A 143,565-nucleotide genomic window follows, 5' to 3' on the forward strand; every position below is an offset into this window, starting at 1 on the left:
GGGTATTGTAGTAGGTGCCAGTCACCGGTTTGAGTTTGTCAAGAACTGCAACGCTGCTGGGTTTTTCATGCTCAACAGTTTCCGGTATGTATCAAGAATGGTCACCACCGAAAGGACATCTAGCTAACTTGACACAACTGTGGGAAGGATTGGAGTCAAAATGGGCCAGCATCCCTATGGAATGCTTTCAACACCTTGTAGAGTCCATTCCCTGACGAATTGAGGCTATTCTGAGGGCAAAAGGGGTGCAACTTAATATCCTAATGTTTTGTACACTCTGTGAATACAGTATGATACAATAAAATTATAATGAATTTGTAATATGTCAATAAATTATGTAAATATTGATCCAACAACACAGCATCTCTTTTCTCTCTAGGCTAGGGTATATTTATATGAAACAAACATAAGGCCAAAAATAAAGAAATGTGCACACTCTATAAAGCCTAGTTTTTATTTGATTGTATGACTGAACATTTATGACACTGCCGAAGGCACTCTGTGCCAAAACATTGGTTCAGTCATATAATAAACAGAACATCTAGGAATATTATAGATTGTGTGACTTTCTTAACATTTTTCTAAGTTGATGATCTCTTAATATGTACCTCATTAACATTTGTTGAGTGTTCGTCTTCAGCTTCTACTCTACATAATAAATAGAGTGCTAACATCACTTTGAATTGACACTGCTTTACTGCTCATTATTGACATGCCATTTTTCTGCTAATCCTCTTTGCCTTCTTTTGCCGAAGGTGGTTTAGTGTGGTTAACATGGGGGGTTTCAAGGGGCATTCTGTGACAAATATACTGGGAGTTTATAAGTAAATAGAAAACTACGTCAATCCAAAGTAATGTGTAGGTAACGTGTACAGTACACTAAGTTCCAGTAGGTGCTTGAAATGAAAACAATGTGATTGTGGATGACAATTATAGGTATTAACTTGAACAAACTCGATCAAGAAACACAATCAAACAATGCATTATCCTTGGTGAGAGAAAACAATGCATTATCCTTGGTGAGAGAAAACAATGCATTGCAAGACCCTATTTGTATGAGGGTTGTTAAGTATGTGATTACAGGTTACCAAGTTCTTGTACTTTATAAAACTATGAACAACACCATGCAGGTTGTGAACGTCACACAAGAATGTGACATTGAAACTCAAGTTACAGTACCAGAGAACATGATTTAGGACCCATGGAGCATGAATAGAACATACGCACTAAGACCCTCATTGGGATGAAATATTACACTATTTCACAGTAATATGTTTATCGCAAAACGATTTAGGCTAGATAGTCATTAATGTCACCACTTTGGTTACACAATATCGTGCCTCAAACATCTTCCAATCTTCTAACTGTTGGAATTTCAAGTTATGCGCAACACATCATTCTAGGGACCTAGACATTAGTAAAAGTGTATTCTGTCAAGGTGGCAGTTCCAAAAGCTACAAGAATATTCATTAAAAAGGTTGACATAGATTTAAAGGGTTGACAACATTGACAAAATACAATAGGCTACTGCTGTATGTTCGTGGGTTCAGAAGGATTACGTCCTTAGACAAAAGTGGGTTAGGTTAGGTAAGGTGTCTCTGATGAAGCTATCAGAAAATGTGCATCTAGGAGGAGAGGTCATGCCACTTGGTCTAGGTCTAGGACATTGTGATAATCTCATAACAATATTCATGAGAAATGCAAGACTGTCTAGCTGATAGTTAAGGTTATGCGAAAAAAAAATGTTGTTATGCGTTACTGTCTCCTTAGAATCTATTATTAAACACAAAAAAAATAATTACTAATTGTAATGAGACTGGTGAACGTTATGATTAAGTACAAATCTGAATTAACCACAACCATGCAAGTATGTTTAAAAAAACAACAAATTTTCAATAATTTCTAGGTTGAGTAGTTCAGTGTGAAATGTATATAATTCAAATGCATTGAAAGCCCTGGCTGTAAGCCACCGAACATGTGACAACTGTGTAAGAAGGGTGGATACTTTCTATGACACTGTAACTATCTGTTACGTTCCCCAGTTTCTGTGTTGTTGTGGGTTTGTATGTATGTGTATGTATTTCAGGAAATGGCTTCCTGAATTCCCCCAAGCAGCTGAATGGTCGGCCCCATTGCTAATTGGAGCGGACCCCGCCCTGTCGTCAGGGGATACAGCTGTCTACAATTAGACTCCTTCTCCAGCTGTATAAAAGCCAGTGTTCCTTTCCTCAGCAAAATAAGTTCTGGGTATGGCCCAGTGTTGGGTGTTGCTCAGAGAGCGCTTCTTTGATGTCCTGTGTTGGGTGTTGCTCAGAGAGAGCTTCTTTGATGTCCTGTGTTGGTTGTTGCTCAGACAGTTTTTGTGAAGTATTTTTGTAGCCGGTCCTGCTGAGGTATGTTTTTGTCTCAAGGACTGTGTTTTGATTATATAAATTGTTCAAGTTACATTAGTATTATTCTGTTTTTGTTCCCAAGGGGAAAGGGGAAGGCACCTTGAGTGCTTAGGCAAGAGGCCTGTGGGCATACATATACCCGTAGTATGTACTCTATGCACACTAGGTAAGACCTAGGCAGACCATCCCCTGTATTTTGGTTAGCGCGCCAGGTGGTGCTAAGATAGGTAGGAGAGGGGGCTCTTTAACTTTTGCTTTGGTTCCGTCCAGCCCCTTTTTCCCAAAATTCCCGTGTGAAGGAATATATTCCCTGTTAATGGTGAAACTTCTCTGCCTCTCATTCTTACCCGCACCTGCAATCCCATACCTCTTTCACTCCACGGCGAATTGAGTGTAGCAGGGTGTCGCGTTCCCTCCAAGAGGCGTGTGTAACACTCATTGAGCTTGTGCAGTCCCCATAACTAAATGTGCAATGGTAAAACACCTCATGCTGAAACAGTCACATACAAATCAGACATTGGGCTGTCGTGTTTCCATTTATCATGTGAAAAGTATGTGGTCTGATGAGTGTTGTAAAATAAACACTTGAGCATTCCATTTGGTAGACAATTGTGCCTTTCAAACTATTCAAGCCAGATGTAGCTACTGTAGACTTTCATGCCATCAAATCTGAATCTGCAACTTAACATTATTTTTGGTTAAGAAAATTAAACAAGGGTGTGTCCTGTCAGGTGACGAGATGGAAAGGTTTCATGAGGTCACTTCCCGACCGCGCCCTAAACATTTTTATGGTGGAAACCAGTGACAAACACCTGTTATAAAACATGTTGCATCTAATGTTAAACTTTTTACTATTTTATGTCTGGATGTTACCCATTAGAACTTCACTGCTCTACTGTCTCATATTAACCTGCATATCTTTATGGTGAAAGTCTTACAAACTTTTTGAAATACTGATTAGATCACCTTTCAGTGTGCATGATCTCTACAGGACAAGGCATAAGAAATGTCCCTAGCCTACGGCATCCCACTGAGACCATTTCTATTCTAAGAATTACAAAACATCATACATGTAAACAATTATCGTTTTTATTCCTTTACATTTCAAGCAGTGAAGCTCAATCAACATACTTTAAGTATTAACCCATAAATTAATAACATGAACAGAAGTACATTTCCTTTGTAACTGACAATCAGTTAATGTATTTTTTTCTTGGTTTACCTGAGGAAAATCAACATGCTCAAAATTGTTGTAGCTTTTTCCTCATAACACATTAACAAAAACCTGGTACAGAGTCTCTCACTTAGGCAACATATGAGGTTTGTACGTGGCATATTGGATGGTACTCTTTGGCCTGTAAAAAGAAAGATGTCCAACACTCATATCTACCTTTTGTTTGAGCTCTGGAACTTTATATAGATCAGGGAGACTGTTGATAATGGATTATGGTACACACTAGTTAGGCAAACATTGGTTGTTGAATAAGTGCTGCTAACACTGCTGCCTGTAGTGGTTTGGGGACATTTTTTAACTACACAGAACAAAAATATAAGCGCAACATGTAAAGTGTTGGTCCCATGTTTCATGGGTTGAAATAAAAGATCTCCGAAATTTTCCATACACACAAAAAACATATTTCTCTCAAATTTTGTGCACATATTTCTTTACATCCCTGTAAGTAAGCATTTCTCTGGTGACAAGATAATCAATCCACCTGACAGGTGTGGCATATCAAGAAGCTGTTACACAAGTGCACCTTGTGCTTATGACATTAAAAACCCACTTTAAAATGTGCAGTTTTGTCACACAACACAATGCCACAAGTCTCAAGTTTTGAGGGAGGGTGCAATTGGCATGCTGACTGCAGAAATGTCCACCAGAGCTGTTGCCAGATAATCGCTTATTAATTTCTCTACCATAAAATGCCTCCAACATTGTTTTAGAGAATTTTGCAGTACATCCAACCGGCCTCACAACCGCAGACGACGTGTATGGTGTCGTGTTGGCGAGCGGTTTGCGGATGTCAACGTTGTGAACAGAGTGCCACATGGTGGCGGTGGGGTTATGGTATTGGCAGGCATAAGCTACAGACAGCAAACAAAATTGATTCTATCGATGGCAATTTGAATGCACAGAGATAGTGACGAGATCCCGAGGCTCATAGTCATGCCTTTAAGATATCGAACAGATGCATATCTGTATTACCCAGTCATGTGAAATCTATGAATTTATTTCAATATATGCCCTGTAACTCAGTAAAATATTTGAAATTGTTGCATGTTGCGTTTATATATTTCTTCTGTATAATTGATTCACTAGTGTATAGCTAATATAACACAAAATCATTGACCATGTTTCAGAGATTCTACATGACAACGTTTGGTATTTTGAAAGAGCCATTAAACCAGCCTGTACGATGTCACAAATATACTGACAAGAGAGGGCTGTTTGCGCAATCAGATTTAACCATTATTATGAAAATGTGTAAGACTACTGGACTGCATTTGTTGACCAGTTAGGTGAATTTTTTTATATTAATAAGGTCTGAGGAGATACAACCAAGTATGAATAATAACCCAATGAGAGGCCAGCAAAATGTCACTAAAATTACTAGAGTATTCCAAATGGTGATGATCTTTACTGGAAACTTGGAGCCACCTGGGTTAAAGGTCTTTCTCTAGCCATGTCGATGTCAATAAAAAGTACTTATTATTCATAGACTGGAAACGGAAGTATTATTATAACAACTGTAACCAATGTAATATTATCATTATAACATTCATAATTGTAAGTATGTCAAGTACAATGTTTAAATTGACGGTTCTCTGACAACTCCAAGAGATAGTTGCAATATATGTTTTTTAATGCCAGACAACACTGATATGCTCTTATAAGCTGGTTGCTTAATTGACATTTAGTTCAGTATCTGCTCAGTTGATGACCTTATTACTAGCAAAGGTATAACCAGTTAATATCACTACAACGTCAGTCCAAAACAACTTATTTCAGTTATTTGCTTTTAAAGTGTCTGTATATTTTTTGCAGATTTGAAAATATATATTTTTAGGCTTTGGAAATTTGAATGGACATTGGCAAATGCAAAGCAAACTTGGACTTCATATGCTTTTTAGTATTTGTATATTTATTAAATACTTTAAATTAAATAAAGTATTTGAATGTTGCAGTTACTGGTTCTTATCTGTATATAAATACATTAAGGCCTTTGCATTTCTGAAAAATTATACCCACGGCAGTTGATATTGCTATCAACAAGAAATGTAAAAGTGTGACATTGTGGCCCTCTCCTGTAGGAACAGCATAGTGCATCTAAACCAGGGATGAGCCCTCGGATCAAATGTATTTTTTATTTTTAACTCAGTGGGTGTCTCAAGTTGCTGTTGCAAGCTAGAATAGTAGAATACACAAGGTGCAATTTCAACATTTGGTTGAGCATTAGTTTTTCTCTTGCTATGTCAGTCACTGATAGTCACTCACATAGCCCATTTCAGCTAAAAAAATTTAGATTGGTAAATTAGTCTAGCGGCCAGCTACATTATCTAAACTTAGTAATCATGTTCGATTTACCGTCCGGGAGGCCCCCATTGATTTTGTTAGTCAGTCTTACTCAGATATAATTTAAAAAACATTTATCTCTGTCCAACCTATGGCAAAATGTGTAGAATTACAGGAAATTAGCTGTAAAACAGCAAGTTTTCCTCTTTGCCCCATTGCAATTTTTTTTAGAATTATATTAAAATGTGTTATATAATTGCAAGATCTTGTCTCTGAAACATGACAAACTGTGTAGAATTGCAGCAAACTTGCTTTAAAACAGCAACATTTTCTCTATACCCCATGGCAAAATGTGTAGAACCGTACTAAATAAACTAAAGCAAAATGACATAATATCCGCTGTCAAGAGGGAGGCTGCTAATGTGGTGATGGGGGAGGGGAATCACGAGCAACTGCAGCCCCTCATGATTGAGTTCAGATTTTTTGTGGCCCCCATCAGTTGCCCATCCCTGATCTAAACCATGTGATTATACTAATTCCCTTTGCATGTGACAGAGATCTCATGATAGCATGACACTGGATTGCAGTAATGCTCAATGTCTGGCCTGATGCTTAACAGAAACATATTCTGAATCATCTGTGAGACTATTCCACACCATACCACAGCACCCACTCTTCTTTTTAAATAATCAACAGAAATCCCCCCTCAACTATAAATGATGATTGTAAATAGCAAAACGTACATGAGTAAGTTTCTTACTACTTTAAGTTATATAGTGATCTATTTCTGCTGAGGGAATCTTCTTCAATTCCATTAGATGTTTCAATAATTTCTGTTAACATGAACATTTATCATGACTACAAGTAAACCAATATCTTGAGACCATTAGAAACTGTATTCAACTTTGGCAAGTTTGCTTGTGTTGATCCATAGAATAAATAAACATAGGCTACCACATACTAGTCCAGATTTTTTCTTTTTTCCCCTTAAATACATTCTATTACTTTAAGAATAACTGAGAAATGCATCAGCAATCTCTGTACATTTAGTTTTATTGTTTTCCCTTGGGTTTGCTCAAAAAAATGGATGATGAACTGGGCTGAGGAATATGATGATGCCTCATAGTGCACTTGAAACCCCAAATAATATGAATTGTCCATTGGCATCCTTCAGTTTGCTTCTCTAATATGCTTCAATGTTAAGTTCCTTAGGATTCCTTGTTGTCTCCAGATCCCCATTTTCATATGTTCCTGTTCTAGATCACAGTTTTTCACTGTCAATAATAGAGGCACATTAGAAATACTGCCACTTTCCAAGGACTGTGTCTTTGATTGCATCAACAAACTGAATTGGCACCCAGTAGACCCAATACTGAGAGGCTTCTGTTGGACCCAACTGAAATGCCTAGGAAAGTGAATGAGAGAATATTAATTGCACCATAAATAAGATAGCTACTTTTGACAAAATACAAAGTAATGTATGTGTTTATGGAAAAAAACATACATTACATCAACTGTCAATCTGGCTTGTGCAGTTTGTAGTAAGGAAACGTGTTACCATCATGTGATAATCCTCATGGCCTTCAATGGGTTCAGTCACCACATGTTTGATGGAGCCCATTGGGATTTTCTCTGTCCTCTCTGTAGGAGAATATACACAGATAATTGGTGAGTGCCATAACACTTTTTCAACTTTTTAACACAAAATCCAACTAAACCAGGGGGTCATCTCACCCTTAGTTCCAATCCACAGTTGATCTTGTTCCAGTTTGAAGGTGAGACGAACTTTTCCACCAGATTTGTTGTACATTCCAGCTAAAGGCACTGTTGGTAAGCGTTCCTGTGTAACAAATGAGAGATCACTTGCTGGTCATTAGTGGAAGAACAAGGAAGTAATTCACAACGACCCATCTCCAAGCTCCTGACTGTGATACAGTGTTCCAGTGGAAATTTCTAAGAAAAATACATAAACAGGGCAATATACACTGAGTATACAAAACATTAGGAATACCTGCTTTTTCCATGACATAGACTGACCAGGTGAATCCATGTGAAAGCTATGATCCCTTAATGATGTAATTTGTTAAATCCACTTCATTCAGTGTAGATAAAAGGGAGGAGACAGATTAAAGAAGGATTCTTATGCCTTGAGACAATTGAGAAATGGATTGTGTATGTGTGCCATTCAGAGGGTGAATAGGCAAGACAAAAGATTTAAGTGCCTTTGAGGGGGTATGGTAGTAGGTGCCAGGCGCACCGGTTTGTGTAAAGTACTGCAACGCTGCTGGGTTTTTCACTCAGTTTCCCAGGTGTATCAAGAATATTCCACTACCCAAAGGACATCTAGCCAACTTGACACAACTGTGGGAATCATTGGAGTCAACATGGGCCAGAATCCCTGTGCACACCTTGTAGAGTCCATTCCCCAAAGAATTGAGGCTGTTCTGGGGACAAGGGACAGGGGGCTGCAACAATATTAAGAAGGTGTTCCTAATGCTTGGTATACTCAGTGTAAAACAACCATTACAAGCATACTTTCCCAACCATCATTAGTTTTTTTTTGAAAATACTCACCTTTGTTCCTTTAACAGATGGCATTATGTCCTCTGGTTTGCCTTTGTCCAACACCTTTCTGTGTTGCTGAAATTCAATACATTATTATTTTAAGTTCACAGTTGAATAAAAAATATCATAACCTGTGACCATACCTTGGGCAAAGAAGTTGTTTATTTACAAATATGGAAATCAAAAGACGTTGAAAAGTCCTACTTTTTGCCGACACAAAGGTTCCTTTTTGTTTTCTTCAGCTTTAACTTCCTGCTGAATAACCTCTTTTGGAGTATTTACAGCTAGTACATCATTTATTGTAGATCCAACCACCATTATTTTTGCACCATTTGTAACTTTAATTTCACGTAGCGTCTTATCTTCTGGTAGCAGTCCCTTGTACATCACTTTCTGCATAGCAGGTGGAAGACCTATTAACATAGAGAGAGAGAAAAAGAGAGAGTGGTTGAGAGACATTAATCAACACTGACTGTTATACATATCCAAGTAGTTAGTACGCAAGCCTAAACAACTACTTACCAGTGAGTGAATGGATTCGCTCTTTCAGTTTGGCTCCAGTGCCATCTAAAGGAATTTTGAGATCATACTTATTCTTGTTCCAAATAATCTTTAGCTCCACCATCTCCTTTCCTTCATCACTGTCATCTCCATTGCTGACAGTAGGGTCCTGAGTTGAAGAGCTTTCCCCGGCATTATCTGTCCGAGACACAGTTTCCGATACTTCAGCATTCCCTTCGCCAACATTTTCACACAGTGGTTGTGGCTCTTTCAAAGTGGCTTCAGTTTCCATTACGACTTCTTCATTTCCTATGAAAGGATTATGAAAGGCATAGTTTAGCTGAGAATTCTCAACTCCACAAGAATTATCAGCCAGGCACAGTTATGTCAACGCCATAGAGTTGGTCAAAACTCAATGTTTGGGAATAGTTTGTCACATTAGGTCTTCTCAGCCAAGTAATAACTAGCAAGTATGACTTCATGCAGCTCGTTTGTTATGACAAAGCAGCAGCAAGCAACTGGCTGGTTGACCTATTTGGTATTCTGTGGGTCGTTTAGCTACGTTAGCTAAATCTGACATCTCACGTGGCTCTTAGCGAGCTACTGTAGCTTATTTGCAAATAGCGCTAACTTGCTAGCTACCTAGTCATGCTAGCTAAGTTAGCTGACACATCCAAGCTACATTTGCAGTCAGATAGAGTTGGCTAGCTAGTTAACATAACTTGTTAGCTTATAAATGCCTAATATAGCTAAGGTTGATAGCTACAAAATAACATGGCGATAGCTACAACTATTACACTTGTCCTAGGTTTCTAGAATCAAATTACAACTTATGTAACAGTAGCTCTAGTTATTTTGGCTATGTAACAAAATCGAAAGAGCTAACGTTATCTAGCTAAATATGGTTGGCTAGCAGCTAGCCAGTGACCAGGATAACCGGGCGAACCTTGGATTATGAAGAAAATATGATTTCAAATCCAATTGACATGTTCAATTTGCACCAACACCAGAAATACGATTAAATTCCAAAATTAATGAATTGAAAATTGATAAATTGCACCGCATAGATATGTGGCAAGCATAGCATTATATTTCTTTCAATACCTACCATCCTGGGTCGCCATGATGATTGTGTACAATATGAAGTGAGACTGCTGGGAAACGAACGCGCTGACGTGTATTGGTCCTACGGGGCTTCCATTGCCTGTAAAGCGTTTGATAAATCTCAACTGTTTGCTTGGTTTCTAATGAAAGGCATTTGTCCCCCCCACAACAACGATATAAAGCCTGGTCGTATTATATGCGATCACGAGGAACTTCGCTTGCTAGCTATTAGATACATAGCCTACTAACTACAACAATCTACCAAATGTGCTAATGGTAGGGTTATGCTGAATTGGCTCGTGCTGATAACTTATTGACAGAGAGAGCGTGCGGAAGAAAAGTTACCATATGGACTTTTGAAGAAGAGTAGCCGAAAAGTGCTTGTCCAACAAAGGCGTGGGTGTCTCTAGCTAGATTCTATGTTTTTTTGTATTTGCTTAGCCATCTCAGAAATGTCTGGTCGACGCAAGAAGTGTAACTGTTGGAATAATCTTATCTCATTGCATTGAGTGCTGTGTAGCGACCTGGGACATCTACCAAGAGGTGGTACAAGAATAATATAATCATGGCAGACCTCAGGATTTACAACGTTATCATTCTGGGACTAGGATTTCTGTTCATTTTCACTGCTTTCACCACCTGTGGAAACATTGAAGTAAGTCAAAGAACACACTTTCACTTGTGTGACCTAAGCTGAAGTCGTTGCCTATTCCAACTATATTGACTGGTAATTTGTTTTGTTTGCTAGAGTCAATATCACTGGAGAAAATTCACACCTACCCAATGATATTTCAGATACCAGCAACTTCCTAACTAGCTAATTTATCTGAAATTGACAGCTGTTTGACCTCTCCCCTTCAAATTACATGTCATGTAGGCTACATACTCGAATTAATCAGAAATATAATATCTGTTGTCATTTGACATGTTTGTAATATATTGACTGATCAGTTGTTTTGTTTGCTAAATAGTCAATTTCACTTGAGACAATGGACCGTTACCCATTGATAACTGCTATCTACATTTGGTAGCTGTTTGATATCTTAAAAGTGGTTACATTAGACATGTTATAATTGTTTATCATTCATGGTACATCAATATTTATATATTTCTTAATTCCATTCTGTTACTTTTAGATCTGTGTGAAATGTTAGGTATTACTGCACTGCTGGAGTTAGCAACGCAAGCATTTTGCAAAACCCGCAATAACATCTGCTAAATATGTGAATGCGACCAATAAAATTTGAATTGTTGTCATTTTGCAGTCATGCTTCGCTTTTTTCAAGTCCATTGCCTTTGACTCTCAAGTTTAAGAACTTTTACCCCATGATAAATTGCATCAGTTTATTTTCCTGTGCATCTTCCAGCTCACATGATGTCCTCAGCAGCCTTGTCAGTGGTGCATTGTTGGAGTCCTGGGTCAGGCGCATCTTGTGTTTCCAATTTCTTCATCAGTCAATAAATTGTCATGCCAAAGGAATTCCTGAAATTAATACATGTAAAGGTCAATCTCCACAGGGCACATTGGTAGTGGTGGCAGCAATATTTGAGAACATATTTTCTATGTTCATATGATTCACATTAATATCCCATTTCTCCTCTATTTTAAAGCAAACCATAGTTAAAAGCCTGGACAATGATACCTTCACTGGAAGTGGTTATCACAGGTGAGTTGGATGGTGTTACCATAGGCTAAATATTGGAAAACCCCATTATCCCAGCGAAATGAGTGGGGGAGATAATGTGCATCTTTCAGAGTCATTGACCCTTATACCAGACACTAAACTTTTTCCTCTGTACTGTTTTCTTTCTGTCCTTGTACAACAGCCTTGGAATCATCTATGGAATTTTTTCGTTTTCAAATTTGTTAGCTCCAACTGTTGTTGCAATAATTGGACCACAGTTTACAATGTTTTTCAGTGGAATTCTTTACAGGTGAGTATCAAAGTATTCTAAAGGAATTACCCCCCCCCCATTCATTTTCTATTTGCAGGTCAGTAGTTGATTGATATTTCTGTCTGAAGTAGTTGTCTAGTTATAACAAGGTCACGTGCTGTTGTTTGTTATGGTTCCATTCTTTTCCATAGTGGTTACGTAGCTGTATTCATCACCCCATCAACATGGTCCTTTTACTTCACCTCAGTACTAATCGGCATAGGAGCAGCCAGTAAGTCCGGTTTCATGGGATCTCTCCTTTGTTCCCTCTGCTATCTGGTTAACATTACTACAGAATATACAGAATCCTTCACATCATTACATATTGGCACAAATTACATTGAACTGTCATGATTTACATGACAGTTTGGTATAAAGTCATATACACTATATTACAAAGGACTGTATGTGGACACCCCTTCAAATTAGTAGATCTGTCTATTTCAGCCACACCCGTTGCTGACAGGTGTATAAAGTTGAGCACACAGCCATGCAATCTCCATAGCGAAACATTGGCAATAGAATCATCTTACTGAGAGCTCAGTGACTTTCAACGTGGCACCGTCATAGGATTAAACTTTTCCAACAAGTTAGTTTGTCAAATTTCTGCACTGCTAGAGCTGCCCCGGTCAACTGTAAGTGCTGTTATTGTGAAGTGGAAACATCTAGGAGAAACAACTGCTAAGCCGTGAAGTGGTAGGACACACAAGCTCACAGAACGTGACCGCCGAGTGCTGAAGCACGTAGTGCATAAAAATCATCTGTCCTTGCTTGCAACACTCACTACCGAGTTCCAAACTCTGGTTGCAACATCAGCACAATAACTGTTCGTCGGGAGCTTCATGAAATGGGTTTCCATGGCCGAGCAGCTGCACACAAGCCTAAGATCACCATGTGCAATGCCAAGTGTAGGCTGGAGTGGAGTAAAGCTCGCTGCCATTGGACTCTAGAGCAGTGGAAACGAGTTCTCTGGAGTGATTAATCACGCGTCACCATATGACAGTCTGACGGACTCCATATTAATGCCCATGATTTTGGAATGAAATGTTCGACGAGTAGGTGTCCACATACTTTTGGTCACGTAGTGTATATTTCACCTCTTTGTGCATATGCCTAATCCAATCCAAAATTCTCTACATGCCTCTGGAGTCTGCTATTCTCTTATGCGTGCCATTCATTCCTAACACATTTGTAAACTGAGTTGTACCTATTTTTTTGCTGTCGGAAAATAATGATTTGTAAATTGTAAGTAGATCAAATGCCATAGTAATTACACAGTATTATAAACTGTTATCAATATGGGTACGGCAGATCAAATCAAGAAGGAGCACATGACCTGGATGCATGTTAAAGAGTATTGAGTCTGTCTTGTCAGTTGCTGAGCTTTGGACAAAGGTTACCATGGTTATGATGTCTGAAATGGAGCTTGTTAATGATTTACATAAAAGGCAAATGCCGGGGTTATGTTCATTATCTCTGATCGCAAGCAAAGCAAACATTTTACAAATGGGAGAGCTAAATGAGAATTCTTAGGGCAGATGAACCGAATTGTTTGATAATGTTAGTTTGTGCCAAATAAAATAGACACATTTTCCCTGAATAGTTCCCCGATAATGCATTTTGATCAATTCAAATGTCATCAAATAGCAACCATCTCTATTCATTACATCTGCACTTCCTAATCAGCCTCTCTCACTTACTCTTTGTATCCCTTTCATCAGTGCTTTGGACAGCTCAAGGACACTTCCTTGTGGAGAACTCCGATGCTTCCACCATCAATAGGAACACAGGGATGTTTTGGGCCCTTTTACAGTGCAGGTATATTAATAGTATATTTTAATGGTAGGGTACATAATAATGGCAGTCATTTCCATTATTTGGTGACCTAGAGCAGAAGGTGTAATTGTAACACATTGTTTTCTTTTTCAGCATGTTATTTGGCAATCTTTACATTTATTTTGATTGGAATGGAAGGATAGAAATATCAGGTATGTGCATGAGAAGATCATCCAATGGGAAAATATGGAGAAAATAGAGCTAACATTAATGAAAACTTGCAATTGCATCTTTGTTTTCATTAAGGTTATGACTCATACCCTTCCAATATTGTTGCCCTACTTAGTAATGGTGTGTGTTCTCCGTTGGACACTGTTTCCTTTGTTCTTGATGTCCCTCTCAGATAGGAGCAGAAATACTATCTTTATAGGTCTCCTGGTTACCTCAGTGCTGGGAACACTCAGCTTCCTGGCTCTGAGAAAGACTCCTCCAACAGAAGAGGAGATGCTCAATGAGGAGGAAGGCCAGCCTTTGCTCTCGTCTCGCATGATGTTAGTTTCCTAATGAATTGACAGTACTTTCTCACTGTACCCTTATTCCAATGGGAATCTATGGAACTGTGTTGGTGTCTCTGTTTTAAATGGTGGTTATTCATTCTGCTATGAATTTGAATATCACAGTATTGAAAATAAATATTGTTTGTCTTGCTAATTTGATCATTTTCCATCTTAATATTTGGCAGGTATAAGCAAAGAGCCAACTCTGCAGTACAAGATGCAAAGTCAGAATTCAGTAAGTTAATGTAGCTTCACAGGCACATTTGTTATTATACAATCAATCATTGATCTATTCCTTTGGGTTAAAGGACACCTCCGTTACCTTGTTTATGTTGTTACACTGTTTTACTATCCTGTTAGTCATCCAAAGCAATTCCTTGTGTGTTTCCTTCTCTTCAGAGACAATCCTGCAACTGCTCAAAACCAAAACCATATTGCTCCTGAGCTGTTGCATGGCATACAGTGGTAAGTAGATTGTACTGCACAACCAAAAGTCCAGACATTTCCCTCAGAGGAATAGTGTTTTTAGCAGTGTGTTGTCATCGTAGGTCTGGAGCTATCTTTCTACAGTGGTGTGTATGGGACATGTATCGGGGCAACAACAGAGTTTGGAGCGGCAGCTAAAGGCTTGATTGGGATCTCTGGAATCGTGGTGGGGATTGGAGAGATAGTTGGTAGGTTTGTGTTGCCCAGTGTAACTTTTACCCATCACTCTTATGTTGGTGTTACAATCTAACAAGGAACTAGTTTGACAGTAATCTGATGTGATTTGTCAGGTGGAGGCGTCTTTGGACTAGTATGTAAGAACAACCGCTTCAGACGGACATCTGTGGTCTTCCTGGGGATGGTCGTCCATTTTGTTGCCTTTTACTTGATCTACCTCAACATCCCAGATGATGCCCCTGTGGTTTTAAAAACTAGCACACTGAACAAGCCATATCTGACACCAAGGTATTGTTTTAATATAAAACAAAACAATTAAAGCAGGGCTGTATATTGTTTTTATATTAATCAGAAATCATGTCAGTTGAAAACGACCTGTTGTAACCCCCTCACAGTTGAGCGTCTCCTATCTGTTTCCTAGTATCTCCATCGCATTGCTGTGTAGTTTCCTGCTTGGACTCGGTGACAGCTGTTTCAACACTCAACTGTACAGCATCTTGGGGCGTGTTTATGCTGAGCAAAGCGCGCCTGCTTTTGCCATCTTCAAATTCATCCAGGTAACCCCTGAGAGAGCTTGATACAGCTGATTGTTTACTCAACCATATGTACCAGCAATTGATACTGTGGTGCGCTGGGTGTAGTTCATTGCAGTATAGTTGATTAATAACTTATGGCTGTTTAGGTATGCGTAGGCCGATGTACACTACCGGTCAAAAGTTTTAGAACACCTACTCATTCAAGGATTTTAAAATCTTTTTAAAACTATTTTCTACATTGTAGAATAATAGAGAAGGCATCTCAACTATGAAATAATACATATGGAATCATGTAAACTCCGCAAAAAAAGAAACGTCCCTATCTTTCAAAGATAATTTGTAAAAACGCAAATAACTTCACAGATCTTCATTGTAAAGGGTTTAAAAACTGTTTCCCATGCTTGTTCAATGAACCATAAACAATTAATGAACATGCACCTGTGGAGCGGTTGTTAAGACACTAACAGCTTGCAGACGGTAGGCAATTAAGGTCACAGTTATGAAAACTTAGGACACTAAAGAGGCCTTTCTACTGACTGAAAAACACCAAAAGAAAGATGCCCATGGTCCCTGCTCATCTGCGTGAACGTGCTTTAGGCATGCTGCAAGGAGGCATGAGGACTGCAGATGTGGCCAGGGAAATAAATTGCAATGTCCGTACTGTGAGATGTCTAAGACAGTGCTACAGGGAGACAGGACGGACAGCTGATCATCCTCGCAGTGGCAGACCACGTGTAACAACACCTGCACAGGATCGGTACATCCGAACATCACACCTGCGGGACAGGCACAGGATGACAACAACAACTGCCCGAGTTACACCAGGAACGCATAATCCCTCCATCAGTGCTCAGACTGTCCGCAATAGGCTGAGAGAGGCCGGACTGAGGGCTTGTAGGCCTGTTGTAAGGCAGGTCCTCACCAGACATCACCGGCAACAACGTCGCCTATGGGCACAAACCCACCATCGCTGGACCAGACAAGACTGGCAAAAAGTGCTCTTCACTGACGAGTCGCGGTTTTGTCTCACCAGGGGTGATGGTTGGATTCACGTTTATCGTCGAAGGAATGAGCGTTACACCGAGGCCTGTACTCTGGAGCGAGTTCGAATTGGAGATTCATCGGACTGAGCTTGTTGTCATTGCAGGCAATCTCAACGCTGTGCGTTACAGGGAAGACATCCTCCTCCTTCATGTGGTACCCTTCCTGGAGGCTCACCCTGACATGACCCACCAGCATGACAATACCACCAGCCATACTGAGTTTAGTAACCAAAAAAGTGTTAAACAAATCAACATATATATTTTATATTTGAGATTCTTCAAATAGCCACCCTTTGCATTGATGACAGCTTTGCACACACTTGGCATTCTCTCAACTAGTTTTATGAGGTAGTCACCTGGAATGCATTTCAATGCCTTCTTAAAAGTTAATTTGTGGAATTTCTTTCCTTCTTAATGTGTTTGAGCCAATCAGTTGTGTTGTGATAAGGTAGGGGGTTATACATAAGATAGCCCTATTTGGTAAAAGACCAAGTCCATATTATGGCAAGAACAGCACAAAAGAGAAACGACTGTCCATCATTACTTTAAGACATGAAGGTCAGTCAATACGGAACATTTCAAGAACTTTGAAAGTTGCCTCAACTGCAGTCGCAAAAACCATCAAGCGCTATGATGAAACTGGCTCTCATGAGGACCGCCACAGGAACTTAAGAACCAGAGTTACCTCTGCTGCAGAGGATAAGTTCATTAGAGTTACCAGCCTCAGAAATTGCAGCCCAAATAAATGCTTCAGAGTTCAAGTAACAGACACCTCAACATCAACAGTTCGGAGGAGACTGTGAATCAGGTCTTCATGGTCGAATTGCTGCGAGGAAAGGACACTAAAGGACACCAATAATAAGAAGAGACTTGCTTGGGCCAAGAAACATGAGCAATGGACCAGTGAGAATTTGTCCTTTGGTCTGGTCCAAATTGGAGATTTTTGGTTCCAACAGCCGTGTCTTTGTGAGACGCGGTGTGGGTGAACGGATGATCGCCGCATGTGTATTTCCCATCGTAAAGCATGGAGGTGGAGGTGTTATGGTGTGGGGGTGCTTTGCTGGTTACACTGTCTGTGATTTATTTAGAATTCAAGGCTCACTTAACCATCATGGCTACCACAGCATTCTGCAGCGGTACACCATCCCATCTGGTTTGCGCTTAGTCCAACTATCATTGGTTTTTCAACAGGACAATGACCCAACACACCTCCAGGCTGTGTAAGTGCTATTCTACCAAGAAGGAGAGTGATAAAGTGCTACATCAGATGACCTGGCCTGCACAATCCCCCGACCTCAACCCAATTGAGATGGTTTGGGATGAGTCAACCCGCAGAGTGAAGGAAAAGCAGCCAACAAGTGCTCAGAATATGTGAGAACTCCTTCAAGACTGTTGGAAAAGCATTCTAGGTGAGCTGGTTGAGAGAATGCCAAGAGTGTGCCAAGCTGTCACCAGGGAAAAGGGTGGCTATTTGAAGAATCTCAAATATAAAATATATTTTGATTTGTTTAACACTTTTTTGGTTACTACAAGATTCCATATGTGTTATTTCATAGTTTTGATGTCTTCACTATTATTCTACAATGTAGAAAATAGTAAAAATGAAGAAAAACCCTTGAATGAGTAGGTGTTCTAAAACTTTTGACTGGTAGTATATCCCTTGTGTGGTTATACTGTAAGAATAACTAGAGTGAAGGACGATTGAAGGGCTTCTTGTGGCGGTCTATTTAGCCACACAAACATGCATTATTGTTATTTTATAGCTGTATGTACCAATTCTTTTATTACATTAGTATTCTGTAAGAACTCACAATCTAAGACACAATTCATACATTACTGTGACAGAGTAGTAACACAAAGTCAACTCTTTGTATTACTTTCAACAAGTTTTTGTTTTCTTCTTTCCTTTGCCAGTCCATTTTTGCAGCAGTTGCCTTCTTCTACAGTGGCTACTTGCTGTTGACATGGCAACTGCTCATTATGGTCATCCTGGGTTTCACTGGAACACTCTGCTTCTTCATGGTGGAAAGAATACAGAACTTCTCTGTAGACCTACAACAAGAGTATTAGGACCTGTCATTTCAACACTGGCACAGTCATGTATGTCAGACTTACATTTCTAGGTTTTTTAACAGGAAAGATACTTTGCACCTTCAATGTCTTAGCTTTAACTTATCTTGCACAACACACTAATTATAACATGAGTAAATGTAATTTTTTTAAAACTTTTCCAATAGGATTGTGTATGTGTAATATAAGTCGTAACCACTCACCTGATGTATTAGCTGTCTTTATGCATTGCTCTCAGGGTTGTTATTTAAGAGTCTCATTGTTGCAAATTCTGTGGTAGTGTTATAATACATCATACATTTCATAACGTGATGGAATTGTTTTTAGATGTTTGTTAGAATTTAAGATGCATACTAAACAGAAGAAATGTTAATATTGAGGCTTATATAATGATCTTACAGTTTCAGAAAATATGTTATTAGTGACAAAAACACGCTAGCTACAGTATGTACGGGAAACGATATTGATGTATACCATCAAATTTAATGCTGTGTTGAAATGTGTATAGATAGACAAAATTGTTCAAATGTAGTCTATAACAATTCTCAACATCCACCATGCCAAAGCTTACAAGAGCTATCCAGTGATTTAAAAAAAACAATATTGCCTTGTAATAATACAATTACTGTACAACTTATTTTGTAGTAGTAGAGTAGTTAAAAAATACATCTATATGCATTAACATTTATGGTATCCTTTTACTTCCATTTTTTTTATTTTACATTTTACACTTCAAAATGTTGTCAGTCATGCATACTAAGTGCCTGTTAATGTTTTGGTTGCTTGTATCTGTTTATAAATAAAGCAAATGTCTATTGTAAACTTTTTTTAAAAAAATTGGTTAAAGTAACCTACTTTATGAGTCCTCTGTGGCAACGAGAAGGAACAAACACAATCTGATTTTTAAAAATTGAAACCAACAGGTGCGCTTGCTTGTGCTTCTTCGGTTTGTGTCTCCCAAAGTGTTGGTAAACGTCACTGGGCAAGTGCAACACTTTCATTTTTACTGGGAATTGAAGTTCTAGATTGCACATTCAATAAATATCAGAGGTTATTGTGTGGGACAACAACGTGCAATACACATTATGCTCAGGAGATGGTGCTAAATTACAACTGTAGGCATCAATTTAGATCAGAATGAAGGTAACAGTAACGTTGATCATACAATATAAAGCACTCTAATTAAACTCCTATTACTACTATTCATTTCTAAAGACTGTCAGGTAGCACCTATACTGTTGCGGTTCTCCTTTTCTAATATGCAGGAAACGGATATGTTAACTCAGTCCAAGCAGAGACGTTTGCATCCTCATGATAATGCACTTCTCTTTTTTTCCCACCATGGCAATAGATTGCGTGTGCTGTTTTCTATTGCAAGTTCTTTCTGGTACTGTACGTCATATAAAATGTGTGATACATACATTGGTGGAAAAAGTACCGAATTGTCATACTTGAGTAAGAGTAAAGATTCCTTAATATAAAATGACTCAAGTGAAAGTCACCCAGTAAAATCCTACTTGAGTAAAAGTAGAAAAGTATTTTGGTTTTAAATATACTTCAAAAGTAAATGTAATTTCTATAATATATTTAGCTATCAAAATAAAAGTATAACCATTTCAAATTCCTTGTATTAAGAAAACCAGACGGAACGACTTTCTTGCTTTTTAAATGTATGGTTAGCCAGGGGCACACTCCAACACTCAGACATAATTTACAAACAAAGCATTTGTGTTTAGTGAGTCCGCCAGATCAGATGCAGTAGGGATGACCAGGGATTTTCTTTTTAAGCGTGTGAATTAGACAATTTTCCTGTCCTGCTAAGCATTCAAAATGTAATGAATATGGAGTAGAAAATACATTATTTTCTTTAGGAATGTAGTGGAGTAAAAGTTGACAAAAAATATAAATAGTAAACTACAGATACCTCAAAAAACTACTTAAGTAGTGCTTTAAAGTATTTTTACTTAAGTACTTTACACCACTGGGTACATATTAAAGGTGATGCAGACTTTCAGCCTAAAATATTTTCCATTACAATTGCTCCCCTTAAAATGCATCTATGTCCAACATTACACTTGCAACAATTTAGATAGAAAGCTAAAAAGAACCGGATAAAAGTGATTTCATTGTTAGTACTCCATAAAAGTGATGTATATTTTCTCCCTCTAAAAAGGACATTAATGTTGATCACTGGCAGGAAGATGTGACATCACTGCAGTTCATTTGTTCTCCAAGCAAGGTTCAAGAGCAGGGCCCATAAATCATACAGGTGGACGACGACCTTAGAGAAGCACTGGACCAGTGAGGGCACCAGAGGTCCCACAGTACTTAACAGGTAATTGAGTATTGATTGCATTATAATCAGAATCCTAATGTGTTCTTCATTTGTGCTATTTTTTAGTCAATTGTGCAACTTGATCCTTTGCATACAAACATAAAGAAGAATGTGTGGTATAAGTCCTGAAATGTGCATTACTTATTGGAATCTACAAGCGCTCACCTGGTATTTCTAACACTAACTGGACCGAAGCTTAACATGCCTGCAACACAGAGAAGTACATAGGTATTTGAGCTATTAAATGGCAATAACAGAAAGTGGTGCCCATGACAGAATATTTCAATAAATTCACATTTTCAAGACAACCTTTGAGCTGCCTTTTAATCCTCAACAAAATTCAATTTTTGCATTCGAAGTATGACATAGCTGTGAATGCCACCATGCATTCCTGCGTGCTTGCTCAATATAAGCATGACAAGTTGGCATAGCAGACCTGTGGCTCTGTGAAAATGGCCTTTCACCATCCCCTCCGGTGTCTCCACACTTCTATCTTGGCCTTTGTTCAAAAACAGCCTGTCACAAAATCGCCACAATACCATGAAAGAAATTATGCTGAATGCCTCAGTCATTCCAACCGTATACTATTATCGATGGTTAAACTGTGGAAAACGCCTCACAATTTTCTGCATGATAAACCATAGCTATGTGTGTCACTAGTCAGGTAATCTTTATTCAAGCTTCACCAGTGCCCACAGAGATGGCCGCCTCGCTTCGTGTTCTTAGAAAACTATGCAGTATTTTGTTTTTTTATGTATTATTTCTTACACTGTTACCCCAGGAAATCTTAAGTCTTTTACATACAGCTGGGAGGAACTATTGGATATAAGAGCAACGTCAACAACCAACATTATGACCAGGAATACGACTTTCCCGAAGTGTATCCTCTGTTTGGTCCACCACCCAGGACAATGGATTGGATCCCAGCCGGCGACTCAAAACAAAGGCGCCACAGAAGGGGCAGACGGAGCGGTCTTCTGGCCAGGCTCCGTAGACGGGCACATCGCCCACCGCTCCCGAGTATACTACTTGCCAATGTCCAGTCTCTTGACAACAAGGTAGACGAAATTCGAGCAAGGGTTGGCTACCAGAGCGACATCAGAGAATGTAACATTCTCTGTTTCACGAAACATGGCTCACTCGGGATACGTTATCAGAGTCGGTACAGCCACCTGGTTTCTTCACGCATCTCGCCGACAGAAACAAACATCTCTCTGGTCAGAAGAAGGGCGGGGGTGTACGCGTTATGATTAACGAGTCGTGGTGTGATCATAACAGCATACAGGAACTCAAGTCCTTTTGTTCACCTGACCTAGAATTCCTTACAATCAAATGCCGACCGCATTATCTACCAAGAGAATTCTCTTCGACTATAATCACAGTCGTGTATATCCCCCCTTAGCAGACACCTCAATGGCCCTGAAATAACTTCATTGGACTCTATGTAAACTGGAAACCACATATCCTGAGGCTGCATTTATTGTAGCTTGGGGTTTTAACAAGGCTAATCTGAAAACAAGGCTCCCTAAATTTTATCAGCATATCGAATGCGCGACCCGGGCCGGAAAATACTGGATCATTGTTACTCTAATTTGCGCGACGCATACAAAGCCCTCCCTCGCCCTCCTTTCGGCCAATCTGACCACGACTCCATTTTGTTGCTCCCAGCCTATAGACAGAAACTAAAACAGGAAACGCCCGTGCTCAGGTCTGTTCAATGCTGGTCCAACCAATCTGATTCCACGCTTCAAGATTGCTTCGATCACGTGGACTGGGATATGTTCCGGATAGCGTCGAACAACAACATTGATGTATACGCTGATTCGGTGAGCGAGTTTATTAGCAAGTGCATGGGGGATGTTGTACCCACAGCAAATATTAAATCCTTCCCCAACCAGAAACCGTGGATTGATGGCGGCATTCGCGTAAAACTGAAAGCGCGAACCACTGCTTTTAATCAGGGCAAGGCGACTGGAAACATGACCGAATACAAACAGTGTAGCTATTCCCTCCGCAAGGCAATCAAACAAGCTAAGCATCAATATATAGAAAAAGTAGAGTCACAATTCAACGGCTCAGACACGAGATGTATGTGGCAGGGTCTACAGTCAATCACGGATTACAAAAAGAAAATGCTGGTGTGTTTAGGACATATTCAATCAATCCCTATCCCAGTCTGCTGTTCCCACATGCTTCAAGAGGGCCACCATTGTTCCTGTTCCCAAGAAAGCTAAGATAACTGAGCTAAATGACTATGGCCCTGTAGCACTCACTTCCGTCATCATGAAGTGCTTTGAGAGACTAGTCAAGGATCATATCACCTCCACCCTACCTGGCACCCTAGACGCACTCCAATTTGCTTACCGCCCCAATAGGTCCACAGACGACGCAATTGCAATCACACTGCGTGGCAATGCACGCCTCCAACTCAATCATCAAGTTTGCGGACGACACTACAGTGGTAGGCTTGATTACCAACAATGACGAGACGGCCTACAGGGAGGAGGTGAGGGCCCTCGGAGTATGGTGTCAGGAAAATAACCTCACACTCAACGTCAACAAAACAAAGGAGATGATCGTGGACTTCAGGAAACAGCAGAGGGAGCACCCTCCTATCCACATCGACGGGACAGTAGTGAAGGTGAAAGGTTTGAAGTTCCTCGGCGTACACATCACGGACAAACTGAAATGGTTCACCCACACTGACAGCGTGGTCAAGAAGGCGCAACATCAGACTGTTAAACAGCCATCACTAACATTGAGTGGCTGCTGCCAACATACTGACTCAAATCTCTAGCCACTTTAATAATTAAAAATTGGATGTAATAAATGTATCACTAGTCACTTTAAACAATGCCACTTTATATAATGTTTACATACCCTACATTACTCATCTCAAATGTATATACTGTACTCCATACCATCTACTGCATCTTGCCTATGCCGTTCGGCCATCGCTTTTCCATATATTTATATGTACATGTTGTGAAATTGTTAGATTACTTTTTAGATATTACTGCATGGTCGGAAGTAGAAGCACAAGCATTTCGCTCCACTCACATTAACATCTGCTAACCATGTGTATGTGACAAATAAAATTTGATTTGAAAGCGCTTTGAAGAGAAAAAAGTCTTTGTTTTCTACAAGAAACACTAAAAAACATGAACTTCATCCTCAGAAAATAACCCTAAACAAAGATTTTTTTGTTTAACCTGATTCGCAACACATCTATGACATCAGAGGCTGGCTCTACTTTGTGGGCGTGTATTTCCATGGAAGCTGCAATGTACTTGTTTCAAGGAACAGCGCAGAATAAGAAAGTAGGACAACCACTTTTTTCATCAGAAATTCAACCTCAATGTTTGCATGAGGCTTGCACTGTTAACACTATTTAGCCTATCAAACATCAGATGCAATGAAACTGTCTGACTATTTTACTATTTTGGGAAGCCATTAGAAGAGAAGTCACTTTTAGAGGCTGGAGACTAGTTTGACGACCTTGATATGTAATCTAGATGTTATTGCTCAGTATTTCAACTGAAGTACATCCCAGATGATGAACAACATGTTTCAGACAGATGAGGCAAAGGCAAAGACATGTTATATCTCTTCAACAATTAACTGTTGCAGTTTCCCACACACAAATGTTTATTTACAGGAGCTGTACATCCAAAATTTCTGGACATGAGGCCACAGCATTTTCATGGCAGAATGGTATTCAAACTGTTTGTATAATATAGAAAAAAACATATATATGAGCTCAAGTCCCCAAAATAAAAGAAATTGTAAAGTGAAGTGCAAAAGTGTCTACCGTATAATCACACACAATGATAAGAGCTGTCATTGTCTATTTGCATGGCTTGGTCTGAACAGAAAGCAGTAAGAAAGGGACATCCAGGTTTCGGACATTGTCCTCCCTGTGAGTTGGGTATGACATTTAGAGGCATGTTCCCCATGGAGCTTTGAGGGATCTCAGTCTCCAAACACTTGTTCAGCAGTTTGTCTGAAACCCACTGATGTGGGCTATTTTGTCCCAGGCTCTGTAAAGTCTGATAATCGACATCACTCGGGGGGAGGCAGCATCCAGGGTCAGGCAGGCTGTGGTAACATGGATTCACACCGTAAATCAGTGGCTCGCTACTGTCCACATCCTGGAAACCCTTAAGTGGCAGTGGCACATCCATGAAGGCATCAGTTCCTCTCTCATTGTCCTTACCGACCGCCTCACTGAAGCTCTGATATCCAGGAACGACACTGATAACATTGTGAGGTTTGGACACATTGCTGTCATTAGAGCCGTAGATCAGACTGGTGTCCTCTGCTGATGTGGTAGTCTCTGAATCATGACTGGCGCCATCACACGGGTGATATGAAAAGTCAGTTTGCAAGAGGGGTGCACAGTTAGTGGACAAGTTAAGATCTTGTTGACCAGTACCAAGAAACAGCTGTGGATGGGCATTTTTCAACACTTCAGCCTCACCAGAATGGTAGGAGGAGTTACAAAAGAGCAGAGGCTGCGTAGGAAATGAGGATGTCTTGCTTGTTGTTAACTCTTGAATGGAGTTGAGGGGCACTGAGGGGGAGTAGGTAATATTGTTGTAACAAGATGACCCACAAGAGCCTCCAGACTCACTCATGAAATGAAGAGGATTGTAGTCAGATGAACACACACCAATGTCTCTATTTGACTCAGGGCAGTTCATTTGTGTACCATCATCTGTCATAGGAGGGGCTAAAAGCAATGACTGAGGATTCCCGTCCAAAGGAACAAGGCTGGGAAAGACTTTGCTCAGGGCCTCTTGAAGATGGCTAATGATCTGCACATTACTAGGCTCCGGGCTCATGGAACATGTGTGGGCATAACCCAGGGAAGATGATGAGTCAAGCTCTGAGCCACTACCTCTTCCACTGCTCCCATCTACTATCGAGGGGTTTGGCCTGTAGAGAAAAGACAAGCGGGCAACTTACAGTGAATTAAAGCTTATTTTCATTGCAAGGACTTGACTGCCCATGCGAATAGGACTGAACCCGAAGACACCTTTTCATTATAGTGCATCTATACGCTCACCATGTTTTTCCTTCAGTGTCCATTTTTGAAGAATCAACATAGATGGAGGATAAAGGTATTTTGGGAGGAGACAATACCTGTGGTGGAGAACAAACATCACTAAATGCAAATACACAAATGGAAGGAATTACAGTATGAATGTAATGAAGGTCTACAGTTTATTTAAACATAGAATATTTAAGCAATAAGGCCTAAGGAGGTGTGGTAAATGGCCAATATACCACGGCTAAGGGCTGTTCTTCTGCACAACGCAACGCAGAGTGCCTGGACAAAACCCTTAGCTGTGGTATATTGGCCATATAGCACAAACCACTGAGGTGCCTTATTGCTATTCTAAACTAGTTACAAATGTAACTATTCTAAAATTGTTATTATTATTTTTTTTAAATTGTCATACCCATGGTATACGGTCTGATATACCACGGCTTTCAGACAATCAGCGTTCAGGGCTCAAACCACCCAGTTTATAATTGAAGATAGAGCCTCACCTTAGGTACTCCTGGAACCATATACAAAAGGTCTGGGTTTGAACATTTAGGAATATTATCCCACAACTTGGTTTTGAGTCTGCAGAGGGGGGAAATAGGAGGATTTGAAAGCCTATAGGGCCAATATGAAGCTGTATGATAACAAATGTTTGTGGAAACAGACATAATGTCACCTACAGACATGTCAGGACAACTTACCTAACACAGCACCAAAACAAAGCACTTGTAATGATGATAACAGCAATGGAACTGAAAACAATGACAATCTGGAGTACTTTCCGAGATGATGCAGCTGTGGAGCAGAGAAGAATATACAATGAGCTACAAGGTGAAAGTGAAATTAAGGTTTGAAAACCCATGGATGATAAATCTCATTTAATCACTTACGGTTGGTGAAGTCCAACTCTTCACTCCAGTCACTGAAACGGCCGCTCATGTCAGTATAGGTTCTGACCTTCAGAGCATAAATGGTGTTTGGCTCCAAGTCTCTGACAAGTAATTCATGGGAAGTTGTTGAGTCATTTTTGGACACCTGTAAGAAGAAAGGAAAGAGCTAGAAGAAATGTTGTCTTTGTGATGTGACAGCAAACGGGGGAATGCTGTATATCACCCTCCTTTACCTCATCTTTTTCTCCTTTCTTTCTGTAGCTCAATTCGGCAATCAAGGCCTTAGAAAACGGTGCATCATCAGGGTAGTTTGTCTTCCATTTGACCAGGAAATTCCCATTTTCTGTTGGTTTCACCATTTGGACGGTGGGGGTTTTGGGTTTTACTGTATAGGGCAATGATAGGGATGGTTTGACATATCAATCAATTAAAGAATGGTTTAATTTCATGCAATATTCTTTATAACAGTAATTCATTTCCAAATAGCAATCTGCATATGTAGATGCAACTCACTGCTGCATTTGATACAGAGGACTTTGGAATTTAGGCGCTTCCCAGAATTCCAAAGTGTTGCATTAAACTCCTCCCCAATAATAAGGACCATTGGATCAATAGAGCATCCACATTTGGAAACATCATTGGACCTCTGCTTTTCCTTGAAAGTACAATCATTCTGGCCTCTGGGAAACAAGTTGAATAATAATGCAGTTTTGAAATGAAATATGACTTCTTGGTGAGATTAATATCGACAATAGAAAAACTTAAACAATCATATACTTACATATTTTGTGAGCCCAATAATTTCAATGTCATGTTGTATTCAGCACACTTAGACTTGTCAGTTGTAAAATGACAAACCATACTTTTGTCATAATCGTTGAAGCATTGAAGATTTCCATCACTCATTGCTACAAGTAATTAACAAACAAAAAGCTTGTCAAATGTTAATCATGATCAGGCAAAAATACTGTGGTTAAATCTACTTACATGTTTATAGGCTATGTAAAAAAGACTGCTTACCATCATCAGCTATCAAAGTCCCAAAGTTTGTGACTATAATAATCAATAGAAACATTGTTGCTGAATACTTTAGAGTATACCACACAGTATAATTCAATCTGAAATCAGAAAGAGAAAATGTTTCATGTTAGTGTTTAAATTCCTGCACATTAAAATAGGCTACATGTAGGCTAAATGTGAAGAAGTGACTATTAATACAGTAATACGGTTTTTGTGGGTCTGCAGTTGTTGCTTTTGTTAATAGACCTAACTTTCCCACTACATTCCCTTGATTACATAGAGATATAGGAAATCGAAAGTCACTCACCCACACAATGATAAATTATAATTTTGAGGAAGTACTCATTCCTTTAAAAGAACAAACAAAAAACAATGAATCTATAATACAGTATATAGTCTTCATACGATCTACAGTGGTAACAATCATTTGTCACTTTACACAAATAGAAAGAGCTGCTGTTTTGACAACTACGAATTGCTTACTGGAAATTACAGATCCAATAGGACACACCTTTCATGGGAAGTTCACCCCTTCCTTGTATGACCATATCGCACGCACGTACGCTTTGTTTTTGTTTTATGGTTGATTACCAACTTCGAATTCCATCAATGACAACTTAATAATATTGCAATCTTTTTGCAACTTCATCTATTGCCGGGAAGTCCGTTTTCAGATAAAGACATGGAACACCGAGCCACATAGTTTCCAATCTTAAATCATAGCTACTGTACTATGTTTGCCTTTTTGCTTGAGACGCTTTTGGTCTACCAGTCCGCCTGGGGGCGGTAGCACCTTGGCTTCAAGATGGTTTTCCAGAAACACCGTAAACGTAACTACAGAGGAAGTGGTAGGCTCGTGCAAGCAGTGATGCCAATTTAGCAATTTTGTTGCCAGATTTAGCAAGTTTTTAGAGTTTTTTCAAACAGCACCTAGCAACAATTTTAGCTACTTAAAAAAATGTATTTGGAACTTTTAGCAACTTTTGAATCGTGACTCAAACGCTAAAATGCATTTTTCCTCTAAATGACACAAAAACGATTTTTCTCTGTCACACACTCAGTCACAACACACGTGCCTGGCTGCAAAAGTGCTTTGTGAGTGACGTCAGCAGCATGCGCTCAGCTCGTGCACAAGCAGCAGCAGGCCAGCAGCAATTTCAGCAAATTGCAAATCATTGTTGGCTGACTGCAGCAGCAGTAGTATGTGTTCGACGAGACAAACCCAATGAATATAGTTGGTCACAAATGTTTGATCTTGAACAGAACTTACAATATCAATCAACATGTCTCAATCAAAATTGTACAGCCAGAAGTACAGAAAAGAGTGGGAGTCTACCTGAATTTAAAGGGTGGCTGAAGCCAGTAATTGGGGATGATTGTTAGGCATACTGTGCGTACTGCAAATCAGATATGCTTGTAAAAATGTATGACATCAAAAAACATTGTTTTTACAGCAAAGCATATAAATAAATCAAAACTGTACAACCCCACAACGCAGTCTACACTACCACAGTTGGTTAAGAAAGTGGATAACTGCAAAAGAGCAGAAGCTACTATGGTAATGGCCATTGTTCGCTGCTAGCATGCGACCATTTAGGTATGGCTTGCAAAGCTGCCTTTTCAGATTCTGTGGCAGCAACAAACTTCCAAATGCACCAAGTGCACAGAAATGATTATGGGAGTACTGGCTCCTTATTTTCTCAAAAGAGTAACATCAGATGTGGGGGATGAGAAGTTCAGTCTCCTTTTGGATGAGTCCACTGATGTCAGTGTCTCGAAATACCTGGGTGTGGTGATTCGGTATTTCAATGCTAAAAAAAGAACCGTTGTGTCCACATTTCTTGGTCTGGATGAATTGGGGGGGGGGGGGGGGGGTGATGCCGATGCCAGATCAATAGCAAAGGCGGTAGTTGAGTTTCTTGAGAAGTGTAACCTTAAAAAAGAGAATCTTCAGGGTATTGGCACTGATAATGCGTCTGTGATGACTGAGGTGCACAACAGGGTGCACAAGATTTCAAAGGAAGAATGTGCATTGCCCAATTTGGTATTCATCCTCTGTGTGTGCCATTCTTTACAATTGGCTGTCAGTGCAGCATCCAAAGAAACCATCCCTAGGAGTGTTGAGTACTTAATCAGGGAAACCTACAACTGGTTTTCGATTTCCCCAAAACGGCGCGAGGCGTACAAAGCAGTGTATGCCACCATTAATTGTGTCCAGAAACCCCTGCAGATCACCAAAGTGTGTGCCACACATTGGCTATCGATTGAGCCTGCGGTAACTCGTATATTGAGCCAGTGGGAAGAACTGAAACTCCACTTTGAGTTGACCAAGGCCAGTGAGCGTTGCTAAATGTACATGTACAAGACCAACTATGTTTAACTGACATTCTTGAAATCAATCCTGTCCGATGTACAAGTTGCAGTGAAGTCATTTGAGGTAAAGAGCAAACAGATCCTGTCAAGCTTTTGGACAATCTGGTACACCTCTTAACATCAATTTGCAGCAGAGTAGTCAACCATATGGCAAAAATTGATGTCCTGAAGGATGCCATTGATGGACATCTCAGTCCATCACCATACCTTGGGTACCTTTTCGAGAGCACGGTGTACCAACTCAGTCTTGCACCAGAGGACAAAAAGGGCATTCGGAGACAGTGCATCAACTACATTGTTGCTTTAAGCAAGGAGCTGCAAGCAAAGCTCCCAGACAACCTTAAAGCCTTGCGAAACATGGCCTTGTTCAGTGTTAAGGAAACGCACAATAAATGCACCATTGAAATTATTAAAGTAGCTGAGCTACTGGGATACCATGTAACGATTGTTCTCCTCCTCGTCTGAGGAGGAGCAGGGATCGGACCAAAACGCAGCTGGTGATGAATACATGTTGAATTTATTTAAACAAGACGAACACGAAACACACTTGATAAATTACAAAATAACAAACAACGTAGACCGACCTGAACATGAGAACTTACATATAACGAAGAACGCACGAACAGGAACAGACTAGACAAACGAAACAGTCCCGTGTGGTACAAACACTGACACAGAAGACAATCACCCACAAACAAACGTTGTCCCCACCCCACCATAGTCAATCCCCGCTTCCGTAGCCTCCTCCCAATGGCCACCCTCCAAATTAACCCACCTGGATAAAGGGGCAGTACCGGACTAAGGGGCAACACCGGAATGAGGGGCAGCTCCGGACTGAGGGGCAGCTCCGGACTGTCTAACGGCTCTGGCTGGTCATGGCTTGCTGACGGCTTCTGGCTGCTCAAGGCTGGCGGAAGGCTCTAGCGGCTCCTGTCTGGCGGACGGCTCTAGCGGCTCCTGTCTGGCGGACGGCTCTGAAGGCTCAGGACAGACGGGCGGCTTTAAAGGCTCAGGACAGACGGGCGGCTTTAAAGGCTCAGTACAGACGGGCAGCGCAGGCGGCGCTTGGCAGACGGACAGCTCAGACGGCGTTGGGCAGACGGGCAGTTCAGGCGCCGCTGGGCAGACGGCAGACTCTGGCCGGCTGAGGCGCACTGTAGGCCTGGTGCATGGTGCCGGAACTAGAGGTACCGGGCTAAGGACACGCACCTTAAGGCTAGTGCGGGGAGCAGCAACAGGGCGCACAGGACTCTGGAGACGCACAGGAGGCTTGGTGCGTGGTGCCGGAACTGGTGGTACCGGGCTGGAGACACGCACCATAGGGCTAGTGCGTGGAGGAGGAACAGGGCTCTGGAGACGCACAGGAGGCTTGGTGCGTGATGCCGGAACTGGTGGTACCGGGCTGGAGACACGCACCATAGGGCTAGTGCGTGGATGAGGAACAGGGCTCTGGAGACGCACAGGAAGCCTGGTGCTTGGTGTAGGCACTGGTGGTAGTGGGCTGGGGCGGGGAGGTGGCGCCGGATATACCGGACCGTGCAGGCGTACTGGCTCCCTTGAGCACCGAGCCTGCCCAACCTTACCTGGTTGTATGCTCCCCGTAGCCCGACCAGTGCGGGGAGGTGGAATAACTCGCACTGGGCTGTGTTGGCGAACCGGGGACACCATGCGTAAGGCTGGTGCCATGTATGCCGGCCCGAGGAGACGCACTGGTGACCAGACGCGTTGAGCCGGCTTCATGGCACCTGGCTCAATGCTCAATCTAGCCCTGCCAGTGCGGGGAGGTGGAATAACCCGCACCGGGCTATGCACACGTACAAGAGACACCATCCGCTCTACCGCATAACACGGTGTCTGCCCGTACTCACGCTCTCCACGGTAAGCACGGGGAGTTGGCGCAGGTCTCCTACCTGACTTCGCCACACTACCCTTTAGCCCCCCCCCCCCAAGAAATTTTTGGGCTTGACTTACAGGCTTCCTACCGCGTCGTCGTGCTGCCTCCATTCGCCGGTATCCCTCCTCACACTGCGCCAGAGAATCCCAGGCGGGCTCCGGCCTTCTCCCTGGGTCGATCGCCCACCTGTCGATCTCCTCCCACGTAGTGTAGTCCAGTTTTGCTCCTGCTTCCGTGCTGCCTCCTCATACCGCCGCCTCTCGGCTTTAGCTGCCTCCAGCTCTTCACGAGGGCGGCGATATTCTCCAGGTTGTGCCCATGGTCCTTTACCGTCCAGTATTTCCTCCCATGTCCAGAAATCCTGCGATCGCTGCTGCTGCTTTTTCCCACGCTGCTTGATCCTTGGTTGGTGGGTGATTCTGTAACGAATGTTCTCCTCCTCGTCTGAGGAGGAGCAGGGATCGGACCAAAACGCAGCTGGTGATGAATACATGTTGAATTTATTTAAACAAGACGAACACGAAACACACTTGATAAATTACAAAATAACAAACGACGTAGACCGACCTGAACATGAGAACTTACATATAACGTAGAACGCACGAACAGGAACAGACTAGACAAACGAAACAGTCCCGTGTGGTACAAACACTGACACGGAAGACAATCACCCACAAACAAACGGTGTGAACAGCCTACCTTAATATGGTTCTCAATCAGAGGAAACGAAAAACACCTGCCCCTGATTGAGAACCATATCAGGCTAATTAACAATGAACCTAAACATAGAAACACATAACATAGAATGCCCACCCAGCTCACGTCCTGACCATACTAAACAAAGACAAAATAAAGGAAATAAGGTCAGGAACGTGACATACCAGCCCCAAACAATTGATAAAATTGTTTCCCAATGGAGAAACATCCATCTGTTTAGGTGGGACTCAACTGAAAATACAGTCGAGTTTTGGAGTGAAGTCAATAACTACACGGACTCTTCCGGGTCAAATCCATTTGAAGAACTGTGCAAAGCTACACTCGCTGCCCTCTCCTTGCCACACTCAAATGCGGAGGTTGAACGGCTGTTCAGCCAAATGAGTGTGGTCAAGTCAAAGTTAAGAAATAGAATGTCACTGCACACTCTCAACTCCATACTCCTGGTGCGGTATGGACTGAAGCTGGCTGGTGATACCTGTTACCAGCATAAACTACCAAGTGAAGATCTGCAGCAGTTTGGTACCACAGCAGCATACAGCTTTAAGGCCACTCCGTCCTCTACTGCTGGTTTCGGCTCCGTGACAATGCAGTTGGACAGTGAAGATGAAGAGGATTTGCGTGCCAATCTATGATTCATCATATTTACAGTACGTATGCAAGGAGTGGACTTTCTGGAACTGGTGGAGACACACAGCTGATGGTGGCAGTGTGTACTGCAGTGTGTGCGAGAACAGTGGCAATATCTGGAGGAAACCATTGAGCAGCTAGCCAGCCAAGCAGCACAGCAACCTGGAGAGAGCTGGAGGGAGATGCCTAGCGCACACATCATTATTTGAGTTAAGTTCCTTGTTCAATAAGATAGCATATATACCCTGTTATTAGCTTGTACCTATAATTGTTGATCAGTTAGGTAGCATGTTAACTAACTACCAATACACTGCTTTAAACTATATTTGTTCAGAATATGTAGGTTTACTAGTTAAAAAGAAAATAAATAAAATGTAATTGTTCAATAATTCAATGTGTTGTGTTTAAAAATACAAATATGTGATCATATAAAATATGTTGTGTTTATATTACTTTTAGAAATAAAAATATATGATAATAAACAAACAAATCTAAACTAACAAATGTCAAATCATATTTTTCGCCGAGATGGCCAGTCAATTTGAGTAACGTTATTGTGTATTCTACATAATGACACAGCTTTACGTTATTACGTAATAACGTCATTTAGCAACTTTTAGCAACAAATCGACCTGCCTCTAGCAACTTCCCCTGAAAATTTGTTGGCAACACTGCGTGCAAGTCTCACGTACAACCCGCTTAAACAAAGCTAGCTAGCTAACTTTTGACAAGTAGAAGCAGTGATGCTAACTTAGCAATTTTGTTGCTAGATTTAGCAACTTTTCAGACTACCCTGGCAACTTTTTTTTCAATCAGCACCTAGCAACAAATTTTATTTAGAACTTTTAGCAACTTTTGAAACTTCTAAAATGCACGCATTTTCCCTCTAAATGACACAAAAAGATTTTCTCTGTCACACACTCAGTCACAGCACACGTGCCTGGCAGCAAAAGTGCGTTGTGAGTGACGTCAACAGCAGGCGCTCAGCACGTGCACAGGCAACAGCAGGCCAGCAAGAGCTGATGCAATTAAAGATCCTTAGAGAAAAAGAGATGATGAGCAAGCTTGACAGTTTTCTAAAGAAAGATAATCTATCTGAAGAAGAGGAGTCTGTATTCATGTCTTTACAACTAGAATTAGAACAGCTTTACACGGATCTGGCAAAGGGTGCCTTTGTAAGGTCAAGAGCAAAATGGATTGAAGAGGGGGAAAGAAACACTAGTTACTTTTTTGCACTTGAAAAGAGAAACTACAAAAGAAAATCTATAACTGCACTCAAAATTAACGATGTTTTATGCAAAGATCCCATTACAATATCATAATTTGTCAATTCCTTTTATGAAAACCTTTACAGCTCTCAATTTCAGGAAGATGGTTGTGAAAGCTACATTTGCCACATTCAGAATTATGTCCCTGTAATTGAGGATGATTTCCACTCAGTTTGCTATTCACCTGTGTCAATTGAAGAAATTAGAGAGGCTCTGAATTCAATGAAAAAAGGGAAATCACCTGGCCCTGACGGCCTGTCAGTTGAATTCTATAGACAGTTTTGGGAGTTACTAGAAGACCCAATTTTTTTTATATGTTTCAAGATTGTATTAAAAGTGGGGAAATGGTCTCCATTATGAAACGGGGCCTTATTTCATTGATTCCGAAGCCCGATAAAGACCCTTCTCTCATTGACAATTGGAGACCAATTACTTTATTAAATATTTTGGTTTATGCCAAAAGATTAAAGAAAGGAATAGATACCATTATAAATGAGACTCAAACAGGATTTATGAAGGGCCGTCACATAAGCTCTAACATTCGTTTAGTCTCGGACCTTATAGATTATTCAGATGCAATTGACTCAGATGTGGTTGTCTTATTTTTTGACTTCTGTAAAGCCTTTGACACAATTGAACATTAATTTCTCTTTAGGTCTCTTAAACTTTTTGGATTTGGTGAACATTTTATCAAAGTAATTCGCATGTTTTACAAAAGATATAAATAGTTCTGTGTTACTAAACCTTAATACTTCAAAAAAGATTCAGTATCAACAGAAGTGTACGACAGGGATGCCCAATTTCGCCATTTTTATTAATTTTGGTGGTGGAACTTCTATCTCTAGATATTCTGAATAATGTAAAGTTGTATGGCTTAACCATTTTTAACAAAGAAATCAAAATTTCCCAACTGGCTAATGATACTACTCTTTTCTTAAGAGACAAAGACCAGGTCGCCCATGCCCTTAATGCTATAACTGCATTTTCTATTGCATCAGGATTAAAACTGAATGTTTCTAAATGTGAAATCTGATGTTTATTTGACTCTGATGATAAAGAAATAGAAAATATTCCTGTAAAGGACTGTGTTAAATATTTAGGAATACATCTGTCAAAAAAACACTTAGTCAGACAACATTGGAATTTCTCTCCTAAAATTTTGAGAACCAAAAATATATTTAATAATTGGCAACAAAGAGATCTTTCTATACTTGTGAGAGTACTTCTGTCCAAGGCAGAGGGACTGTCTCATTTTGTGTACCCCTCATTATCATTATGTGTAAATCCTGCTACTTGTAAAGAGATCAATAAGACCTTTCTTGACTTCATCTGGAAAATAAGTTTCACAAACAAAAAAAGTCAGTCCTTTCTAACAAAAGAGCTGAACGCGATCTAGAAGTGTTGGATTTTGTTGACATAAATAACACTTTCAAGATAAACTGGTTTAAAAGATGTTTGATCAATACTGATTCAATATGGTATTTCATTCCAATTAATAAGTTGGGAGGTCTTCAATTTTTACTGAAATGTAATTATATTCCTGAAAGATTACCTGCTAAATTGGCTAGGTTTCACCAACAAGCTTTAATGGCCTGGAAAATATGTTTCCTGCACAATTTTTCCCCACATAAAGCTCTTTTGTGGAATAATTCAGACATAACTGTAAGGAATAAGTCATTGTTCTACCCCAGCTAGCATGAGAGGAATATTGACTTTGTTCTTGATGTTTTCAACAACAAGGGTAATATTCTCACATATGAACAATGTATAACATTGAAAGAGTTTCCAATACCTTTCAGAGAGTTTATTTCTGTGATCAAAGCCGTTCTCAGTGGTCTAACTACACTAATGAAAACTCATCTTAGCTTTGGTAATGATCACAAAGTTTATCCAGAACTCAGATTGGAAGGCATGGGCTTACTTGAGAGATCTTGTTGTAATCAATATATAAGACAAATTCTTCATTCACAAAACCAACTTACACCGAGAGGAAAGTTTTTCTGGAACATGCTTATTCCTGACATTGTCTGGAAAAATGCATGGTTAAGGCCTTACAAATATTGTATACCAAACAAAGTTAAGGAAGTACACTTCAACATTTTACATAAGATATATCCATGTAATTCTATGATATCCAAATTTGTGGCTATTGATGATAGCTGCTTTTTCCGTGAAAAAATTAACTTTTATTTTGATGGCAAACTTTAAATTCCACTATTGTGCCTAATCCTTATTGTGGGTAGCTTCACAACACATAACCCGGTCCGGTCGAGGCTCACTAGCCAGAATTGAAGCTAGCTGGCTGCTTATAATGTTAGCTTTGGGCAACAGGGTTAATTAAGTAGCTGGCTAGCTATTTATTTTCATGAACTGAAGTTCAATTTCAATAGGCGAACAACAAGTGGTAACCTAGCTATTACTTACAAGGATTCCCAAATCATTGCTAAGAATAATGAAAATGACTGCAGTTTCTACTGGTCATTGTTTTCAGGCTGGTTGTATTGGTGCTAGCTAGGTACCAAGCTAAAGCTAGCTTCCCCAGAAGTTTCGGTCGAACAAATGATGCTTTATTACCAACGCGGTATTGTAAACACATCGTTCGTGGCCAGTGTTTGCATGTTTGCAGACTTTTTTGTACAGCTTTGACAGTGCTACTGTGTCTTTTTTGACACGCAAAGACCCAAACGGCATTCCATAGTCTGTATGTTGTGAAGCTAATAGCAGTGATGCTATTATTGTGTAACTCCGAGAGGGCAACATCTGAAAAATAGCGCACTTGGTAGTGTGGTACCGGTGCTCGACCAGTCGGCAAAAGCCAACATCACCCACGATAGAGAACGGTTGATTGTCAAGAGCAATGAATTCCATTATCTTGAATTGAATGGATTTCGCCTTTGAGTTGTCTCGCTGAAATGTTTTTACTCTTTCAAATGACTGCTTGATCCACACAGCAGACATTGTGGGCTAGGTTAGGAATGCTGTGTTGCACGTGTAGCGCAAAATTTTAGGTGGCATCATTACGTCATGTACCTACGTTATATAGGTATGCACGTTATATAGGTATGACATCGTTTTTTTAACATCGGCGTTGAACTAGAAACCAGGCCGATACCTATGTTGGCATTTTTAGCTAATATCGTCCGATTCCGATATGTTCACTGATATATCGCGCATGCCTACTAACAACCCCAATATAACCACGTTTATATGTGCACAGTATTATGGATAGTAGCTCATATCCCAGTATTATTCTGGATAAGCTCTTTACATGCACCTTTGATATCCCGATCAAAAGTATCCCTGTAACCATGAATATTACTCCTTTAAATTCATAAGGATTAAATGGAATAGTAACTGATATGGACACTGACTGTATGCCTACAACCTCTCACATGTACTATAGCTTAATATAATATAACTCAGGCAGAATTATGAATTTCTTAAAATGGTAAAACAAATTTTTATTTTGTCTCGGGAACAGGAGTGGAGAAATTATTTATTTCTAGATGCATCTCTTGAGAAAATAGCAATGCATGTGTAATGTGATATCTTTGACATTGTTATGCAAGCAGACAGTATTTCAATGTGTCAGCTAAATGAATTATTATGGTGGATGGAACTGCGCAGGTAGGGTGCTTTTTGAAGTGATTTGTTTGACAATCAGATGAAAACATCACAAAACTATGGGGTCAATTTCACGCCATATGTATTGAATTCAAAATGAAATAAATCATGAACATGAAAAATAAAGTAGAGAATGTAAACATTATATTTTCAAGGATGGGTTAAATAATGGATGTTGAAATCAAAAACCAAACAATTGAAAGCAAAATCTATAGAATTGTAAACAAAAATAAGACGTCAAAAGCAATACTTGTAAGCAAATAATTTTAAAGCGAGAGCAAAACTCTATGACAAATTATATATTTTTAATTTGAAAACAAATGCAAAAATCTTTTTCGGTTAAACTTCCCAGCAACCAATCCTATTGAATACATTTTGCCTACACTCTTGCCTGCATGTACTACCTTTTTGTTACCCTACTCGTATCTTTCGTTTCTTTGCTTTCACTGCCAGTCTTTTCAATTGCGAGTTTTGGCATTATTTTTCCGTGAAGGGCGGGGTTTAGAGGGAGGCGTAGACAATGAGTCTCCATTGGTCCGCTAGTTTTGGAGTGACGGTTCGTCTTAACCCAATCAATGATTTGATGTGTCACTGGCTCTTCAATTCTATACATTTTGCTTTCAGTTGTTTGGTTTTTGATTTCAACATCCATTATTTCACCCGTCCTCAAAAATATAGTGTTTACATTCTGAATTTTATTTTTCATGTTCATGATTTATTTTTTTGAATTTTGAATTCAATACATATGGCGTGAAATTGAACCCCTACCAAACCCCCATGATATGCAAAACTGAGCCTGCGACGACTGCAAAAAACAACAGTAAACGGGATAAGATGTTTACATGCCACAGAATCCCATCTAAGATAAGTTTATCCTAGGCATCTTATCCAGGGTTTGTCATAACTGCAATAGAAGCTTTTTCAGGTTATTGAAAACAGGATATGATGTTAATATGCGTCAACTCAAAAACAGAATACTTGAGGATCCTGTATTTAACGGGATATAGGTGCGCATGTAAACGTGGTCATCGTAATCAATATGCAATCTATGCATTCAGTGCCTTCGGAAAGTATTCAGACCCCTTGACTTTTTCCACATTTTGTTACGTTACAGCCTTATTCTAAAATTGATTAAATAAATACAAATCCTCAGCAATCTACACACAATACTTTATAATGATAAAGCAAAAACAGGTTTTTAGAAATTTGAGCAAATCTATTAAAAATTAAAAACAGATATTCAGACCCTTTGCTATGAGAGAAATTGAGCTTAGGTGCATCCTGTTTCCTTTGATCATCCATGAGATGTTTCTAAGCAATGGGGGAGAAGGGCATTGGTCAGCTAGGTGACCAAGAACCCAATGGGCACTCTGACAGAGCTCTAGAGTTCCTCTGTGGAGATGGGAGAACCTTCCAGAAGGACAACCATCTCTGCAGCATTCCACCAATCAGGCCTTATGGTACAGTGGCCAGATGGAAGCCTCTCCTCAGTAAAAGGCACATGACAGCCCGCTTGGAGTTTGCTAAAAGGCACCTAAAGACACTCAGACCATGAGAAACAAGATTACCTGGGCTGATGAAACCAAGATTGAACTCTTTGGCCTGAATGCCAAGCGTCACACATGTTGTATTCGGTGCATGTGACAAATACAATTTGATTTGATGCTGTAACCACTGCCAAAGGTGCTTCAACAAAGTACTGAGTAAAGGGTCTGAATACTTATGTAAATGTGATATTTCAGTTTTATTTTTAAAAATAAATCAGCAAAAATTTCTAAACCGGTTTTTGCTTTGTCATTATGGGGTATTGTGTGTAGATTGAGGGGGAAAAAACGATTGAATCTATTTTGGAATAAGGCTGTAACCTAACGAAGTGGAAAAAGTCAAGGGGTCTGAATACTTTCTGAAGGCACTGTATATAAACCAAAAATAAATTTCTAAATAATGATATGTAACATACAGCATTAGATATATTACAGTGAGCTATGTCGAGAATCCAGTGTCGCTAACAAAATGCAATGTACAGTAGTAGATACAGTATATTATGGGGCTCCCGAGTGGCGCAGCAGTCTAAGGCACTGCTCAGTGCTAGATGCGTCACTACAGACAGTCACTATAGGTTCGATTCCAGGCTGTATCACAACCGGCCGTGATTGGGAGTCCCATAGGGCAGCGCACAATTGGCCCAGCATCGTCCGGGTTAGTGTTTGGCCAGGTTAGGCCGTCATTGTAAATAGGAATTTGTTCTTAAATGACTTGCCTAGTTAAATAAAAACTATTAGAATGAGCAATGTGAAGAATACAGTATATGAATACGCAGTGTGAAAAACGGTAAAGAAACGGCCCAGCGTTTAATGTCTTTATAAACAGTTGAAGTCAGAAGTTTACATACACCTTAGCCAAATACATTTAAACTCAGTGTTTCACAATTCCTGACATTTAATCCTAGTAAAAATTCCCTGTCTTAGGTCAGTTAGGATCACCACTTTATTGTTTAAGAATGTGAAATGTCAGAGTAATAGTAGAGAATGATTTATTACAGCTTTTATTTCTTTCATCACATTCCCAGTGGGTCATAAGTTTACATACACTCAATTAGTATTCGGTAGCATTGCCTTTAAGTTGTTTAACTTGGGTCAAATGTTTCGGGTAGCCTTCCACAAGCTTCCCACAATAAGTTGGGTGAATTTTGGCCCATTCCTCCTGACAGAGCTGGTGCAACTGAGTCAGGTTTGTAGGCCTCCTTGCACGCACACGCTTTTTCAGTTCTGCCTACATATTTTCTATAGGGTTGAGGTCAGGGCTTTGTGATGGCCACTCCAATACCTTGACTTTGTTGTCCTTAAGCCATTTTGCCACAACTTTGGAAGTAAGCTTGGGGTCATTGTCCATTTGGAAGACCCATTTGCGACCAAGCTTTAACTTCCTGACTGATGTCTTGAGATGTTGCTTCAATATATCCACATATTTTTCCTGCCACATGATGCCATCTATTTTGTGAAGTGCACCAGTCCCTCCTGCAGCAAAGCACTCCCACAAAATGATGCTGCCACCCCCATGCTTCACGGTTGGAATGGTGTTCTTCGGCTTGCAAGCCTCCCCCTTTTTTACCCAAACATAACGATGGTCATTATTGCCAAACAGTTCTATTTTTGTTTTATCAGACCAGAGGACATTTCTCCAAAAAGTACAATCTTTGTCCCCATGTGCAGTTGCAAAATGTAGTCTGGCTTTTTTATGGCGGTTTTGGAGCAGTGGCTTCTTCCTTGCTGAGCGGCCTTTCAGGTCATGTCGATATAGTACTTGTTTTACTGTGGATATAGATACTTTCGTACCTGTTTCCTCCATCATCTTCACAAGGTCCTTTGCTGCTGTTCTGATATTGATTTGTACTTTTCGCACCAAAGTACGTTCACCTTTAGGAGACAGACCGCATCTCCTTCCTGAGCGGTATGACGGCTGCGTGGTCCCATGGTGTTTATACTTGCGTACTATTGTTTGTACAGATGAACGTGGTACCTTCAGGCGTTTGGAAATTGCTCCCAAGGATGAACCAGACTTGTGGAGGTCTACAATTGTTTTCCTGAGGTCTTGGCTGATTTCTTTTGATTTTCCCATGATGTTAAGCAAAGAGGCACTGAGTTTGTAGGTAGGCCTTGAAATACATCCACAGATACACCTCCAATTGACTCAAATTATGTCAATCAGAAGCTTTTAAATCCATGACATAATTTTCTGACATTTTCCAAGCTTTTTAAAGGCACAGTCAACTTAGTGTATGTAAACTTCTGACCCACTGGAATTTTGATACAGTGAATTTTAAGTGAAATAATCTGTCTGTAAACAATTGTTGGAAAAATGACTTGTGTCAAGCACAAAGTAGATGTCCTAACCGACTTGCCAAAACTATAGTTTGTTAACATGAAATTTGTGGAGTGGTTGAAAAACGAGTTTTAATGACTCCAACCTAAGTGTATGTAAACTTCCGACTTCAACTGTACATGGGACAACAGCGTTCAAGTGTGGGGCACAATCTTTTCAGCCCACTTTGATACAAAGCAGATTAGGAGAGCATTTTCCCAAACTCTTTTCCTAACCTTAACCTCAGTCTCCTAATCTGCTACGAAAAAGTCACATCGGTATTGAAGTGGCATGAAAAGTGTGTTTCTCGCTCAAGTATGGGTAGCTGCAGCCCAATATGACAACCGGGGTATGTGCGAGTGGGTGTGTCAAAAGGAGTGGGTTTATGGAAAGTGAATCAGCTAAGTGGGCAGATTTGTTGCCACTCAAGACCGTTTTGGTTGACGTTGTATCGGCGTGCCTGCTTCCTACTGGGTATCACGGTCTTGTCGCCGGCGGTAGGTAACGTGGCCATTTTTTATTTAATGTAAGATAGCAGCACAGCCAGAATGGGTAACCCAGACACGTCACAGCGGCTATAAAGCTGAAGCATCCATTTAGAATGTTTTCTCACCACCACATGTGGTGTTGAGGAAGTCCAAACGCAGGTAGTGGGAGAGGATGGAACAAGGTGAAACTGGGCCGACATTCTGCAAATGTTGTCATCGATGAAACATCTGATCTCAATACATGTTTCTGTTACCAAAACAAACACAGTGCATTAAGTTTTATAGACTTGGCACTTTGCCAAAGTAAAAGATAAATGTGTTGTTTAGGAGTGCAAGGTAGAATTGAGTTTGTGCACATAGGGAATGCCTCCTTTGTGAAGTGCCTGACGGAAATATGCAAATACATGCTACAACGCACCAATAGGATCTCACTAGCTTGTACTTGGCTTTGCCCACCTCCTTACTTGTTCTGCCCACTCTTCTTAATTTCCTCCCACTGTAAACGACACAGATGAAGTATCTTGTGTTAGTTATACATATCTTTGATAGCAGCCTACACAAGAAATAACTAATATTAATAATGTTAGGATTTATGTTTATGCATTATGGCCCGCTACCATATTGTTTGAAGATGAATATTGCTTTGTTACACACACACACACAAACAATGCAGATGTGTGTGTGTGTATGTGTGTAAAGACTGAGCAACATAGAGTGACTTGCTACAAAAGCTGTGGTCAATCTGGAGAGGGGAGGGGTGCATATCTCCAGGCCAACCAGGGAGGGTAGGACACTGGACAATACCATATTAGGAACTGTTTGAGTGTAGCATCTGGGGAGCGGAACAAGACAGATCTAATCTACCCAAAGACCAGATGCGGACACCGGAGAGCACCAAGAGACTGGGACAAGTCTGAGTGCCAGCGATAGGCTGAGCAAAGTTTAAACCACGCTCAGCCTCTACTGAGATAGGCCAACGGACGGCTGTCATAGTATAATAACTGTTGTTTGCGCACATTCCAGAGTTCCCTGTTCAACCCTGCGCGGTGATACAGTGAACCCGTATATACGAAAATTGCATTTGCCATTTATTGCTTGCGTTAATTAAACATAATTAAAGAAAGTTAGCAGACCTTGCTTTTTATTTATCCTGATACCGGATTCAATTAACGCAGCGCTTACAATAACCATCTAGATGTCACCTTGATACATACATAGTCTACTACTCAATAGGAAGGGCATGAACGGCAACGACACCGGGACACAGTGCCCTTCGCTCCTGCTTGACAAGCACTACTGTCCGGCAACGGCGTGGGAAGTAGCTACCTAGTAGCCAATATCAGGGTGATAGTCACAGTAAGCACACGCATACAACCCATAAAGCAACAGTACACCCATCATCAATCATTTTTATAAAAAATAAACTGAATGTAAAAGTATTTGTTTATAACAGTGAAATCCGACTCAAGACTCATCCTCTGGCTTCAAAACAAAAGTCCAAACTCTCACGGTACTGTAGCTCAAATGTACGGTAGCGGCGTGGTAAGAGACGAAAAATAAATAAACAACACTGCTCAATGAAAACCGTCTGACAACACAGTTTCTAAACCATACTCTTCTGTCTTTGGTGTAACCTATAGCAGAGTGCTTTCCACACACCCACTCCTTTCCTTTCGACACACCCACACTTCGGTCGCCAATATTGGGTTGCAGCTAACTCCTTCTCGCAACGTTGGATGTGTTTGTGAGTATGTGTGTCAGAGAGAGAGATATCTATATACACACAAACTGAGTGCACAAAACATTAGGAACACCTGCGCTTTCCATGACATAGACTGACCAAGTGAATCCAGTTCAAAGCTATGATCCCTTGTTAAATCCATTTCAATCAGTGAGACATGGATTGTGTATATGTGCCATTCAGAGGGTGAATGGGTAAGACAAAAGATAAGGTGTTCCTAATATTATGTACAATCAGTGTGAGTACATGAGTCTGCGTGTGTATGAGGTTTGTGTGTGTGAGTTACTTTGTCTATTACTACCGGAGAGCTACAGACGAACCCTGAGCGAGCTAGCTAACATTACTGTTTGACAGCTAGAGATAACTATACTAAACAAAAATATAAATGCAACATACAACAAATTCAAAGATTTTACTGATTTACACTTCATATAAGGAAATCAGTCAGTTGAAATATATTCATTAGGCCCTAATCTAATGGATTTCACATGACTGGGATTAGACGTGCATCTGTTGCCCCGTGGATCAGAAAACCGGTCAGTATCTGGTGTGACCACCATTTGCCTCATGCAGTGTGACACATCTTCACATAGAGTTGATCAGGCTGTTGATTGTGGCCTGTGGAATGTTGTCCCACTCTTCAATGGCTGTGCGAAGTTGTTTGATATTGGCGGGAACTGGAACACACTGTTGTAGATGTCGATCCAGAGCATCCAAAACATGCTCAAAGGGTGACATGTCTGGTGAGTATGCAGCCCATGGATGAACTGGGACATTTCCAGCTTCCAGGAACTGTGTACAGATCCTTGCGACATGGGGCCGTGCATTATCATGCTGAAACATGAGGCAATGGATGAATGGCACGACAATGGGCTTCAGGATCTCATCACTGTATCTCTGTGCATTCAAATTGCCATCGATAAAATGCAATTGTGTTTGTTGTCAGTAGCTTATGCCTGCGCATACCATAAGCCACCGTGGAGCACTCTGTTCACAACGTTGACAGCTCGCCCACACGATGCCGTACACGTGGTCTGCAGTTGTCAGGCCGGTTGGACGTACTGCCAAGTTCTCTAAAACGACATTGGAAGTGGCTTATGGTACAGAAATTAACATTAAATTCTCTGGCAAAAGCTCAGATGGACATTCCGGCAGTCAGCATGCCAATTGCACGCTCCCTCAGAACTTGAGACATCTGTGGCATTGTGTTGTGACAAAACTACATATTTTAGAATAGTATTTTATTGTCCCCAGCACAAGGTGCACCTGTGTAATGATCATGCTGTTTAATCCGCTTCTTGATATGTCACACTTGTCAGTTGGATTGTCTTGGCAAAGGAGGAATGCTCACTAACAGGGATGTAAACAAGTTTCGGCACAACATTTGAGAGAAATAAGCTTTGTCCGTATGGAACATTTCTGGGATCTTTTATTTCAGCTCATGAAACATGGGACCAACACTTTGCATGTTGCGTTTATATTTTTGTTCAGTGTAGCTAACCACTTTCATCTGTGAGCTAATGTCAGCCTATAATGCAAAGAGGCAAATTGGCTTGTGTGTGCCCAAGCACTAGCAATTATTGGTCAACCACATTGTGTGGGGTCCAATGGAATCTCACACCCTCAAATGCTGCTTATTCAAAATCGTTGTTGAATGTTTTTTCTAGGGCTTTCCTTGCACCATGGCTCGACCACTGGGAGAAAGCTATAAAAGGTTCCTGCAAACCATGATGGTCAATGGGATCATTGATGGTGCCAAGGCAAGGGCTCTCCACCGGCATTGATGTGAGACACACGGTGGTAAGAACAGCATAGCTGCATACTATTTTGCCCCCGGTCCTCTACTGTTTATTTTTTGTATGGTAAACCCTTAAACTCAAAAGTCCAGTTTTCTAGACACAATAGAGATTCTCTATTGAAAGTGCCTTTAGGTCCAGGAATAGGCTTAATCTAGGTCTGAGAAACTGTCCAAAAATGTTTTTGTTGAGGGCCACTCGCATGTACCCCTTTTTATACAGCACACTATGCTCATGATAAACTCGATGAATTCATCAAGGTTATCAATGCCCAGCTGCAGCCCATGTTCATGCAGATCAGAAAAGGGATGTCTGAGGAGGATGGTCTTCAGTATCATGCTTTGGTCAGTGACACTAATCAAATTCATTCACAAAGCTCTTTTACTACTACTACTGTCATCATGAACTGCTCTTATTTTTCCTGCTGACATCTTCTCCTGTTCAGGTGAACATGGCTGAAACTGATGTGACCAGGATGTCAACTGATTATGCAGACAATGAGTTGGAATTATTCCGAAAAACAGTGAGTATGCTGTTTTTAGTAAATGACTGACAATAAGACTTAAGAATTAAATAACATTTGAATATGTCTGTAATAACCGGCATGTCCTTATTTTTTAGATGGACCTGATTGGACTCTGACAATGGAACCGCCTCTTCCACGGACATTCTTAACTGTGCCGACAGCCTCCAGACAAAAAAGCTAAAGAAAAGAGAAACGGAACATGTACTGAACAGGCTTGTTCAGGATAAGTGGCTGAAAGAGGTGCTGTCTCTGAAGACACATTCTATGCATGCAATTGCTTCTGGAGCCACTTATTGACTTGCAATCTGTGTTCGTCTTTTCTTCAGAAAAATGGTGACTACTTTCTCTCCACTCGATGTATAATGGAGCTGGAGCCATATATTCGGATGTTGTATCAAGACCAGGTCAAGGTCTGCCATTGTCACAATGTGGCCTTGCAGGTAAAGTGATACAACTTCAATTTAAATTACAGTAAATAAGCTGCATCTAATGTATCTCCTGCTAGCTAAATTGGACCCCATGTCAAATCCAAATTGGTGTAACATCTGCTTTTTGTCAGATTCCCAAACTCACTTTTCTCAGTCCTCTTCTCTCTGTTCAAACTTGCTAGAAGGTAGACATGAATGTTTAATGTTGCATGTCTAATGTTTTGTTGGATATGCTTCTCATGAATGGTGTAGTTGCTACTCAAAATATGTTGACTGAATTTAAAATGGGATTGACACCACTGATATAGCCTGGCTTTCTAGGCAATGCATTTGGTTTCATGCTTCATTTTTTGTAATAATCTGGTCTTTTTACCTCTCAGTGCCAGATGTGTAAAAATCCTACATGTGGCATCAAAATCCACACCCCTTGTGTCGCCAGATACTTCAAAGGAAGGACTGATCCACGATGCCCTGCCTGTGAGGACTTCTGGCCACATGAGATCCCAGGTAATAATGTTGCGCTGATCAAAGAATTGCAACACAAGTGGTACCATGATAGTCTATACAATCTATCATAGTTTGTATAAAGGTCTGTGTATACATATCACTTTCATCTGTTTTCGACTCAGACGAAGAAAAAACATATTTACCTATCTTATCTAGTCATTCATATCATTTAATTTTCCCTTCTCTTCCCTATAGATGTGTATAGACCTCCGTCCTCTCAGAGCAAGACTCAGTCAGCAGCCAAAGAGAACACGGCCCCCACCCCCACTCCTCGGTCTACAGCTCAGACCCGGAGGACCAGGAGGTCATAACTTCACGGATGCATGCAGGAATAATTTGGGAACAATTAAATATGCTAATTTGAAAAAGCATACCCTATCAAACTAAATGGGTAACAACTCCATATTTTATATGCAGTAGGAAAAAAGCATACACTAACTGCTCCTTCATTTAATTTAGTAATGAGTGGAAGCAAGCGCCAATCATGCAGGTAGCTTGGCATTCAATGTGTGCCATAATCACATTCAAGTGTTGATAGATTGAACACAACTGGCTTTCCTTTGTCATGGATATGAGGTGGGATACTTTTAATTATGTGATAGGCTATTTTCCTCTACTAAAGTTAATTGAGTTGAGCAAATTTCCCATAATTCTTCAATATGAATCGCCGTTGTAAGTTGTGAACTATGTAAATTGAGACTTGTTTCCAACCTTAATCCTTTTTAAATTACCATTGACACTTAACCATGAATTTGTTTATAGAATCAGGTGTTTTTAAAAACATTTGGTGGGCGAGGCTTAGAGGGCTGAAGCAATGAAAGGACAGACATGTTATTGATTAAGAAAATAACATTCAGACCTAAGTCACAACATACGTGAGCACAGGACTTGCATTTTACAAGACCACTGCAATAACCAAAATTCTGACTAAAAACAACCTGAATCCTTCATCATGGGTCATGACCACCAGAAGCTAACAGAAAAGCTGAGCTCCAAAGAACGCACGTAATGCCAGTGCTTGACTGGGATGAACAAGACCTCCCCAGGCTGCAACACACACTCTAGGTAGGGAGCCTTCACAAACTCTGGGAATCGCTCCACGTCTGGACTCTCCACCTCCACCTGCATTAAAGAAAGCTTTGTGTTTAAATGGCAAACACTTTACTAATTTCTCCCATTCAAAGTATGCAGCACTAACAGTTTAGGTAGATCACTTAAATGCTAGATTGTTTTTAAGATCATAGACCTGGTGCATGAAGAGATTTAAAATTGAATTTTAACCTGACTAGTGTTGTGTAGGAGCTGCAATTGGTGAGGGTAGAGTTTCTCGGTGTCCTCAGGGGAATACAGACGAATGTACTTTCTCCCAACCACCTGTTACACAATAGGGAAACCATGCAGTCACCAAATTATGATTGCCAAAATACAGTATCACACATATCTCTGGCAGGGTCCAAATTGCTGTGAGTCTGATCCTACTCGCTGGATGTGTTGGACTCACCTGAGCCAGGAAGTTCTGTTGAGGGTCTTGATGAAGGGGGGACACTGTACCTCCTGGCCCAAACCAAGCATTGATCGTGATGTCATCTTCCTCTCCCTCACCAAGACAACAGTAGTCAGGGATACGGATGTCGTCTTTCAGCTCGGGGACCTTGGAGAAGAGTACATTGAACAAAATACTGTTTTTGTAACTGAAAAACTTGTATGCTTTAAATGTAATTTGTACAATACCAAAATGGAGGCAAGGATTATAGAAGCCTGTATCCTACATTTCCAGTAAAATATACATTTATGTTGTATTTTAGTCTTATAGTGAACAAAAATAACCGCAACATGCAACAATTTCAATGATTTTACTAAGTTACAGATCATATAAGGAAATCAGTCAATTGAAAAATTCATTAGGCCCTAATCTATGGATTTCACGACTGGCAGGGGCGCAGCCATGGGTGGGCCTGGGAGGGCATAGGCCCACCCACTGGGGAGCAAGGCCCAGCTAACCAGAATGAGTTTTTCCCACTAAAGGGCTTCATTACAGACATAAATACTCCTCAGTTTCATCAGCTGTCCTGGTGGCCGGTATCACAACTTCTAAAACAAAGTTGGAGGCGGCTAATGGTACAGAAATTAACATTCAATTCTCTGGCAACAGCTCTGGTGGACATACCTGCATTCAGCATGCCAATTGCATGTTCCCTCAGAGACATCTGTGGCATTGTGTTGTGTGACAAAACTGCACATTTTAGAGTGACCCTTTGCCCCCAGCACAAGGTGCACCTGTGTAATGATCATGCTGTTTAATCAGCTTCTTGATAGATGGATTATCTTGGCAAAGTAGAAATGCTCACTAAGAGGGATGTAAACAAATTGCTGCACAACATTTGAGAGAAATATGTTATTTGTGCATGTGAAACATTTATGGGATCATTTATTTCAGCTCATGAAACCATCGCTTTACATGTTGTGTTTATATTTTTGTTCAGTATATATCAACACTAACATCCTCACCCAGATTTGTTATGTAAAAAACAGGACAGGGCAATGACCAACCTGATCAAATAGCTGGTGCTGAGCAAGATATCCCAAACTTGATGCGTCCTAATGTGAGTAAGAGAGAGCGGGAATAGGCATTGAGTGAAAAGCATCTATCCTTGGCTTATTCTTGGGGTAATATTTTTCATGAGGAAGTACTTACTTTCACAATAATATAGCGATCGATGAATTCATTGACTGTAAGGAGTGTCTGTGACCATTCCTCATCGGTATATCTTGATCCCACTTCAACAGGTACAGTCCGACAACCAGCAACAGTTTGCAGGTATTCTATGCTTTGCAAAGGGAGAAAACAAAATCAACACAGGTGTCTAGGGGACTATGAGAAGGTAAGGGCAAGGGACTAGAGAAGGACACAAAATATAGAAAAAGGTACCTCCAAGGGTGGTTTTTGAAGGCTGGCCAGTGATCTATGATACCCTCTAATATGACTGGCTTTTGGGGATCCAAGAAATCTTTCTTGAAGCTCTCCAATGATGGACAGTGTATCCTTGGTACTGCCAGAGTCTGCTTGACCACAGGCACTGACACACAGTCAACCTTCATTTTCTGTTGAGATTAAAAGAGAATTTAACATAGCATAAACTAACACACAGTTTGACTTGAAGAACAAGCAATATGCAAAGCAAAATAAAATAGCCTTTAAGAAAATTATGAGAAAGAACAAAAGGGATATTACACAGGCTCACATTGATTGGTTAGAAAGCAACAGGCCACAACATACACAGTATAAGATATGAAATCCACCTTGGCACTAACTACTTCACTAGGATTCTCCTCATTGGAGTGCCTCTTCCCGATTTCATTTTGTAGGATCCTTACAAAGGTTTGTAAAATATTGTCCATGATGGCTGCCCCCATGAGCAGGCCCAAGTCACATGTCCGTATGGCCTCCTGCACTGTAGCTGGTGAGGCATCATCACTGCATAGGGCAGCTACTTTGAACAGGCAGCCATATGAATACAAACACCTCCACTCCTTGTCCACATCACGCCACGTTCCTGTGTTGAGCTTCTCCCAGGAAAAGTCCAAGATGATCTGAGCGTTTTGCCTCCATCGACCGCTCCCGGTGTACAGCTGCTGCCTGCAACGTTTCAGCACATCCACCACACTGGGCTCAACTTTTTCACTGAAGTCAAGTGGAAATTCTGCCTCCGTCACAGGCAAAGCAGCAGAGATAGCTGACCACAGTTCTGCCATAGACTAGTGCTGTGGAATAGAGAGAATTGTTAGACCCAATCAAAAGGTACAGTGCACAATCAATCTGGTCTGAAAACCACTAATGTTATAACTTAGCTAGCTGGGGGCTGCCTACCTGCAAAACCTTTGCTACCTGTTAACTCTAATGAATACACAATACTTCTATTAATACCATAATTTTCCATATCCTTCCTCACGTGTGACATGTCACTGAATTAAATTTGAAGAGACAGAGACTTTCAGGGAGCGAGACCCCTGAACCTCGAGTCCGGTAAGAGCAAGAAAAAAAGACCCCTATCCCCAAATATTGTTAGAGTGGATCAGATATCTAATGAAATACTGTATGGCTCTTCCACAAGCAAACGTATCATCACTGGGCACATGTTATCTTTAATACCCCGACAATGAGATTATAACATTTGGACAAATAAATAGTAAACGCTCTAATAATTTAGATAATTCACAAAACACTTTTAGCTACCGTTATTGACATATGTAGACGCTGGTGTTGCAATAAAATAGCTCCGTATAGAAAACGAATACATTATTTATGGTCCTTGTCGACGTGATGATAGGGTTCGATCATGCAAACAGTAATATCACATTATTTTGCACACTAAGCACATTTTTCGTAAAAAACAACAACGTTATTAAAGCGAAATACATCTATCCTGCTAGCTCCCCTTGCTCCAGTCTGAAGAGTGGACAGTTTGATCGAGCCTCCAGCTGTGCTAACGTCTAGCTCCAGTAGCGGCTAGTGACATAGAGCCCTGCAGCCGACAAATGGCGCTATTATTCTTTATGTATTTTGTAATTTGCTATTGGCTAACCTAATTTAGCAGGTTTAGAAAATATCTAAAAAGACGCCTGAGCGGGGTGTCCCCACATTCGTTTTTCTATACTGTAATTTACCCCAGATTCTCCCATCACCGATAGAACACTGGTTAGTTATAATTATAAACTAGGTGGTTCGAGCCCTGAATACTGATTGGCTGACAACTGTGGTATATCAGATCGAATACCACGGGTATAACAAAACATTTATTTTTACTGCTCTAATTACGTTGGTAACCAGTTTATAATACCAATAAGGCACCTCTGGGTTTTGTGGTATTTGGTCAATATACCACGGCTAAGATCGTGCTTAAGAACAGCCCTTAGTCTTGGTATATTGGCCATATACAACCTCGTGCCTTATTGCTTAAATATATTTGACTGTATCCCTGGTGGTGATGCACGTACGGGTTGAATATAAAGAAAAAAAATGCATTTAAAAAATCCATAAATGTATCATTCTTGTGCAATTCATGTCTAGGGCCTTCATTTTTTTCTCCTTTATTTTTATCTGGCATTAGTGCTTAAACTCAAGCTTTAGGGATTAACTGTAGGCAATCGCCAAATACACAGCAATTGCCAAATGCTTTTGGGAACCTGGGCACAAATAGTTAACGTCCATCCAATGAGGCAAAAAGGACAATGTCGGAGTTTAATTCAATAAGAGAGAAGCTACAAAATGGAGAGTTGAAAATAAAGAGACGGACGTGTCAGAACAATGTTATGTGGGATGATTGTGAGGCACTATACAAATTCAACAGTCACAAGCAACCTTGTCTCAGATTATTTCGTATCATTCTGTACGTAAATCTGACATACTCCAAATACTATGACATGTTACGTTTCGTATTGTATGTATTCATTTGTGGATGTCTATCATCCATTTCGTATGATATGTAATCCTCTTAAGAATTACAATTCGTATTATATGTTACAAATTTGCAAAGTAGCTAAAAAGTAGTAATTAGTTGCAAAGTTGCTAAAATGCTAAAGTTGTCAGTGATGACATTCGAGCTCGCAACCTTTGAGTTTCTAGATGTTCGCATTAGGGGAAGGGTTAGCTAACATGCTAAGTAGTTAAAAAGAGGTAAGTAGTTGCAAAGTTGCTAATTAGCTAAAGTTGTCTGTGATGAGATTGGAACTTGAAACCATTGGGTTGCTAGATGTTCGCGTTGATGAGATTCGAACTCAATGCCTTTGGGTTGCTAGACGTCGTATTATATGCCCCCTTTTTCATTCTATCGGTGTGGGCTAGGCTATAACATAGTATCTGATGAGCAAGGGTTTATTTAGTCTTCTAGGGCAACAAGTAATGAAGAGAAACTGCATTTAATTAGAGACAAGTTTATTAACAAATAGCCTACCAAAATGCCGTGGTCTGCTGTTGTGAGGCCAACTGGACGTAATTCCAAATTTTCTAAAACAACGTATCTAATATGATGTTGGAGGCGTTTTATGGTGGAGAAATTAACATTAAATTCTCTGGCAACAGCTCCGGTGGACATTCCCGCAGTCAGCATGGCAATTGCATGCTCCCTCAAAACTCAAAACTTCATTTTAGAATAGCATTTTACTGTCCCCAGCACAAAGTGCACCTGTGTAATGATCATACCGTTTAATCAGCTTCTTGATATGCCACACCTGTCAGGTGGATGGATTATCTTGGCAAAGGAGAATTGCTCACTAATAGGGATGTAAACACATTGTGCACAAAAGTGTTTTGTAAGTATGGACAATTTCGTATCTTTTATTTCAGCTCATGAAACATGCCACCATTACTTCACATGTTGCATTTATATGTTTGTTCAGTATAAATTACTTAATATAAAACAGTACCAGTCAAAAGTTTGGACACATTCAAGGGATTCTCATTCAAGGGGTTTTCTTTATTTTTTATTTTTTTTACTATTTTCGACATTGAAGAATAATAGTGAAGACATCAAAACTATGAAACAACACATGTCTAGTAACCGAAAAAGTGTTAAACAAATCAAAATATATATTTTATTTGAGATTCTTCAAGCAGCCACCATTTGCCTTGATGACAGCTTTGCACACTCTTGGCATTCTCTCAACCAGCTACATGAGGTAGTCATCTGGAATGCTTTTCAATTAACAGGTTTGCCTTGTTAAACATTCATTTGTGGAATTTCTTTCCTTCTTAATGCGTTTGAGCCAATCAGTTGTGTTGTGACAAGGTTTTTTGGTTACTACATGATTCCATATGTGTTATTTCATAGTTTTGATGTCTTCTCTATTATTCCACAATGTAGAAAATAGTAAAAATAAAGAAAAACCCTTGAATGAGTAGGTGTGTCCAAAATGTTGACTGGAACTGTGTATATATTTATCCCCAGTGGTGGAAAAAGAAGTCAAATGTCATACTTGAGTAAAAGTAAAGATACCTTAATAGAAAATGACTCAAGTAAAAGTGAAAGTCATCCAGTAAAATACTAGAGGAAAAGTCTAAAAGTGTTTGGTTTTAAATATACTCTATTATCAAAAGTACATGGAATTGCAAAAATATACTTAAGTATCAAAAGTAAAAGTATGAATAATTTCAAATTCCTTATATTATGCAAACCAGATGGCACAATTTGTGAATATTTTTTTATTTACGGATAGCCAGGGGCACACTCCAACACTCAGACATTAATTTACAAATGAAGCATTAGTGTTTAGGTAGTCCGCCAGATCAGAGGCAGTAGGGATGACCAGGGATGTTCTCTTGAAAAGTGCGGGAATTGGACCATTTTCCTGTCAAAATGTAATGACTACTTTTGGGTGTAAGGGGAAATGTATGGAGTAAAAAGTACATTATTTTCATTGGGAATATAGTGAAGTAAAAATAATGAATTGCAAAGTAAAGTACAGATACTGCAAAAAACTAAGTAAGTAGTACTTTAAAGTACCTTACACCACTGTTTACCCCACACACCCCCTTGTCAAAAAATCGTTCTAAAATCTCTGACTGTAAGCTACAGAGCATTTTTATATTTGCGGGTTTGGGTCGGGTGCGGGCTTCAGACTTTCACTTTATCACATATAGTCAGGCAGTTGCAGGTGGGTTATTAGCAATTGCGGGTGAACAAACAGCTGACCTGTACATCACTAATCGCTTAAACGCGGAAACATTAGATTTTTACGCCCAGCGGAGAGTGGCCATAGGTAAATGCCAAAAGACGCAAGGAATAATAGCACCTTCTGGCAGCAGCAGGACTAGTGACATGTCAGAAGGCATCTTGATTCTTTATCTTGTCACCCCAACCAACAGCATCAGCATCTCTGAGTATTTAATGAGTATTAAAACTCTGAATATTTAGGCAATTTCACTGATGACTATATGATGTACAGTTGAAGTCGGAAGTTTACACACACTCTTAGGTTGGAGTCATTAAAACTCGTTTTTCAACTGCTCCACAAATTTCTTGTTAACAAATTATAGTTTCGGCAAGTCGGTTAGGAGGTGTACCTGTGGATGTATTTCAAGGCCTCCCTCAGCGCCTCTTTGCTTGATATCATGGGAAAATCAAAAGAAATCAGCCAAGACCTCAGAATAGAAATTGTAGACCTCCACAGGTTTGGGTCATCCTTGGGAGCATTTTCGAAACGCCTGAAGGTACCATGTTCATCTGTACAAACAATAGTGCGCAAGTATAAACACCATAGGACCACGCAGCCGTCATACCTCTCAGGAAGGAGACGTGTTCTGTCTCCTAGAGATGAACGTACTTTGGTGCCGAAAAGTGCAAATCAATCCCAGAACAACAGCAAAGGACCTTGTGAAGAGGGTGGAGGAAACGGGCACAAAAGTATCTATATCCACAGTAAAACAAGTCCTTTATCGACATAACCTGAAAGGTCACTCAGCAAGGAAGAAGCCACTGCACCAAAACCGCCATAAAAAAGCCAGACTACTGTTTGCAAATGCAGATGGCGACAAAGATCGTACTTTTTGGAGAAATGTCCTCTGGTCTGATGAAACGAAAATAGACCTGTTTGGCCATAATGACCATCATTTTGTTTGGAGGAAAAAGGGGGAGGTTTGCAAGCAAAGAACACCATCCCAACCGTGAAGCACGGGGGTGGCAGCATCACGTTGTGGGGGTGCTTTGCTACAGGAGGGACTGGTGCAAAATAGATGGCATCATGAGGTTGGGAAATTATGTGGATATATTGAAGCAACATCTCAAGACATCATCAGGAAGTTAAAGCTTGGTTTCAAATGGGTCTTCCACATGGACAATGACCCCAAGCATACTTCCAAAGTTGTGGCAAAATGGCTTAAGGACAACAAAGTCAAGGAATTGGAGTGGCCATCACAAAGCCCTGACCTCAATCCCATAGGAAATTTGTGGGCAGAACTGAAAAAGCGTGTGCGAGCAAGGAGGCCTACAAACCTGACTCGGTTACACCAGCTGTGTCAGGAGGAATGGGCCAAAAACTTATTGTGGGAAGCTTGTGGAAGGCTACCCGAAACGTTTGACCCAAGGCAATGCTACCAAATACTAATTGAATGTATGTAAACTTCTGACCCACTGGGAATGTGATCAAATAAATAAAAGCTGAAATAAATAATTCTCTCTACTATTATTCTGACATTTCACATTCTTAAGATAAAGTGGTGATTCTAACTGACCTAAGACAGGGAATTTTTACTAGGATTAAATGTCAGGAATTGTGAAAAACTGAGTTTAAACGTATTTGGCTAAGGTGTATGTAAACTTCTGACTTCAACTGTAGGTTGAAATCATATTATTATTCTGAAGCAAAAGATACCTGACAATGACCTGTGGAGAAGGAAATCAAGGACTGTAGCATGTCATGGAAAACCATCCCCCCAAAAGGCAGATAGGCTCTTGTGAAAGCCTTATATTCTACATAGGAACGAAAAGGATTACGTTTTTCAAAAGTAAGTAGGGTCGTTCAACAAAAAGAGTGCCTTTTGTGTCCCTTGATATTTTAAGTAGAAATCGTGCACCAATATATAATTTTAAAAGCATGTTATATTACATTTTTTATATGAATAAAGGCTTGCTAAAGTGCCAAAATGCAGCATTCTGACACATCCCTCCTTCAGCGAATTACTTCTAGGAAGGTTTTAACGCACTTAATCACAAACTTTCTCCAAATTTCACCATCATTGTAAAGCCCTGGTTATTTGGTTGCTTTTTTGGCAGTCATTTCTGAAGACGAGGAGCATCCGTGCATGGGATTTCATTTGGGATTTTAAATTGAAATAGTTTAACATTATTTTACATGCCATTTAGTTCAATGCTATAGTAATATAATTGTATATTAATCATCCTTAATTTCAAGTGTCATAGTTTGCAAATAAAAGCATGGATGACAGTGAAAAATTGAAGGTTTTCCCTTTACAAAAACTGAACTTCATGAAAGAAATGTCCTGTTGGTGACATCTTGTCACAGTACACCCACACTGTGTAAACCCAGCCAACCCATGGCTCTCTTACCCAGTCACATCTGCTCACGACCTCCCAGAGCTCTAGCCTCACAAGATCCATCTATCAATGTCGCATTGATTTTATTTGGACTGTTGCAGCCAGGCTTGATTTGGCTGGATAACCTGCACAAACGGTAGCATGCTCAGTGGACTGAAGCAAATTGAAAATAGTTTAACACTGTAAACACTTTTGTTAGATAATTGAATATACATTGTCTGGTTTTACCAGACTGTTTAGGAAATGAATAGCCCAACATTGCATGGGTGACTGATTTAGGGGAAACGCCAGTCATGGCATTAACCAAGTTCACAGGAGGCTGCTGAAGGGAAGACTGCACATAATAATGGCTGGAATGGAGCTAATGAAATGGCATCAAACACATGGAAACCATGTATTTCAAATCAAATTTTATTTGTCACATACACATGGTTAGCAGATGTTAATGCGAGTGTAGCGAAATGCTTGTGCTTCTAGTTCCGACAATGCAGTAATAACCAACGAGTAATCTAACCTAACAATTCCACAACTACTACCTTATACACACAAGTGTAAAGGGATAAAGAATATGTACATAAAGATATATGAATAAGTGATGGTACAGAACGGCATAGGCAAGATGCAGTAGATGGTATAGAGTACAGTATATACATATGAGATGAGTAATGTAGGGTATATAAACATAAAGTGGCATAGTTTAAAGTGGCTAGTGATACATGTATTACATAAAGATGGCAAGATGCAGTAGATGATATAGAGTACAGTATATACATATACATATGAGATGAGTAATGTAGGGTATGTAAACATTATATTAAGTGGCATTGTTTAAAGTGGCTAGTGATACATTTTTACATAAATTTCCATCAATTCCCATTATTAAAGTGGCTGGAGTTGAGTCAGTATGTTGGCAGCGGCCACTAAATGTTAGTGGTGGCTGTTTAACAGTCTGATGGCTTTGAGATAGAAGCTGTTTTTCAGTCTCTCGGTCCCTGCTTTGATGCACCTGTACTGACCTCGCTTTCTGGATGATGGCGGGTGAACAGGCAGTGGCTCGGGTGGTTGTTGTCCTTGATGATCTTTATGGCCTTCCTGTGACATCGGGTGGTGTAGGTGTCCTGGAGGGCAGGTAGTTTGTCCCCGGTGATGCGTTGTGCAGACCTCACTACCCTCTGGAGAGCCTTATGGTTGTGGGTGGAGCAGTTGCCGTACCAGGCGGTGATACAGCCCGAGAGGATGCTCTCGATTGTGCATCTGTAGAAGTTTGTGAGTGCTTTTGGTGACAAGCCGAATTTCTTCAGCCTCCTGAGGTTGAAGAGGCGCTGCTGCGCCTTCTTCACAACGCTGTCTGTGTGGGTGGACCAATTCAGTTTGTCCGTGATGTGTACACCGAGGAACTTAAAACTTACTACCCTCTCAACTACTGTCCCATCGATGTGGATTGGGGGGTGCTCCCTTTGCTGTTTCCTGAAGTCCACAATCATCTCCTTTGTTTTGTTGACGTTGAGTGTGAGGTTATTTTCCTGACACCACACTCCGAGGGCCCTCACCTCCTCCCTGTAGGCCGTCTCGACGTTGTTGGTAATCAAGCCTACCACTGTAGTGTCGTCCGCAAACTTGATGATTGAGTTGGAGGCGTGCATGGCCACGCAGTCGTGGGTGAACAGGGAGTACAGGAGGGCTCAGAACGCACCCTTGTCGGGCCCCAGTGTTGAGGATCAGCGGGGTGGAGATGTTGTTACCTACCCTCACCACCTGGGGGCGGCCCGTCAGGAAGTCCAGTACCCAGTTGCACAGGGCGGGGTCGAGACCCAGGGTCTCGAGCTTGATGACGAGTTTGGAGGGTACTATGGTGTTAAATGCTGAGCTGTAGTCGATGAACAGCATTCTCACATAGGTATTCCTCTTGTCCAGATGGGTTAGGGCAGTGTGCAGTATGGTTGCGATTGCGTCGTCTGTGGACCTATTGGGTCGGTAAGCAAATTGGAGTGGGTCTAGGGTGTCAGGTAGGGTGGAGGTGATATGGTCCTTGACTAGTCTCTCAAAGCACTTCATGATGACGGAAGTAAGTGCTACGGGGCGGTAGTCGTTTAGCTCAGTTACCTTAGCTTTCTTGGGAACAGGAACAATGGTGGCCCTCTTGAAGCATGTGGGAACAGCAGACTGGGATAAGGATTGATTGAATATGTCCGTAAACACACCAGCCAGCTGGTCTGCGCATGCTCTGAGGACACGGCTGGGAATGCCGTCTGGGCCTGCAGCCTTGCGAGGGTTAACACGTTTAAATGTTTTACTCACCTCGGCTGCAGTGAAGGAGAGCCCGCAGGTTTTGGTAGCGGGCCGTGTCAGTGGCACTGTATTGTCCTCAAAGCGAGCAAAAAAGTTATTTAGTCTGTCTGGGAGCAAGACATCCTGGTCCGCGACGGGGCTGGTTTTCTTTTTGTAATCCGTGATTGACTGTAGACCCTGCCACATACCTCTTGTGTCTGAGCTGTTGAATTGCGACTCTACTTTGTCTCTATACTGGCACTTAGCTTGTTTGATTGCCTTGCGGAGGGAATAGCTACACTGTTTGTATTCGGTCATGTTTCCGGTCATCTTGCCCTGGTTAAAAGCAGTGGTTCACGCTTTCAGTTTCACGCGAATGCTGCTATCAATCCACGGTTTCTGGTTTGGGAATGTTTTAATCGTTGCTGTGGGTATTACGTTGCCGATGCACTTTCTAATGAACTCGCTCACCGAATCAGCGTATTCGTCAATGTTGTTGTTGGACGCAATGCGGAACATATCCCCATCCACGTGATCGAAGCAGTCTTGAAGCGTGGAATCAGATTGGTCGGACCAGCGTTGAACAGACCTGAGCGCTGGAGTATCTTGTTTAAGTTTCTGTTTTGTAGGCTGGAAGCAACAAAATGAAGTCGTGGTCAGCTTTTCCGAAAGGAGGGCGGGGGAGGGCCTTATATGCGTCGCAGAAGTTAGAATAACAATGATCCAGGGTTTTACCAGCCCTGGTAGCACAATCGATATGCTGATAGAATTTGGGGAGTTTTGTTTTCAGATTAGCCTTGTTAAAATCCCCAGCTACGATGAATGCAGCATCAGGGTGTGTGGTTTCCAGTTTACATAGAGTCAGATAAAGTTCGTTCAGGGCCATCGATGTGTCTGCTTGGGGGGGAATATATACGGCTGTGATTATAATCGAAGAGAATTCCCTTGGTAGATAATGCGGTCGACATTTGATTGTGAGGAATTCTAAGTCAGGTGAACAGAATGACTTGAGTTCCTGTATGTTGTTATGATCACACCATGTCTCGCTAATCATAAGGCATACCCCCCCGCCCCTCTTCTTACCAGAAAGATGTTTGTTTCTGTCGGCGCGATGCGTGAAGAAACCAGCTGGCTGCACCGACTCCGTTAGCGTCTCTCGAGTGAGCCATGTTTCCGTGAAGCAAAGAACGTTACAGTCTCTGATGTCTCTCTGGAATGCTACCCTTGCTCGGATTTCATCAACCTTGTTGTCAAGAGACTGGACATTGGCGAGTAGTATGCTAGGGAGTGGAGCGCGATGTGCCCGTCTCCGAAGCCTGACCAGAAGACCGCTTCGTTTGCCCCTTTTACGGCGTCGTTGTTTAGGGTCGCCGGCTGGGATCAGATCCATTGTACTGGGTGGAAGGCAAAACACAGGATTCGCTCCTGGTCGTAATGATAGTGAGTTGACATTGCTCTTATATTCAGTAGTTCCTCCCGACTGTGTGTAATGAAACCTAAGATTAGCTGGGGTACCAATGTAAGAAATAACACGTAAAAAAACAAAATACTGCATAGTTTCCTAGGAACGCGAAGCGAGGCGGCCATCTCTGTCGGCGCCGGAAGTGGTATTTGATACCATTACACCTCTTCCGCTCCAGCCATTACCACGACCCTGTCCTCCCCAATTAAGGTGCCACCAACCTCCTGTGCCCAGGTTATATTGGAGCGGCAGGGTAGCCTAGTGGTTAGAGTGTTGGAGTTCAAAGTTCAAATCCCTGACCTGACTAGGTACAAATCTGTCGTTCTGCCCCCTAAAGGTAAAATAAATATGACTTTCTACTAAAATAGAACAATTGTCAGTGTTTATTTAATACATGCTTTACTTTACTGCACCCGGAAATTAATATACAATTTCCAAAAGTGAAATGAATATTGTTTGTGATGGCTAATGATCTGCAGATTAGATACATGTTGATGTCATACTCTATTCACAAGGGAAGTGTGAGACAAATACACAATATTGTTTTGATCTAATGATGTGCATAAATGCTTCAAGTACAAAGTACATGATAAGACAACACAGAAAAATATGATGCAGATTAGATCAATTCCTGTCACGATCGTCGTTACGTGAAAGAGAGGAGGACCAAGGCGCAGCGTGAAATGAACACATATTTAATCAAAGAAGACGAAGAACACTTACAAACTAAACAAAACAACAACCGTGAAGCTATATAATGACAAGTGCAGACACAGGCAATTTACACATAGACATAGACAATCACCCACAAACTACCTAATGACTATGGTTGCCTAAATATGGCTCCCAATCAGAGACAACGATAGACAGCTGTCTCTAATTGAGAACCAAACTAGGCAACCATAGACATACATACACCTAGACTAAACACTGCCCCATAAACATACAAAATCCCCTAGACAATACAAAACACATACTTCCCCCATGTCACACCCTGACCTAACTAAAATAATAAAGAAAACAAAGATAACTAAGGCCAGGGCGTGACAATTCCCCTCTACCCCACTGCTATTATTTTTCAATTAACATCAGAGACTGAGTCAACAGACCCATGCTTAAAGATGTCCTCCAGCGAATTTTGAACTTTTTCTGTTGAAAAGCGATATCCCAAGTATACAGTAAAGTACACACACTGAAGGGTAAAAACAATGGTTTTTTTTAGACACAACTGCAACCTTCAGGGAGTAGGGCATTCAAAGAGTTGGTTTGATGGTCAGATGTGATGTCCTCGGCCTCACCCCTTCCTTAAGGACCAGTAGGGAAGCGATAGAGAACAAAAGAGGAACCCCCCCCCGCTGTGTTATGTCATACTTGGACAACCTTTTGTTAAGGAAATCAGGTTTTAAATGAGGTGAAAATTAGAATGGAGGACGACTTTAAGCACAGTGTATTTCCTCAGAATATGCTATTTCATCAAACTCCCTCAATCAATGCCCATAAAGTCTCATTTAAGTGGTATGGAGCAGCACAAAATTCAACAAATATTGACAACACAATAGGGAGGATAGCCTCAGCTTGGCTCATCCATTTACAGCCTTCAATAAACTAGAACATTTGTGTAGTCCTTAATTTAGTGGTAATTCCTCCCTTGGCGATTAGTCTGACTATTAGATGGAAATTGGCCAGCTGCCTGAGACTGGCGATGGGAATGCAGTTAGATGATCTGTGAAGGATTGTGTGTTTATGAGGAGGCCAGGAGGATAGTTTCATAGCTCTATTGAATAGACATGCTAAATGAGAGTGGGGTCTCATTATGGTGGAAAGGGCACCAGATGACAAGAAAATCAAACAATCTAATATTAGTAGAGTAAAAGCTCTAATGTAGTGATGCACATTGAAGAAAAGAAGTGTATCAGAGAGCTTCCCCCTCCCCCTGTATCCTCAAGCTTCAACACACCTGCTGAGACGACCTTGATCTATATACAGTATGTGCCAAAATCCTGCCGTTTCAAATGCATGACTGACAACATTATGAAGTGTAAAATGTAAAATATATAAAAAGAAATTGAAGTAAAGGGATACCATAAAATGTTAATGCATATAGATGTATTTTTTAACTACTCTAATACTACAAAGTAAGTTTAGGCAATATTGTTTTTTTTAATCACTGGATAGCTCTTGTAAGCTTTGGCATGGTGGATGTTGAGAATTGTTATAGACAAAATTTGAATTTTTTTGTCTATCTATACACATTTCAACACAGCATTAAATTTGCCGGTATACATCAATATCGTTTCCCGTACATACTGTAGCTAGCGTGTTTTTGTCACTAATAACATATTTTCTGAAACTGTAAGATCATTATATAAGCCTCAATATTAACATTTCTTCTGTTTAGTATGCATCTTAAATTCTAACAAACATCTAAAAACAATTCCATCACGTTATGAAATGTATGATGTATTATAACACTACCACAGAATTTGCAACAATGAGACTCTTAAATAACAACCCTGAGAGCAATGCATAAAGACAGCTAATACATCAGGTGAGTGGTTACGACTTATATTACACATACACAATCCTATTGGAAAAGGTTAAAAAAAAAAATTATTAGTGAAAAAAAAAATATATAATTAGTGTGTTGTGCAAGATAAGTTAAAGCTAAGACATTGAAGGTGCAAAGTATCTTTCCTGTTAAAAAACCTATAAATGTAAGTCTGACATACATGACTGTGCCAGTGTTGAAATGACAGGTCCTAATACTCTTGTTGTAGGTCTACAGAGAAGTTCTGTATTCTTTCCACCATGAAGAAGCAGAGTGTTCCAGTGAAACCCAGGATGACCATAATGAGCAGTTGCCATGTCAACAGCAAGTAGCCACTGTAGAAGAAGGCAACTGCTGCAAAAATGGACTGGCAAAGGAAAGAAGAAAACAAAAACTTGTTGAAAGTAATACAAAGAGTTGACTTTGTGTTACTACTCTGTCACAGTAATGTATGAATTGTGTCTTAGATTGTGAGTTCTTACAGAATACTAATGTAATAAAAGAATTGGTACATACAGCTATAAAATAACAATAATGCATGTTTGTGTGGCTAAAAAGACCGCCAGAAGAAGGCCTTCAATCGTCCTTCACTCTAGTTATTCTTACAGTATAACCACACAAGGGATACACTACCAGTCAAAGGTTTTAGAACACCTACTCATTCAAGGGTTTTTCTTCATTTTTTAAACTATTTTCTACATTGTAGAATAATAGTGAAGACATCAAAACTATGAAATAACACATATGGAATCTTGTAGTAACCAAAAAAGTGTTAAACAAATCAAAATATATTTTATATTTGAGATTCTTCAAATAGCCACCCTTTTCCCTGGTGACAGCTTGGCACACTCTTGGCATTCTCTCAACCAGCTCACCTAGAATGCTTTTCCAACAGTCTTGAAGGAGTTCTCACATATGCTGAGCACTTGTTGGCTGCTTTTCCTTCACTCTGCGGGTTGACTCATCCCAAACCATCTCAATTGGGTTGAGGTCGGGGGATTGTGCAGGCCAGGTCATCTGATGTAGCACTTTATCACTCTCCTTCTTGGTCAAATAGCCCTTACACAGCCTGGAGGTGTGTTGGGTCATTGTCCTGTTGAAAAACCAATGATAGTTGGACTAAGCGCAAACCAGATGGGATGGTGTACCGCTGCAGAATGCTGTGGTAGCCATGATGGTTAAGTGTGCCTTGAATTCTAAATAAATCACAGACAGTGTAACCAGCAAAGCACCCCCACACCATAACACCTCCACCTCCATGCTTTACAATGGGAAATACACACGCGGCGATCATCCATTCACCCACACCGCGTCTCACAAAGACACGGCTGTTGGAACCAAAAATCTCCAATTTGGACCAGACCAAAGGACAAATTCTCCCTGGTCTAATGTCCATTGTTCATGTTTCTTGGCCCAAGCAAGTCTCTTCTTATTATTGGTGTCCTTTAGTGTCCTTTCTTCACAGCAATTCGACCATGAAGACCTGATTCACAGTCTCCTCCCGAACTGTTGATGTTGAGGTGTCTGTTACTTGAACTCTGAAGCATTTATTTGGGCTGCAATTTCTGAGGCTGGTAACTCTAATGAACTTATCCTCTGCAGCAGAGGTAACTCTGGATCTTAAGTTCCTGTGGCGGTCCTCATGAGAGCCAGTTTCATCATCCTTATCACAACACAACTGATTGGCTCAAACACATTAAGAAGGAAAGAAATTCCACAAATTAACTTTTAACAAGGCAAACCTGTTAATTGAAATGCATTCCAGGTGACTACCTCATGAAGCTAGTTGAGAGAATGCCAAGTGTGTGCAAAGCTGTCATCAATGCAAAGGATGGCTATTTGAAGAATCTCAAATATAAAATATTTATGTTGATTTGTTTAACACTTTTTTGGTTACTAAACTCAGCAAAAAAGAAACGTCCTCTCACTGTCAGCTGTGTTAATTTTCAGCAAACTTAACATGTGTAAACATGTGTATGAACATAACAAATTTCAACAACTGAGACATAAACTGAACAAGTTCCACAGACATGTGACTAAATGGAATCATGTGTCCCTGAACAAAGGTGGGGTCAAAATCAAAAGTAACATTCAGTATCTGGTGTGGCCACCAGCTGCATTAAGTACTGCAGTGCATCTCCTCCTCATGGACTGCACCAGATTTGCCAGTTCTTGCTGTGAGATGTTACCCCACTCTTCCACCAAGGCACCTGCAAGTTCCCGGACATTTCTAGGGGGAATGGCCCTAGCCCTCAACCTTCGATCCAACAGGTCCCAGACGTGCTCAATGGGATTGAGATCCGGGCTCTTCACTGGCCATGGCAGAAACTGACATTCCTGTCTTGCAGGAAATCACGCACAGAACGAGCAGTATGGCTGGTGGCATTGTCATGCTGGTGGGTCATGTCAAGATGAGCCTGCAGGAAGGGTACCACATGAGGGAGGAGGATGTCTTCCCTGTAACGCACAGCGTTGAGATTGCCTGCAATGACGACAAGTTCAGTCCGATGAATATACAATTCGAACTCGCTCCAGAGTACAGGCCTCGGTGTAACGCTCATTCCTTCGACGATAAACGCGAATCCAACCATCACCCTGGTGAGACAAAACCGCGACTCGTCAGTGAAGAGCACTTTTTGTCAGTCTTGTCTGGTCCAGCAATGGTGGGTTTGTGCCCATAGGCGACGTTGTTGCCGGTGATGTCTGGTGAGGACCTGCCTTACAACAGGCCTACAAGCCCTCAGTCCGGCCTCTCTCGGCCTATTGCGGACAGTCTGAGCACTGATGGAGGGATTATGCGTTCCTGGTGTAACTCGGGCAGTTGTTGTTGTCATCCTGTGCCTGTCCCGCAGGTGGTCTGCCACTGCGAGGATGATCAGCTGTCCGTCCTGTCTCCCTGTAGCGCTGTCTTAGGCATCTCACAGTACTGTTATTGCAATTGATTTCCCTGGCCACATCTGCAGTCTTCATGCCTCCTTGCAGCATCCCTAAAGCACGTTCACGCAGATGAGCAGGGACCATGGGCATCTTTCTTTTGGTGTTTTTCAGAGTCTGTAGAAAGGCCTCTTTAGTGTCCTAAGTTTTCATAACTGTGACCTTAATTGCCTACCGTCTGCAAGCTGTTAGTGTCTTAACAAACACTCCACAGGTGCATGTTCATTAATTGTCTATAGTTCATTGAACAAGCATGGGAAACAGTGTTTAAACACTTTACAATGAAGTTCTGTGAAGTTATTTGCGTTTTTACAAATTATCTTTGAAAGATAGGGTCCTGAAAAAGGGACGTTTCTTTTTTTGCTGAGTTTACATGATTCCATATGTATTATTTCATAGTTGAGATGCCTTCTCTATTATTCTACAATGTAGAAAATAGTTTAAAAAAATGAAAAACCTTGTGTCATGTTTTGTCTTTGATCTTCATGTCTTGTCCCTGTGCTTCCCTCTGCTGGTCTTATTAGGTTCTTTCCCTCTTTCTATCCCTATCTCTCCCCCTTCCTCTCTCCCTCTCTCGCTCTCTCTTTCTATCGTTCCGTTCCTGCTCCCAGCTGTTTCTCATTCTCCTAAACTACCTAATTTACTCTTTCACACCTGTCCCCTATTTTGCCCTCTGATTAGAGTCCCTATTTCTCCCTCTGTTTTCCGCTTCTGTCCTTGTCGGATTCTTGTTTGATGTTTGCTGTCCTGTGTCCTTGTTCCGCCCTGTCGTGTTTTTTGCCCTCTTCAGATGCTGCGTGTGAGCAGGTGTCTATGTCAGCTACGGCCTGTGTCTTCCTAAAGCGACCTGCAGTCTGTGGTCGCGGCTCCAGTCGTTCCTCTCTATTGACGAGAGGATTTCAGTTTCCTGTTTTGGATTTACCATTGCTTATATCCAGGAGAATCATTATTTGTTTTCTACTGGAATAAAGACTCTGTTTCTATTACGTCGCTTTTGGGTCCTCATTCACTATCATAACAGAAGAATCCGACCAAGAATGGACCCAGCGACTACGGATTCTCGCAACACTGCCGTCGAGATCCAGGGAGCAATGCTCGGCAGACACGAGCAGGAATTGTCTGCTGCTCGTCATGCCGTTGAGACCCTGTCCGCTCAGGTCTCCGATCTCTCAGGACAGTTTCAGAGTCTTCGTCTCGTGCCACCAGCTACTTCCTGGTCTTCCGAGTCTCCGGAACCTAGGGTTAATAACCCACCATGTTACTCTGGGCAGCCCACTGAGTGTCGCTCCTTTCTCACCCAGTGTGATATTGTGTTCTCTCTCCAGCCCAACACGTACTCAAGAGAGAGAGCTCGGATCGCTTACGTCATATCACTCCTTACTGGTCGGGCTCGGGAGTGGGGCACAGCTATCTGGGAGGCAAGGGCTGAGTGTTCTAACGATTATCAGAACTTTAAAGAGGAGATGATACGGGTTTTTGATCGTTCAGTTTTTGGGAAGGAGGCTTCCAGGGCCCTGGCTTCCCTATGTCAAGGTGATCGATCCATAACGGATTACTCTATTGAGTTTCGCACTCTTGCTGCCTCCAGTGACTGGAACGAGCCGGCGTTGCTCGCTCGTTTTCTGGAGGGACTTCACGCTGAGGTTAAGGATGAGATTCTCTCCCGGGAGGTTCCTTCCAGCGTGGACTCTTTGATTGCACTCGCCATCCGCATAGAACGACGGATAGATCTTCGTCACCGAGCTCGTGGAAGAGAGCTCGCGTTAACGGTGCTTCCCCTCTCCGCATCTCAACCATCTCCTCCCACCGGCTCAGAGACTGAGCCCATGCAGCTGGGAGGTATTCGCATCTCGACTAAGGAGAGGGAACGGAGAATCACCAACCGCCTTTGCCTCTATTGCGGTTCTGCTGGACATTTTGTCATGTCATGTCCAGTAAAAGCCAGAGCTCATCAGTAAGCGGAGGGCTACTGGTGAGCGCTACTACTCAAGTCTCTCCATCAAGATCCTGTACTACCTTGTCGGTCCATCTACGATGGACCGGTTCGGCTGCTTCCTGCAGTGCTTTGATAGACTCTGGGGCTGAGGGTTGTTTTATGGACGAAGCATGGGCTCGGAAACATGACATTCCTCTCAGACAGTTAGGGAAGCCCACGCCCATGTTCGCCTTAGATGGTAGTCTTCTCCCCAGTATCAGATGTGAGACACTACCTTTAACCCTCACAGTATCTGGTAACCACAGTGAGACCATTTCCTTTTTGATTTTTCGTTCACCTTTTACACCTGTTGTTTTGGGTCATCCCTGGCTAGTATGTCATAATCCTTCTATTAATTGGTCTAGTAATTCTATCCTATCCTGGAACGTTTCTTGTCATGTGAAGTGTTTAATGTCTGCTATCCCTCCTGTTTCTTCTGTCCCCTCTACTCAGGAGGAACCTGGTGATTTGACAGGAGTGCCGGAGGAATATCATGATCTACGCACGGTCTTCAGTCGGTCCAGAGCCAACTCTCTTCCTCCTCACCGGTCGTATGATTGTTGTATTGATCTCCTTCCGGGGACGACTCCCCCTCGGGGTAGACTATACTCTCTGTCGGCTCCCGAACGTAAGGCTCTCGAGGATTATCTGTCTGTTTCTCTCGACGCCGGTACCGTGGTGCCTTCCTCTCCCGCCGGAGCGGGGTTTTTCTTTGTCAAGAAGAAGGACGGTACTCTGCGCCCCTGCGTGGATTATCGAGGGCTGAATGACATAACGGTTAAGAATCGTTATCCGCTTCCCCTTATGTCGTCAGCCTTCGAGATTCTGCAGGGAGCCAGGTGCTTTACTAAGTTGGACCTTCGTAACGCTTACCATCTCGTACGCATCAGAGAGGGGGACGAGTGGAAAACGGCGTTTAACACTCCGTTAGGGCATTTTGAATACCGGGTTCTGCCGTTCGGTCTCGCTAATGCTCCAGCTGTCTTTCAGGCATTAGTTAATGATGTACTGAGAGACATGCTGAACATTTTTGTTTTCGTTTACCTTGACGATATCCTGATTTTTTTCACCGTCACTCGAGATTCATGTTCAGCACGTTCGACGTGTACTCCAGCGCCTTTTAGAGAATTGTCTCTACGTGAAGGCTGAGAAGTGCGCCTTTCATGTCTCCTCTGTCACATTTCTCGGTTCTGTTATTTCCGCTGAAGGCATTCAGATGGATCCCGCTAAGGTCCAGGCTGTCAGCGATTGGCCCGTTCCTAAGTCACGTGTCGAGTTGCAGCGCTTTCTCGGTTTCGCTAATTTCTATCGGCGTTTCATTCGTAATTTCGGTCAAGTGGCTGCCCCTCTCACAGCTCTGACTTCTGTCAAGACTTGCTTTAAGTGGTCCGGTTCCGCCCAGGGAGCTTTTGATCTCCTCAAGAAGCGTTTTACATCCGCCCCTATCCTTGTTACTCCTGACGTCACTAAACAATTCATTGTCGAGGTTGACGCTTCAGAGGTGGGCGTGGGAGCCATTCTGTCCCAGCGCTTCCAGTCTGACGATAAGGTCCATCCTTGCGCTTACTTTTCTCATCGCCTGTCGCCATCGGAACGCAACTATGATGTGGGTAACCGCGAACTGCTCGCCATCCGCTTAGCCATAGGCGAATGGCGACAGTGGTTGGAGGGGGCGACCGTCCCTTTTGTCGTTTGGACTGACCATAAGAACCTTGAGTACATCCGTTCTGCCAAACGACTTAATGCACGTCAAGCTCGTTGGGCGTTGTTTTTCGCTCGTTTCGAGTTCGTGATTTCCTATCGCCCGGGAAATAAGAACACGAAGCCTGATGCCTTATCCCGTCTCTTTAGTTCTTCTGTGGTTTCTACCGACCCCGAGGGGATTCTCCCTGAAGGGCGTGTTGTCGGGTTGACTGTCTGGGGAATTGAGAGACAGGTAAAGCAAGCACTCACTCACACTGCGTCGCCGCGCGCTTGTCCTAGTAACCTTCTGTTCGTTCCTGTCTCTACTCGTCTGGCTGTTCTTCAGTGGGCTCACTCTGCCAAGTTAGCTGGCCACCCCGGCGTTCGGGGTACGCTTGCTTCTATTCGCCAGCGGTTTTGGTGGCCTACTCAGGAGCGGGACACGCGCCGTTTCGTGGCTGCTTGTTCGGACTGCGCGCAGACTAAGTCAGGTAACTCTCCTCCTGCCGGTCGTCTCAGACCGCTTCCCATTCCTTCTCGACCATGGTCTCACATCGCCTTAGACTTTATTACCGGTCTGCCTTCGTCTGCGGGGAAGACTGTGATTCTTACGGTTATCGATAGGTTCTCTAAGGCGGCACATTTCATTCCCCTCGCTAAGCTTCCTTCCGCTAAGGAGACGGCACAGATCATCATTGAGAATGTGTTCAGAATTCATGGTCTCCCGTTAGACGCCGTTTCAGACAGAGGCCCGCAATTCACGTCACAGTTTTGGAGGGAGTTCTGTCGTTTGATTGGTGCTTCTGTCAGTCTCTCTTCCGGGTTTCATCCCCAGTCTAACGGTCAAGCAGAAAGGGCCAATCAGTCGATTGGTCGCATATTACGCAGCCTTTCGTTTCGAAACCCTGCGTCTTGGGCAGAACAGCTCCCCTGGGCAGAGTACGCTCACAACTCGCTTCCTTCGGCTGCTACCGGGCTATCTCCGTTTCAGAGTAGTCTTGGGTACCAGCCTCCTCTGTTCTCGTCCCAGCTCGCCGACTCCAGCGTTCCCTCCGCTCAGGCTTTTGTCCAACGTTGTGAGCGCACCTGGAGGAGGGTCAGGTCTGCACTTTGCCGTTACAGGGCGCAGACTGTGAGAGCCGCCAATAAACGTAGGATTAAGAGTCCTAGGTATTGTCGCGGTCAGAGAGTGTGGCTTTCCACTCGTAACCTTCCCCTTACGACAGCTTCTCGCAAGTTGACTCCGCGGTTCATTGGTCCGTTCCGTGTCTCTCAGGTCGTCAATCCTGTCGCTGTGCGACTGCTTCTTCCGCGACATCTTCGTCGCGTCCACCCTGTCTTCCATGTCTCCTGTGTCAAGCCTTTTCTTCGCGCCCCCGTTCGTCTTCCCTCCCCCCCCCCCGTCCTTGTCGAGGGCGCACCTATTTACAAGGTACGGAAGATCATGGACATGCGTTCTCGGGGACGTGGTCACCAGTACTTAGTAGATTGGGAGGGTTACGGTCCTGAGGAGAGGAGTTGGGTTCCATCTCGGGACGTGCTGGACCGTTCGTTGATTGATGATTTCCTTCGTTGCCGCCAGGGTTCCTCCTCGAGTGCGCCAGGAGGCGCTCGGTGAGTGGGGGGGTACTGTCATGTTTTGTCTTTGATCTTCATGTCTTGTCCCTGTGCTTCCCTCTGCTGGTCTTATTAGGTTCTTTCCCTCTTTCTATCCCTATCTCTCCCCCTTCCTCTCTCCCTCTCTCGCTCTCTCTTTCTATCGTTCCGTTCCTGCTCCCAGCTGTTTCTCATTCTCCTAAACTACCTAATTTACTCTTTCACACCTGTCCCCTATTTTGCCCTCTGATTAGAGTCCCTATTTCTCCCTCTGTTTTCCGCTTCTGTCCTTGTCGGATTCTTTGATGTTTGCTGTCCTGTGTCCTTGTTCCGCCCTGTCGTGTTTTTTGCCCTCTTCAGATGCTGCGTGTGAGCAGGTGTCTATGTCAGCTACGGCCTGTGTCTTCCTAAAGCGACCTGCAGTCTGTGGTCGCGGCTCCAGTCGTTCCTCTCTATTGACGAGAGGATTTCAGTTTCCTGTTTTGGATTTACCATTGCTTATATCCAGGAGAATCATTATTTGTTTTCTACTGGAATAAAGACTCTGTTTCTATTACGTCGCTTTTGGGTCCTCATTCACTATCATAACACCTTGAATGAGTAGGTGTTCTAAAACTTTTGACCGGTAGTGTACATCGGCCTACGCATACCTAAACAGCCATAAGTTATTAATCAACTATACTGCAATGAACTACACCCAGCGCACCACAGTATCAATTGCTGGTACATATGGTTGAGTAAACAATCAGCTGTATCAAGCTCTCTCAGGGGTTACCTGGATGAATTTGAAGATGGCAAAAGCAGGCGCGCTTTGCTCAGCATAAACACGCCCCAAGATGCTGTACAGTTGAGTGTTGAAACAGCTGTCACCGAGTCCAAGCAGGAAACTACACAGCAATGCGATGGAGATACTAGGAAACAGATAGGAGACGCTCAACTGTGAGGGGGTTACAACAGGTCGTTTTCAACTGACATGATTTCTGATTAATATAAAAACAATATACAGCCCTGCTTTAATTGTTTTGTTTTATATTAAAACAATACCTTGGTGTCAGATATGGCTTGTTCAGTGTGCTAGTTTTTAAAACCACAGGGGCATCATCTGGGATGTTGAGGTAGATCAAGTAAAAGGCAACAAAATGGACGACCATCGCTAGGAAGACCACAGATGTCCGTCTGAAGCGGTTCTTCTTACATACTAGTCCAAAGACGCCTCCACCTGACAAATCACATCAGATTACTGTCAAACTAGTTCCTTGTTAGATTGTAACACCAACATAAGAGTGATGGGTAAAAGTTACACTGGGCAACACAAACCTACCAACTATCTCTCCAATCCCCACCACAATTCCAGAGATCCCAATCAAGCCTTTAGCTGCCGCTCCAAACTCTGTTGTTGCCCCGATACATGTCCCATACACACCACTGTAGAAAGATAGCTCCAGACCTACGAAGACAACACACTGCTAAAAACACTATTCCTCTGAGGGAAATGTCTGGACTTTTGGTTGTGCAGTACAATCTACTTACCACTGTATGCCATGCAACAGCTCAGGAGCAATATGGTTTTGGTTTTGAGCAGTTGCAGGATTGTCTCTGAAGAGAAGGAAACACACAAGGAATTGCTTTGGATGACTAACAGGATAGTAAAACAGTGTAACAACATAAACAAGGTAACGGAGGTGTCCTTTAACCCAAAGGAATAGATCAATGATTGATTGTATAATAACAAATGTGCCTGTGAAGCTACATTAACTTACTGAATTTTGACTTTGCATCTTGTACTGCAGAGTTGGCTCTTTGCTTATACCTGCCAAACATTAAGATGGAAAATGATCAAATTAGCAAGACAAACAATATTTATTTTCAATACTGTGATATTCAAATTCATAGCAGAATGAATAACCACCATTTAAAACAGAGACACCAACACAGTGCCATATTTTCCCATTGGATGATCTTCACATGCACATACCTGATATTTCTATCCTTCCATTCCAATCAAAATAAATGTAAAGATTGCCAAATAACATGCTGAAAAAGAAAACATTGTGTTACAATTACACCTTCTGCTCTAGGTCACCAAATAATGGAAATGACTGCCATTATTATGTAGCCTACCATTAATATATACTATTAATATACCTGCACTGTAAAAGAGCCCAAAACATCCCTGTGTTCCTATTGATGGTGGAAGCATCGGAGTTCTCCACAAGGAAGTGTCCTTGAGCTGTCCAAAGCACTGATGAAAGGGATACAAAGAGTAAGTGAGAGAGGCTGATTAGGAAGTGCAGATGTAATGAATAAAGATGGTTGCTATTTGATGACATTTGAATTGATCAAAATGCATTATCGGGGAACTATTCAGGGAAAATGTGTCTATTTTATTTGGCACAAACTAACATTATCAAACAATTCGGTTCATCTGCCCTAAGAATTCTCATTTAGCTCTCCCATTTGTAAAATGTTTGCTTTGCTTGCGATCAGAGATAATGAACATAACCCCGGCATTTGCCTTTTATGTAAATCATTAACAAGCTCCATTTCAGACATCATAACCATGGTAACCTTTGTCCAAAGCTCAGCAACTGACAAGACAGACTCAATACTCTTTAACATGCATCCAGGTCATGTGCTCCTTCTTGATTTGATCTGCCAATCCCATATTGATAACTGTTTATAATACTGTGTAATTACTATGGCATTTGATCTACTTACAATTTACAAATCATTATTCCGAAAACAAAAAAATGGGTACATCTCAATTTACAAATGTGTTAGGAATTAATGGCATGTATAAGAGAATAGCAGACTCCAGAGGCATGTGGAGAATTATGGATTGGATTAGGCATATCCACAAAGAGGTGAAATATACACTACGTGACCAAAAGTATGTGGACACCTACTCGTCGAACATTTCATTCTAAAATCATGGGCATTAATATGGAGTTGGTCCTTCCTTTGCTGCTATAACAGCCTCCACTCTTCTGGGAAGGCTTTCCACTAGATGTTGGTACATTGCTGCTGGGACTTGCTTCCATTCAGCCACAAGAGTGAGTTTGGGAGCAGTTAGGCCTGGCTCACAGTCAGCATTCCAATTAATCCCAAAGGTGTTCATTGCGGTTGAGGTCAGGGCTCTGTGCAAGCCAGTCAAGTTCTTCCACACCGATCTCAACAAACCATTTCTGTATGGACCTCGCTTTGTGCACCGGGGCATTGTCATCCTGAAATGGGAAAGTGCCTTCCCCAAACTGCTGCCACAAAATTGGAAGCACATAATTGTCTAGAATGTCATTGTATTATGTAGCGTTAAGATTTCTCTTCAAGTAAAGGGTCTAGCCAGAAACATGAAAAACAGCCCCAGACCATTATTCCTCCTCCACCAAACTTTACACTATGCATTCGGGCAGGTAGTGTTCTCCCGGCATCCGCCAAACCCAGATTCGTCCATCAGACTGTCATATGGTGACGCGTGATTAATCACTCCAGAGAACTTATTTCCACTGCTCCAGAGTCCAATGGCAGCGAGCTTTACACCACTCCAGCCGGCACTTGGCATTGCATATGGTGATCTTAGGCTTGTGTGCAGCTGCTCGGCCATGGAAACCCATTTCATGAAGCTCCCGAATCTCAGTTCTTGTGCTGATGTTGCTACCAGAGTTTGGAACTCGGTATTGAGTGTTGCAAGCAAGGACAGATGATTTTTAATGACTACGTGCTTCAGCACTCGGCGGTCACGTTCTGTGAGCTTGTGTGTCCTACCACTTCACGGCTTAGCAGTTGTTTCTCCTATACATTTCCACTTCACAATAACAGCACTTACAGTTGACCGGGGCAGCTCTAGCAGGGCAGAAATTTGACGAACTAACTTGTTGGAAAGGTGGCATCCTATGACAGTGCCACATTGAAAGTCAGTGAGCTCTTCAATAAGACCATTCTACTGCCAATGTTTGTCTATGGAGATTGCATGGCTGTGTGCTCAACTTTATACACCTGTCAGCAACGGGTGTGGCTGAACTAGCCAAATTTACTAATTTGAAGGGGTGTCCACTTACTTTGTATGTATAGTGTAAATTTAATGTTGGAGCACCTGCTGGGATGATCCCCCATTTGGTATAATACCTTGTGTTGTTCTCTACCATGAATTATTTTATACATATTATAATAATCAGAGCATGAAAGAATCATGTCTGAAGAAAATTTATGCAAAAATATGCATAGCTATTGCATCCAAATAGGTATCGTTGTGTTAATCTTCAGCCCATGTTTAGCAAGCAATTGTAATGAAAGAGTGATAGAGGGAAGTGAAAACAAATTGTTCAGCATTTCACGTACTAATGACTTCACCATCAATTCCCATGTGTGAGACTTTCATCCAGCATGTCAAACCAACGAGATGATTCTGTGGATGAAATCACGCTGTGCAACACACACCCTGAAGCACAAGCTTTCTCTTTCAAAGACACACAGCACCATGGAGAAGGACTTTTAACACACAGGTTGAAGGTGTTCTGTATCTCCACAAGGATTCTGCCTACAGCTACAGGTCCCATAGAATTACAAGGATAGAGCTTACAGCTACAGGCCCCATAGAGTTTCCAGGATAGAGCTTACAGCTACAGGCCCCATACAGTTGCCAGGATAGAGCCTACAGCTACAGGCCCCATAGAGTTGCCCGGATAGAGCTAACAGCTACAGGCCCCATACAGTTGCCAGGATAGAGCTGTATGTTCTGTTTGTCAGTGTGTCCAAAATCCTTGATGGAGTATCTTGTCCTTTCAATATTGTTAACATGTTTATCATTATGATTGACTCAATCGCTTTATATGACGTACAGTACCAGAAAGAACTTGCAATAGAAAACAGCACACGCAATCTATTGCCATGGTGGGAAAAAAAGAGAAGTGCATTATCATGAGGATGCAAACGTCTCTGCTTGGACTGAGATAACATATCCGTTTCCTGCATATTAGAAAAGGAGAACCGCAACAGTATAGGTGCTACCTGACAGTCTTTAGAAAGGAATAGTTGAAATAGGAGTTTAATTAGAGTGCTTTATATTGTATGATCAACGTTACTGTTACCTTCATTCTGATCTAAATTGATGCCTACAGTTGTAATTTAGCACCATCTCCTGAGCATAATGTGTATTGCACGTTGTTGTCCCACACAATAACCTCTGATATTTATTGAATGTGCAATCTAGAACTTCAATTCCCAGTAAAAATGAAAGTGTTGCACTTGCCCAGTGACGTTTACCAACACTTTGGGAGACACAAACCGAAGAAGCACAAGTAAGCGCACCTGTTGGTTTAATAAAAATAAAAATCAGATTGTGTTTGTACGTTCTCGTTGCCACAGAGGACTCATAAAGTAGGTTACTTTAACCAATTAAAAAAAAAGTTTACAATAGACATTTGCTTTATTTATAAACAGATACAAGCAACCAAAACATTAACAGGCACTTAGTATGCAATGTGTGATACATATATTGGTGGAAAAAGTACCGAATTGTCATACTTGAGTAAAAGTAGATTCCTTAATATAAAATGACTCAAGTGAAAGTCACCCAGTAAAATCCTACTTGAGTAAAAGTAGAAAAGTATTTTGGTTTAAAATATACTTAAGTATCAAAAGTAAATGTAATTTCTAAAATATATTTAGCTATCAAAATAAAAGTATAACCATTTCAAATTCCTTGTATTAAGAAAGATTTTCTTGCTTTTTAAATGTACGGTTAGCCAGGGGCACACTCCAACACTCAGACATAATTTACAAACAAAGCATTTGTGTTTAGTGAGTCCGCCAGATCAGATGCAGTAGGGATGACCAGGGATTTTCTTTTTAAGCGCGTGAATTAGACAAATTTCCTGTCCTGCTCAGCATTCAAAATGTAATGAGTACTTTTGGGTGTCAGGGAAAATGTATGGAGTAGAAAATACATTATTTTCTTTAGGAATGTAGTGGAGTAAAAGTTGACAAAAATATAAATAGTAAACTACAGATACCTCAAAAAACTACTTAAGTAGTACTTTAAAGTATTTTTACTTAAGTACTTTACACCACTGGGTACATATTAAAGGTGATGCAGACTTTCAGCCTAAAATATTTTCCATTACAATTGCTCCCCTTAAAATGCATCGATGTCCAACATTTTATTACACTTGCAACAATTTAGATAGAAAGCTAAAAAGAACCGGATAAAAGTGATTTCATTGTTAGTACTCCATAAAAGTGATGTATATTTTCTCCCTCTTTAAAGGACATTTATTGTTGATCACTGGCAGGAAGATGTGACATCACTGCAGTTAATTTGTTCTCCAAGCAAGGTTCAAGAGCAGGGCCCATAAATCATGGGTGGATGACGACCTTAGAGAAGCACTGGACCAGTGAGGGCACCAGAGGTCCCACAGTACTTCACAGGTAATTGAGTATTGATTGCATTATAATCAGAATCCTAAAGTGATCTTCCTTTGTGCTATTTTCTAGTCAATTGTGCAACTTGATCCTTTGCATACAAACATAAAGAAGAATGTGTGGTATACGTCCTGAAATGTACATTACCTATTGGAATCTACAAGCGCTCACCTGGTATTTCTAACACTAACTGGACCAAAGCTTAAAGTGCCTGCAACACAGAGAAGTACATAGGTATTTGAGCTATTAAATGGCAATGACAGAAAGTGGTGCCGATGACAGAATAACTCAATGAATTCACATTTTCAAGACAACCTTTGAGCTGCCTTTTAATCCTCAACAAAATTCAATTTCGCAATGAAGTCCGTGAAAAGTCATTTCCATCACTTGCATTGCCAGTCCAAAGCATTCGAAGTATGACATAGCTGTGAATGCCACCATGCATTCCTGCATGCTTGCTCAATATAAGCATGACAAGTTGGCATAGCAGACCTGTGGCTCTGTGAAAATGGCATTTCACCATCCCCTCCGGTGTCTCCACACTTCTATCTTGGCCTTTGTTCAAAAACAGCCTGTCACAAAATCGCCACAATACCATGAAAGAAATTATGCTGAATGCCTCAGTCATTCCAATCGTATACTATTATTGATGGTTAAACTGTGGCAAACGCCTCACAATTGTCTGCATGATAAACCATCGCTATGTGTGTCACTAGTCAGGTAATCTTTATTCAAGCTTCACCAGTTAAGCGAAAGAGCTTTGAAGGGAAAAAAGTGTTTATGTTTTCTACAAGAAACACTACAAACTTGAACTTCATCCTCAGAAAATAACCCTAAACAAAGATTTTTTTGTTGATTAACCTGATTCACAACACATCTATGACATCAGAGGCTGGCTCTACTTTGTGGGCGTGTATTTCCATGGAAGCTGCAATGTACTTGTTTCAAGGAACAGCGCAGAATAAGAAAGTAGGCCAACCACTTTTTTCATCAGATATTCAACCTCAATGTTTGCATGAGGCTTGTACTGTTAACACTATTTAGCCTATCAAACATCAGATGCAATGAAACTGTCTGACTATTTTGGGAAGCCATTAGAAGAGAAGTCACTTTTAGAGGGTGGAGACTAGTTTGACGACCTTGATGTGTAATCTTGATGTTATTGCTCAGTATTTCAACTGAAGTACACATCCTTATTTTTTTCCATCCCAGATGATGAACAACATGTTTCAGACAGATGAGGCAAAGGCAAGACATGTTCTATCTCTTCAAAAATTAACTGTTGCAGTTTCCCACACACAAATGTTTATTTACAGAAGCTGTACATCCAAAATGTGGAACATTTCTGGACTTGAGGCTACAGCATTTTCATGGCAGAATGGTATTCAAACTGTTTGTATAATATAGAAAAAAAAAATATATGAGCTCAAGTCCCCAAAATAAAAGAAATTGTAAAGTGAAGTGCAAAAGTGTCTACCGTATAATCACACACAATGATAAGAGCTGTCATTGTCTATTTGCATGGCTTGGTCTGAACAGAAAGCAGTAAGAAAGGGACATCCAGGTTTCGGACATTGTCCTCCCTGTGAGTTGGGTATGACATTTAGAGGCATGTTCCCCATGGAGCTTTGAGGGATCTCAGTCTCCAAACACTTGTTCAGCAGTTTGTCTGAAACCCACTGATGTGGGCTATTTTGTCCCAGGCTCTGTAAAGTCTGATAATCGACATCACTCGGGGGGAGGCAGCATCCAGGGTCAGGCAGGCTGTGGTAACATGGATTCACATCGTAAATCAGTGGCTCGCTACTGTCCACATCCTGGAAACCCTTAAGTGGCAGTGGCACATCCATGAAGGCATCAGTTCCTCTCTCATTGTCCTTACCGACCGCCTCACTGAAGCTCTGATATCCAGGAATGACACTGATAACATTGTGAAGTTCGGACACATTGCTGTCATTAGAGCCGTAGATCAGACTTGTGTCCTCTGCTGATGTGGTTGTCTCTGAATCATCACGGGCGCCATCACACGGGTGATATGAAAAGTCGGTTTGCAAGAGGGGTGCACAGTTAGTGGACAAGTTAAGATCTTGTTGACCAGTACCAAGAAACAGCTGTGGATGGGCATTTTTCAACACTTCAGCCTCACCAGAATGGTAGGAGGAGTTACAAAAGAGCAGAGGCTGCGTAGGAAATGAGGATGTCTTGCTTGTTGTTAACTCTTGAATGGAGTTGAGGGGCACTGAGGGGGAGTAGGTAATATTGTTGTAACAAGACGACCCACAAGAGCCTCCAGACTCACTCATGAAATGAAGAGGATTGTAGTCAGATGAACACACACCAATGTCTCTATTTGACTCAGGGCAGTTCATTTGTGTACCATCATCTGTCATAGGAGGGGCTAAAAGCAATGACTGAGGATTCCCGTCCAAAGGAACAAGGCTGGGAAAGACTTTGCTCAGGGCCTCTTGAAGATGGCTAATGATCTGCACATTACTAGGCTCCGGGCTCATGGAACATGTGTGGGCATAACTCAGGGAAGATGATGAGTCAAGCTCTGAGTCACTACCTCTTCCACTGCTCCCATCTACTATCGAGGGGTTTGTCCTGAAGAGAAAAGACAAGCGGGCAACTTACAGTGAATTAAAGCTTATTTTCATTGCAAGGACTTGACTGCCCATGCGAATAGGACTGAACCCGAAGACATTTTGCTATGTTTATAGTGCATCTATACGCTCACCATGTTTTTCCTTCAGTGTCCATTTTTGAAGAATCAACACAGATGGAGGATAAAGGTATTTTGGGAGGAGACAATACCTGTGGTGGAGAACAAACATCACTAAATGCAAATACACAAATGGAAGGAATTACAGTATGAAAGTAATGAAGGTTTACAGTTTATTTAAACATAGAATATTTAAGCAATAATGCATGAGGAGGTTTGGTAAATGGCCAATATACCACGGCTAAGGGCTGTTCTTCTGCACAACGCAACGCAGAGTGCCTGGACAAAACCCTTAGCTGTGGTATATTGGCCATATAGCACAAACCACTGAGGTGCCTTATTGCTATTCTAAACTAGTTACGAATGTATTTTTTTTTTTTAATTGTCATAACCATGGTATACAGTCTGATATACAACGGCTTTCAGACAATCAGCATTCAGGGCTCAAACCACCCAGTTTATAATTGGAGATAGAGCCTCACCTTAGGTACTCCTGGAACCATATACAAAAGGTCTGGGTTTGAACATTTAGGAATATTATCCCACAACTTGGTTTTGAGTCTGCAGAGGGGGGAAATAGGAGGATTTGAAAGCCTATAGGGCCAATATGAAGCTGTATGATAACAAATGTTTGTGGAAACAGACATACTGTCACCTACAGACATGTCAGGACAACTTACCTAACACAGCACCAAAACAAAGCACTTGTAATGATGATAACAGCAATGGAACTGAAAACAATGACAATCTGGAGTACTTTCCGAGATGATGCAGCTGTGGAGCAGAGAAGAATATACAATGAGCTACAAGGTGAAAGTGAAATTAAGGTTTGAAAACCCATGGATGATAAATCTCATTTAATCACTTACGGTTGGTGAAGTCCAACTCTTCACTCCAGTCACTGAAACGGCCGCTCATGTCAGTATAGGTTCTGACCTTCAGAGCATAAATGGTGTTTGGCTCCAAGTCTCTGCCAAGTAATTCATGGGAAGTTGTTGAGTCATTTTTGGACACCTGTAAGAAGAAAGGAAAGGGCTAGAAGAAATGTTGTCTTTGTGATGTGACAGCAAACGGGGGAATGCTGTATATCACCCTCCTTTACCTCATCTGTTTCTCCTTTCTTTCTGTAGCTCAATTCGGCAATCAAGTCCTTAGAAAATGGTGCATCATCAGGGTAGTTTGTCTTCCATTTGACCAGGAAATTCCCATTTCCTGTTGGTTTCACCATTTGAACGGTGGGGGTTTTGGGTTTTACTGTATAGGACAATGATAGGGATGGTTTGACATATCAATCAATTAAAGAATGGTTTAATTTCATGCAATATTCTTTATAACAGTAATTCATTTCCAAATAGCAATCTGCATATGTAGATGCAACTCACTGCTGCATTTGATACAGAGGACTTTGGAATTTAGGCGCTTCCCAGAATTCCAAAGTGTTGCATTAAACTCCTCCCCAATAATAAGGACCATTGGATCAATAGAGCATCCACATTTGGAAACATCATTGGACCTCTCCTTTTCCTTGAAAGTACAATCATTCTGGCCTCTGGGAAATAAGTTGAATTATAATGCAGTTTTGAAATGAAATATGACTTCTTGGTGAGATTAACATCGACAATAGAAAAACTTAAACAATCATATACTTACATATTTTGTGAGCCCAATAATTTCAATGTCATGTTGTATTCAGCACACTTAGACTTGTCAGTTGTAAAATGACAAACCATACTTTTGTCATAATCGTTGAAGCATTGAAGATTTCTGTCACTCATTGCTACAAGTAATTAACAAACAAAAAGCTTGTCAAATGTTAATCATGATCAGGCAAAAATACTGTGGTTAAATCTACTTACATGTTTATAGGCTATATACAAAAGACTGCTTACCATCATCAGCTATCAAAGTCCCAAAGTTTGTGACTATAATAATCAATAGAAACATTGTTGCTGAATACTTTAGAGTAAACCACACAGTATAATTCAATCTGAAATCAGAAAGAGAAAATGTTTCATGTTAGTGTTTAAATTCCTGCACATTAAAATAGGCTACATGAAGGCTAAATGTGAAGAAGTGACTATTAATACAGTAATACGGTTTTTGTGGGTCTGCAGTTGTTGCTTTTGTTAATAGACCTAACTTTCCCACTACATTCCCTTGATTACATAGAGATATAGGAAATCGAAAGTCACTCACCCACACAATGATAAATTATAATTTTGAGGAAGTACTCATTCCTTTAAAAGAACAAACAAAAAACAATGAATCTATAATACAGTATAAGTATATAGTCTTCATACGATCTACAGTGGTAACAATCATTTGTCACTTTACACAAATAGAAAGAGCTGCTGTTTTGACAACTACGAATTGCTTACTGGAAATTACAGATCCAATAGGACACACCTTTCATGGGAAGTTCGCCCTCTTCCTTGTATGACCATATCGCACGCATGTACGCTTTGTTTTAGTTTTATGATTGATTACCAACTTCGAATTCCATCAATGACGTCTTAATAATATTGCAATGTTTTTGCAACTTGATCTATTGGAAGTCTAGTTTCAGATAAATACATGGAACACCGAGCCACATAGTTTCCAATCTAAACAATAGCTACTGCACTATGTTTGCCTTTTTGCTTGAGACGCTTTTGGTCTACCAGTCCGCCTGGGGGCGGTAGCACCTTGGCTTCAAGATAGTTTTCCAGAAACACAGTAAACGTAACTACAGAGGAAGAGGTAGGCCCGTGCAAGTCTCACGTTCAACCCGCGTAAAGAAAGCTAGCTAGCTAACTTTTGACAGAAGTAAAAGGAACCAGCATTAACAAAACAGAGCAACGACTGACTTGCCTGGTGAGTGGGGATGCTGTTGTTTGAAATTTAATATATGTGTTGTATATTATATATATATTGTTTTTGCTATACGCTGTGCTGGTCTATTTTGTTCGGAACATTTGCTGACATGTTGTTACTGCTGGTTGGCTAACAATAACTGACTAGCCCAATCAAAGTTTATTGGTCGCGTTGCCTTACACAGTAGCAGATGTTATCGTGGATGTAGCGAAATGCTTGTGTTACTAGCGCATAATCGTCAAGCAAAAATGTCAAACCGCTACACAAATAATAAAAAACAAGAAATCACTAATTTCAGAAACTCACCCCATTCCGTACAAATGTGCGCAACATTCAAACGAGGCTACAAAGAAAACTAATGGGACTGTGTTGACTTCAAAATCGGGGGTGTGAACTAGTTTTCTATTCAAGCGTTGATCGACATGGTAATGGCTCTATAGTATTGGAGAAAAGTTGAAAAAACGGACCATCAGTTACATCGTGTCATGTCGTAACGTACAGCACGCATAAAGCAACTATTTCTGTCTTACAATCTCTCTCCACCAGGTGTAGCACTTTTCTCATCGTTTAAAAACAAGAAATGGACAGTGACGGGGGTAAGGGGGGATACCTAATAATTTTTTGCATCATCATTGCATGCGATCATCATTCTCAAAGCCGCTGTTTACTTCTAATATCACTTTAGCACCGCCTTAAAAACCCGATTTCAAATTCGACACAAACATTCAAATAGGTATGTAATGACACATTATATAAACTCTTTATAGTGTTTTATTTACATTTTAGAGGCGATAAGGTGATAAGTTGGACAGATTGAGTGAAAAAAAGCAATTCTCCCACACATCTCTCCTTCTCACCATCACGCATTAGTTTCGCTTCCCCACCCGCCATTTTTAAAAAGACCCGACGGGGCTCATTGCCTGCTTCAATTATGCAGAAACGGGCAGCGTTTAGGTCATGTAATTGATAATGTTGGAAAGGGGAGAAATTGTGCTTTACAATGGTATTGACATTACAGTTGATCTGGAAGTATTACGTTTTTGGGGCGCTAAAATAAGGGCAATTGTACAGACCAAGGCGATGTACGAGTTTACGTTAATGATCGAAATCAAGTCAAATTTATTTGTCACATACACATGGTTAGCAGATGTTAATGCGAGTGGAGCGAAATTCTTGTGCTTCTAGTTTCCGACCATGCAGTAATATCTAACAAGTAATATAACCTAACAATTTCACAACTACCTTATACACACAAGTGTAAAGGAATGAATACGAATATGTACATAAAACTATATGAATGAGTGATGCCCGAATAGGCAAGGCAAGATGCAGTAGATGGTATAGAGTACAGTATATACATATGAGATGAGTAATGTAGGGTATGAAAACATATGTTTGCACCGATATGACATTTTTGGACGATACCGATATCTTCCTTCACAAAAAAAAAACGATACCGATAACCGATATTTAAAATTTTAGCGGCCTTTTAAGCATTCTATTACAGTTAAATAGTTAACACACACATATGGATGCAGCGGTCTAAGGCACTGCATCTCAGTGTAAATAAGAATTTGTTCTTAACTGACTTGCCTTTTTAAATAAAGGTTACACACACACACCACACTGACCAAAAGGTTATTTTGTTGGCATTTATGTATGTCCCCATTACCAGTAAAACATAATCAAAACCTATTTCTTTCACTTACTTGCTGTGCTGTTTCTTTGTTCATTTGTTCAGTCGTTTCATTCTCAAACAGGATTTCTATGGAACGCCATTTGGGTCTTTTGACGTGTCAAATAAGCTTGTTGACCAATCAGTTTAGGAGTGCATGGTCGAATTGAGTTTGTGCACAAAGACACTTCCCAGAGGATGCATTCCCTAACAGAAATATGCAAATACATGCTACAACGCGCCAATAGGATCTCACTAGCTTGTACTTGGCTTTGCCCACCTCCTTACTTGTTCTGCCCACTATTCTTAATTTCCTCCCACTGTAAACGACACAGATGAAGTATCATTTGTTAGTTATACATATATTTGATAGCAGCCTACACAAGAAATAACTAATATTGATAGCCATCTAGATGTCACCTTGATACATACATAGTCTACTACTCAATAGGAAGGGCATGAACGACACCGGGACACAGTGCCCTTCGCTCCTGCTTGACAAGCACTACTGTCCGGCAACGGCGTGGGAAGTAGCTACCTAGTAGCCAATATCAGAGTGATAGTCACAGTAAGCACACGCATACAACCCATAAAGCAACAGTACACCCATCATCAATCATTTTTATAAAAAATAAACTGAATGTAAAATTATTTGTTTATAACAGTGAAATCCGACTCAAGACTCATCCTCTGGCTTCAAAACAAAAGTCCAAACTCTCACGGTACTGTAGCTCAAATGTACGGTAGCGGCGTGGTAAGAAACAAAAAATAAATAAACAACACTGCTCAATTAAAACCGTCTGACAGAATTTCTAAACCATACTCTTCTGTCTTTGGTGTAACCTATAGCAGAGTGCTTTCCACACACCCACTCCTTTCCTTTTGACACACCCACTCGCCCATACTCCGGTCACCATATTGGGTTCCGGCTACCTCCTTCTCACAACGTTGGATGTGTTTGTGAGTATCGGCGTGTGTGTGTGAGAGATCTAAATACACAAAAACTGAGTGTACAAAACATTAGGAACACCTGCTCTTTCCATGACATAGACTGACCAGGTGAATCCAGGTGAAAGCTATGATCCCTTGTTAAATCCACTTCAGTGTAGATGAAGGGGAGGATTTTTAAGCCCTGAGACAATTGAGACATGGATTGTGTATGTGTGCCATTCAGAGGGTGAATGGGTAAGACAAAAGATTAGGTGTTCCTAATATTTTGTACAGTCTGCGTGTGTATACAGTCAGTGTGAGTACAGGAGTCTGCGTGTGTATGAGGTCTTTGTGTGTGAGTTGCGTTGTCTATTACTACCGGAGAGCTACACACGCACCCTGAGCGAGCTAGCTAACATTACTGTTTGACAGCTAGAGATAACTATACTGAACACAAATATAAATGCAACACACAACAATTTCAAAGATTTTACTGTATTACAGTTCATATAAGGAAATCAGTCAATTGAAATATATTCATTAGGCCCTAATCTATGGATTTCACATGACTTTCACATGAATAGACGTGCATCTGTTGGCGCGTGGATCAGAAAACCGGTCAGTATCTGGTGTGACCACCATTTGCCTCATGCAGCGTGACACATCTTCGCATAGAGTTGATCAGGCTGTTGATTGTGGCCTGTGGAATGTTGTCCCACTCTTCAATGGCTGTGCGAAGTTGTTGGATATTGGCGGGAACTGGAACACACTGTTGTAGATGTCGATCCAGAGCATCCAAAACATGCTCAACAGGTGACATGTCTGGTGAGTATGCAGGCCATGGATGAACTGAGACATTTTCAGCTTCCAGGAACTGTGTACAGATCCTTGCGACATGGGGCCGTGCGTTATCATGCTGAAACATGAGGCAATGGCTGAATGGCACAACAATGGGCCTCAGGATCTCATCACTGTATCTCTGTGCATTCAAATTGTCATCGATAAAAATGCAATTGTGTGTGTCAGTAGCTTATGCCTGCACATACCATAACCCACCATGGAGCACTCTGTTCACAACGTTGACAGCTCGCCCACACGATGCCGTACACGTGGTCTGCAGTTGTCAGGCCGGTTGGACGTACTGCCAAGTTCTCTAAAACGACATTGGAAGTGGCTTATGGTACAGGAATTAACATTAAATTCTCTGGCAAAAGCTCAGATGGACATTCCGGCAGTCAGCATGCCAATTGCACGCTCCCTCAGAACTTGAGACATCTGTGGCATTGTGTTGTGACAAAACTACATATTTTAGAATAGTATTTTATTGTCCCCAGCACAAGGTGCACCTGTGTAATGATCATGCTGTTTAATCCGCTTCTTGATATGTCACAGTTGTCAGTTGGATTGTCTTGGCAAAGGAGGAATGCTCACTAACAGGGATGTAAACAAGTTTCGGTACAACATTTGAGAGAAATAAGCTTTGTGCGTATGGAACATTTCTGGGATCTTTTATTTCAGCTCATGAAACATGGGACCAACACTTTGCATGTTGCGTTTATATTTTTGTTCAGTGTAGCTAACCACTTTCATCTGTGAGCTAACGTCAGCCTATAATGCAAAGAGGCAAATTGGCTTATCGAAGCACTAGCAATTATTGGTCAACCACATTGTGTGGGGTCCAATGGAATCTCACACCCTCAAATGCTGCTTATTCAAAATCGTTGTTGAATGTTTTTTCTAGGGCTTTCCTTGCACTATGGCTCGACCACTGGGAGAAAGCCATAAAAGGTTCCTGCAAACCATGATGGTCAATGGGATCATTGATGGTGCCAAGGCAAGGGCTCTCCACCGGCATTGCTGTGAGGCTCACGGTGGTAAGAACAGCATAGCTGCATACTATTTTGCCCCTGGTTCTCTACTGTTTATTTTTTGTCAGGCAAGTGTCTGTATGGTAAACCCTTAAACTCAAAGGTCCAGTTTTCTAGACACAATAGAGATTCTCTATTGAAAGTGCCTTTAGGTCCAGGAATAGGCTTAATCTAGGTCTGAGAAACTGTCCAAAAATGTTTTTGTTGAGGGCTACTCGCATGTACCCCTTTTTATACAGCACACTATGCTCATGATAAACTCGATGACTTCATCGAGGTTATTAATGCCCAGCTGCAGCCCATGTTCATGCAGATCAGAAAAGGGATGTCTGAGGAGGATGGTCTTCAGTATCATGCTTTGGTCAGTGACACTAATCAAATTCATTCACAAAGCTCTTTTACTACTACTACCGTCATCATGAACTGCTCTTATTTTTCCTGCTGACATCTTCTCCTGTTCAGGTGAACATGGCTGAAACTGATGTGACCAGGATGTCAACTGATTATGCAGACAATGAGTTGGAATTATTCCGAAAAACAGTGAGTATGCTGTTTTTAGTAAATGGTAAATGACTAACAATAAGACTTAAGAATTAAATAACATTTGAATATCTTTGTAACAACTGGCATGTTCTTATTTTTGTATTTGTTTTTTAGATGGACCTAATTGTGGACTCTGACAATGGAACCGCCTCTTCCACGGACATTCTTAACTGTGCCGACAGCCTCCAGACAAAAAAGCTAAAGAAAAGAGAAACGGAACATGTACTGAACAGGCTTGTTCAGGATAAGTGGCTGAATGAGGTGCTGTCTCTGAAGACACATTCTATGCATGCAGTTATTGCTTCTTGTGCACACTCACTATCTTGTGCCACTGATTGACTTGCAATCTGTGTTTGTCTTTCCTTCAGAAAAATGGTGACTACTCTCTCTCCACTCGATGTATAATGGAGCTGGAGCCATATATTCGGATGTTGTATCAAGACCAGGTCAAGGTCTGCCATATCTGTCACAATGTGGCCTTGCAGGTAAAGTGATACAACTTCAATTTAAATTACAGTAAATAAGTTGCATCTAATGTATTCCTCCTGCTAGCTAAATTGGACCCCATGTCAAATCCAAGTTGGTGTAACATCTGCTTTTTGTCAGATTCCCAAACTCACTTTTCTCAGTCCCCTGCTCTCTGTTCAAACTTGCTAGAAGGTAGACATGAATGTTTAATGTTGCATGTCTAATGTTTTGTTGGATATGCTTCTCATGAATGGTGTAGTTGCTACTCAAAATATGTTGACTGAATTTAAAATGGGATTGACACCACTGATATAGCCTGGCTTTCTAGGCAATGCATTTGGTTTCATGCTTCATTTTTGTAATAATCTGGTCTTTTTACCTCTCAGTGCCAGACGTGTGAAAATCCTACATGTGGCATCAAAATCCACACCCCTTGTGTCGCCAGATACTTCAAAGGAAGGACTGATCCACGATGCCCTGCCTGTGAGGACTTCTGGCCACATGAGATCCCAGGTAATAATGTTGCGCTGATCAAAGAATTGCAACACAAGTGGTACCATGATAGTCTATACAATCTATCATAGTTTGTATAAAGGTCTGTGTATACATATCACTTTCATCTGTTTTCGACCCAGACGAAGAAAAAATATATTTACCTATCTTATCTAGTCATTCATATCATTTAATTTTCCCTTCTCTTCCCTATAGATGTGTATAGACCTCCGTCCTCTCAGAGCGAGACTCAGTCAGCAGCCAAAGAGAACACGGCCCCCGCCCCCACTCCTCGGTCTACAGCTCAGACCCGGAGGACCAGGAGGTCATAACCTCACGGATGCATGTATAGCTGTCAGAACCTTCAGTACAATGTTTTGCCTTCATTCAAATGTAAAGATAAATTGAGTTAAGTTTGAATGTTGAAAAAAAGTTTTTATAATTATATATTAAATGTTAGATTCTTTCAGGAGAACATCTAACTTTCCTTGAATCGTCAATGGTCTCCCGTGAGCTCCACTTTTAACTTGATTATCTTAATTTTATTAAGTTACTTTCTAGGGGAGCAATTCTGGGAAGTGTGGCAACTACTTCAATCATTCTTTCAGGCAGTTTAAATGGAAAGTGGTGTTTACATAATTTGTGCCTGTGGTTCATTAGGTTGTTAAATTAGAATAGTACTGCCTTATTTGAATAAATTATGGACATCACCTCATCTTTGAGTATCTGCAGGAATAATTTGGCAACAATTAAATATGCTAATTTGAAAAAGCATACCCTATCAAACTAAATGGGTAACAACTCCATATTTTATATGCAGTAGGAAATGAGCATACACTAACTGCTCCTTCATTTAATTTAGTAATGAGTGGAAGCAAGCGCCAATCATGCAGGTAGCTTGGCATTCAATGTGTGCCATAATCACATTCAAGTGTTGATAGATTGAACACAACTGGCTTTCCTTTGTCATGGATATGAGGTGGGATACTTTTAATTATGTGATAGGCTATTTTCCTCTACTAAAGTTGAGTTGAGCAAATTTCCCATAATTCTTCAATATGAATCGCCGTTGTAAGTTGTGAACTATGTAAATTGAGACTTGTTTCCAACCTTAATCCTTTTTAAATTACCATTGACACTTAACCATGAATTTGTTTATAGAATCAGGTGTTTTTAAAGCTATTTGGTGGGCGAGGCTTAGAGGGCTGAAGCAATGAAAGGACAGACATGTTATTGATTAAGAAAATAACATTCAGACCTAAGTCACAACATACGTGAGCACAAGACTTGCATTTTACAAGACCACTGCAATAACCAAAATTCTGACTAAAAACAACCTGAATCTGGATCCCTCATCATGGGTCATGACCACCAGAAGCTAACAGAAAAGCTGAGCTCCAAAGAACGCACGTAATGCCAGTGCTTGACTGGGATGAACAAGACCTCCCCAGGCTGCAACACACACTCTAGGTAGGGAGCCTTCACAAACTCTGGGAATCGCTCCACGTCTGGACTCTCCACCTCCACCTGCATTAAAGAAAGCTTTGTGTTTAAATGGCAAACACTTTACTAATTTCTCCCATTCAAAGTATGCAGCACTAACAGTTTAGGTAGATCACTTAAATGCTAGATTGTTTTTAAGATCATAGATCTGGTACATGAAGAGATTTAAAATTGAATTTTAACCTGACTAGTGTTGTGTAGGAGCTGCAATTGGTGAGGGTAGAGTTTCTCTGTGTCCTCAGGGGAATACAGATGAATATACTTTCTCCCAACCACCTGTTACATAATAGGGAAACCATGCAGTCACCAAATTATGATTGCCAAAATACAGTATCACACACATCTCTGGCAGGGTCCAAATTAGTGTGAGTGATCCTACTCGCTGGATGTGTTGGACTCACCTGAGCCAGGAAGTTCTGTTGAGGATCTTGATGAAGGGGGGACACTGTACCTCCTGGCCCAAACCAAGCATTGATCGTGATGTCATCTTCCTCTCCAAGACAACAGTAGTCAGGGATACGGATGTCGTCTTTCAGCTCGGGGACCTTGGAGAAGAGTACATTGAACAAAATACTGTTTTTGTAACTGAAAAACTTGTATGCTTTAAATGTAATTTGTACAATACCAAAATGGAGGCAAGGATTATAGAAGCCTATATCCTACATTTCCAGTAAAATATACATTTATGTTGTATTTTAGTCTTATAGTGAACAAAAATAACCGCAACAATTTCAACGATTTTACTAAGTTACATATATAAGGAAATCAGTCAATTGAAAAATTAATTAGGCCCTAATCTATGGATTTCACAACTGGCATGGGCGCAGCCATGGGTGGGCCTGGGAGGGCATAGGCCCACCCACTGGGGAGCAAGGCCCAGCTAATCAGAATGAGTTTTTCCCACTAAAGGGCTTTATTACAGACAGAAATACTCCTCAGTTTCATCAGCTGTCCTGGTGGCCGGTATCACAATGCCTGAAACAACGTTGGAGGCGGCTAATGGTACAGAAATTAACATTCAATTCTCTGGCAACAGCTCTGGTGGACATAACTGCATTCAGCATGCCAATTGCACATTCCCTCAAAACTTGAGACATCTGTGGTATTGTGTTGTGTGACAAAACTGCACATTTTAGAGTGACCCTTTGTCCCCAGCACAAGGTGCACCTGTGTAATGATCATGCTGTTTAATCAGCTTCTTGATATGCCACATCTGTCAGGTGGATGGATTATCTTGGCAAATTAGAAATGCTCACTAAGAGGGATGTAAACAAATTGCTGAAATTTATTTCAGCTCATGAAACCATCGCTTTACATGTTGTGTTTATATTTTTGTTCAGTATATATCAACACTGACATCCTCACCCAAATTTGTTATGTAAAAAACAGGACAGGGCAATGACCAACCTGATCAAATAGCTGGTGCTGAGCAAGATATCCCAAACTTGATGCGTCCTAATGTGAGTGAGAGAGAGCGGGAATAGGCATTGAGTGAAAAGCATCTATCCTTGGCTTATTCTTGGGGTAATATTTTTCACGAGGAAGTACTTACTTTCACAATAATATAGCGATCGATGAATTCATTGACTGTTAGGAGTGTCTGTGACCATTCCTCATCGGTATATCTTGATCCCACTTCAACAGGTACAGTCCGACAACCAGCAACAGTTTGCAGGTATTCTATGCTTTGCAAAGGGAGGAAACAAAATCAACACAGGTGTCTAGGGGACTATGAGAAGGTAAGGGCAAGGGACTAGAGAAGGACACAAAATATAGAAAAAGGTACCTCCAAGGGTGGTTTTTGAAGGCTGGCCAGTGATCTATGATACCCTCTAATATGACTGGCTTTTGGGGATCCAAGTAATCTTTCTTGAAGCTCTCCAATGATGGACAGTGTCTCCTTGATACTGCCAGAACCTGCTTGACCACAGGCACTAACACAGTCAACCTTAATTTTCTGTTGAGAAGAAAAGAGAATTTAACATAGCATAAACAGACACAGTTTGACTGAAGAACAAGCAATATGCAAAGCAAAATAAAATAGCCTTTAAGAAAATTATGAGAAAGAACAAAAGGGATATGACACAGGCTCACAGACTGGTTAGAAAGCAACAGGCCACAACATACACAGTATAAGATATGAAATCCACCTTGGCACTAACTACTTCACTAGGATTCTCCTCATTGGAGTGCCTCTTCCCGATTTCATTTTACAGGATCCTTACAAAGGTTTATAAAATATTGTCCATGATGGCTGCCCCCATGAGCAGGCCCAAGTCACATGTCCGTATGGCCTCCTGCACTGTAGCTGGTGAGGCATCATCACTGCATAGGGCAGCTACTTTGAACAGGCAGCCATATGAATACAAACACCTCCACTCCTTGTCCACATCACCCCTGTTCCTGTGTTGAGCTTCTCCCAGGAAAAGTCCAAGATGATCTGAGCGTTTTGCCTCCATCGACCGCTCCCGGTGTACAGCTGCTGCCTGCAACGTTTCAGCACATCCACCACACTGGGCTCAACTTTTTCACTGAAGTCAAGCGGAAATTCTGCTTCCGTCACAGGCAAAGCAGCAGAGATAGCTGACTACAGTTCTGCCATAGACTAGTGCTGTGGAATAGAGAGAATTGTTAGACCCAATCAAAAGGTACAGTGCACAATCAATCTGGTCTGAAAACCACAAATGTTATAACCATACACTTAGCTAGCTGGGGGCTGCCTACCTGCAAAACCTTTGCTACCTTGTTAACTCTAATGAATACACAAGACTTCTATTAAAACCACCATTTTCCATATACTTCCTCACGTGTGACATGTCACTGAATTAAATTTGAAGAGACAGAGATTTTTAGGGAGCGAGACCCCTGAACCTCGAGTCTGATAAAAAAAAACTATCCCCAAATATTGTTAGAATGGATCAGATATCTAATGAAATACTGTATGGCTTTTCCACAAGCAAACGTATAATCACTGGGCACATGTTCTCTTTAATACCCCAACAATGACATGTGGACAAATAAATAGTAAACACTCGAATAATTTGCATAATGCCCAAAACACTTCCAGTTACCGTTATTGACATATATAGACTCTAGTGTTGAAATAAAAGAGCTCCGTGTAGAAAACGAATACATTATTTATGTTCCTTGTCGACGTGATGATAGGGTTCGATCATGCAAACAGTAATATCACATTATTTTGCACGAAGTACATTTTTCGTAAAAAAACAACAACGTTATTAAGCAAAATACATCTATCCTGCTAGCTCCTCTTGCTCCAGTCTGAAGAGTGGACAGTTTGATCTAGCCTCCAGCTGTGCTAACGTCTAGCTCCAGTAGCGGCTAGTGACATAGAGCCCTGCAGCCGCCACATAGCGCTATTATTCTTTATGTATTTTGTAATTTGCTATTGGCTAACCTAATTTAGCAGGTTTAGAAAATATCTAAAAAGACGCCTGAGCGGGGTGTCCCCACATTCGTTTTTACGGGGAAACTAAATTTAGGTTGAAAATACTGTACTGTAATTTACCCCAGATTCTCCATCACGATAGAACAATGTTTAGTTATAATTATAAACTGGGTGGTTCGAGCCCTGAATGCTGATTGGCTGACAACTGTGGTATATCAGACCGTATACCACGGGTATGACAAAACATTTATTTTTACTGCTCTAATTACGTTGGTAACCAGTTTATAATAGCAATAAGGCACCTCTGGGTTTTGACTGTATCCCTGGTGGTGATGCACATGCGGGTTGAATAAAGAGAAAACAATGCATAAAAAAATCCATAAATGTATCATTCTTGTGCATTTCAGGTGTAGGGCCTTCATTTTCTTCTCCTTTATTTTTTATCTGGCATTAGTGCTTAAGCTCAAGCTTTAGGGCATAGCTGTAGGCAATCGCCAAATACACAGCAATTGCCAAATGCTTTTGGGAACTTGGGCACAAATAGTTAACGTCCATCCAATGAGACAAAAAGGACAATGTCGGAGTTTAAATCAATAAGAGAAATGCTACAAAATGAAGAGTTGAAAATAAAGAGACGGGCGTGTGTGAGGCACTATACAAATTCAACAGTCACAAGCAACCATGTCTCAGATTATTTCGTATCATTCTGTACGTAAATCTGACATACTCCAAATAGTATGACATGTTACGTTTCGTATTGTATGTATTCATTTGTGGATGTCCATCATCCAATTCATATGATATGTTATCCTCTTAAGAATTACAATTTGTATTATATGTTACAAATTTGCAAAGCAGCTAAAAAGTAGTAAGTAGTTGCAAAGTTGCTAAAATGCTCAAGTTGTCAGTGATGAGATTGGAACTTGCAACCTTTGAGTTTCTAGATGTTCGCATTAGGGGAAGGGTTAGCTAACATGCTAAGTAGTTGCAAAGTAGCTAAAAAGTTTTAAGTAGTTGCAAAGTTGCTAATTAGCTAAAGTTGTCTGTGATGAGATTGGAACTTGAAACCATTGGGTTCGCGTTGACGAGATTCGAACTCGAAACCTTTGGGTTGCTAGACGTTCGTATTATATGCCCCCTTTTTCATTCTATCGATGTGGGCTAGGCTATAACATAGTATCTGATGAGCAAGGGTTTATTTAGTCTTCTAGGGCAATAAGTAATGACAGAAGAGAAGCTGCATTTAATTAGAGACAAGTTTATTAACAAATAGCCTACCAAAATGATGTGGTCTGCGGTTGTGAGGCCAATTGGACATATTTCCAAAATTCTAAAACAACGTATCTCATATGACGTTGGAGGTGTTTTATGGTAGAGAAATTAACATTAAATTCTCTGGCAACAGCTCCGGTGGACATTCCTGCAGTAAGCATGACAATTGCATGCTCCCTCAAAACTTCAGACATTTGTGGCATTGTGTTGTGTGACAAAACTACACATTTTAGAATAGCATTTTACTGTCCCCAGCACAAAGTGCACCTGTGTAATGATCATGCCGTTTAATCAGCTTCTTGATATGCCGCACCTGTCAGGTGGATGGATTATCTTGGCAAAGGAGAATTGCTCACTAATAGGGATGTAACACAATTGTGCACTAAACCTTTTTGTACATATGGACCATTTCTGGGATCTTTTATTTCAGCTCATGAAACATGCCACCATTACTTTACATGTTGCATTTATATGTTTGTTCAGTATAAATTACTTAATAAAAATACAGTACCAGTCAAAAGTTTTCAAGGGGTTTTCTTTAATTTTGACTATTTTCTACATTGAAGAATAATAGTGAAGACATCAAAACTATGAAACAACACATATCTAGTAATCGAAAAAGTGTTAAACAAATCAAAATATATATTTTATTTGAGATTCTTCAAAGTAGCCACCCTTGATGACAGCTTTGCACACTCTTGGCATTCTCTCAACCAGCTACATGAAGTAGTCATCTGGAATGCATTTCAATTAACAGGTGTGCCTTGTTAAACATTAATTTGTGGAATTTCTTTCCTTCTTAATGCATTTGAGCCAATCAGTTGTGTTGTGACAAGGTTTTTTGGTTACTACATGATTCCATATGTGTTATTTCATAGTTTTGATATCTTCACTATTGTTCTACAATGTAGAAAATAGTAAAAATAAAGAAAAACCCTTGAATGAGTAGGTGTGTCCAAAATGTTGACTGGAACTGTGTATATATTTATCCCCAGTGGTGGAAAAAGTAGTCAAATGTCATACTTGAGTAAAAGTAAAGATACCTTAATAGAAAATGACTCAGGTAAAAGTGAAAGTCATCCAGTAAAATACTAGAATAAAAGTATTAAAGTGTTTGGTTTTAAATATACTCTATTATCAAAAGTACATGGAATTGCAAAATATACTTAAGTATCAAAAGTAAAAGTATGAATAATTTCAAATTCCTTATATTATGCAAACCAGATGGCACAATTTGTTAATATTTTTTTATTTACGGATAGCCAGGGGCACACTCCAACACTCAGACATGAATTTACAAATGAAGCATTTGTGTTTAGGTAGTCCGCCAGATCAGAGGCAGTAGGGATGACCAGAGATGATCTCTTGATAAGTGCGTGAATTGGACCATTTTCCTGTCAAAATGTAACAAGTACTTTTGGGCGTCAGGGAAAATGTATGGAGTAAAAAGTACATAATTTTTTTAGGAATATAGTGAAGTAAAAGTAATAAATCGCAAAGTAAAGTACAGATACTGCAAAAAACTAAGTAAGTAGTACTTTAAAGTACTTTACAGCTCTGTTTACCCCACACACCCGCTTGTCAAAAAATTGTTCTAAAATCTCTGACTGTAAGCTACAGAGCATTTTTATATTTGCGGGTTTGGGTCGGGTGCGGGCTTCAGACTTTCTCTTTATCACATTTAGTCAGGCATTTGCAGGTGGGTTATTAGCAATTACGGGTGAACAAACAGCTGACCTGTACATCACTAATCACTTAAACCCAGAAACATTAGATTTTTACGCCCAGCGGAGAGTGGCCATAGGTAAATGCCAAAAGACGCAAGGAATTATAGCACCTTCTGGAAGCAGCAGGACTAGTGACATGTCAGAAGGCATCTTGATTCTTTATCTTGTCACCCCAACCAACAGCATCAGCATCTCTGAGTATTTAATGAGTATTAAAACTCTGAATATTTAGGCAATTTCATTGATGACTATATGATGTACAGTTGAAGTCAGAAGTTTACATACACTTAGGTTGGAGTCATTAAAACTAGTTTTTTAACCACTCCACAAATTTCTTGTTAACAAACTATAGTTTTGGCAAGTCGGTTAGGACATATACTTTGTGCATGACACAAGTAATTTTTCCAACAATTGTTTACAGACAGATAATTTAACTTAAAATTCACTGTATCACGATTCCAGTGGGTCAGAAGTTTACATACACTAAGTTGACTGTGCCTTTAAACAGTTTGGAAAATTCCAGAAAATGATGTCATGGCTTTAGAAGCTTCTGAAAGGCTAATTGACATCATTTGAGTCAATTGGAGGTGTACCTGTGGATGAATTTCAAGGCATACCTTCAAACTCAGTGCCTCTTTGCTTGACATTATGGGAAAATCAAAAGAAATCAGCCAAGACCTCAGAAGAAAAATTGTAGACATCCAAAGGTCTGGTTCATCCTTGGGAGCAATTTCCAAAATCCTGAAGGTACCACTTTCATCTGTACAAACAATAGTACGCAAGTATGAACACCATGGGACCACGCAGCCGTCACACCGCTCAGGAAGGAGACGCGTTCTGTCTCCTAGAGATGAACGTACTTTGGTGCGAAAAGTGCAAACCAATCCCAGAACAACAGCAAAGGACCGTTTGTAGATGCTGGATGCTGGATGCTGGATGCTGGAAGAAATGGGTACAAAAGTATCTATATCCACAGTAAAACAAGTCCTTTATCGACATAACCTGAAAGGCCACTCAGCAAGGAAGAAGCCACTGCTCCAAAACCGCCATAAAAAAGCCAGACTTCGGTTTGCATCTGCACATGGGGACAAAGATCGTATTTTTTGGAGAAATGTCCTCTGGTCTGATTAAACAACAATAGACCTGTTCTGCCTGTGGCTATGGAACCCTGACCTGTTCACCGGACGTGCTACCTGTCCCAGACCTGCTGTTTTCAACTCTCTAGAGACAGCAGGAGCGGTAGAGATACTCTTAATGATCGGCTATGAAAAGCCAACTGACATTTACTCCTGACTTGCTGCACCCACGACAACTACTGTGATTATTATTATTTGACCATGCTGGTCATTTATGAACATTTGAACATCTTGGCCATGTTCTGTTATAATCTCCACCCGGCACAGCCAGAAGAGGACTGGCCACCCCTCATAGCCTGGTTCCTCTCTAGGTTTCTTCCTAGGTTTTGGCCTTTCTAGGGAGTTTTTCCTAGCCACCGTGCTGCTACACCTGCATTGCTTGCTGTTTGGGGTTTTAGGCTGAGTTTCTGTACAGCACTTTGAGATATCAGCTGATGTAAGAAGGGCTATATAAATACATTTGATTTGATTTGATTTGGCCATAATGACCATCATTTTTCTTGGAGGAAAAAGGAGGAGGCTTGCAAGCCGAGGAACACCATCCCAACCATGAAGCACGGGGTGGCAGCATCATGTTGTGGGGGTGCTTTGCTACAAGAGGGACTCGTGCACTTCACAAAATAGATGGCATCATGAGGTAGGAAACTTATGTGGATATATTGAAGCAACATCTCAAGACATCATCAGGAAGTTAATGCTTGGTTTCAATTGGGTCTTCTACATGGACAATGACCCCAAGCATACTTCCAAAGTTGTGGCAAAATGGCTTAAGGACAACAAAGTCAAGGTATTGGATTGGCCATCGCAAAGCCCTGACCTCAATCCCATAGAACATTTGTGGGGAGAAGTGAAAAAGTGTGTGTGAGCAAGGAGGCCTACAAACCTGACTCAGTTACACCAGCTGTGTCAGGAGGAATGTGCCAAAAACGTATTGTGGGAAGCTTGTGGAAGGCTACCCGAAACGTTTGACCCAAGGCAATGCTACCAAATACTAATTGAATGTATGTAAACTTCTGACCCACTGGGAATGCGATGAAAGAAGTAAAATCTGAAATACATCATTCTCTCTTCTATTATTCTGACATTTCACATTCTTAAAATGAAGTGGTAATCCTAACTGACCTAAAACAGGGATTCTTTACTTAGGATTAAATGTCAGGAATTGTGAAAAACTGAGTTTAAACGTATTTGGCTAAGGTTTATGTAAACTTCTGACTTCAACTGTAGGTTGAAATCATATTCTTATTCTGAAGCAAAAGGAATTCTGGCAATGACCTGTGGAGAAGGAGATGAAGGACTGTGGCATGTCATGGAAAACCATCCCCCAAAAAGGCAGATAGGCTCTTGTGAAAGCCTTATATTCTACATAGGAACGAAAATGATTACGTTTTTCAAAAGTAAGTAGGGTCGTTCCACAAAAAGAGTGCCTTTTGTGTCCCTTTGATATTTTAAGTAGAAATCGTGCACCAATATATAATTTTAAAAGCATGATATATTACATTTTTTATATGAATAAAGGCTTGCTAAAGTGCCAAAATGCAGCATTCTGACACATCCCTCCTTCAGCGAATTACTTCTAGGAAGGTTTTAACGCACTTAATCACAAACTTTCTCCAAATTTCACCATCATTGTATAGTTATTTGTTTGCTTTTTTGATGGTCATTTCTGAAGACGAGGAGCAGCCGTGCATGGGATTTCATTTGGGATTTTAAATTGAATTAGTTTAACATTATTTTACATGCCATTTAATTCCATGCTATAGTAATGTAATTGTATATTAATAATCCTTAATTTCAAGTGTCATAGTTTGCAAATAAAAGCATGGATGACAGTGAAAAATGGAAGGTTTTCCCTTTACAAAACTGAACTTCATGAAAGAAATGTCCTGTTGGTGACATCTTGTCACAGTACACCCACACTGTGTAAACCCAGTCAACCCATGGCTCTCTTACCCAGTCACATCTGCTCACGACCTCCCAGAGCTCTAGCCTCACAAGATCAATCTATCAATGTCGCATTGATTTTATTTGGACTGTTGCAGCCAGGCTTGATTTGGCTGGATAACCTGCACAAACTGCAGCATGCTCAGTGGACTGAAGCAAATTGAAAATAGTTTAACACCGTAAACACTTTTGTTAGATAATTGATTATACATTGTCTGGTTTTACCAGACTGTTTAGGAAATGAATAGCCCAACATTGCATGGGTGACTGATTTAGGGGAAACGCCAGTCATGGCATTGCCCACGTTCACAGGAGGCTGCTGAAGGGAAGACTGAACATAATAATGGCTGGAATGGAGCTAATGAAATGGCATCAAACACATGGAAACCATGTATTTGATACCATTACACCTCTTCCGCTCCAGCCATTACCACGACCCTGTCCTCCCCAATTAAGGTGCCACCAACCTCCTGTGCCCAGGTTATATGACCTGCTACTAAAATAGAACCACTGTCAGTGTTTATTTAATACATGCTTTACTTTACTGCACCCGGAAATTACTATACAATTTCCAAAAGTGAAATGAATAGAACTTTGTGTGGTTCATGTCTTCATTGTTTGTGATGGCTAATGATCTGCAGATTAGATACATTTTGATGTCATACTCTATTCACAAGGGAAGTGTGAGACAAATACACAATATTGTTTTGATCTAATGATGTGCATAAATGCTTCAAGTACAAAGTACATGATAAGACAACACAGAAAAATATGATGCAGATTAGATCAATTCCCCTCTACCCCACTGCTATTATTTTTCAATTAACATCAGAGACTGAGTCAACAGACCCATGCTTAAAGATGTCCTCCAGCGAATTTTGAACTTTTTCTGTTGAAAAGCGATGTCCCAAGTATACAGTAAAGTACACACACTGAAGGGTAAAAACAATGTGTTTTTTTAGACACAACTGCAACCTTCAGGGAGTAGGGCATTCAAAGAGTTGGTTTGATGGTCAGATGTGATGTCGTCGGCCTCACCCCTTCCTTAAGGACCAGTAGGGAAGCGATAGAGAACAAAAGAGGACCCCCGCTGTGTTATGTCATACTTGGACAACCTTTTGTTAAGGAAATCAGGTTTTAAATGAGGTGAAAATTAGAATGGAGGACGACTTTAAGCACAGTGTATTTCCTCAGAATATGCTATTTCATCAAACTCCCTCGATCAATGCCCATAAAGTCTCATTTAAGTGGTATGGAGCAGCACAAAATTCAACAAATATTGACAACACAATAGGGAGGATAGCCTCAGCTTGGCTCATCCATTTACAGCCTTCAATAAACTAGAACATTTGTTTAGTCCTTAATTTAGTGGTAATTCCTCCCTTGGCGATTAGTCTGACTATTAGATGGAAATGGGCCAGCTGCCTGAGACTGGCGATGGGAATGCAGTTAGATGATCTGTGAAGGATTGTGTGTTTATGAGGAGGCCAGGAGGATAGTTTCATAGCTCTATTGAATAGACATGCTAAATGAGAGTGGGGTCTCATTATGGTGGAAAGGGCACCAGATGACAAGAAACTCAAACAATCTAATATTAGTAGAGTAAAAGCTCTAATGTAGTGATGCACATTGTAGAAAATAAGTGTGTCAGAGAGCTTCCCCCTCCCCCTGTATCCTCAAGCTGAACTTCAACACACCTGCTGAGACGACCTTGATCTACATATGTGCCAAAGTCCTGTCGTTTCAAAAGCACAGCGATTGAGTCAATCATAATGATAAACATGTTAACAATATTGAAAGGACAAGACACTCCATCAAGAATTTTGGACACACTGACAAACAGAACATACAGCTCTATTCCGGCAAGTCCATGGAGCCTGTAGCTGTAAGCTCTATCCTGGCAACTCTATGGGGCCTGTAGCTGTAGGCTCTATCCTGGCAACTGTATGGGGCCTTTAGCTGTAGGCTCTATCCTGGCAACTCTATGGGGCCTGTAGCTGTAAGCTCTATCCTGGCAACTCTATGGGGCCTGTAGCTGTAAGCTCTATCCTGGCAACTCTATGTGGCCTGTAGCTGTGAGCTCTATCTTGGCAACTGTATGGGGCCTTTAGCTGTAGGCTCTATCCTGGCAACTCTATGGGGCCTGTAGCTGTAAGCTCTATCCTGGCAACTCTATGGGGCCTGTAGCTGTAAGCTCTATCCTGGCAACTCTATGTGGCCTGTAGCTGTGAGCTCTATCTTGGCAACTCTATGGGGCCTGTAGCTGTAGGCTACAGCAGCACCCACCCATAGCACGCGCTCCAGCAGGTATATCTCACTTGTCACCCCCAAAGCCAATTCCTCCTTTGGCCGCCTTTCCTTCCAGTTCTCTGCTGCCAATGACTGGAACGAACTGCAAAAATCACTGAAGCTGGAGACTCATATCTCCCTCACCAGATTTAAGCACCAGCTGTCAGAGCAGCTCACAGATCACTGCACCTGTACAAAGCCCATCTGTAATATAGCCCATCCAACTACCTCATCCCCATACTGTATTTATTTATTTATCTTGCTCCTTTGCACCCCAGTATCTCTACTTGCAAATTCATCTTCTGCACATCAATCACTCCAGTGTTTAATTGGTATATTGTAATTACTTCTTCACCATGGCCTATTTATTGCCTTACCTCCCTTATCTTACCTCATTTGCATGTTTGTTTATTCCATGTGTAACTCTGTGTTGTTGAATGTGTCGAACTGCTCTGCTTTATTCTTGGCCAGGTCACAGTTGTAAATGAGAACTTGTTCTCAACTAGCCTACCTGGTTAAATAAAGGTTAAATAAATAAATAAATAAAAAACACTATGGGGCCTGTAGCTGTAAGCTCTATCCTGGAAACTCTATGGGGCCTGTAGCTGTAAGATCTATCCTGGAAACTCTATGGGGCCTGTAGCTGTAAGATCTATCCTGGCAACTCTATGGGGCCTGTAGCTGTAGGCTCTATCCTGGCAACTGTATGGGGCCTGTAGCTGTAAGCTCTATCCTTGTAATTCTATGGGACCTGTAGCTGTAGGCAGAATCCTTGTGGAGATACAGAACACTTTCAACCTGTGTGTTAAAAGTCCTTCTCCATGGTGCTGTGTGTCTTTGAAAGAGAAAGCTTGTGCTTCAGGGTGTGTGTTGCACAGCGTGATTTCATCCACAGAATCATCTCGTTGGTTTGACATGCTGGATGAAAGTCTCACACATGGGAATTGATGGTGAAGTCATTAGTACGTGAAATGCTGAACAATTTGTTTTCAAATCCCTCTATCACTCTTTCATCACAATTGCTTGCTAAACATGGGCTGAAGATAAACACAACAATACCTATTTGGATGCAATAGCAATGCATATTTTTGCATCAATTTTCTTCAGACATGATTTCTTTCATGCTCTGATTATTATAATATGTATAAAATAATTCATGGTAGAGAACAACACAAGGTATTATACCAAATGGGGGATCATCCCAGCAGGTGTTCCAACATTAAATTTACACTATATATACAAAAGTAAGTGCACCCTTTCAAATTAGTGAATTTGGCTATTTCAGCCACACCTGTTACTGACAGGTTTATAATATTGAGCACACAGCCATGCAATCTCCATAGACAAACATTGGCAGTAGAATGGCCTTACTGAAGAGCTCACTGACTTTCAATGTGGCGCCGTCATAGGATGCCACCTTTCCAACAAGTCAGTTCATCAAATTTCTGCTCTGCTAGAGCTGCCCCGGTCAACTGTAAGGGCTGTTATTGTGAAGGGGCAACTTCTAAGAGCAACAACGGCTCAGCCTCAAAGTGGTAGGCTACACAAGTTCACAGAACAGGACCACCGAGTGCTGAGGCGCGTAGCGAGTAAAAATCATCTGTCCTCGGTTTCAACACTCACTACTGAGTTCCAAACTGCCTCTGGAAGCAACGTCAGCACAGTAACTGTTTGTCTGGAGCTTCATGAAATGGGTTTCCATGGAGGAGCAGCCGCACACAAGCCTAAGATCACCATGCGCAATGCCAAGCGTCGGCTGGAGTGGTGTATAGCTCGCAGCCATTGGACTCTGGAGCAGTGGAAATGGGTTCTCTGGAGTGATGAATCACGCCTCACCATCTGGCAGTCTGACGAACTAATCTGGGTTTGGCGGATGCCAGGAGAAAACTAGCTGCCCGAATGCATAGTGCCAACTATAAAGTTTGGTGGAGAAGGAATAATGGTCTGGGGCTGTTTTTCATGGTTCGGGCTAGGCCCCTTAGTTCCAGTGAAGGTACATTTTAACGCTACAGCATACAATGACATTCTAGGAGATTCTGTGCAGTTTGGGGAAGGTGCTTTCCTGTTTCAGCATGACATTGCCCCTGTGTACAAAACGAGATCCATACAGATGTCGGTATGGAAGAACTTGACTGTCCTGCACAGCGCCCTGATCTCAACCCCATCGAACACCTTTGGGATGAATTGGAATGCCAAATGTGAGCCAGGCCTAATCGCCCAACATCGGTGCCCGACCTCACTAATGCTGATGGAAAGCCTTCCATGAAGAGGGGAGGCTGTTATAGCAGCAAAGGGGTGACCAACTCCATAATTATACCCTGATTTTAGAATGAGATGTTCGACAAGCAGGCATCCACATACATTTGGTCATGTAGTGTACAGTAGCTGAGTCAGATTGATATTTGATTGGTATCTTTGTATGTGTTCGGCATGTCTTTGTAATTATAGTAATAATATAATAATATATTTATTATAATATATATAATACAATAATTATAGGCATGTCTCTTTGATCTGATCCGAGGATATTTGAGTTCTCAGATCCCATTATAATATGGTTTTGGGGAAACCTGCACAAACACAAGAGGAAATCTCCTGTCACAGACCTCAAAATAATCTATAGACACAGCGCTATTGTTACCTGTCAGACACCCCATGAAATTCAAATAATCTCAGAGCAAACCGTGGAGCTGTTCCCGTATGTAAAGCAGATGGAAAACAAGGCAGCCAGTTCTTCTAAGAATCACAAGGGACTGTAAAATGTTTCACGCATTTCTATTCACTAGCTCGCTATGTAAACAGCCTGAATTCTGGGAGCTCACTCCATTGTTCACCTACTGGAGTGGAAGCAAGATTTTAGTACCCCATAAATGCTTTCTGCTCTCTGTGTTTCCCCACCCTCCAGGTTTTGTGGGGGCATTCCAATGCACCACAGGTTTGTTTGGAAATGATTCCATAAAATAATGACTTCTTCTGAGTTATAGGCTACATTTTATTCTCAACAAATCAAGGATAGCATATTTCCCATACCCTATTCCACATTTCCCACCTTTTATTTCCAAAGATGTGAAAGTCTGATCTCAAATATTAGCTGCTATCAGCTGCTGGGTAGCCAACATGATATCATAGGAAAATGTCCTACTGGCACGTAAAAAAAAAAAAAGGTAATATGTCACAGTAGGTGACGTTTTTCTCAGTACATTGCAGTCAATGGGAAAAGATGAGTGTCACAGGGTTGACGCTTTTCTTTTTTTATCTACCCTCCCTCCCTCCCTCCCTCCCTCCCTCCCTCCCTCCCTCCCTCCCTCCCTCCCTCCCTCCCTCCCTCCCTCCCTCCCTCCCTCCCTCCCTCCCTCCCTCCCTCCCTCCCTCCCTCCCTCCTTTTATCTCATCCTTCCCCCTCCATTCTCTCTCCCTTCTTATTTCCCTCCCTCCCGCTCTTCTCTTCTTCCTCCTCTCTTCCACCTCTGTCTGTCTGTTGACTTTCTTCCCTTCCTCCTCTCTCTCTCTCCCCTCTTCACCCTCTCCCTCTGTCTGTCCCCTCTCTCGCCCTCCCTTACGACCCCCTTTCTCTCGCTCTCACCCCCTCATTCTCTCTCCCTCCTTCTTTCCCTCCCTCCACTTACAACCTCTCTCTCTCCTTCCCCTCCCTTCTCTCACTCTCCCTTTTCTTTCTCCCCTCCCCCTCCATTTTCTGTCCCTCCTTCTTTCCCTGCCTCCCCCCTTCTCTTCTCTTCTCGTCTCTTCTCATCTCTCTCTCTCCCTCTCCCTCCTCTCTCCTACAGACAGGCCGACAGACAGACAGGCAGACACAGACAGACAGACACAGACAGACAGGCAGGCAGTGAGGCAAGCAGACAGGAAGACAGACAGGCAGGCAGACACAGACAGTTTCAACATTTCAAGTAAATCAAAAATAAAATGTGACAAATATCCTCTTTAGAATTCATTCAATAATTCATAACAAGGCTCTTAGTTTCTCTAACTGCTTTAAAAAAAAAGCTTTTGGGTCGATTGACTTCAAATTTTATATGTCGGATCATGACAGTCCCCCGGTCACAAATATGTAAAATGTTGGAAGATTAAACCTTTTTTACTCTCCGAAACCACCCCTATGACCCCCAATTAAGTAATTTCCTGTAAACAGACAGACATACAGGCAGACACAGACAGGCATGCAATTAGGCAGGCATACAGGCAGACAGGCAGTTTCAAGTTTCAAGTCAATACATTTTTGGGGGACCAACATCCTCTTCAAAATTCATTCAAGAATTCATAACAAGGCTCTTATTTTCTGTGAAGGAGGGATGGAGGTGAAGGAGGGGGAGGAAGAGAGAGGAGGGAGGGAGTGAGGGAGGGAGGGAGGGAGAAAAAGAGAGAGGAGGGTGTCATCTCTGATGCATTTCTTTATTCGTCCATATTGTGATACTAATCTTGCCCCATTGAATGCAATGTATTAAATTAGTCATCAACACTGTGACAATCATCTTTTCCCATTGAATGCAATGTATTAAATTAGTCATCAACACTGTGACAATCATCTTTTCTTATTGACATAAGCGTCAACACTGTGACACTCCTCTTTTCCCATTGACTGCAATTTATTGACATACGATTCAATTGGTTGACACTCATCTTTTCCCATTGAACCCAATGTATTGAGATAAACGTCAACCCTCTGACACTCGTTTTTTCCCAATTGACTGCAATTTATTGAGAAAAACGTCAGCTACGGTGACATTTCACTTTTTTGCAAAAACGTGCCATGATGTTTTCAGGCTGATAATGGGCTGGGGTAGCACGGTCAAAGTCCCTGTGTGAGTCCCTGCATCATTGGAACATGATGAGGAAACATACATTTGGCCTCAGCTGGGCATGCAGTGAGAGTGTGTGTGTGTATTCTTGCATGAGGTGCTGTGGGAGAGACATGGCTCACACTGTGATGTAGATGCCATGTTTGTTTATCTCTGGGTCTGTCCGAGGTGGGGGTGTCCCTGCAGGAGAGAGCGATGTATTATTCAGATGTGTCTCACTCTGTGGGGGTGAGGGGTGTGTACTGTATGTGTGGGAAGGGGGGGGGGGGGGGGGGGGGGGGGGGTGAGTGCAGTGAATGCCAGAGGCCCAGCAACGCTATTTCTCCCTGGGCTGTCAATGCTGACATCACCTGCTGGCCGTTTTGCCACGTCCTTTTCGGCAGGGGTCTCTGACCTTTTCCTGGTTCATGCAGTAGAGAGAGGGCTGAGAGATCTCAACGTGTCTGTTATGCCCAGGGACTCGTTAGCTGGTGTCACTCAACAACATACACTGCTTATCTATTCTGGATCAACACTTTTTGATAAACAACCCCCGAGCTCCAATGCAATATTTGTTTGAACCCTGACCAATAGCACTGACACTGACAGTAAATGAAAGTTGCAATGTGTTTCAGGGTGTCCTTTTGTTGTGGTGATTTTCCTTTGAATCTATTGGTGGGATTGACTATTGGCTCTCTTGGACTAACTTGGGTTGGACAGAATATTTCTCAAACATTTAGTGGCAGTTAGGACACTCCGAAGTAGTGTAAAACCATAATTTATAGTTTCCTCTAGTGTCTCTCTACCAGCTGTGGAAAACAACTTGGGGTAGAAAAAGACCCCCCAGAAAAACCCAACTGTAATTACATTTACATAATCTTGTCATAGATTATTATCATCATAATCCTCAAGATTACAGTCAACCAAGTGACCTTGCTACTAGCACTATAGCACCCCATTTCAAATCCCATACATTGACTTTGTAATGAACAGTCCCTTTAGCGTGTTAGCTGCCCCCATAGAGCCGGAAAGTATAACAGACAATTGCTGGACTCAGTGTAGGTTAATCCCTGCAACACTAGGCTTGTCTCTCCATTGCAGCAGCAGCATTAGCAGCATAAGCGCTGCTGGTGACATTATGAGGGATGCCAGGACCCCAGCCAGCCAGGGCATCAGGGCAGCGTGGAGCGTGACTGTCAACAGAACATTCCCAGAGGCCTGCAACACTAAACCACCAAGGCCCCATCGTAGGGATGAAATCACCCCCCATTACACTGCTGGTTCTCTGAAAAAAATAAGGGAATGAATAAACCCTGCGGTGGTGTTGCCGTGGATCAGAATCCAATTAAACACTGTTTAGCTCTAAACAAGCTGCCAGTCTTAGCCTGTTGACTCATGAAATTAATGTATTGTTTTGCTAAAAAAAAATGGGCACAACAGAAAGCACAGTGTTACCTCAGGCAGCAGCCAATCAAACTGACATGGGAGCATACCTGGATGATGTAAATGTCAAATTGTACGTTGCCGATTGGGCTGTCAAACAGACAACACAATATAGCGTTGATAAGTCTGTTCCTGGCAAAATTGAAAACTGTGGGCTAGTTTGTAGTTTATATTTCTTTAGGCACAGTGCAGATGCAGTACAAAAATGTATTGGCTCAGGGAAGCAACTCCCCAGGGGGCTGTGTTCTACTCCCTAGCTGCCATGTCAACATAACTACTGACCACTGCAGTATCTCTAAGCATCACAAAGACAATTTATGCATGCATCAAGCCGTTTGAGGTTAAGGGTTCCTCCTACGCTTCATGGATACCTTTAATGGACATTTGTAAATGCCTTGAACATGTAACAAATGAGAGGTATAAAGTTAAATGTCCTGTGAAATCATAAGAAGGCCTACAACAAGCAGGTATTTCAGCCTCAGTCGCTTTCCGAACACGAGGAAATTATCTTGCGTACAGTCAGCCCTTATCTCAAAGTGACCACAGGACTGCATCAAACGCTTGTTCATTTACAGATGCTGCCACTTCTCAGCTGCGGTGGCAGAAATGACTGAACCGTCCCTGGGGTCATTGAGAAGACACACTTCCGCCAGTTTGGCATGCCTCCACACTGTAGAGCAGAGCTGTAGTGGTGTTGCTCAGCTCAATCCAAGCAGGTGCTCAGTTCCCGTGGCCTAATGTGAGACGCCACAGTGCAGGCAGTCCGTCTAAACCACTTTGGATCAACTTAATGCAACCAGGTGTGGCCCCACAGTAGGGGCTCAGGTGACACCTGCTACTTCCCTTTAATTAGACCTAAAACAGCTGTTTCAGGGTAGACATAGGGGGCAATCGTCCCATGTCTCGCTATAGCCTGAATCAGTGGTTTGAATGATCAAATATAGGTGGCATCTGTATGTCGCTGATGGTGTTAGAGAAGCAAAAAGCCAATGAGCCAATGACACGAAAGCCAATGGGGCAGTATTGCAGGTTAGTCCTTGTCAATAGGATTATTCAGTGTATTCAATATTTTTGCCAAAGAGAAATGTATTTCTCTTTCTAACAAGGACGTATAGAGAGATAGAACATGATGTTTTTGTGGCTGCTTGTCTTACTGGATATGATGAATGTTTTTTAGACAGCTGTCTGTGTGGGGGAAAAGTGGGCATGGCCCTCCTGGCAATTGGCTAGCGAGGCCTGAAGGGAGGGAAATGGAAGTAGTGGCAGGATTCACCTACTCATTCTGACAGCAGGACATATCCACAAGGGACAGTTAGTGGTGAGTGGTAGGGAAAGTTTAAGCTGGCTTTGATGTTACTCATATAATAGGCATAGTATATATGAAGAGTGGGCTCCATCTAGCATTCTGATTTTCTTTGGTTTATCAGACAGAGATAAAAAAGAGAATGTGACATATGTGTGCAAACAAAAAAATTTATCATGTGGAATGTATTTAGTTCTGTTTTTGTAAATACAAAGTGGTTCACCAGTGCACTCTTTAGCCATCGTTCCTCTGGAAAGAGACAACCAAAAACCCTAAAATCGAAACAAAAGGACAATGAAATCGAGACCTAGATCCAGCCGACAGTAAAAATTCTAATAAAGTTGATGACATTGATGAGATGGTCTCTCTCTCATCATATATCAGAATAATGGACTGTGGATAGCAGTTACAATTAGATATTCTTTAATATATCTTAATTAATGAAGTAATGATTCGATTATGGAACGTGCACTCAACCAGGGATACAAATTGACTCCCGTTCGTGGAGACACTTTCATTGAAATGAGGAGCCTCTTGTTTTATAGACCTCAGAATGGTGGAGACCTCCTGTGTGAGGATTATGTTGACACATGTTCAGATTCCCTCCCCACCGTTGTGTTGGTGTGTTGGGATGATAAGGCATTTGTATAGTTGATCATCTGGATATAGAATACCCCATACACAAGATGGAATAAGGCACACTGTGCATCTTGAGTGTTATTCTGTCAGTTTGTTTCAAAGGAACCTCAAGGTTTTATCTCAAAATTCTCAGTACCAGCATTTTTTTAGACAAATTCTTTCAAGTAATTGCCCACCATTTCCAAATGGTATTTCACACTCTATGAGGCTTCTTTTCCAGTAGAGGGCAGTAGTGTGGCAGCAAACTGCTAGTCATCCCATGTGTGTCTACTGTACTATTACTGCTAAGCGCATTAGTAAGGAAAAATAACGTTTTTAAAATCATGTTTAGATCGCTTTTTTTGTGTTTATTGACTATGTCACATGCTATATGGAGAAACATGCTCTTTATATAAGTTCCCAGCACATTGTTGTGACAATATTTGGCATCAAAAGGATACTGATCTTGGTTCCTTGAAGGACTCTGAGCAGCTGGAAACAGCTGTTTTGAAAGCAACACAAAGTGAATGTTCACATTGATAAGAGGATTTATTCAATTTTGAATACGAGGTCGGAAAGCTAATTGTCCTGGGGTCCATTCAGAATTTAACTGATTATTTGAGGTGATAAGATATCAATCAGCACAGACAAATAGAAGCTCCCTTTTAAATTCTGGGAGCTTCTTTTGACTGCAGTACATTCTTCTCAAGATGACTACCGCAACAGAAATCCAAAGTAGTCTGTAGGTGTTGCTTTTATCTATATAGAATGATCCTAGTGTGTATAGAAAAACACACTTCCTTGTGTTCACCTGAGTATAGGAATGGCTTTGGGCAGCTTCTGTACAAACAAAACCTTCAGGATGTGTGGGAAGAAGTGTGACCTTGAGACTTGGGCCTAGTCTCAAACTAGGTCAGCAGTCACCTTTGCTTGTGAAGAGGAGTCTTCGCTCCAGTACCAGTACAATCTAATGCCCTGGGTGGATGCATCCGCACAGTCCTCTCTGCACTCGTGGGAGGGTAAACGTTCACACTTGTTTTCTGTGGGAGCAGGAGATTGATAATTTCTCTGGCACCTGTGACCTGCCTCTGTTTCTGCCACCACCAACTGCCAGGTCATTTCAGAGGGGAAAGAGGAGGACACATAGTGGCAGAAGAGAGTCTAGCTTTCAGTTGGAACCGTGTGCGTTACTGTAGGTGCTGGACTTCAATCATTCAAGGCTGTGCTGAACCCCGACAAGTGTATGCCATCGCTTGCTATTGATTTAGGAGATGATTTCTACTCTATCCTTGCTTAGCAATGAGCCTCCCCCTCATTGCCACTCTGCTCACTTTTAAGCCTGTTTGACAGTGACGCTTCCCGACTTTAAGAACATCATTTGAATCCATTTTATTGCCATTACAATAAATCATTACCATACACTTGTCATGCCACTAGATCATTATTAAAATAATTTGCATAAAAGCACCTTTTGTTATTTTTCTTTGGCAGAGAGAGGTGCTTTAACGTGCATTGGACAAAACAGAGTAGTCATTTATTTCACATTTCTTTAATCTCTCTCCCCCATACTTCCTTGATCAGTGAGTGCTCATATGGGACTGAGATGGCATTGAACATAAAAGATTTTGCTCAGGCCCTCTGACTTCATGAGACCTTTGATCTTCACATTACAGTCAGATGTTGGCATGAGGATCCTTTGATTATCCTCTGTTTTCACTTGTTCTTTGAATATTGCGTTCTGGACGACTCCATCTTAACACGATACAAACAAATGACGAAGCAAATAATGTTTTTAAAGTAACGACCAACATGTAAAAATGCACAAATTCTCTTACACCATATGTGTGGATTGTCCTCTGTAACACAAATGGTGTCCCCACAGGACTCTAAATAATAGAGCTGCCTCTGTGGTAACCTTGGAAACTGAAGGTGTTATGAAAATTGTTTTAAATCTAGTCTTCCATATTGTAGATTATGATCATTTCCTGTTATGAAAAATGGCATTTGGACAGTAATAATGAATCAGTCAGACTAAGAACTTCCTGCTTTTGCTTTCTTTCCCCCTACTTTTTACCAAAAACGACAAAACATTGGATGTTCCTCTCCCTCCTTGATCTATCTGCAAGACCATATGTTTACCAGTCCATATAAACAATCAGTCCATTATAAAAAAGTGGAGATTAAAGAACATGCTTTGTCATATTAGCATACATGGCTAATTCTGCAACAAATATTGTGCAAATCTTAGACAGTCTCTGGAAAAAGAGGCAAAGTCATAAATTATGGTGAAGACATAATTGAACTGGCTGAATAACTGCAGTTGCCCAAAAGCTTCTTACACTTCCTCTGAAATCAAAACCCAAACCATTTAATTATTTTCTTCTGTCTACTTTAATGGAGAGTAGCCTCGGGCAGTCACACGGCAAGGCTGTCTGTCCATTGAAACAGTTAGTTGAGATTGTATTTTGACATTGGGGATGTAACTGGTTCACCAATGGAGACAGCTTCATTCTCACACAAAGGGTTCTATAAAGCAGTAGGAGTTATTATGTAACACTGTACTGATTACAAAACAGTATTAATGTCATTCATTAAACCTTACTTGTATCCTAAGTGTATCTATTTTTTTTTTTTTACCTTTGTTTGTATCCCCCAGGGCAATTGAACTGATTCCAGAGCCTGACCCAAAACACAGCTGGTGGAGGAGAGGTACTTGGAGTGGACTTCTAGTCCAACTCAGGAGGCGCGCACACCGCCCACCGCTTCCGAGTACATTACTCGCTAATGTTCAGTCTCTGGATAATAAAGTTGACGAGCTCAGGGCGAGGATTTCCTTCCAGAGAGACATCATGGATTGTAACATACTCTGTTTCACGGAAATATGGCTCTCTCAGGATATACTGTCTGGGTCCGTACAGTCAGTTGGGTTCTCAGTTCACCGTGCAGACAGAAATAAATATCTCTCCGGGAAGAAGAAGGGTGGGGGTATATGTTTTATGATTAACTACTCATGGTGTGATTGTGATAACATACAGGAACTCAAGTCCTTTTGTTCACCCGACCTAGAATACCTCACAATCAAATACTAGTCAAAGATCATATCACCTCTACCTTACCTGACACCCTAGACCCACTTCAATTTGCTTACCGCCCCAATAGATCCACAGACGATGCAATCGCCATCGCTCTACACACTGCCCTATCCCATCTGGACAAGAGGAATACCTATGTAAGAATGTTGTTCATTGACTATAGCTCAGCATTCAACACCATAGTACCCTCCAAGCTTATCATTAAGCAGATGACACAACAGTAGTAGGCCTGATTGCCAACAATGACGAGACAGCCTACAGGAAGGAGGTGAGGAGCCTGGGATTGTGGTGCCAGTAAAATAACCTCTCACCCAACAAAACAAATGAGCTGATCGTGGACTTCAGGAAACAGCAGAGGGAGAACCCCCTATCCACATCGAAGGGACAGCAGTGGAGAAGGTGGAAAGCTTCACGTTCCTTGGCGTACACATCACTGACAAACTGAAATGGTCCAGTCACACAGACAGTGTGGTGAAGAATGAGCAACAGTGTCTCTTCAACCTCAGGAGGCTGAAGAAATTTGTCTTGGCACCTAAAACCCTACAGACTTTTACAGATGCACAATTGAGAGCATCCTGTCGGGCTGGGATATGTTCCGCATTGCGTCCAACAACAATATTGACGAATACGCTGATTTGGTGAGCGAGTTCATTAGAAAGTGCATTGACGATGTCATACCCACAGCAACGATTAAAGCATTCCCAAACCAGAAACCGTGGATTGATGGCAGGATTCGCGTGAAACTGAAAGCGCGAACCACTGCTTTTAACCAGGGCAAGGTGACCGGAAACATGACCGAATACAAACAGTGTAGCTATTCTCTCCGCAAGGCAATCAAACAAGCTAAGTCCCAGTATAGAGACAAAGTAGAGTTGCAATTCAACAGCTCAGACACAAGAGGTATGTGGCAGGGTCTACAGTTAATCACGGATTACAAAAAGAAAACCAGCCCCGTCGCGGACCAGGATGTCTTGCTCCCAGACAGGCTAAATAACTTTTTTGCTCGCTTTGAGGACAATACAGTGCCACTGACACGGCCCGCTACCAAAACCTGCGGGCTCTCCTTCACTGCAGCCGAGGTGAGTAAAACATTTAAACGTGTTAACCCTCGCAAGGCTGCGCAAGGCCCAGACGGCATTCCCAGCCGCGTCCTCAGAGCATGCGCAGACCAGCTGGCTGGTGTGTTTAAGGACATATTCAATCAATCCTTATCCCAGTCTGCTGTTCCCACATGCTTCAAGAGGGCCACCATTGTTCCTGTTCCTAAGAAAGCTAAGATAACTGAGCTAAACGACTACCGCCCCGTAGCACTCACTTCCGTCATCATGAAGTGCTTTGAGAGACTAGTCAAGGACCATATCACCTCCACCCTACCTGACACCCTAGACCCACTCCAATTTGCTTACCGACCCAATAGGTCCACAGACGACGCAATCGCAACCACACTGCACACTGCCCTAACCTATCTGGACAAGAGGAATACCTATGTGAGAATGCTGTTCATCGACTACAGCTCAGCATTTAACACCATAGTACCCTCCAAACTCGTCATCAAGCTCGAGACCCTGGGTCTCGACCCCGCCCTGTGCAACTGGGTCCTGGACTTCCTGACGGGCCGCCCCCAGGTGGTGAGGGTAGGTAACAACATCTCCACCCCGTTGATCCTCAACACCGGGGCCCCACAAGGGTGCGTTCTGAGCCCTCTCCTGTACTCCCTGTTCACCCACGACTGCGTGGCCATGCACGCCTCCAACTCAATCATCAAGTGTGCGGACGACACTACAGTGGTAGGCTTGATTACCAACAACGACGAGACGGCCTACAGGGAGGAGGTGAGGGCCCTCGGAGTGTGGTGTCAGGAAAATAACCTCACACTCAACGTCAACAAAACAAAGGAGATGATTGTGGACTTCAGGAAACAGCAGAGGGAGCACCCCCCTATCCACATCGACGGGACAGTAGTGGAGAAGGTGGAAAGTTTTAAGTTCCTCGGTGTACACATCACGGACAAACTGAATTGGTCCACCCACACAGACAGCGTTGTGAAGAAGGCGCAGCAGCGCCTCTTCAACCTCAGGAGGCTGAAGAAATTCGGCTTGTCACCAAAAGCACTCACAAACTTCTACAGATGCACAATCGAGAGCATCCTGTCGGGCTGTATCACCGCCTGGTACGGCAACTGCTCCGCCCACAACCGTAAGGCTCTCCAGAGGGTAGTGAGGTCTGCACAACGCATTACCGGGGGCAAACTACCTGCCCTCCAGGACACCTACACCACCCGATGTCACAGGAAGGCCATAAAGATCATCAAGGACAACAACCACCCAAGCCACTGCCTGTTCACCCCGCCATCATCCAGAAGGCGAGGTCAGTACAGGTGCATCAAAGCAGGGACCGAGAGACTGAAAAACAGCTTTTATCTCAAGGCCATCAGACTGTTAAACAGCCACCACTAACATTTAGTGGCCGCTGCCAACATACTGACTCAACTCCAGCCACTTTAATAATGGGAATTGATGGAAATTATGTAAAAATGTACCATTAGCCACTTTAAACAATGCCACTTAATATAATGTTTACATACCCTACATTACTCATCTCATATGTATATGTATATACTGTACTCTATATCATCTACTGCATCTTGCCATCTTTATGTAATACATGTATCACTAGCCACTTTAAACTATGCCACTTTATGTTTACATACCCTACATTACTCATCTCATATGTATATACTGTACTCTATAAAATCTACTGCATCTTGCCATCTTTATGTAATACATGTAACACTAGCCACTTTAAACTATGCCACTTTATGTTTACATACCCTACATTACTCATCTCATATGTATAGACTGTACACTATATCATCTACTGCATCTTGCCTATGCCGTTCTGTACCATCACTCATTCATATATCTTTATGTACATATTCTTTATCCCTTTACACTTGTGTGTATAAGGTAGTAGTTGTGGAATTGTTAGGTTAGATTACTTGTTGGTTATTACTGCATTGTCGGAACTAGAAGCACAAGCATTTCGCTACACTCGCATTAACATCTGCTAACCATGTGTATGTGACAAATAAAATTTGATTTGATTTGATTTGTATCACAGACTGGTACGGCAACTTCACCAGCACAGACAAATAGAAAAATCTGGAGAGCCCGCAACCGCACAGCTTCTATCTCAAGGCCATCAGATTGTTAAATAGCCATCACTAGGACATTAGAGGCTACTGCCATATATACAGTTGAAGTCAGAAGTTTACATACATCTCAGCCAAATACATTTAAACTCAGTTTTTCACAATTCCTGACATTTAATCCTAGTAAAAATTCCCTGTCTTAGGTCAGTTAGGCTCACCACTTTATTTTAAGAATATGAAATGTCAGAATAATAGTAGAGAGAATGATTTATTTCAGCTTTTATTTCTTACATCACATTCCCAGTGGGTCAGAAATTTACATACACTCAATTAGTATTTGGTAGCATTGCCTTTAAATTGTTTAACTTGGGTCAAATGTTTCGGGTAGCCTTCCACAAGCTTCCCACAATAAGTTAGGTGAATTTTGGCCCATTCCTCCTGACAGAGCTGGTGTAACTGAGTCAGGTTTGTAGGCCTCCTTGCTCGCACACGCTTTTTCAGTTCTGCCCACACATTTTCTAAAGGATTGAGGTCAGGGCTTTGTGATGGCCACTCCAATACCTTGACTTTGTTGTCCTTAAGCCATTTTTCCACAACTTTGGAAGTAAGCTTGGGGTCATTGTCCATTTGGAAGAACCATTTGCGACCAAGCTTTAACTTCCTGACTGACGTCTTGAGATGTTGCTTCAATATATCCACATAAATTCCCTTCCTCATGAAGCCATCTATTTTGTGAAGTCACCCTGTCACGCCCTGACCATAGAGAGCTTTTATTCTCTATGTTGGTTAGGTCGGGGTGTGATTAAGGGTGGGTTATCTTGGTGAATTATATTTCTATGTTGGCCTAGTATGGTTCCCAATCAGAGGCAGCTGTTTATCGTTGTCTCTGATTGGGGATCATATTTAGGTAGCCGTTTTCCCATTGTGCTTTGTGGGATCTTGTCTATGTATAGTTGCCTGTGAGCATATTTATAGCTTCACGTTTCGTTTGTTCGCTTTGTTGTTTTTGTTCTTTAAGTCTTCTATTCCAAAATAAAGAATGGAAACATACCCCGCTGCATCTTGGTCCGCTCATTTCAACGAACGTGACACCCCCAGTCCCTCCTGCAGCAAAGCACCCCCACAACATGATGCTGCCACCCCTGTGCTTAACGATTGTGATGGTGTTCTTCGGCTTGCAAGCCTCCCCTTTTCCCTCCAAACATAACGATGGTTATTATGGCCAAACAGTTCTATTCTTGTTTCATCAGAGGACATTTCTCCAAAAAGTACGATGTTCGTCCCCATCTGCAGTTGCAAACCGTAGTCTGGCTTTTTTATGGCGGTTTTGTAGCAGTGGCTTCTTCCTTGCTGAGCGGCCTTTCAGGTTATGTCGATATAGGACTTGTTTTACTGTGGATATAGATACTTTTGTACCTGTTTCCTCCAGCATCTTCACAAGGTCTTTTGCTGTTGTTCTGTGATTAATTTGCACTTTTCGCACCAAAGTACGTTCATCTCTAGGAGACAGAACGCGTCTCCTTCCTGAGCGGTATGACGGCTGCGTGGTCCAATGGTGTTTATACTTGCATACTATTGTTTGTACAGATGAACGTGGTACCTTCAGGACTTTGGAAATTGCTCCCAAGGATGAACCAGGCTTGTGGAGGTCTACAATATTTATTCTGAGGTCTTGGCTGATTTCTTTTGATTTTCCCATGATGTCAAGCAAAGAGGCACTGAGTTTGAAGGTCGGCCTTGAAATACATCCACAGATACACCTCCAATTTACTCAAAGGATGTCAATTAGCCTATCAGAATCTTCTAAAGCCATGACATCCTTTTCTGGAATTTTCCAAGCTGTTTAAAGGCACAGTCAACTTAGTGTAAACTTCTGACCCAAGGGAATTGTGATACAGTGAGTTATAAGTGAAATAATCTGTCTGTAAACAATTGTTGGAAGAATTACTTGTGTCATGCACAAAGTAGAGGTCCTAACCGACTTGTCAAAACTATAGTTTGTTAACAAGAAATGTGTGGAGTGGTTGAAAAACGAGTTTTAATGATTCCAACCTAAGTGTATGTAAACTTCCGACTTCAACTGTACATAAGCTTGAAATCACTGGCCACATTAATAATGGAACGCTAGTCACTTTAATAATGTTTACATATTTTGCATTACTCATTTCATATGTATATACTGTATTCTATCCTACTCTACTGTATCTTAGTCTATGCTGCTCTGACACTGCTCACCAAAATATTTATATATTCTTAATTCCATTCCTTTACTTTAAATTTGTGTGTATTGTGTGTATTGTTGTGAAATTGTTAGACATTACTTGTTAGATATTACTGCACTGTTGGAGAAACACAAGCATTTAGGTACACCAGCAATAACATCTGCTAAACACGTGTATGTGACAAATAACATTTGATTTGATTTGATGTCACCCTGTCACCAGTAGAACCAGATGAACACCATGGGTGTAAACAAAATGCCCATGCTTTTTGTCCTACCAGATCCGTGATGAGAATGTTCTAGCTACTGTATCCCTCTGTCCTTAGACTCTTGTTGGATATAGCTGTCCAGTTTATCAGGTGCCAGGCTTCCATGACTGTTATGATTGAGCACCTACGTTAATTACAATTAGCCATTTGCTTTAGCGCCATCTGTACCTGATAGAGCAGATCTAGTCTCACGTGGAAGTTAGCCGTCTGATGTGATCGAGAGACTCATTGGGAGAGGGAGATTAAAGCAGACCCAGAAATTTGGACCGGACGCACATTTGAGTGCCCCCGGACTGTCCATTTACTTTGTGCTGTTATAATTTATGCTGCAGCTCCCACTCATATAAAATAGCTGGCAAAACAGTCCAAGCATTGTTCACATGGCCTATGCTTCCATGGCAGTCACTAGGGGGCAAAGTAGTAAGTAACTGATCAGCATGTTTTGAACAATATCTTTTTGAAACAGGAACATGTACACATTTCCTGCACTTTTATGAGCATTTAAAACATAATCCATGAATTACATAATATTTAGAATTCTTTTTTTTTTTAAACAATCACAAGTCAGGCGCCGCCCCTAATGCCCGAATGGGCGTGTCGCCGCTGGCAGGAAGGAGCCTGTGTGAAATTACAAAAATAGTCATACCCCTCAAGCTATTTTTCAATGCAGTCAATGTCTTTTCTTCCAGACACAGGCAAGAGGGGAAAAACAACACTTCGATTTACAGTGCATGACTTGAACAGTTCCCTATCTGAAGAATCTGCAGTGCCCATCTCAGTATGTGCCACAGACCACTGTCTTTAAACCACAGTGACAGCACATCGAAACAAGAAACAAGTCTCTATTCTGTCTCCAACATGTCAAATCATCTTATCAAAGGCAAAGTCACTCTTTGAAAGGCTGTGAAAATTACGGAGCAGGCATTGAGACTAGTAGGATGAAAATAATTATTTTTGGACAAAATTGAAAGATAAAAGACTCCATCTCCAAGCCTACCAGTAAAAACTACTACTAAACATTACCATTGCCACTGCTACTTACACAGTTAATGACACGTAATAGGACTGTTCAACTGCTCAACCTTTACGTAACACAGTCTTAACCATAACTCACAGTCTTCTTCACCTTATTCTAATACGACTAATAAAGAGATCCCTGGAGCCAAATGTTCCCGTTCAGTAGTCCCATTGCGACAGTGCTACCAGTGGAGTTGGTTGCTGTAGCTCACAGCACCACGCAGCAGCAATAGCAGTCTCCCTCAGCCTCTCCTCCCTATCCTCCACAACCTCCTCAGGCCTCACAATGTTGTCAAACTTTTCATTCGCTACCACGTACACGAGGGCATGATTACTGTGCTACCTGTGTGATAGAGACATTTCCTCCGTGGTGTAGGTTCCCTTCATTAAAGCACAGCCATACATCTTCCCTGTGTCGTGCTGGTGTACAGGGAGTGCAGCCAGCCTCCATCCAGGGGAGCACACAGACATACACACTGTATCATTTGTGGCAACCTATTAACACTGGGCTCACCTTTTTAATTCTGATTTAGAGGGAGAAGTGAGGAGTTGGGCGGAGGTGCTGATGATACAACCCTTCACACCAAGCCCGCTGAACAAAAGAGCCAACGGAGACCGGCTCTCCTCCAAGAGACACATGAATCATCAATGACAAGGCTCCTCCCTCCTGGTGTTGCCGTCATGAATTATCTACCTTTGTAAAGGTCTTAATCAATTAGTCAATTGTTCAACTGTGGCCCACAATTAACACATACGATTCCCAATGCTGCTAGGTCCTAACATGTTGTGCAATACTTGATGCTGCCAATGAAAGGATCAGGTAGCCACTAGGACTCGGATCCGATATGGGGTTGCTTTGTCAAGGGATTCATCTGAAATCATGCAGTGCCTGTGAAGGTGGTGGTTGGGAAAGCATCTCTCTCTGATGTGCTCAGGAATGCTGTTGGAGAATTGATTTTTTTTTATAAATTCAGAGAGTGGGTGCCAATCACTTGAATTGGCAACTATAGATACCAGGTTTCTGAACAGAATTTGAAACGGAAGCGGAGGGGGCTAAAAGGAGATGTCTCTCCTTCGTTCAAGCTGAATACTGATTGGTATGAGGATGTGTGTTTGGCCCCAGTGCTCCGCAGCAGCATGCAGCTTTCCGGAGCCCACTCCAAGAACACCAATGCATGCGTCAGGGGGGACTCTAGTGCGTGAGGCTTGCTGTAATTGGAGCAATCTGTTCCCTCATCCTGGAACTGCTGGGGCTTCCAGGGCTGTTTATGTGTTTGGAGTCCTAACCCCATGCAAGATGTCCTCTGTTTCCCCCAGATCCATTAGCAGACAGTGTGGTGTCAGACCTGTTGTCCGAGGAGGCTCCAACCGCTGCTTCGGCACCACATGCTCCCTGCTGTACCTGGTTGGTCGCACGTTGACATCTTCACTTACCAACACTTCCAGAAGATTGTCTGCTTCTCTTATTGAGAGATATTTGAGCTGACACCATCTCTGTGCTCTCTCCCCCTCCTAGTTTTACTGTAATTTACAGTGAGCACCTAGCATTTAAATGTACCTGTGTATTAGTGTTACTGACTGCATCACATTACTTTCAGATATGCTTTTGTAATATGGACTTGATATTGGTCAATGATTTGTGATGTTGTTGATAGCCTTTTCTCGTAGACAACAAGTGCAGTGTAGAAGGTGTTAATCATTCCGCAAATAAGACTTACAGTATATGACAATACCATCTATCATCTCGACTCAGGAGGACAGCGTGTGTGAAACATCTAACTTGACACGATTTCAAATAAACAGTAGATTTGCATTTTTGCTTTGCTACAATTACATCAGTCTTTTTATGAAAAGCCCAGTAAGGTTAAATTACGACCATATTGTGCTGACATGTTATAATATTTAATATCCTGGATTTACTGACTATAGAACTCACTGATCTCACTTTTGAATAGCTGTCACATTATTACGCTATGTTGAAAGATTTCCCCCAAATTCTATTGCACATTTAATCTAATAGCTAAGAGAAATATAGTCCAAACTGTTGGTCTGGTCTTTATTATCTAGAGTAAAGTCTTAAAGCAGGAGATGTCCTAAGAGGATAATGAGTCATAACCTACATCAGCCATTTCTAAGCCTGGGTGATTTACATTAGTCTTATATGTTTGATTTTACTGTCACACGCTTGACAGGCACTCAGTCCAGCAGTAGAGTGACAACGTGTGAGAGAGAAAGAGGAGGGGGGAGTCTGAAACAGGTCTCAGGTGATCTCTACAGGAGTCTTAACCCATGTAATAGAGCAGGGCCATGCTCTCTCAACTGGAAATCAGCATACATAAATAGCCACTTAAATCCTCACATTAATATCAAAGTGGATGGTTTCCCATCAAAGTGTCTAGGGCAGATGCATGACATTTTCTGGCTCATTGAAACCCTTTTTTCTTCCTTTTTCCTTCTCCAAATTAGACATGCTTTGTTGGAGGAGTCACGTCCTCAGAGGGAGGGATTAGTGTTGTGGGTCTCGTTTGAAGTGGACCGCTGAAAAGAGGTGTGCTCATGTTGTGAAAAAATCCATCTGTCTATTTAAGGTCTTCGATTGTTATTTGTCTCTCTGAAGGGACTTCACTGCAATTTGTGGTAAATGCTATTTACCCAGACTTTACTACCTCAAAGACAAGGCCATCATAATATTCACCCAGAATTACCATGAGCAACGAATGAACAGAAATCTATGCCCTATATCCCACCATCAATGACAGCGGGAGGACAGCGCCTCATCAAATCCATTTAATTGGATCAAATGACATAGTCAGTAATTATTTAGATATTTCCCATATCTTGTAATAGGACCTCCAGAGCTACTGAAGAGTTGTGATGCAGTGGTACAGTGCGTCAATATAGATTACAGACATGCAACTACTGAGCAAATGTAGGGAGTGCTATGACTGGCTATGTGCTACCAGGACAATGTGGCACTGTGCAAAAAAACAAGTAGGGCACAGCTCTCTGTGGCAGGCAGCGCTAAGCAGCATTAAGGACAGTGGCAGGGGTGAAGGAGATGTACCAAAGAGGTATGCTTCACTGGTCATCACTCACACTTACCCCCATGACAAGAAGCTATGGCAAGGCTACTTATCTAGTGCACCCTGTAGAGAAAAACCCTCCCCTAATGTCCTGGAGAATTACCAAGACTGAGAGTAGGATAAACACCTTTGTCTCCTTAGAGGGCTGTAAGAGTTTGGGTTTTATGCCAAGCAATTGGTTAGATTGTTAAAATTGCTACATTGTTGTATTCTCATTTGAATTCATTATGCACTATTGCCTGTTTCTTAGACCAATTCGGGAGAGTAATGCAGGAAATATAACCTTTTTATTAGAGCAGTACATTGTAAGGATGTGAGGTGTCCGAGATGGCCTCTAATCTTTGTTGTCTACTTTTTGCAAAACTATTCAAAGTAATGTGAGAATTGGAAGTTACAGTCTTCCTTGTCAGGTTACAGGAGTTGACGATTCCTTATTTTGTGTGGTTCAATATTACAATTTATCCTCAGATCAGTCAAAGAGCAATCATATTAATGTAATGTACTGAAATATTCATCCCTCACGTGTATCGTGAATGACAAGGGCTGTAAAAAGAAAGGACACATAGACAGATTTGAATCTCAGCTGTAGAAGGGGAGGAGAGTGGGAGCAGACCATTGTTGTCTTAAGCCATGACTATTGGCAGAGATATCTGGAGACAACAGTGGAGAAGTGGAGTCGGCAGATTGACTCCTTTGTGATATTAATGAAATTCCCTGATCCATAGAGGGCTGAGCTGTCATCAATTATGATACACGAAGGAAGTGGCAGTCGTGAAGAGATGAGGATGAAGAGATGAGTATTTGTGTTTTATAATCTATCTCATCTGAGAACATAAGTGCCAATGCCCAAATTTATCAGTATGTATGTAGTGTACATTCACTGATATCAATCACTTTTCAAATCATAGAGCTTGTTTCACCCTGCTGTGCAAACATGGTCCTGTCTCTAAAATACAACAATACCCCCATTCAACAAAAGGGCCATGAATACTGTATTATAATGTATATGTTTCAAAATAATTTACTGGTGCATCAGTATCATTCATTATCTGATAGCAGTGAAAGGATAAATAGTAGCTAGCCCATCATCAAAAATGTCACGGAGTTCATTCGATGTTTTAGAGAACATGAATATCGCTGCCCTAAATTCTTTGTTCAACTGAAACAACGATATTTTCTGCAGCACACACAGTTTTATGTCCAGATGAATTTCACTCAGCAAAATCACCTTCTGCCAGAATAACCAACTAAATGAAATTGGATATTTAACCTTTCCCCCAGATAACTTCTGAAAAGGGAAAAGGTATTACTCATCGGCTTTAGCCAAGATATAACCATTTCCAGTTATCATAAGACAATGGTTGATGCAGCACAATAAGTTATGACATTCCCTTATAAAACGTGACACATTGCAGCGGAGTGGAGGTGATTGGTTCACCCAACGTGACCCTCCAGATCACCGTTTCATTAGCGTTAACAAAATGTTCCCCACCGTCAAGGGGAAGCACCCAGCGAGCACATTTGGTTCCTTGGACGTTGTGGGAATGCATGTTTTTGGTTTCACATTGCTTGTGAGAACGAAGCCATACGTTTCCTGCCCGGTAAAACAGATGCACAAATTTAGCCTGTTCTGTGAATGTTTATTTTTAGGTTCTATAGGGAGGTCTGAGAATGTTTTACTCTGGTTCCTTGAAAGTTTCCACGGGAGGTTTTATTAACGCTCTGAGGACAAAAATTGAAGCTTATTTGGAGGTTTTTTAATAACTTCTTTAACACTTTCACATAATGTTTCATAAAGGCTTTTAATAACACTGCTAGAATATTTTGGGTTAACTTTTTTTAAACTCCAAGTACAGATACTGTAGGACACATACACTACCGTTCAAAAATTTGGGGTCACTTAGAAATGTCCTTGTTTTTGAAAGAAAAGCACATTTTTTGTCCATTAAAATAACATCAAATTGATCAGAAATACAGTGTAGACATTGTTAATGTTGTAAATGACTATTGTAGCTGGAAACAGCAGATTTTTTCTGGAATATCTACATAGGCGTACAGAGGCCCATTATCAGCAACCATCACGCCTGTGTTCCAATGGCATGTTGTGTTAGCTAATCCAAGTTTATCATTTTAAAAGGCTAATTGATCATTAGAAAACCCCTTTGCAATTATGTTAGCACAGCTGAAAACTGTTGTTCTGATTAGAGAAGCAATTAAACTGGCCTTCTTTAGACTAGTTGAGTATCTGGAGCATCAGCATTTGTTGGTTCGATTACAGGCTCAAAATGGCCAGAAACAAATAACTTTGTTCTGAAACTCATCAGTCTATTGTTGTTCTGAGAAATGAAGGCTATTCCATGTGAGAAGTTGCCAAGAAACTGAAGATCTCGTACAATGCTGTGTACTACTCCCTTTAAAGAACAGCGCAAACTGGCTTTAACCAGAATAGAAAGAGGAGTGGGAGGCACGGGTGCCCAACTGAGCAAGAGGACAAGTACATTAGAGTGTCTAGTTTGAGAACCAGATGCCTCACAAGTCCTCAACTGTTAGCTTCATTAAATAGTACTCGCAAAACACCAGTCTCAACGTCAACAGTGAAGAGGCGACACCAGTCTCAACGTCAACAGTGAAGAGGCGACTCCCTATGCTGGGCTTCTATGAAATCAAATCAAATCAAATTTTATTTGTCACATGCGCAGAATACAACAAGTGTAGACTTTACCATGAAATGCTTACTGATAAGCCCTCAACCAACAGTGCAGTTCAAGAAGAAGAAAATATTTACCAAGTAGACTATAATTAAAAGTAGCACAATAAGAATAACAATAACGAAGCTGTATACAGGGGGAACCAGTATCTAGTCAGTGTGGTTATTTGAGGTAATCTGTACATGTAGGTGGAGGCGAAGTGACAATGCATAGGTAACAAACAAACAGGGAGTGTACAAAAGGCGGGGGGGGGGGGGGGGGGGGGTCAATGTAAATTGTCCAGTGGCGATTTTATGAATTGTTCAGCAGTCTTATGGCTTGGAGGTAGAAGCTGTTGAGGACCCTTTTGGTCCTAGACTTGGCGCTCCGGTACCCATGCCAAATCATTTCAGTCTCCTGAGGGGGAAAAGGTTTTGTCGTGCCCTCTTCACGACTGTCTTGGTATGTTTGGACCATGATAGTTTGTTGGTGATGTGGACACCAAGGAACTTGAAACTCTCGACTCGCTCCACTACAGCCCCGTCGATGTTAATGGGTGCCTGTTCGGCCCGCCTTTTCCTGTAGTCCACGATCAACTCCTTTGTCTTACTCACATTGAGGGAGAGGTTGTTTTCATGGCACCCCACTGCCAGTTCTCTGACCTCCTCCCTAGAGGCCGTCTCATCGTTGTCGGTGATCAGGCTGTTGTGTCGTCAGCAAATTTAATGATGGTGTTGGAGTCGTGTTTGGCCACGCAGTCGTGGATGAACAGGGAATACAGGTGGGGACTAAGTACACACCCCCGAGGGGCCCCAGTGTTAAGGATTGGCTTGGCAGACGTGTTGTTACCTACTCTTACCACCTGGGGGCGGCCTGTCAGGAAGTCCAGGATCCAGTTGCAGAGGGAGGTGTTTAGTTCCAGAGTCCTTAGCTTAGTGATGAGCTTCGTGGGCACTATGGTGTTGAACGCTGAGCTGTAGTCAATGAACAGCATTCTCACATAGGCGTGGGTCTAGGGTGTCCAGGAGGATGCTGTTGATGTGAGCCATGACCAGCCTTTCAAAGCACTTCATGGCTACCGACGTGAGTGCCACGGGGCGGTAATCATTTAGGCAGGTTACCTTCACTTCCTTGGGTACAGGGACTATGGGGGTCTGCTTGAAACATGTAGGTATTACAGACTCGGTCAGGCAGAGGTTGAAAATGTCAGTGAAGACACTTGCCAGTTGGTCCGTGCATGTTTTGAGTACACGTCCTGGTAATCCGTCTGGCCCAGCGGCTTTGTGAATGTTGACCTGTTTAAAGGTTTTGTTCACATCGGCTACAGAGAGCGTTATCACACAGTCATCCAGAACAGTTGGTGCTCTCGTGCATGCTTCAGTGTTGCTTGCCTCGAAGCGAGCATTAAAGGCATTTAGCTCGTCTGGTAGGCTCGCGTCACCATGCAGCTCGCGTCTGGGTTTCCCTTTGTAGTCCGTAATAGTTTTCAAGCCCTGCCACATCCGACGAGTGTCAGAGCCGGTGTAGTAGGATTCATTCTTAATCCTGTATTGACGCTTTGCTTGTTTGATGGTTCGTCTGAGGGCATAGCAGGATTTCTTATAAGCGTCTGGATTAGTCTCCCGCTCCTTGAAAGCAGCAGCTCTAGCCTTTAGCTCGATGCGGATGTTGCCCGTAATCCATGGCTTCTGGTTGGGATATGTACATACACTGTGGGGATGACGTCATCAATGTATTTATTGATGAAGCCGATGACTGAGGTGGTGTATTCCTAAATGCCATTGGATGAATCCCGGAACTTGTTCCAGTCTGTGCTAGCAAAACAGTCCTGTAGTGTAGCATCCACGTCATCTGACCAATTCTGTATTGAGCGAGTCACTGGTACTTCCTGCTTTAGTTTTTACTTGTAAGCAGGAATCAGGAGGATAGAATTATGGTCCGATTTGCCAAATGGAGGGCGGGGGAGAGCTTTATATGCATCTCTGTGTGTGGAGTAAAGGTGGTCTCATATTTTTTTCCCCCTGGTTGCATATGTGACATGCTAGTAATAATTTGGTAAAACTGATTTAAGTTTGCCTGCGTTAAAGTCCCCGGCCACGTGGAGGGCCGCTTCTGGCTGAGCATTTTCTTCTTTGCTTATGGCCTTATAGAGTTGGTTGAGAGTGGTCTTAGTGCCAGCTTCGTTTTGTGGTGGTAAATAGACGGCTACGAATAATACAGATGAGAACTCTCTTGGTAGATAGTGCGGTCTATAGCTTATTATAAATTACTCTATCTCAGGCGAGCAATTCCTTGAGACTTCTTTAATATTAGACATCGCGCACTAGGTGTTATTGACAAAAAGACACACACCCCACCCCTCGTCTTACCAGAGGTAGCGTCTCTGTTCTGCCGGTGCATGGAAAATCCCGCTAGCTCTATATTGTCCGTATCTTCGTTCAGCCCCGTCTCGGTGAAACATAAGATGTTACAGTTTTTAATGTTCCGTTGGTAGGATAATCTTAATCGTAGGTCATCCATTTTATTGTCCAATGATTGCACGTTAGCGAGAAGAACGGAAGGCAGAGGGAGTTTACTCGCAAAAGGTGAGGCGTGGATCTGGGCCTGTTCCAGTGAAAGCAGGATATCCTTCCAGTCCGTGGTGATTAATCGCTTTTCTGATGTCCAGACGTTGTTTTCGGTCATAAGAGACAGTAGCAGCAACATTACATACACAATAAGTAAAAAAATAAGTTACACTAAATGCAAAAAAAATAACATAATAGCACAATTGGCTGGGAGAATGTAAAACGTCAGCCATGTTCTTCGGCGCCATCTTTAAACCTAGGCAGAGTTCCTCTGTCTAGTGTCGGTGTTCTTTTGCCCATCTTAATCTTTTATTTTTATTGGCCAGTCTGAAATATGTATTTTTCTTTGCAACTCTGCCTAGAAAGCCAGCATCCCGGAGTTGCCTCTTCACTGTTGAACATGACTTTAAATAGAACCATGTGGGAACCTTTTGGAAATGTTATGCTGAAGTACTGAAATTCCCACAGAAGAATGCTGTTTTCTTATGCTCTATTAACTATTTGAGGACATTCCCAATGTCAAACCAGTTAGAGAACCTTCCTAGAACATTACCAAAATTCAAATGAAATTTAACCATGTTAGAACTTTTAGGAAATGTTCTATTAAAGTAATGAAATACCAAGAAAAAAACATTTCCTTAAATGTGCTGAGAATGTTCCAAAGCCAAGCAACTATCCTGCACCATTCCCAGAAAGTTGAGTGATGGTTGTATACAAATAACCATAGGACAACCACACTCGCAGCAAGCTCTAAGAAACAAATGGTTCTCAGAACATTATGCATTAGCTAGGCAGAGATTAAGGGACTGGCCCTCACTGTCACCTTCACTTTACTGTGTGTGGGTATGTGTGCGTGTATAAGCGTATATTTGTGTGCTGTTTGGAGTTTCCACCAATGAGGGGTTGATTTTCCCTAGTCAATGTGTGTCAGTGAAGTGGAATTTATTCTGTGTCAGACCTCTATAAGCAGGGCTTGCCAGTGTCACAATTGCTAGGGGAAAGCTATTATGCCTCGGACTGGAGCTGAGAAACTATTCAAAACAATAGGAACAGCATGTGAACGGCAGATAAACCACAGTCAGAAGCAATGAAAAATGTCCCTTTTAAATTGGAAGAATCTTCCAAGGGAGGCTGCAGCTGGATTTATGTCTTCAAGTATGGTCCTTGACCCAATGGTGTCTTCTTCTTACAGCTGCAGGGCCTACCCAGAGTGCATTAGGAGGGTTGGACACAGGAGAGTCTCCAAAGTGCATCAGAGCACTTTCTAATTACTGCAGTATAAAACCCGTAACAGAACCACCGTGACTTAAACCTCCCCGGGAACAGTCTGTCGTTTATGCTACCCTTGTTTCACAAGGACAAAGGAACAATAACATTGATGCTTCACGTTTTAATATGAACTTATTCCAGGCAGATTTTATCGATATTGTTGTAAAGCAAAAGCATAACAACCCCAAATACAAACATATACCATGCTTGTACGTTTGGTGTCATTATTATATTAAAGTGAGAGGCAGAGAAATTAAAGTTCATTATTTTGGGAGGGGGTGTCAGTCAGCTTTGTGCTCTGAAACTGTGATACCCTTTCAAGTTTCAAAAGCAATGATGCCCACATGTTTATTATTATTGACATTCAGGCCAGCCCAGGTTGGAGCATTAGCTACAGGTCACAGAGCCCTAACAGTCAACATGAATAATGACACAGAACACCATCTGGGAGACTTCAAAGCTTCACATTAGTCTGTGATTAACACTGGAGTTATGGCGAGGGTCACTAAGCAAATCCAAATTACAGTACACAACTGTACGTGCATTCATTAGATACACATGTATTCAAATTGTGCAATATAAAAAGCTGTCACTCACTCAGTCGTATGTAAATCATTTTAACACAACAGCATATACTCCCTGACTACACCTATAATGTACATAAATGACCAGAAAGGTATTACCAGACAGGTATTACCAATAATCCCATCGCATTAATGTTCATGAGTGGAAAAAGTCATTTTTACAAACATAATGAATGCATCATAAATCTCACATACTGCTGTCAAATGATATTGACATGCCACCTTTGTGTCTAATGGAGAGGCAGACATAGCAGAGCATTGCATTAGTATGTTCTGGGCACTGCGTCCCACTGCTCTTCAACTGCACAGCTCTGCTCTGCTCTACCTGAGGCTGTCATCTCCCAGTGATTGGTAAGCCTCTCCAGCCTGAGTCCCTGTGTGTCTTCAGATTGTAAGAGCACGGAGTACTCTTTCCAACCTATGTAAGCAGCTGCTTGGGGGGAGGAGGAGAGACCTTGGAGATGCCTGATGTAATGAAGCCCGCAGACAAGTGCTGCTTCTCAGAAACCCAATGTCCTTGAGAACATGATGCACTGCTTTTGTTTTAAGTGATTCGGGATGGGAGAGAACAGTCATAGCAACAATACCAGGAAAAACACAAAGAATGGAACACGATGAAAATAAGCAGATTACATTTGATAATGCCATGTGAGTTTGTGATTGCCATGTTTTCCCCAAGTTTTCATTGCAATTTTATATACTTATTTGGAAAACATATGAAGCTGAATACCAAACTGCTGTAGTTTCACATATTCCAATATGTTCTATGTTATTTGTAGGTTGCACATCAAAGCTCTTATTTCCTCTATTGTACCATACTACCAGTCACATTCTGTTAAAGGTCCACAAAGCACACACGTCCCTGGGTCGCTCGTCTTTTCATTTCGCTGCAACAAACACTCAAACTGGACAGTTTTATCTCAATCTCTTCATTCAAAAACTCAATCATGGACACTCTTACTGACAGTTGTGGCTGCTTTGCGTGATGTATTGTTGTCTCTACCTTCTTGCCCTTTGTGCTGTTGTCTGTGCCCAATAATGTTTGTACCATGTTTTGTGCTGCTACCATGTTGTGCTGCTGCCATGTTATGTTGCTACCATGTTGTTTTCATGTTGTGTTGCTACCATGCTGTGTTGTCATGTGTTGCTGCCTTGCTATGTTGTTGTCTTATGTCTCTCTTTATGTAGTGTTGTGTTGTCTCTCTTGTCGTGATGTGTGTTTTGTCCTATATTTCTATTTGAATTTGAATTGTATTTATCCCAGCCTTTCGTCCCCGCAGGAGGCTTTTTGCCTTTTGGTTAGGCCATCATTGTAAATAAGAATTTGTGAATTGCGTACACAATGGTTTAAACAAAACACACGCACATGCACAAAATTATATACACACATCATCCGTAATTTGATTGAAGGTACATGACAATAGGAAACAAATTTGTTCACCACGTATCACTCTAGCCTGCCCTGCATTGCAACATAGTTTGGCATGTCACAAGTGCAGGCTGTGAACTTAAGTTAAGCTTTTCATATTCTTCACCACCTTAAACTTGAACATTTCTTAGAATTTGAAGTTGAAGTTTTTTCCTCATCATCGTCCTTCATTTCCTGCTTCTAAATCATAATCTCATTCAGACCCTCCTCTCTGACACATTGTTCCTCAACATATCCCAGGAAGAAAAGGGTCAGCTCCCTTGCAGCTCTGGCAGCCAGAGTACTATACACCCTGTCTGCAGTGACAGAGGACAGAGGAAGCCATATTGGTGCCGGGAGAGAATAATGCAAACTTAATTACCGTTAGCTATTAACTAAGCCCAACTCAGCTCAGTCTCCTTCTAATTGTCATGACAGCTAAAACTTTTTTGTCTTCCGTTTGTCTGAAGCTTAGAAGGACCCCCAACTCTGTAGCTGTAACTGGTGTGAATGGGGTGATATGGGCGTCTTCGATGACTGTGGCATGGTGGCTTAAGTTTCCCCCCTGTCTGTTCAACATGAATAATTGTGGTGGAATTTGAGCATGCTGATGATGAAATGTGTAAGGCTAATCCAATCATTTCCAGTAAAGGGTGTAGAAATTGGGGATCTGAGAAAGACACTAAACCCGAGAAGGAGGACTTCACATGTTGTGGAAAAATAGCTAAAGGAAAATGTTTGATGTCTTTAATTTAATAATGTGTCACCCTTGTATGAAAGAGTTAAACGTTTGTCATAATTTGCTCAAAAACATTTGCATACATTTCTAGCTTCTTTTGTTGGAAATGCATATCACATTTGCCCTCTCAGTCGATGTGACAACATTCATTTGATAAATGAGGATGGAATATGCTCATGTCTCATGTACAGTATAGTCTCTAAACTCTTCTCACGAGGTTGAGTAGACAATCCAAGTTGTTGTATGCATTGTGTTACTCAGATAGTATGACCCCATCAGTCTAAGGACTAGTGAGTGCGGCATAGGAGTGACACCACCTGTCACAAGACAAAGAGACAATTTCTTACCTCTAAGAAGTTATTTGAGGCAGGGTGACAATTCTTTGTCTTTATGGTGATTCAACAACAGGAAGTGGTCTATGTATTGCTGTCTAGTGAGTAGAGGTGTATCTAGTTGTCATAAAAAGGTCACCATATTCACTGGACTCTGGGGTCTCTGCCGATTAAGAAGATCACATCTTTGTTTTGTTTCTCAAAGGAAGTGAAGAAAGATGATTAGAGTTGTTTTTCATCCTTGGAGTCTGATCTCTTCACAACAAGGTATTTTACAGAATGAATCAGCATTCTGCCAAAATACACAGAAGATTCTCTGTAAAGGGAGGGACCATTTTCCCCTTAAAAAATACCAACTCTTATCACCTTGTCTATTTCATTCAAATGTGAAATGTTTTCCATTGCCTTTGTTAAGTCTTCATTACCTTCTAACTACATGGATATGAGCTCGGCATGGGCTATTATGTATTTTCATTGAGTTGAATTACAATAGAATAGCCATATATAGTTAGATTTTCTTATTCGGTAAACCCGAAATGGCATCATTGTGGCGCTTCAACTTTTCATCCATCATTAAGGCAACAGATGAAGCTGAAGTCCACTTCATCCAGCAAAGAGTTCAAAGTATCTGACAATTTGACAGAAAGGCAGTGAGACACATTCAAGATCTAAGACAAATGAGGCTCTAAGTATCAGTTCAGATCTTAGAATTAACAGAGCAACTGCAAACATATTTTACAAAGTATAAACATTTATCAATTGAATGAAGCTATGGTAACTGACTGTCAAACATCAGTTGCCATAGCAAACATCCTTTGAAGTATGCATATTAAAACATGCAAGGTCAAGATGCCATCCACTGACCCTATTTAGTGATGATCAGGAAAACTTTTTGTTACTTGAAAAACAAGGTGACACATCTGTACTTTTACCAAATTCAGTTACGATTTAACTTCCCTGGGTTGCAGCTCTCTGCTAATTTCATATTCTAATCTGGTTAATCAGATTCGATGTGATATAGAAGTAAATTAGATTTGTAGTTATTGGCATGCATATATGCAATTACATAATCATATGGATAAGAACTTGCCATTGTATTGGGAAGTGTGAGAGAGGAGATTGAGAAACTATGTACATCATGTATTAATATAATGCAGACTGGTGTTGATGTTTTGTTTCTTCATTCTCATTTGGTTGGCTGAGTAAACCAGGCCTGAATTAGACAAGCAGGTCAGCGACCAGGCGATGATGGACCTGGCATTTTGTTGTGGAAGATTTCTCTCTTACAAAGTTTTGTCAAAATTGAAGAGAATACAAAATTAACATATTACGACTTGTTTTAGCAGTATTTTGTTGTTGAAGACTTCTCTCTTCACTGGAATACACAGACAGTATGCACATTCATCCAATTCAAGACCGATGACCATATTTGCTTTGACCAGTTTAATTAATGACACATTACTATTGATTTAATTAATTTCCTGACCAATATCCCTCAACATCAGCTGATGCAAATTAATTTCTCCATCTAGATTACGATCACTCTATTTTCAGGGCACGCAACAATTCCAACACCATGATTGGAGGTCATTGCACTCCTCTATAACTGCACTCAGGAGAACTTACACATCCGAGGAGGAAAAAATATATAGTGTAGCCATTCATTTGCCATCTTCAAAAAAGGGCATCAGCGATCTGTGAAATCACTTTGTTCGTTTGAGATGGTTGCACATTCTGTCCATTTATGTCTGATAATGACTTAGATTATGTGCCTCTCCCTCTCTGCCTGCCTACTTTTGGCACTTGCACTAAGTCAGACTGGAGCATCCCCATACCCCCACTTCCTGACGAAAACCTTTAACAGCCTCAGCCTCATACTAATCAAAAGAACATATTAAAGAATGGGAAGTTCCAGTAATTCTAGGCTCTGGGTAAGCGAGCCACAGTTTGTATGCTGCGAGCCATGAAATAATATGTCAATAGGATAGCGGAAAACATGTGAAGTCCCTCCCACCGATTCATTTTTTATCATCAGTCTTCAGTTCTGCCCATGTGGTTTTATTGCTCCATGGGAAGTCTCTGGCACTGCCGCTCCATTCTCTATTTTGCCACTGATGTTTCATGAGGAATGCTGTACATTCCTGTAATTAGCAAGCCTTTGAATGGAATCCATAATTTCTGCTGTGTAGATGTGCTTATAACAGTTCCAGTTCCATTAAATGTATTATTCCACATATATTGATTGAAGGCAGATGCTGAGAGGGGGATGGAGGTTGAATAGACTTCCATGGGGGGATTTCTGATTGAACGTTAGTGTGAGTCCTATTTACCAGTCTAATAGCCTCTATCATGTGCTGCATATAGCAATTTAAAACCAATGCAGTCCCCATCAATTGAAGTCCACAGCAAGCTGATCCCCCTATTTAACAGAGGATCTCTTGTGAGAGGTTTACTGATTTCCCCATTGTGAAGTATTTCTTTTAAATAAACATATTCCTTTTCCACCATACTGGATATTAACACCTTACATCATGCAGCTGTGGATGCTCCTCAACATGACCCTATCCTTTATGGTTGAACCAGACTCACAAAACATCCTGCTCATTTTGGTGGGTAACTTCAAGTTCAATAATGCAGTCAGTTCAATATTTACATTTACATTTTGGCCATGGAAGTCATTGCATTACAATGCATGAAATGATTAAAGCAACTGTATAACTAAAATAATCTCAGTATGATCCACTTAAATGGTCATCCATTTAATTACTAAGATAAATGAATACTGTCAGCACAGGAAAAGTAATTAATTGTCTTTCGGGAACTTTTGTGCCTTCAGAAAGTATTCACACCCCTTTACTTTTCCACATTTTGTTGTTTGACAGCCTGAATTTAAAACGTAATCAACGTTTAGATTTTTTTTTCACTGGCCTACACACAATACCCCATACTGTCAAAGTCGAATTATGTTTTTCGACATTTTTACAAATTAATTAAAAATGAAAAGCTGAAATGTCTTGAGTCAATCAGTATTCAACCCCTTTGTCATGGCAAGCCTAAATAAGTTCAGGAGTAAATATTTGCTTAACAAGTCACATCATAAGTTGCATGTGTGCAATAATAGTGTTTAACATGATTTTTTTAATGGCTACCTCATCCCTGTACCCCACACATACAATTATCTGTAAGGTCCCTCAGTCGAGCAGTGAATTTCAAACACAGATTCAACCAGAAAGACCAGGGATAAAAAAGCAGACATTGACTATCCCTTTGAGAATGGTGAAGTCATTAATTACACTTTGGATGGTGTATCAATACACGCAGTCACTACAAAGATATAGGCAACCTTCCTAACTCAGTTGCCGGAGAGGAAGGAAATCGCTCAGGGATTTCACCATGAGGCCAATTGTGACATTTACAGAGTTTAATGGCTGTGATAGGAGAAAACTGAGGATGGATCAACAACATTGCAGTTACTCCACAATACTAACCTAACTGACAGAGTGAAAAGAAGGAAGCCTGTACAGAATAAAAATATTCCAAAACATGCATCATGTTTGCAACAATGCACTAATGTAATTTAGCAAAAAATGTGGCAAAGCAATTAACATTTTGTCCTGAATTTAAAGTGTTATTTTTGGGGCAAATCAAGTACAACACATTACTGAGTACCACTCTCCATATTTTCAAGCATAGTGGTGGATGCATTATGCTATGGGTATGCTTGTAATCGTTAAGGACTGGGTAGTTTTCAAGGATAAAAAAGAGCTAAACACAGGCAAAATCCTAGAGGAAAACCTGGTTCTGTCTGCTTTCCACCAGACACTGGGAGATGAATCCACCTTTCAGCAGGACAGTAACCTAAAACACAAGGCCAAATCTACACTGGAGTAGCATACCAGTGAATGTTCTCGAGTGGCCGAGTTACAGTTTTGGCTTAAATCTGCTTGAAAATCTATGGCAAGACCTGCAAATGGTTGTCTAACAATGATCAACAATCAATTTGACAGAACTTGAAGAATTTAGAAAATAATAATTGGCAAATGTTGCACAATCCAGGTGTGCAAAGCTCTTGGGGTCTCACTCGGAAAGGCTCACAGCTGTAATCGCTGCCAAAGGGGATTCTAACATGTGTTGACTCAGGGGGTTGAATACTTATCTAATCAAGATATATTTGTGTTTTATTTTTCATGACTTTATTTTACAAATGTTCAAATTTTTCTTCCACTTTGACATTACAGAGTATTTTGTGTAGATCGTTGACAAAAAAATGTCAGTTAAATCCAATTTAGTCTCACTTTGTAACACAACAAAATGTGGAAAAAGTCAAGGGGTGTGAATACTTTCTGAAGGCACTCTTAAAACAAAATTTAACATGAAGACGTACTGTAATACAACATTGTATTAATCTGAATGGAATAGTCTGTCATTTGATATTTTTCCTAACATTTCCTGATTGTTGGGCCTGTTGTTAAAGTATTCAATTTGTTGTCACTCGAGCTATGATGATGATACATTCAAATTGTCATATGCTTGACTAAAATTGAATGTGATTTACATCAGAGGTGAAATAGGAAAAGTTTCCCCCACATTGCTATTCTCCTGGACTGCCTGTGCTGTGCAGTCTGAGAAACATCACTGTAGTTGTAGATCAGTTGGGGATACACTTACAGCACATCTCTGTAGTATTGTCTTGTTGACAATAGAGGTTCTCTGGAGTGGGATAGATGATTGACATATCGATGTGTCCAGGCCCTCTGAGGTTATGTTATTCACCAATAGTTTCCTTGAAACACAGGAGAACAGCCCTTTTCATCTCACTGTGGCAACTTTTAGAAATGCTTTCCTTTCCTTGGTTACAAAACTTCAACAAACTCCCAAGGGATCTATGCATGGCTTAGCAGTCTCTCCTGTCTACATACACAGAGAAATAATGAAGTCAGAAGAGGTCAGAGAGCTTTTCAAAAGCCCTGCTCCCTTCCCAGAGTTAAGTATGTGACACTATTTCCACCGTTTGTGGAATATTAGAGGCTTGTATCCTGAACTGACAAAATATACATTTAAATTCCACACTTGGCTAACAATTCCAACCCACAATAAGAGGATTCTTCCTTTTCCTCTGTGCTCTTTTTGGCTAAAGCTGAAAGGACGCCAATTAGTTAAAGGCAGAGCAACACTTCTAGCAATACCCTTCCACAACACTCAGGAGATCAGTCTCTACTATTAAAGTGAATACACTACAATGCTTCAGATTTTTCTAATTGAAACCTTTGGGACTGACTTTTTGAGCTTTGAGAAAAAGCATGTAAATGCTAGGAAAGAGCTCAAAAGATCAGAGTCCATCTTCCTGGTTGAAACCAGTGTAGCAGAGGAGGCCAAGAGACAACTTCTCCCCTTCCCCTGTCAGGAATATACCAACTATCAGAAACAATACTTTACAACCTCTCCCCTTCCCCAAACAGGAATATACCAACTATCAGAAACAATACTTTACAACCTCTCCCCTTCCCTTGTCAGGAATATACCAACTATCAGAAACAATACTTTACAACCTCTCCCCTTCCCTTGTCAGGAATATACCAACTATCAGAAACAATACTTTACAACCTCTCCCCTTCCCTTGTCAGGAATATACCAACTATCAGAAACAATACTTTTCAACCTCTCCCCTTCCCCTCTCAGGAATATACCAACTATCAGAAACAATACTTTACAACCTCTCCCCTTCCCCTGTCAGGAATATACCAACTATCAGAAACAATAGTTTACAACTTCTCCCCTTCCCTTGTCAGGAATATACCAACTATCAGAAACAATACTTTACAACCTCTCCCCTTCCCCTCTCAGGAATATACCAACTATCAGAAACAATAGTTTACAACTTCTCCCCTTCCCCTCTCAGGAATATACCAACTATCAGAAACAATACTTTACAACCTCTCCCCTTCTCCTGTCAGGAATATACCAACTATCAGAAACAATACTTTACAACCTCTCCCCTTCCCTTGTCAGGAATATACCAACTATCAGAAACAATACTTTACAACCTCTCCCCTTCCCCTGTCAGGAATATACCAACTATCAGAAACAATACTTTACAACCTCTCCCCTTCCCCTCTCAGGAATATACCAACTATCAGAAACAATAGTTTACAACTTCTCCCCTTCCCCTGTCAGGAATATACCAACTATCAGAAACAATACTTTACAACCTCTCCCCTTCCTCTGTCAGGAATATACCAACTATCAGAAACAATACTTTTCACTTCTTATTGGATATGGCTGGATTCTGTCTTTTGTTCACCAATGAGAGGTATACATAAGAGTATCTTTAGTACTGTTTTAATCTTTATTATGTGTTATGTATTTTTAACATTGCACAGCACAACATAACTAACTATTCAATGTTTCATGTGTTAAATATTCTCTTCCATGAATGCCATAATTTGGAAAACATGATATGGATTACTAATTAGCTTTAGGAAGACGCTTCAGTTACTCTCATCGTGACAGTTCTCTCAAAGTTCTGAAGGTAAAATGTGTTCATCCAGTGCAATAAGGAACTTTGAGGCAGCAGCCAGGACTTGGCAAACGCAGGCAAATGACAGAGTGCCTCACACAGTGGCACAGTGCGGTACGATGAATCATTCCTTTTGCAATGGAAATTATGCTACCCATACTGCCCACTCTTTTAAGGGAGTACACAATAGGAGGGGTCAGCAGTTAGGTCTTGCACAAAATATGATCCACAGCATCCAAAAAAGGTAGATGTAGGGATTTTGTGGCCTGTTACATTGATGGCCTAAGTCATTAAGCATGGAACACTTTAAAAAAGCACACACTCAAACTCTCACAAATCCTATAAGTCACCAAGGGATTTAAGAGAAAGAACATTTGTCAAATTAAGTGAAACCTGTGGTATTGATTTCTTCTAACCAAGGTAAATGAAAGATCATTAATTACAGGGGATTAATGGATAAATGAGGGCACGGCAGAGGCAATTCCTAGGGTGCTTTTAATGACCCACAGGGCAGATGAAAGGGTGCTTCTGCTCTCCACTTTCTTTTGTTACCACTGGATAATAGTCAACATAGCACTGTCTCACTGTGTGGCCCTCTAATGTGCATTGTGTGGCTTGGCTCATGAGAGCAGTCATAGGGAAGCATAGGGAGTCACAGAAGCACTGCAGACACATTCAATTACGGTCAACGATGTAAAAATGATGTGGCGTCATGTGTAATTGCACCTCTCCACAGTCATGGCCATTTGTCCGGGACCAGTTGATTGCTGGATCCTGTGGCAACGTGATTAGAGCCTTAGAGTCTACAGAAAACCTTTGTGTCTCTTTTATACCCAACACACTGAGGTCTGTGGCTTGTTACTCAGGCTTTCCTGAGAGGAAACAGCTGTTCGCGCCTTCTGTCTTTATGAGGAAGATGGATGAGCACCTCAACATGTTTATTCTGTCACTTTGGGTTCCAGAAATAATTTCCCCAGCCCAGATGTTTTGAGAATTTATTCTTAATGATTCTTAGAGTAACATCCCACTGGGCAAACAATGGTTTAATCAACGTTGTTTCAACGTCATTTGTCAACCGATTGCGACGTGGAATCTACGTGGAAAACACATTTGGATTTTCAAAAAGTAATCGACCAGTACTGTTTTCATCTAATTTCAAACAGAGTTGTAAACATTGAAATGAGGGTAAAACTTCAACTTAAATACAATGACTTAACCTGACTAAAAGATTGTTACATCAGTTTAATTTCAACATATACACCAGAACTATGTATATATTGAAATTGTATAAAAAATTATACTAAGAAACGTTAAAAGTTTTTCATCCTATATTCAATATACTGTATATTGGTGGTTGAAATAATGATGAATTTCCTATTTGAATAGGCATATTTCATTTGATCTTGTTTCAATGCTGATAGTAAAATGGAATGTTTGAATCAACGTCCTAGTTTCAACGTCATGCCATCAACCTAAATAAAGGTAGTATATTTAAATATAATGATTCAACGATTCCTGGCTGTGACTCCTACTGGTATGAGGGGTAATGCAATGTTATTTAGGTAGTCTACGCAAATGAGTATGGAAGCCAGTGTTGGTGAAGCTACTCTGAAAATATAGTTGACCAAGTTTACCCTAATATACTTGATTTAACTAAAGTTACTTTGAAAAAGTAGTTCACTACATCCAAACTACTTAGTGTAAAATGATCACATGTAAATCTACAAATGGCAAAAACGTTGGGGTCATATATGTTAACAGAATGTATAATTTAGCCTATTAAAAACAAAAACAATGTTTCATGTGAGAATTAGGCAGTGGGATGACAAAAAAATGAATGCTTACTTCACACATATTCTTTTCTTTTTGCAAAGAAGTAGTGTGTAGTTCCAGTAGTTAGCTTCCACATGGCAAAAAAAGTAATTAACTACTGAAAACCCTAATTAGATTTCAATGTAGTTCAACTACCACCAAGCTACTGCAAAATGTAGTTAAATTACTAGTTGGCCTACATGTAGTTCACTAATCCCCAACACTGATGGGAGCTGATCAATGACTAAATGTGTTGACATGATAGCTCACATACAAGCACACAACCACCCACCCACCATATGCTGCTATGAGACCCCTATTTCAATGTTCCTGCATTTTTTTCTTTGGCCTGGTAACCAAATTAATGGTCAACTGGGCATTTTGATGCATGGCCCTAAGCATCATGGGATGTTAATTGCTTATTTAACTCAACAACCACATCTGTGTGGAAGCACCTGCTTTCAATATACTTTGTATCCCTCATCTACTCAAGTGTTTCCTTTATTTTGGCAGTTACCGGTATATTTAAATTAGGGTGAAAAATGTGAAAATTACTAAAGTAAAAGTAAAAGTCACCGAATAAAATACTACTTGAGTAAAAATCTAAAAATCTCTAGTTTTAAATGTACTTAAGTACAGTGGTGGAAAAATAACTTGATTGTCATACTTGAGTAAAAGTAAACAGCGAATGTTATTTACTTATATTCCTTATACTACTTAAGTAGAACTTTCAAGTATTTTACTTAAGCACTTTACACCATTGTATGTATTTCTTGACCTTAATGGATTAGTAGTGTTTAGTAAATCATGTGGATTGCTGAGGCTAGGTCAGAGCCAGCTGCAGTGTGTCATGTTTGCAACTGGCAGTCCGCAAGACAAGGCAAAACAATGTTTTATTACAGGAGCAGTACCTACCTCGGCAGAACACGTATTGCGCAAACCAGCACAGGAGAGTTTAGCGTAAAATACCACTATGACCCAATAAACCTGTCAGTTGCAGAAACATGCTGCAGCAACTTCTTGAAGAACAATATCTGACCCACTTTTAAAAGGGATGGAAGTTCCCACAAATCATTTTGCAACGTGTGAAAG

The 143,565-nt window shown here is 41.2% G+C and overlaps 8 protein-coding genes, 1 long non-coding RNA gene and 1 pseudogene across 19 annotated transcripts; 3 read left to right on the forward strand and 7 right to left on the reverse strand.

Annotated features, from left to right (window-relative positions):
• Window positions 1-6,893: 6,893 nt before the first annotated feature.
• On the reverse strand, window positions 6,894-10,182 carry LOC120036518 (ubiquitin domain-containing protein UBFD1-like). Its single transcript, XM_038982967.1, has 7 exons — window positions 10,082-10,182; window positions 8,995-9,282; window positions 8,677-8,885; window positions 8,482-8,547; window positions 7,642-7,747; window positions 7,466-7,548; window positions 6,894-7,312 (listed from the first exon to the last, which is right to left on the reverse strand). Exons 1-7 carry the CDS (start codon window positions 10,095-10,097, stop codon window positions 7,202-7,204), a joined length of 879 nt encoding a protein of 292 aa, XP_038838895.1. The 5' UTR covers window positions 10,098-10,182; the 3' UTR covers window positions 6,894-7,201.
• Window positions 10,183-10,196: 14 nt separating this feature from the next.
• LOC120036515 (UNC93-like protein MFSD11) lies at window positions 10,197-19,493 on the forward strand. The gene is made up of 13 exons (XM_038982960.1): window positions 10,197-10,732; window positions 11,689-11,744; window positions 11,905-12,012; window positions 12,165-12,244; window positions 13,734-13,830; window positions 13,942-14,000; window positions 14,192-14,339; window positions 14,531-14,580; window positions 14,745-14,810; window positions 14,894-15,019; window positions 15,122-15,296; window positions 15,430-15,565; window positions 18,502-19,493. The coding sequence occupies exons 1-13, from the start codon at window positions 10,643-10,645 to the stop codon at window positions 18,655-18,657; spliced, it is 1,347 nt and encodes a 448-aa protein (XP_038838888.1). The 5' UTR covers window positions 10,197-10,642; the 3' UTR covers window positions 18,658-19,493.
• Window positions 19,494-24,590: 5,097 nt separating this feature from the next.
• Window positions 24,591-28,631, reverse strand: LOC120036493. 3 transcript variants are annotated; one of them, XM_038982945.1, is made up of 11 exons: window positions 28,467-28,631; window positions 28,263-28,303; window positions 27,956-28,053; window positions 27,717-27,843; window positions 27,449-27,615; window positions 27,169-27,320; window positions 26,936-27,080; window positions 26,747-26,840; window positions 26,549-26,627; window positions 26,061-26,137; window positions 24,591-25,930 (listed from the first exon to the last, which is right to left on the reverse strand). In XM_038982945.1, exons 3-11 carry the CDS (start codon window positions 28,008-28,010, stop codon window positions 24,811-24,813), a joined length of 2,016 nt encoding a protein of 671 aa, XP_038838873.1. In that variant the 5' UTR covers window positions 28,011-28,053; window positions 28,263-28,303; window positions 28,467-28,631; the 3' UTR covers window positions 24,591-24,810. The 3 variants fall into 3 exon arrangements, with proteins under 3 accessions (XP_038838873.1, XP_038838866.1, XP_038838879.1); XM_038982938.1 differs by lacking the exon at window positions 28,467-28,631 and having other exon boundaries at window positions 28,263-28,442; XM_038982951.1 differs by lacking the exons at window positions 27,449-27,615; window positions 27,956-28,053; window positions 28,263-28,303; window positions 28,467-28,631 and having other exon boundaries at window positions 27,717-27,796.
• A 17,363-nt stretch (window positions 28,632-45,994) lies between these two features.
• Window positions 45,995-52,242, reverse strand: LOC120036526 (lysine-specific demethylase 8-like). Of its 3 annotated transcripts, none has more exons than XM_038982972.1 (8): window positions 52,040-52,242; window positions 51,106-51,567; window positions 50,735-50,907; window positions 50,501-50,633; window positions 50,356-50,403; window positions 49,307-49,456; window positions 49,087-49,179; window positions 45,995-48,927 (listed from the first exon to the last, which is right to left on the reverse strand). In XM_038982972.1, exons 2-8 carry the CDS (start codon window positions 51,556-51,558, stop codon window positions 48,763-48,765), a joined length of 1,215 nt encoding a protein of 404 aa, XP_038838900.1. In that variant the 5' UTR covers window positions 51,559-51,567; window positions 52,040-52,242; the 3' UTR covers window positions 45,995-48,762. The 3 variants fall into 3 exon arrangements, with proteins under 3 accessions (XP_038838900.1, XP_038838901.1, XP_038838903.1); XM_038982973.1 differs by lacking the exon at window positions 52,040-52,242 and adding an exon at window positions 51,674-51,995; XM_038982975.1 differs by lacking the exon at window positions 50,356-50,403.
• Window positions 47,670-48,131, forward strand: LOC120036560 (non-structural maintenance of chromosomes element 1 homolog). The gene is made up of 2 exons (XM_038982976.1): window positions 47,670-47,805; window positions 48,001-48,131. Exons 1-2 carry the CDS (start codon window positions 47,685-47,687, stop codon window positions 48,114-48,116), a joined length of 237 nt encoding a protein of 78 aa, XP_038838904.1. The 5' UTR covers window positions 47,670-47,684; the 3' UTR covers window positions 48,117-48,131.
• A 12,025-nt stretch (window positions 52,243-64,267) lies between the features above and the next one.
• Window positions 64,268-73,543, reverse strand: LOC120044013 (UNC93-like protein MFSD11; the record flags this gene model as incomplete). Its single annotated transcript, XM_038988607.1, has 3 exons — window positions 64,268-64,499; window positions 73,096-73,231; window positions 73,365-73,543. Coding segments are annotated over 3 exons (471 nt in total), but the record flags the coding sequence as incomplete, so codon positions are not given.
• A 550-nt stretch (window positions 73,544-74,093) lies between these two features.
• LOC120044544 lies at window positions 74,094-74,601 on the reverse strand. The gene is made up of 3 exons (XR_005476555.1): window positions 74,466-74,601; window positions 74,296-74,354; window positions 74,094-74,130 (listed from the first exon to the last, which is right to left on the reverse strand). It is a non-coding gene; the product is annotated as an uncharacterized LOC120044544 (long non-coding RNA).
• Window positions 74,602-80,020: 5,419 nt separating this feature from the next.
• On the reverse strand, window positions 80,021-83,844 carry LOC120036576. Its single transcript, XM_038982977.1, has 10 exons — window positions 83,656-83,844; window positions 83,349-83,446; window positions 83,110-83,236; window positions 82,842-83,008; window positions 82,562-82,713; window positions 82,329-82,473; window positions 82,140-82,233; window positions 81,942-82,020; window positions 81,475-81,551; window positions 80,021-81,341 (listed from the first exon to the last, which is right to left on the reverse strand). Exons 2-10 carry the CDS (start codon window positions 83,401-83,403, stop codon window positions 80,222-80,224), a joined length of 2,016 nt encoding a protein of 671 aa, XP_038838905.1. The 5' UTR covers window positions 83,404-83,446; window positions 83,656-83,844; the 3' UTR covers window positions 80,021-80,221.
• Window positions 83,845-83,942: 98 nt separating this feature from the next.
• LOC120036592 (non-structural maintenance of chromosomes element 1 homolog) lies at window positions 83,943-91,003 on the forward strand. Of its 7 annotated transcripts, none has more exons than XM_038982991.1 (10): window positions 83,943-84,312; window positions 86,653-86,725; window positions 86,837-86,947; window positions 88,659-88,791; window positions 89,025-89,146; window positions 89,248-89,325; window positions 89,443-89,589; window positions 89,697-89,813; window positions 90,183-90,309; window positions 90,505-91,003. In XM_038982991.1, exons 4-10 carry the CDS (start codon window positions 88,674-88,676, stop codon window positions 90,618-90,620), a joined length of 825 nt encoding a protein of 274 aa, XP_038838919.1. In that variant the 5' UTR covers window positions 83,943-84,312; window positions 86,653-86,725; window positions 86,837-86,947; window positions 88,659-88,673; the 3' UTR covers window positions 90,621-91,003. The 7 variants fall into 7 exon arrangements, with proteins under 7 accessions (XP_038838919.1, XP_038838926.1, XP_038838930.1 ...); XM_038982998.1 differs by having other exon boundaries at window positions 86,840-86,947; XM_038983002.1 differs by having other exon boundaries at window positions 86,653-86,709.
• Window positions 88,425-94,393, reverse strand: LOC120036645 (annotated as a pseudogene).
• Window positions 94,394-143,565: the final 49,172 nt, after the last annotated feature.

The sequence above is a fragment of the Salvelinus namaycush genome, chromosome 3 (assembly GCF_016432855.1).
Source record: "Salvelinus namaycush isolate Seneca chromosome 3, SaNama_1.0, whole genome shotgun sequence".
Taxonomy (NCBI): Eukaryota; Metazoa; Chordata; class Actinopteri; order Salmoniformes; family Salmonidae; genus Salvelinus; species Salvelinus namaycush.

What these genes read in the sequence shown, in the direction of transcription:
- LOC120036592 (XM_038982991.1), top strand. Translation starts at nt 88,674, where the DNA reads ATGGCTCGACCACTGGGAGAAAGCCATAAAAGGTTCCTGCAAACCATG. An exon ending in AGGATAAGTGGCTGAATGAG is followed by an intron (nt 89,590 to 89,696) that starts GTGCTGTCTCTG and finishes TCTTTCCTTCAG; the next exon opens with AAAAATGGTGACTACTCTCT. An exon ending in CTGGCCACATGAGATCCCAG is followed by an intron (nt 90,310 to 90,504) that starts GTAATAATGTTG and finishes TCTTCCCTATAG; the next exon opens with ATGTGTATAGACCTCCGTCC.
- LOC120036576 (XM_038982977.1), bottom strand. Translation starts at nt 83,403, where the DNA reads ATGTTTCTATTGATTATTATAGTCACAAACTTTGGGACTTTGATAGCT. An exon ending in TTGTTTTGGTGCTGTGTTAG is followed by an intron (nt 82,021 to 82,139) that starts GTAAGTTGTCCT and finishes CCCCCTCTGCAG; the next exon opens with ACTCAAAACCAAGTTGTGGG. An exon ending in GACACTGAAGGAAAAACATG is followed by an intron (nt 81,342 to 81,474) that starts GTGAGCGTATAG and finishes TTTTCTCTTCAG; the next exon opens with GACAAACCCCTCGATAGTAG.
- LOC120036518 (XM_038982967.1), bottom strand. An exon ending in CATCTGTTAAAGGAACAAAG is followed by an intron (nt 7,748 to 8,481) that starts GTGAGTATTTTC and finishes TTTGTTACACAG; the next exon opens with GAACGCTTACCAACAGTGCC. An exon ending in ACTGTGGATTGGAACTAAGG is followed by an intron (nt 7,549 to 7,641) that starts GTGAGATGACCC and finishes ATTCTCCTACAG; the next exon opens with AGAGGACAGAGAAAATCCCA.
- LOC120036515 (XM_038982960.1), top strand. Translation starts at nt 10,643, where the DNA reads ATGGCAGACCTCAGGATTTACAACGTTATCATTCTGGGACTAGGATTT. An exon ending in CCACCTGTGGAAACATTGAA is followed by an intron (nt 10,733 to 11,688) that starts GTAAGTCAAAGA and finishes TCTATTTTAAAG; the next exon opens with CAAACCATAGTTAAAAGCCT. An exon ending in ACTGGAAGTGGTTATCACAG is followed by an intron (nt 11,745 to 11,904) that starts GTGAGTTGGATG and finishes CTTGTACAACAG; the next exon opens with CCTTGGAATCATCTATGGAA.
- LOC120036560 (XM_038982976.1), top strand. Translation starts at nt 47,685, where the DNA reads ATGTGTAAAAATCCTACATGTGGCATCAAAATCCACACCCCTTGTGTC. An exon ending in CTGGCCACATGAGATCCCAG is followed by an intron (nt 47,806 to 48,000) that starts GTAATAATGTTG and finishes TCTTCCCTATAG; the next exon opens with ATGTGTATAGACCTCCGTCC.
- LOC120036493 (XM_038982945.1), bottom strand. Translation starts at nt 28,010, where the DNA reads ATGTTTCTATTGATTATTATAGTCACAAACTTTGGGACTTTGATAGCT. An exon ending in AGAGTTGGACTTCACCAACC is followed by an intron (nt 26,841 to 26,935) that starts GTAAGTGATTAA and finishes TCTGCTCCACAG; the next exon opens with CTGCATCATCTCGGAAAGTA. An exon ending in TTGTTTTGGTGCTGTGTTAG is followed by an intron (nt 26,628 to 26,746) that starts GTAAGTTGTCCT and finishes CCCCCTCTGCAG; the next exon opens with ACTCAAAACCAAGTTGTGGG.
- LOC120036526 (XM_038982972.1), bottom strand. Translation starts at nt 51,558, where the DNA reads ATGGCAGAACTGTGGTCAGCTATCTCTGCTGCTTTGCCTGTGACGGAG. An exon ending in GTGAAGTAGTTAGTGCCAAG is followed by an intron (nt 50,908 to 51,105) that starts GTGGATTTCATA and finishes TAATCTCAACAG; the next exon opens with AAAATGAAGGTTGACTGTGT. An exon ending in TCCTACACAACACTAGTCAG is followed by an intron (nt 48,928 to 49,086) that starts GTTAAAATTCAA and finishes TCTTTAATGCAG; the next exon opens with GTGGAGGTGGAGAGTCCAGA.